This window comes from Onychomys torridus, chromosome X (genome assembly GCF_903995425.1).
Source record: "Onychomys torridus chromosome X, mOncTor1.1, whole genome shotgun sequence".
NCBI lineage: Eukaryota > Metazoa > Chordata > Mammalia > Rodentia > Cricetidae > Onychomys > Onychomys torridus.
In genome coordinates, this window is record NC_050466.1 from 116,344,820 (window position 1) to 116,488,998 (window position 144,179).

At 42.6% G+C, this 144,179-nt stretch overlaps 2 protein-coding genes and 1 pseudogene across 5 annotated transcripts; 1 reads left to right on the top strand and 2 right to left on the bottom strand.

Annotated features, from left to right (window-relative positions):
- The first annotated feature begins 36,572 nt into the window (after window positions 1–36,572).
- Drp2 (dystrophin related protein 2) lies at window positions 36,573–87,618 on the top strand. 4 transcript variants are annotated; one of them, XM_036174354.1, is made up of 24 exons: window positions 36,573–36,888; window positions 37,040–37,108; window positions 56,266–56,443; window positions 61,173–61,336; window positions 63,214–63,370; window positions 64,392–64,512; window positions 66,985–67,253; window positions 67,594–67,740; window positions 68,174–68,252; window positions 70,140–70,200; window positions 70,510–70,571; window positions 72,049–72,123; window positions 73,143–73,344; window positions 73,556–73,641; window positions 74,475–74,632; window positions 74,954–75,120; window positions 77,359–77,470; window positions 79,709–79,845; window positions 80,125–80,190; window positions 80,433–80,498; window positions 81,291–81,434; window positions 82,906–83,143; window positions 85,650–85,770; window positions 86,068–87,618. In XM_036174354.1, the coding sequence occupies exons 3-24, from the start codon at window positions 56,327–56,329 to the stop codon at window positions 86,190–86,192; spliced, it is 2,874 nt and encodes a 957-aa protein (XP_036030247.1). In that variant the 5' UTR covers window positions 36,573–36,888; window positions 37,040–37,108; window positions 56,266–56,326; the 3' UTR covers window positions 86,193–87,618. The 4 variants fall into 4 exon arrangements, with proteins under 4 accessions (XP_036030247.1, XP_036030248.1, XP_036030249.1 ...); XM_036174355.1 differs by having other exon boundaries at window positions 36,573–36,765; XM_036174356.1 differs by lacking the exon at window positions 36,573–36,888 and having other exon boundaries at window positions 37,099–37,157.
- Window positions 87,619–97,449: 9,831 nt separating this feature from the next.
- Window positions 97,450–113,526, bottom strand: Taf7l (TATA-box binding protein associated factor 7 like). Its single transcript, XM_036175388.1, has 13 exons — window positions 113,464–113,526; window positions 112,615–112,693; window positions 111,994–112,127; window positions 110,904–111,033; window positions 110,635–110,690; window positions 107,385–107,426; window positions 106,495–106,567; window positions 105,978–106,079; window positions 105,484–105,557; window positions 105,297–105,450; window positions 104,422–104,534; window positions 102,723–102,782; window positions 97,450–97,494 (listed from the first exon to the last, which is right to left on the bottom strand). Exons 1-13 carry the CDS (start codon window positions 113,524–113,526, stop codon window positions 97,450–97,452), a joined length of 1,125 nt encoding a protein of 374 aa, XP_036031281.1.
- Window positions 113,527–131,466: 17,940 nt separating this feature from the next.
- LOC118574778 lies at window positions 131,467–137,449 on the bottom strand (annotated as a pseudogene).
- Window positions 137,450–144,179: the final 6,730 nt, after the last annotated feature.

A 144,179-nucleotide genomic window follows, 5' to 3' on the forward strand; every position in this document is an offset into this window, starting at 1 on the left:
TCACTGTATTGTACTTAGATACCACATTCAAAGCAGAAACTTTTTATAATAAGCTAAAGAAAAATAGAATGATCTGTTTAGAAAAAATAATAGATATTTTCTCTTTTTGCAACTGTCAATTAGATGGAGAAACAATAATTTACTTATTAAATCCTGGTATGATAATATATCCGTTTAAAATTGGTAACAACTTTTCTCTTTCTAAAATATTTTTCTTTTACACATTAAAGTTCACAGATTGTAAGTATAGGACACAATTTACATGTGCACAGGCAAAGACATACAAGTGCACAATCATTTACCACACAGATCAAGATGCAGGGCATTCCTAGAACATCAGAAGAGTGAGTTACCCTTCCCAATCAGTAATCTAAAGGGGGCACCATTTTAAGCTCTATCAACACCAATGTTTTACTTTATTAATATTTTTAATTTTATGTCACGTGTGCATGCCTGGTGTATGTAAGTGCACCACATATATGCGGCACCTCCAGTCCCAGGGTTCGATCTGATCTCCTGGAGCCGGATTTACCCACAGTCGTGACGTGCTGTGGCGGTTCTAGGAAGAGCAGCCAGTGCTCTCACATAATGAGTCATCTCCAGCCCCCAACGTGGATATTTTAATGTGCCTGTCTTTAGTGAAATCAAACTGTAAGCTTGTATATGTAAGATTTGCTCAACATTATGCTTATGTGATCTAACTATGTCCTGTACATGTTTCTAGTTAGTTCTGGTTTTTGTTTTGTTTTGTTTTTGAAGCTATGTACTGATCTGGTTATGTGAATTTACCACAATTGGTTTATCCATTCTAGAGGAGAACATTTGGCTTTTTGTTTTCTGAGCCATGAACTGCCCCCCCCCCAAAAAAAAATGCTATGATCAACCTTGTATCTTTCAGGGGACATTTAAGTCAACACAAAGGGTAGAGTTTCCTGTTGTAGAATAGATGTATGTTTAGCATTAGTAAAAGCTCCTGAACTATAGAAATTTATATGCCTAAAAGTATACCACCTTAGTACCTGTGTTCTTCAGCAAAGTTCCTGAAAGAGCCAAACAGATCTTAAAGTGATTCCAAACAGAGGCTTTTTTCTTTTTCTTTCTTTCTTTCTTTTTTTTTTTTTTTTTTTTTTTTTTTGGTTTTTCGAAACAGGGTTTCTCTGTACCTTTGGCAGCTATCCTGGAACTCGCTTTGTAGGCCAGGCTGGCCTCAAAATCACAGAGATCCACCTGCCTCTGCCTCCCGAGTGCTGGGATTAAGGTTAGCATGCACCACCACCGCCCAGCTAAGAAATTCTTAATTTTAATGATGTCTAATTCATCCGTTTTATGAGGTTAATGCTCTTGGTTTCCTACATAAAGAAATATTTGCCTATTCTTATGAACAAGAAGGTGTTCTCCTATGTGGGTCTATAGAACAACTATAGTAGAGTCATATATTACAATCCAAAAGACACATCTGGCCCATATGATGTTTTGTTGGAATGCAGCTATGACTCTTCATTTCCATATTATCTAGGGCTGCTTTCACATATAGCACTATAGTATCACAGAGACAGTATTGTCCACAAAGCCCAAAATATTTATTATCTGGCCCTTGGCACAAAATGCTTGCAGACAGCTGTACTACATTATATAAGGATCTGCGATCTATTTCAAATTAATTTTGTGTGTGTTGAGATAATTCGTTTTTTTCTATATAACTGTCCAGTGGACACTCTATTATTTATTGCAAGGCTGACCTTTCACAATGAGTTTTATGGCACCTTCATTGCCACCTGATGAGAAGATAGAGGTCATTCTGTTTCTGTGCTCTCTATCCTGCTTCACTGGTCCTTTGGATGATGCTGGCACAAACATTATACTACTTCAATTGCTGTAGCGTTAGGAAAAGTCTCTGATACTGCAAACCCTCCAGCTCTGTGTCATTTTAAAATTGCATTTCTGTGTGTAATTAAAATTAATGTTTTTCATCAGAAAAATCATGATTTTGTGTTTATAGGATATATATATGTGACATTTGATAATGTGTATGAAATGTAGAATGATTAAAGTAAACAAATCATCTTGTTGATCTCCACGACAAACCTGCCATTTTTCTATTGAGATTGTGGTGAATCTATAGATCAGTTTGGATAAAATTAACATATTACATGGATTTTCTAGCCAATGAACATATTCGTGCATTGTTTAGATTTTTAAAAGCTGCATCAATATTTTTCTTCTACAGCTTTAAAAGAACATTACAAAATTCTATACAATCTTCATTCCCTCTAGTCTCAAAAAATCCAACTGCAGCTATTTTTTGTTAAACGAGATTTTTTTTCTTAAATATTGTGTTATTTCTGTCTCTAGCTCCCACAGAAGTACTGTGTCATTGTACTATGTCAAATAGTAGATTGAGGAAGCTAGAATTGAAATCCTTACACATTACAAACTCATCACCAAAATGTTAAGATGGAATTTGGCAGCTCCAGTAGACCTCTCAATCCCACCATTTACTGTTAATATGAGATTTCATACCTCTCTCCTGGCTATGCTTAGAAATTTTAGTAAAGCCAAATTTGATTATCAATCATCTCTGCAATTACCATTCATGCAAGCCTCTGGTAACACACTTGAAGAGGTTTAAAACTAGAAAAGGCATTTTCATAGCAAAAATTTGACCTGAGGATCTAAAATCTACCAGTATGCTTTTTCTTAGGTTTGTTCATTCTTAAAATTAACTTCATATTCAAGGGGTGGTGGTGGTGAGGTGGGTGGTGCACGTGCCTTTAATCCCAGCACTTGGGAGGCAGAGCCAGGCAGATCTCTGTGAGTTTGAGGCCAGCCTGCGCTACAGAGCAAGATCCCAGACAGGCACCAAAACCTATACAGAGAAACCCTGTCTCAAAAAACCAAAACTCCAGACTCATCAGATGTAAATTCTTCTTTTTGTCTTTAATTCTGCTCAAGAATTTCATCAGTAAATTTTTCAGAACTTTGTTTCTTAAAAATTGTTCTGCCTGGTGGCAAGGGAGATTGACTCAGCAGTTAAGAGCACTTGTTGCTTTTGCAGAGGACCCAGGCTTGATTCCCAGCATGGAGGCTCACAACTGTCTGTAACTCCAGTTTCAGAGGACTGGATTCCCTCTTCTGGCCTCTGCAGGCACTGCATGCATGTGGTGCACGGGCATATGCACCTATACACATAAAATAAAATTAAAAAAAAAAATCATGTCACCTAAGTAAGCACTGATTTGAAATTTGAGGTAAGTCTTCGCAGGATTCTTTGAAACCCATTCACCTTCTAGTGTAATGTACCTTAGGGTTTACAAAGTGTCCAAATTTTCCTTACCTTGTTTGAACTTTATACTTGACCAGAAAACAGCATGTATGCACAAAGTCCTTGCACCTACTCACCCACAGGCTCTCAGAAACTGTGGCTGTCTTATCTGTTAATTTCATATACTCAGGGTCACATTTGTCTTAGAAAGATTCACAGCATGATCTTGCACAAGAACTTATTTTTCAAATTAGTATAAAACTTAAATGACATCCTATTTTTCTAATTCAGAGGCCCCAATCTTACACAGTCCTTGTTATTCATGTATTCATACACAATGGCCAGTATCTGCTAGGTACCTAGCCTATCCTGTTGATCTACCTATGTCGCCCCAACACACTCTCCCTCCTTCTCTTCCTCCTCTTCCCATCCCCTGCCCTGTGTACATATGTATGGAAGCTTTCAGAGAGTCCTAAGAATTATTTCTAGAATTATGTATTGAATTTGGAAACTGGGTTCAGGCAAATAGCCATGAAGATGATTTTGGTTTATATGTATGTAGTGCTATTGTCCCTGGCTACCAGTTCAGGTTATCTCAAAGAAATTTATGGAATGATGCAGACAATAGTATAGTAACAAGACTTGTACCACGGATCTTAAAAGTCTTATTAATAAAAACAAACTGGGAGCCAGGTATTGGGGTGAATGCTGAAAGATCAGAGAAACAGAACAAGCCACATCCAACCTCACCTTGCCAATTCCTCAATTGATCTTGTTTCCTCAGACTGAAAGCGTCTGAATCCTCTTCAAAATGGATCTCAGCTGAACTCCTGATAAAAGCTAAAAGTTTTTTTTTAAATCCTCTAGTTCCTCGTCCTCATGCCTTATATACTTTTCTGCTTCCTGCCATCACTTCCTGGGATTAGAGGTGTGTGTCACCATGCCTGGCTGTTTCCAGTGTGGCTTTGAACTCACAGAGATCCAGATGGATCTCTGCCTCCTGAGTGATAGGATTAAAGGTGTGTGCTACCACTGCCTAAACCTATGTTTAATATAGTGGCTCTTCTGTTTCCTGACCCCCAGTTAAGTTTATTGGGGTGCACAATATATCAACCACAAAGAGTTGTCATTTATGCCATCTACCCATAGGCCCGATTTTTTGCTTTTGGAAGGTCAGAGAATAAGTTTAATTAATTTATTTTTATTTTATGTGTGTTTTTTGCTTGCATGTATGTCTGTGTACCATGTGTGTTTCCAGTGCCCACAGAGGCTGGTAGAGTGCTTTGGATCTTCTGGGACTAGAGTTAACACCAGTCATGAACTGCTATGAGGGTGCTGGCAATTGAACCTGGGTCTTCTAGAAGAGCAGCAAGTGCTCTTAACCAGTTTTGTTTTTAATTAAAGCAGCTATGACTGTTTTTCTTTGCCTCAAGCTTTTATATTTGCAGTGTGTGCAACTACACTTTTACTGTCCTGGTCATTTTGAACATGCCATATAGTTCACCAGTATTTTTATCTAATCTTACCTACTTTATTAATACAGCCCTGACTGACCAACCATGTTTGTCTATATGACTGAATATTGATTACACAGCAATAAAATTGTGAATTACAGTTCCAGGGATCATACTGAATCAATTTTAGAACTAGAATTTTAATAAAAGAAGCCACATACAAAAGAATGGACCTTGTTTGCTTACATGTGTATGAAAAGTTCAAAGCCCCTCAGAACCAAGCCAGTACCATTTAGGAATATATACTTAGGTGTGTGCTATCGTGCTCAGTTTATTGGGTGCTGCGCAAGTACTCTGCTGAGGTACAGCCCCAGCCTCAAGGGTTTGTGTTTATTTGTTGGTGTTTTGAGACTGGGTCTCACTATGTATCCTTGAGTGGCTGGAAACTTTCAGACACTCAGATTCTCCTGCCTCTGCCTCTGGAGTGCTGGGATTAAAAGTATGCACCACCACCCTGGCTCTAGGTTTTTTGTTTAAGTGCAATGTTTTCATATCTCTGATGCTATCCCTTCATCATTTCTTCTGAAAGATCATTCATGGGAATTGAGTAATCTCATCCTAAATTCTTTGGAATTAGTGAGGGTCTAGCCAAGTGTCTTAATTAGGGTTACTGTTGCTGTGATGAAACATCATGATTAAAAGCAAACTTGGGGAGAAAACGGTTTATTTGGCTTACATATCCTGAATCACAGTCCTCTGAAGTAAGCCAAGGCAGGAACTTATCCTAGATGGGAACCTGAAGGTAGTAGTTGATGCAGAGGCCACAGAGGGTTGCTGTTTACTGGCTTGCTCCTCATGGCTTGCTCAGCCTGCTTTCTCATAGAACCCAGGACCACCAGCCCATGGGTGACCCCACCAACCATGGACGGGCACACCCATGTCAATCACTTAAGAAAATGCCCTACAGGCTTGCCTACAGCCTGATCATATGGAGGCATTTTCTTACTTGATGTTCTCTCCCCTCAAATGACTGTAGCTTGTATTAAGTTGACAGAGAAACTACCCAGGACACCAAGAGAAATTACTCTTTGTGTTTCAAATAGGGAATTGAGTAGAAATAGTTACAAAGGATTTGGAAGGAGCAGTAGAGCAGAAGGGAGAGGGAAGGAGGCAGAAGGAAGAAGAGATGATACAGACTGGGAATTAATATTCCTGGGGTAGAGCGGACAAGCTTGTGCCTGCTGCTGCTCAGTTAGAGACATCACTATAGTCACATATAGACTTGCAAAGTATTAAGCACTCCACTGACAATGGCAGCAAGCTACTCTTGCTGCCACTACAGCTCTTTTTGGGACCCAACATGCTGTTAGCCAAACACAGCCCATCTTTTGCCTGCCTTCTCATCTCCTGCCATTGCTTCTTATTGGCAGACCGGAAGTGCAGTTGGCAAGGTAGCCTAGGACATGTACACATCAAAGGACAGAATGTGGGAGGCAGAGCTGAGGGGTGATGGGTAAATTACCAGCTTGCTCTCTTAGAATATAATGATCATGTTTGGTGTGGTGGTGTACAACTGTAATCCTAGCACTTGAGAGACTGAGACAGGAGAATGGCAAGTTCAAGGCCTGCATGGGGTACATAGCAAATTCAAGTTTAAAAGCCAAAAGAGATAGTGAAAATATAGTACATTTCTACAGTGGATTCTATTTAGCACTGAAGAAAAATGAAATTATGGAATTTGGAAGGAAATAAAAGGAACTGGAAAAAGTTATACTGAATGAGGTAACAGCCACAAAAAGAAAAATGACTCGTTATTTCTTACATGTGGACCATAGCTTCAAAATTATTTTTGTATTTAACTTAAAAAGTCTGTAGAGACCAGGAAGCTAGAAAGAAGCCAGGGTGAAAAGGGGGTGTCTGAAGGGGAAGTAGATAATAGAACTCATGTAGAATGTGAGTAGATGGGAAAAATACTGAGTGATAAAGTTTAAACAAGGAGGTGGGTGGGGATAGGAGAGAAGAGTGGAGGCTAACCAAAACTAAATATGTAAGAAGACGGATGGAACTGGGTGGTGGTGGTGGTGCACACCTTTGATCCCAGCATTCAGGAGTCAGGTGGATCTTGGAGTTCGAGGCCAGCCTGGTCTACAGAGTTCCAGGACTACCAGGGCTACACAGTGAAACCCTATCTCAAAAAAACAAACAAACAAAAAAACAAAAAAAAAACCCCCAAAAAACATGGAAACCTATTCTAAAAGTTACTTAAAAATGTTTTAAAGAAGAGTTTGAGGACTGGAGAGATGGCTCAGCAGTAAAGAGCTGTTGGCACTCTCCCAAGAGGGCCCTTATTTGGTTCCCTGCCTCCATGTTAGGTTGCTCACAACCACCTGTAACTTCAGCTCTAGGAAACTGAACCCTTCTTCTGGCTTCTGCAGTCACCCACCCCCACCCTTACCCACACCCACCCCACCCATCTCTACACAAATGAAAATAAAATATTTTTTAAGAAAAATATTTTGAACTGTGCATGGTGGCATGCCTTTAATCCCAGCCCTTTGGAGGCAGAGTCAAGCAGATCTCTGAGTTCGAGGCTGGCTTGGTCTACAAAGCGAGTTCCTGGACAGCAGAGCTGTTAAATTGAGAAACACTGTCTCAAAAAAACAAGAAGAAAAATATTTTGAATGGAAGTGCTTTACATTTGCTGGATAATGGCAATCCTAAAAGCCATGGATGATAAAAAGAAAATCCCAGAGCAAGGTGTGATAGTCCTTCTTCTGAGTGGTGGGTCATGAAGGCCCCCAAAGGTCCCCAAACAACACAAACTCCTGCGGTTGCCCTTGGTTGCCCACCAGAATTGGATAGTAACACATTTAGAATGGATAGCTTTACAGGCATGGGCCTTTATACTGGGATTTTATTTTGCATTTATGTCAAAGAATGGCAGATGGATATTTCATTATAAATTTCCTTTTGTGCTAGATTGAAGGATTCCATCTCATCTTAATTGGTAGCTGGAGCCGCTGAAGGGTATTACATAGTGGAATCACATAGTCAGATTTGGTTTTCAGGAAGGATGGAATGTAGATAGATTCAGCAGGGTGTATGTTGGAAGGGATTACACTAGAGATAATAAGATTGATTAGGGGGTTGCTATAATTAAGGTGAGATGAGGACCTGAGTCAAGACAGCAACAGAAAGAATAGGGAGACAGTGTAGAAAGATTGAGAAAGCTGAACCCATGTTGAACTTTCTGACTGAATACATAGAAGCATATAGGGTTCGGTGTTTATCCTAAGCTACTGATAAAGAAAATGGTAGCATCACTGAGTTTGATTTAATTAGTTAGACTCCATTGGCTGCAAGCAGTTAAAAGACTCTAAATGAGTCTGACCTAAATGAAATTCATTGAAAGGACATGAAATATGTCATACCTGAAATGAGAGTGAGTCCCCAGAATTTAGAAAGAGTAGGAATAGAGTAGTGGGTTTTTCTGCAGCAGGAAAAATGGAGATGTCTCTGTAGGATGGTGTAATTAGATAATCACATCCTAATCAAACTTTATCTTTATATGCCCTAGAGATTCAGATTCCTTTGGAAAGAGAATCCTACTTGCTTGGAGCACATCCCCTCTATTGTGGCAGAGAGCTAGAAATAATAATAATAATAATAAGTCATCTCCATCAGCCTTATATTTAGTTGTGTTTTCTTGAGCATCACTCAGGCGATTATCCCCTTAAGATCTTTCACCTGATTTCATTGAGCTGTTCCTTTGTATCTTCTTTTAACTTCTTGATTTTTTAAATGAGTTTATGATTGTTCTTTTTAAATTCTGTGTTCTGGGATTGATCTAAGTAATTCTCATTGGCAAACCCTTCTACAGGATTGGTGGGATCTGGAGAGAAGACACTGCCTTGATCTTTCATATTGTTTATATTTTTTTTGCAATGAGATATCTGAGAAGGTCATAAAAGGTTGGGGATTTAGCTGAGTGGTAGAACGCTTGCCTACCTAGCAAGCACAAGGCCCTGGGTTCGGTCCTCAGCTCAAAAAAAAAGTCATAAAGAATCATTAACTACCTAAGATATCTGTAATACACATAAGTCTGTATATATAAATGTAAATATGCAGTTTAAATGGAAACGTTCCATCTGGGCTTACAATGCTCTCCCAAGAGCCATAGGTCATGTAACCAAACCAACACCAAGCAATGAGATCTGGGCATATGGACTTCTTTTGTCAACTATATGGCTAATATGAACAGAGCAGGTTGGGTCAGAAGAGACAGTATGTGGGTCAAGTTGGATCTAGAGGTTGGATATGGCTTAGGTGGAATGAAATCAGGTGAACATGGGACTGGACTAGTATGCAGGATGTGTGCCCTGGTCCAGGCCTAGAGTTTGGGGGTAGATATGTGGAGGAGAAGATAAGACAGGCTCACCTTACTGGGCTCTGGAGAAGGATGTGCAGACTAGGTGAAGAGGTTGAATGTGGTTTGGGGGGACCTGTGGCTCAGGGGCAGGTAGCACAGGTCTTGATGGAAGCCTAGAGGTTTATTGTATTGCAGGCAAGATGGCCAGACTAGGTTGGGGCACTGGATGTGGGACCCATGCTAGATCTGGGGTGTTGAGAAGGGGGTGTGGAGTGGAGGATCAGAAGGGTTCACCTGACTAGATCCTGGAGAAGGATGTTCAGGATTTCAGGAACCTGACTTAAGCACGTTCAGTTGAGATGCCTGTGAAACACTCCCAGATTTAACCTTAGGAAGAATCTTTTCCTGCATAATACCTACACAAGATCAAGCCAGTCAAAATCCCAGCATAGATGGGATAGATGATTTCCAGGCCCCACCTCATACTGAGGACCTCTTGACAATGGATAGTTGCTAGAATGGGGGGAATCATTCTTTATTGAGGGTCTGGCCATTGGTAGGTTTCCCACAATCCAGTGGATGACCCTATATCCATGCACATACAGATATAAGAGCAGCACTGAGTGGACTTAGTGAGTTATAAAAAGAGATATGGAGTAAGAGTGGGTGTCCTAGAAGGCTTATGTGGAGAATTGGAGTGGGAAATGAGGAATAGATATGATCATATGTTATTGTATTTATACGTATATGAAATTTTACAAATTCAAATATATTTCAAAGATAAAGGTATGATAAAATATATTTCAAGAGTCACTATCTCATTGCACTGTACAAATTAAACAAGTTAATGAGTTTAGAATGGGTGTTGACCCATTGACTACTAAATGATAGTTACTAAATGATAGTCATTTTTCAAACATGGTTAGTGAATACTATGTGCTAGACAATACATTAGATTCCTAGGGCTGTAATGAGAATAAAAAAAGAAAATCTGTATAAACTATTCAGCCTGATACTCTCATATGGAAATAAGCCAATGCCAGACAGAAATGATCTGCTGAGCCAAGGGTGCACCCTGCTGGTTGGTGGGCGTGAAAGGGGGATGTTTATTTGATTTTATTTTTACATGGATTATTTAAAAGACAGACATCCAATTTGTAATATCACCTACAGGATAAATAGCCTCTTGGAGCTAGGGATGTAGCTCAGTTGGTAGACTGCTTGCCTAGTAAGCACAAAGCCCTGAATACAGTCCTCAGCACCACGTACCATGGGCTTGTTGGCACACACCTATAATTCCAGCTCTCAGGAGGTACAGGCAGTAGGATAAAGACTTCAAAGTTATCCTTGTTTACCTAGTGAGTCTGAGGCCAGCCTGGGATATAGGAAACCTTACCTCACACAAATTAAAAGAGGAATATGCTCAGCTTCATGTGAAAAATGGAAATAACATAAATGACAACACTGGGATTGTGGTAAAATTTTAAAAGTTGGGGTTGGGGAGATGCCTTTTCCGGAGAAGTACTTGCTCTGCAAACATGTGGACCTGAGTTCACATCATCAAGATGGGGACACAAGAATCCCTGCGAATTTCTGGCTGGTCAGTCTAGCAGAATGGTAAGCACCAGGTTCACTGAGTGATCCCTCAGAAAATAAGGTGGAGAGCATTAGAGAAAGAGGCCTCTGGCCTACTACACACATTCATGTACACACACATTTGTACATACAAGCATGCACACATGGATACACTACTTGCACAATAAGTTAATGGCTATGTAGCAGATCAGCTAGTACATATTTATTGCATTAATAAATGTAGTGGGTAGCCATCCCAGCATTGGCCTGGAAGTTCCAACCCCCACTGAGGCTTCGGTAATGGTCACGCCCACAAGGCGGGGCAGAGGAGGAAGTGGAAGACTCTGGATGCTGGAGGTAGACCGAGCAGAGTTCTCCAGAGAACACCGCCGGACTGCGTTATACCCTTGCCAGACCCTGTAACCTACCCCTTCATTTGTAAGTTACCCCACAAAATAAACCTCCCTTTTAACTACGTGGAGTGGCCTTAATAATCTAACCAATAAATAAATAGTTTTCTAACTCCCTTATTACACTCCTAATTTTATAGATAAATCAATAACGGGAGAAGCAGAATGTTAGCCACAAGAAAAATATTTAGGAAGGTTGCCTAGTGATATTACTAAAACCCCTAGCTGGAAATAGCCTCACAGAGAAAAAACTGCACCAAAGAAAAGTCTTCTAACAGAGGTCTCCCTTTTATTCCTGTTTATCCTTTATGTCTTACTAGGTCTTACCCCTGAAAGATAGTAATTCCAGTATAAACATTAGGACTTATCCTCATTCATCCAACAAATGTTTTATGATACTATACTACATATATTAATGTGTTTGGGGTGCTATAAAAAATACCATAGACTAAGTGGTTTAAGGAACAAATAAAATTTACCTCAGAGTTCTGGAGGCTGAGAAGGCCCTCCAAGATCAAAATGCCTGCCCTGGTTCCTGGTGAGGTCTCTTTTCCTGTCTTACTCACAGCAGCTTTGCTGACTTTGTGGGCACTTTCTTTTCTTTCTAAGTGCAGATAGAGTACTCTGATTGCTTCTTCTCACAAAGATGTTAATCCCAATAGACTAGGGTACTTCCCCTTATGACCTCATCTAGCTCTAATCACTTCATAAAGGCCCTCTCTTAAAATACAGTCACATTGGATGTTAGGTCTTCAGCACAGCACTGTATGTAAGTATTCTGATCCAGCAGGGTTAGGCTGGCAGAGATAGAACAATCCCCTGCCATGTTTTGTCTACACAGCACACATTTATATTACAGTGTGGTGGCTTTGGAATCACACGGGCTTCAGTTAGAACCACTATCCTGTGACTTTGTCCAGTTTTTGCCCCTTTTCCCTTATTTATAAAACAAAGAAAACAATAGTGTTGCTGTTTATATTATGTCTGTTAAACTCATCCATTAATTTAATAGATACTTGTTGAACACCCTATTTATGCATTTATTTGCTCAACTCACGGGATTGAAAAGCTGCAAGATCTAAATATATAAAATGGACTCAGCCCAACATAAGCATTCCAATAATGTTACTAGTTTTCACAAGGCCCAGCTTCACTGAAAGTGCAATTCTATGGCTAGCGCTACTGACTTGGCATGTCTAAAATCAAAGTCATGTGCTAGGCTTCTTACTTCTTACCTCTTACTCCTCTCTCACCCCATCTGTTCTTCCACCTGAGTTCCCTCTTACTACTGACTTAAAATCTAAGCAGTCTTCCAAATTAGATGTATCTCTCCATGTCTAATTGGTCATTTTATGGTGCTGTGCTGCAGCTTGCTCAGACTGACTTGAAAAAGTGGAGCATGTCTTCCCAACTCTACCTCAAGCAATATCCAATTGATAGCTTGAAATCACCCATGAGTATAAGTATTGATACCACTGAAATTAGTCTTCTTTTTTTCTCTCTGGAGAGCCAACATCCCATTGTTTCTTCTTGTTCAGATCTGCTGTAATTTTTAGGTCTTGCTACTATGGCCATAAGTGTGTTCCCCCCACACCCTCCCTCCCTCCCTCCCTTCCTTCCTTCCAACAATGTTTCCTATATCCGGGGCTGGTCTCTAACTCACTATGTGGCCAAGGTTGGCCTTGAAATCCTGATCCTCCTGCCTCAACTTTCCAAGATTAGAGGCGTGTGCCACCATGGCTGGTTATGCAGTGCTGGGGATCAACTCCAGGGCTGCATGTGTGCTATACAAACAGTTCCATACTGTGCTACAGCCCAACCCTTCAGGCTGTGTGTGTGTGTGTGTGTGTGTGTGTGTGTGTGTGTGTGTGTGTGTGTGTGTGTGTAGGTCAGAGATCAACTTTCTGGAGTCAGTTCTCTCATTCCACCATGAAGGTCTTGGGGATCCAACTCGGGTCACCAGCTGGTACTAAGTACATTTACCTGCTAAGCCGTCTTACTAACCAGCTCTTCATTTTGTTGTTGCTTCTTATCTAAGCATTTGCTAGAACCTCCTAAATGGTTTCCTTACTTCTGCAAATCGAGCATTCATACTCCTGCTACATTTCCCTTTGTAAATGTCCATTGGATTGGGTTTCATCTGCTTAGAAAGCCCTGAGCCTTAGAGAAGCACCTTTACCACCTCAACATGGCATTCAAGGCCCTTCAGAATCTGCCACACCTTATTTTATTCCTTGCTCTGGCAGCCTCAACTATACTCCCTGAGCTTGTCACACCTCGGAATATGTGAACAATACCTCTAAATACCTATGTATCTTTGCTACTTGCTCTTCAGAAATGCCCTTCTCTATCAGGTGCCCAATTTAAATATCAGCCCCTCTTAGAAGCCTCACAGATGCTGTCTCTTTGAGGTAACAATAAATGTCTCTGTCCATGTGCCATCAAACAGAACTGACCCAAAGCAAGGAATGGTGTTAAAATGTAGTAGTTATAGTGGTAGCTCCAAGCTCTCTACAATCAGAGATCTTCTATCAAGATTGGGCACTAGTAGGTTGAAACAGACTAAAGCCTAGACAGCATAGGTGTAAACCTGGCTCATCTCTGAGAAAACCAGGGTGTACATGTAACTAGAGATGCACATGGCTGGAAGATGCTGGTTCTTTGCTTTCAGGCAGAACTGCACCTAACCCACTCCAGACGAGCAATGGAGACCTTTGGGAGCATGGGTTGCGAAGGGGGGAAATAATCATAACACATTGTTTACCTCTGCCTACCTCCCCCTCACCATGACCCTCCTTACCTTACATAGGAAATACAAGGGCTTCTGGCCAAGGCATCTGGAAGAATGTAGCAAGATTGTAGTGATGAGGGGTTGGTAGCTCCCTGGTGCTTACAGTTCATTCTGCTAAGTCTGTCATTGCCCTGGCTCCTGCACAGATTGCTCACACAGGGTTGCTCCTCAGCCTGCTGTTTCTGGAGTAACCTGTGGGGAGTGGAAAACCAAAACAGAGTCTCCGGATGACAACAAAGTGACCTGAAAGGAAGAACAGAGCTGTCCCGGCAGTGCTCTGTGATGCTAACCCACATCGGTTACTGTCTAAAGACCGGAATGCCAGCTCAGTGAAGGCCTGGTGCAATAGAGATCAGAACCAGAGACTTTCGTGCAGTTCTGGCTGCAGTCCTATAACAAACAGAAGTACCCATGCACATGCTTCTATGGCGGCCTGGGAACCGAGTTCAAGAGGCCCCGACTCTATGCACTGTATGGAAAATAAAAGCAGTTAGTGCAGCTGTTGCCATTGTAAGCTCCAATCTGGAGTTAAGGCCCAGGCGCAGAACAGACTATTTTTCCCACTTCAATTTAATCGCAGTTGAGGGGCAGGAAGCTCATTTGCGGCTTCGTTTGTGTCCCTTGCAGTACTTGCCAGTTCTGTGACCAGAGGAGACACTCACACACAGGAAAGCCAGAAATGGGGTTAAAGATTCCTGTGTGCCTGCCAGCAGTGTATCAAACAGACTTTGGTTCTTTTGAACTTCATATCCCAGTAAAAGGGATGTATAACCTTGAGGTGGTCCTAAGTCACTCTTCCCAAGTAAGCCTGGTCACTTGGGCTTTCTTCTCGCACTCATTTCACTTTTCTTGCTGTCAGTGTAATTGCACATAAAATGTTGCTCAGGAAAATTGACCCCATGTGTTAAGTTATGGACTTCGCATTTATGAACCATTGCCTGTAAAATGCACTGTGTAGTAGATGCATCCATTGGGGCTGGTTACCCCATCGTCAGTTGCTCTCTGTGTTTTGAACAGTTACAGTTTTCTGTAATGGTCTTTGTCTACTGCAAAGAGAAGTTTCTTTGATGAAGGGTGAGAGCTATACTTACCTGTGGGTATAAGGAGAAGCACTTAGAATGCAGCTAGCAATTAGATTTGTTTGGTAGAAGGCTTTCTAAGACCCATGACTTCACTAGCCTCAGGATGTTGGGTAGGTTTCCAGTACCAGGCATGTTTTCTTTCCAGTTGAGTGAGTCTTAAGTCCAATCAGGGAACTTCTCAGAAGAGAAGGTGAAGGATTATAAAAGCCAGAGGACCAGGAAATCTGCTGTGAGACCATGTCTCCTAGAAATGACAAGTGTGCTTTACCCATGAAGTCTCAACAACATGGTTGCCTAAATAAACCTGAACAATAACACCACCAACAGACATGCTAACACGGAAGGGGCAATCTCATGGGCCATGTCCCTAAACAAAGGCAACTAGGAAGTACTGGGAGCAGGAAAAAATAGTCTCCCCCAAAGATAATCCCCCTAATTGGTTATCCAGTATCAAGTGGTCTGCCCTGAAACCAGATACATGTAATTAACACTAAATGGACTGAGCAGATTGTATCTGTGTATTTCTGTGTTTGAGTGCCTGTCTACCTGTTCGCCCCCTGCCCCCACTGTGTGTAAAAGAATAACAGTTAAAAGAAAAAAGAGACCATGACTTGGAGAAAGAGCAAGGAGGGGCATGAGAGTGGTTATAGGGAGGAAAGGGAAGAGGGAAAATGACATGGTTATATTTTAATTTCAAAAACTAAAAGAAGGAAAAAAGAAAAAAACGCATTGTACTCTTTGTCCTGAGATAGCAGGAATGCTAAGACCTAGGCTGTGTTGACAGGATCATTTAGCCTAGAGAAGGATTTATGGGTGTTCAATAATGTTCTCTGGGGTGCTGATGTTCTTCTGAAACATAAGCAGCTAAACAAGTCATTCTCTGATATTTACGTGGTATTTCTACCTAATTGTCACCAGTCATGACACCTTTGCCACTCCTTTCCTCTGCACATGCTTCTTCCCCAAAGTACTTTGCATAGTCAATGGGTCCGTGTAGCTCCATAAAGAACTGCTAAATTTTATTCCACCAACTGCTGTCCATTGCCCAGTGATCCACACAGACTTGCTCCAATTCAGTCTGAATTACATTAGTAGATAACATTTATTGAATGTTTATCATGTGCTCGTCAGTGTGCTAGATATATCACACGTGGATGTCATTTTATCCTCACATCTATACTCTTCTGTGAATAACTTTAGTCTTCTCATTTAGTTCCAAGAAGGAACTAAAATCAATAAGTAGGCAGTAGCCTTCAGATCTTATGCTGATACCATAAAGCTAGTACCACTCTGCAATATTAAAGTTAGGAAGAGCTCAACAAATATTTGAGCAAGATGTCTCTAATTTCCAAAGGCTTCCTCAAGGCTCTCTCTAGGAGAGCCACACATTTGGGGCCCATTGCTTTGAGGAGATGTTGGACAGATGGTTGAGGGCCATTAGGTTGTACTTAACATTTTTCAAGAAAAATTGAGCCTCACTTCAGGGAAGTAGAGAGATCAAAAATGAAGTTACCTACTCTGGCCCATTGAATACAAGTTAGCTATACTCTGGTAGGCAGTTCACTCTTAGAAGAATGGCTTCGGCCTGAGGAATAAGTACCCTGAACCTGTAGTTTTCTAGTTATTCATAGTTGCTTTCCTTTTTCTTTTTGCAGTGCTGAAGATCAAACCTAGGCAGGGCCTTCCACATTGTAGGCAAGCACCCCACCAATCAACTACACCCCTAGCTCTTTTGGTTGTGGTTTTGTTGAGATAGAATCTCACTATACAGCTTAGGCTGGCCTCAAATTTGTAATTCTTCTTCCTCAGTCTCTTGAGTGCTAGGATTGTGGGTGTGTGCCACCATACCAACTTAAGAACATAACTTTAATAACTTCAGTTTTCTCCTGCGAGGAGTAAGAGTAAGATAGGAAGGGCACATAGAAATTTAATCCGGCAGTGCTGTTTCCTTTAAATTATTGAATCATTAATCTGCATGTTTCCCAGTGTCTGTTTATAGATCTGTTATACTTTGGGTCTTGACTATCCCTTAAAGGTTCACATGTTAAAAGTATCTAGAGGCCAGGCAGTGGTGGCACACGCCTGTAATCCCAGCACTCAGGAGGCAGAGGCAGGTGGATCTCTGTGAATTCGAGGCCAGCCTGGTCTACAGAGCTAGTCCAAGACAGGTCCAAAGCTACACAGAGAAACCCTGTCTCAAAAAAAAAAGTATCTAGAGTAGTGTACTGGGAGGTGGCGGAACTCTTGAGAGGGAGGTCCTAGTGGGGGGCCTTATTCATTGGAGGTGTGCCCTTGAAAGTGATTATGAGACCCTAGTTTCTTTCTCCTATCTTTTGCTTCCTGTCTGTACAGTAGGTGGTTAATTCCACCATATGCTTCCACCAGGATATCCTACCTCACTACAATCCCAAAGAAATGGGGTCAATTCATAATGGCCCGAAGCCTCCAAAACCACAAGTCCAATGTTGTGCCCATCAAGTTGCCTTCTAAATAACTATATTTATGCCCATAGAATGGTGTTGCTCTCAGTTTGGGATAGAGGAGATTCTTTTTGAATAGGTAATTAATAACTATAGAGACTTATAACTGGTCCAAGTGCTGAACATAACTGACTGTTGAACACCCAGGCACAACTGCGACATCTATTATCAACTTCCCTTCCCTTGCCAAGGCTCAGGGAGCATGATGGAAGAAAGAGCAGAAAGAGCCTGAGGAAGCAGGTGTGGAGCAGTGCAGATGACTGATTTTTGCTCATGGCGTGACTGTTGTATTTTTGAACTCACAGCAGCTGTAATTGCTTGCACAAGAGTAGACTGGTCATCATGGTCTAATCATGGAGTGTAGGACTCATGGGGCCCCACATCTCTAAGGATCTGTATGCAGCCAATAGCTAATGGGGAGGAGAGAATATTTCTTCCGTGTTGTAGCCACTGGTAAGGATCCATTGCTTCTGTAAACATTTCCTCCTCCATGCTACTGCAAGCAACCCTAATGAAACTCATTGGGTCTCATGGACACACAAGACAGATGTGAAAGTCGAAGGGGGCTAGTTGGAAGAGGAAAGGGAATGGCAAAGGAGGAAAGGGACCAAGGGTAACAGAGGTGTGTGACTGTGACTGAAATGTATCCTATCCACAATGAAGACGGCATGGTGAAACGGGTTATTATGTATAATTAATGTATTCTAATCGAAACATTAAAATACTATGAGTCCAAATAACATTTTTTCTCTTTATAAGTTAACTATCTCAAGCAATTTGTTACAGTAATGTGAAGCTGACTAACACAGAAGCAACCTCCCTGATCTGCTTTTTATTTTCAAAGCAAAATACCGAAGCCAAGAGGTTATAAGATTGTAAAGGTTCTCTGGAGGCATACCCAATTGTCAGCATTATCCCCATTTGTTAGGGTACATTGATGCAAAGAGGTGTAATGGGACTGATTCAGGTAAAATAGGTTAGAAAGGGGCCATTGAGGATCTGCTAAAGTAAGGTTTGCTTGTTTTTGGTAAGAAGGTTGCATTGCAGGTTTACTAGTTATAATGTACTTTAAAATTACAAGGCACTTTGTAGCCAATTTTCAGTGTGGCTGTACAAATTGACATGGACTTAAAAGTAATGAGACCAGGCTGGAAAGAGCCAGCCAGTGAGTAGCAAGTCACTGAAAAGAGAAAATGACAAATAAACCTTGTAGCCCAGTACAGTATTTTTCTAAGTGCCTCATTTCCTGCTCTTCTAGCTATTTTCCTGAAGACCTTGGTTTCATGAAAGCCTGTTTTCCGACATGTGGGGCTGCTTGGCTGTGCACTCCTGAGCTGTGGAAGCTTTACCCCATACTCCTCGGTTCTGCCGGGCCTCACTGTAGCACTGTTTGCATTCCCCTTTGTGCTGCAGCTGTCTGAACTACTATAGACTTCGTCTTTCCCTGTTAGACAGGGGCTCTATTAGCCATCTTTGAATTTTGGTGTGGTGGGGCTGTACAGATGGCTTATCAGTGACGCTTATAGAGGACCCAGGTTTGATTCCCAGCAACCACAACTGTCTGTGGCTCCAGTTCTAAAGGATCAGATGTTCTCTTCTGGTCTCCTCCAGCATGTCCAGGAATCCATCTATGTACTGTCATTAAAGATTACCCCCTCAAAAAAAAAAAAAAAAAAGAATTGCTATTTGATATCTCAAAAAGGGAAGCATTAGCTGTACTATAAAAGATAGACACTGTATATTGATTATAGAAAAACTAGAATCCTTGTACTTGCTGGTAAGAATATAAAATGGTACACTTTGCTGAATAGCCTAATAGTTCTCAACATGTTGAACATAGAATTACGATATAACTCAGAAATTCTTTTCTTTCTTTTTTTCTTCTTTTCCTTTTTAAGGGCTAGTGATGGGACCCAGGGCTTCACACATGATAGACAATTGCTCTACCACTGAGCTCTAGCTCTTGTCTGATCTTTTTGTTTTTTTAAGGCAGGGCCTTACTGTGTAGCTCTGGCTGGTTTGGAACTGGCTGTGTAAACCAGACTGGCCTCTAACTCACAGAGATTCATCTGCCTGCTCTGCTGGGCTTAAGAGTATACACCACCATGCTCAGCTAACTGATCATTCTGAAATTCTTTTCTTATGTATATACTTGAAAAAAGTGAAAACAATATTCTCAGCACTTAGGAGGTTGAAGCAGGAAGATGGTGAGTTCAAGGCCAACCTAATTTACATAGAAAAGCCCTGTTAACAAAAAAGTGAAAGTGTCCACACAAAAACTTGTACATGGATTTTTGTCATATTCATAGTAATGAAAAAATGGAAGTAACCCAAATGTCTATAACTGATGAACAGATGAATAAAATGTGGCCTACTCAGGCTATTGCTATTGGTGTTGGTTGCCCACCAGAAATTAATAGTAAGACCCTGTTGCTGAAAACAGTGCTCAGTTTAGTTACAGGACATGGAGAGATTGAGCTGTACTGACCTGGAGGTTTCCTCCCTGCTGGCTAATTTTCAGAGTACTGTAGGATGCAGGAGGAGAAAAGTAACCAAAAGACTTATCCCCTGTGAACTACAATAACAAGCAGCCTAGCGAGATCTACTCATGGATGTAATTGTGACACAAATGTTGGGACAACCAACAGCTTTCTGAGTATTTAAGGCTTGATTCACAGTAGGGGACTTATGATTAATACTATAAATCTGGCCAAGAACTCATGGCGGAAAAGGTCATAGGCCCTAGGTGAGAACTTACACTATTGTTCTGATAATTAGACATGGTATCAAACTGCCTTCTAATTATTTATAGTTTTAAACTTTTACTTTTATTACTTGGTCAGGGGGCGGCAGGGAACATGCCATGGCATGTGTGTAGAGATCATAGGACAATTTGAGGCAGGCAGTTCTCTTCTTCAACCATGTGGATTCTGGGGCTCAAATTCAGGTCTTCAGGCTTGGCAGCAGCTACCTTTACCTGATGAGTCATCTTGCCAATCCCCCCACCCCTGCCCCATACCAGTTTTTATATTTAAATCTTTCTATCAAAACCCAAGGTTTGGAGAGCATCAAGAAAGAGGGGGCAGAAAGAATGTAAGAACCAGAGGATGGGGAGGGGTACTACAAAACAGTGTCTGCTGGTCATGACCCGGCCAATGAACTCAAGAAAGTACTACAGCTGTTGGTGAATGAACAAGATCGGGCTAGTCAACATTCATCAAGGAAGGAGGAAGAGCTCATTTAGATTCCTGACAGTTAATGGGTTGCAAGGGTAATGGGTGTCACTTTCTTCAGTGATGTAGCCACTAGTAAGCTGCCTAAGCTCCTGTCAATAATCTCCCATGCATGCTCATTCAGGCAACCCTTTTTAAACACAGTGGGTCACACAGATGAACAAAATATGTTGGAAAGAAGGAAGGTTTCAGTGGGATAAGGAGGGAAATAAGACAACGTAATAGAGAGTGAAAAGAATTAAAGTTTGTTTCATGTGTATATGAGACTGTCAAAGAATAAAAAGAAAGAAAAATGTGGTATGCCCATACAATGGAATATTATTCAGCCATAAAAGGAATGAAATGCTAATACCCTGGTACTGTGGATATCGCTCTGTGTAAATAAAGTTCTGATTGGCCAGTGGCCAGGCAGGAAGTATAGGTGGGACAAGAGAGAAGAGAATTCTGGGAAGTAGAAGGCTGGGGAGAGACACCGCCAGCCGCCGCCATGAAAAGCAACATGTAAAGACACTGGTAAGCCACAAGCCATGTGGCAAAGTATAGACTAACAGAAATGAGTTAATTTAAGATAGAAGAAGCAGATAACAAGAAGCCTGCCACGGCCATACAGTTTATAAACAATGTAAGTTTCTGTGTGCTTTCTTGGTTGGGTCTGAGCGACTGTGGGACTGGCGGGTAAGAGAGATTTATCCTGACTGGGCCAGGCAGGAAAACTCTAACTACAAATGGCGCCCAACGTGGGGCAAGAATTTCCACCTAAAACCTGAGAAAAAAGATTCTAAAACAGAGCTAAAAACAGCTTCCTAGTTGTCTCTCTCAAGTTAGCAGCAGCCTGCCAATTTGAGCTACTATGGCGGGTTCCTGGCATGTGCGTCTGACCTGCAGTGTGGCGGGAATGACGAATCTACAAGCAGCATTTTACTCTGCTGCGTGGTAGATTTAGCCTTTGCCAGTTTAAAAAAAAAAGTTTCTGGGCTATGCGCTGCTTTGATAGAACTGCTTCTGATTGTTGATGGTACACATGGCTCCTGACCAAAAGCTGGCGGTAAACTGTACCGCCGCCATGTTGGGAAGCTGAGGTGGGTGGAGCCAGCAGCCACAGCAGCGTTTCAGTCTTACAAAGATGGATATTACACAGAGAATCTGGTTTATGTTGTCTTTGGGATTTTTAACTACAGAAAGATTTGATCATAAAAGCTGTTGAGTTAAACAAAAATGTAAATTTTAAAGGTACCTTGACTTCAAAATTTGGATATAAGGATATGTTGCTTTGGAAAGGAGTCTCTGCTTTTGTTTCCACAGAAAGCCAGAGGCTGTGGATTTGTTCCAGATTAAGATACATCAGGTTTAATCAGCCAAGACCACCTGAAAGGTCTCCGACGACACCATGGCCCAGATGATCTGACATCCAGAATGGTTTCAAGGCAACTGGCTCAGAGGTTCACCCTAATGGACTACTCCATAATCCTAAAATTTTCTTTGTGTCCCCATAAGATACAGCGCCCCCCTCCAGCAGGAAGTAGTAAGAAAAACTATGCCCACATTCCCAAAATTATCAAGCTGGCTTTGGAGATGGAATTGGCTCACTCCTTCTCTAAACCCAGACATATTGCTAAAAGAAAAGGTTAAGAGATTCTTGTGTCCCAAATCAGAAGAGCTCTCTGGTGTGGGGCAGAGAAAAACCAATATTTTTATTTAATTTGGGTTGATTATAAATGAGATCTCTTTCTAAAGAAGAAAAGGGGATATGATATAGATATAATAGGAAGAAAGGGTAGATTAAGGAACTTACTTCTAAAGAGCAACAACTCATTTAAAATGTTTTACATTGGTATAGACTTTAGTCTATTGATACAAACTTAAAGTAAATTTTGTTATACTATGTATATATTTCTACTCGTGTTTAAGGTATTGTGTTTGTATAGCTCATTTTAAATTAAAATGGATAATTAAAAATAGATTAATAATTAGTCATCTATGATAATCATACTCATAGGCATGTTAATTAAGTCTTCTAGGTATATATAGAGATATTTCAGATCGATAGGTAATCTTCAAATACTTCAAAGACCTACAGAATATGGCATTTAAAATACTTTTAAAATTTAGACTTTCTGGACAGTGAGACATGTCTGCTCCTGGCAGCACCGTTTTACTTCAGAGAGGAGGATGGGCATTGAAGACACTTCATATCTTATCTTCACCTTGGCAAAAATAGCCATTTGGGCAAGAAACTGTTCTTGCCTGGACTGCTTGATCGACTGGACATGCAGGACCCATAGAAAGGTGACCACTGAACTTTGCTTGACAAAATGGTCCTTCAGGTTCCTGCTTCGCAGAGGAAACTGCCAGACATTCTACAGGACACTGAGAGAAGTGACTAAGAGACTCTAGCCCTGTGGGCTAAAGAAAAATGCCCCAACTTTACAAAGAAACATTAGGTGACTGTCCAGGCTGCCAGCTGTCTCTGTCTACTCTTGCAAGACTCCTGAAAAATGTTTACATCCTTCTCCCGGTTCTCAGGTAATATGATCCTTCTGAGGTCTTTGATGTGGTTAAAGACTAGATAATTATAATTTCCTCAGTTATGATACAAGATAAGTTAGATATAAAACCTTAGACTCACAAATATAAGATAGATAGGATATCTTCTTTAATATTGTAACTGTAATTCTTGCTAGATAATTGTTTTGTTATATGTAATTGTACTATGTAAAAGTTAAAACCTTCCTTTAAAAAAAAAGAAAAGGGGAAGTGCTGTGGATATCGCTCTGTGTAAATAAAGTTCTGATTGGCCAGTGGCCAGGCAGGAAGTATAGGTGGGACAAGAGAGAAGAGAATTCTGGGAAGTAGAAGGCTGGGGAGAGACACCGCCAGCCGCCGCCATGAAAAGCAACATGTAAAGACACTGGTAAGCCACAAGCCATGTGGCAAAGTATAGACTAACAGAAATGAGTTAATTTAAGATAGAAGAAGCAGATAACAAGAAGCCTGCCACGGCCATACAGTTTATAAACAATATAAGTTTCTGTATGTTTACTTGGTTGGTTCTGAGCGTCTATGGGCCTGGCGGGTAAGAGAGATTTATCCTGACTGGGCCAGGCAGGAAAACTCTAACTACACCCTGGTACAACATGGAAGGATGTTAGCAACATTATGCTAAATGAAAGAATCCAGACAGAAATGATCACAATATATATATGATTCCATGTATGTAAAGTGTCTGGAATGGGATACTCTACTGAGACATGATTTGAAATAGTGGTTGCCCAGAGCTCCAAGGGTTGTGGAGGAAATGAGAAAGTGACTGATACTGGGTTTGGAGATTTTTGGAGAGGGTAATGGATGAATATTCAAAAATTGTGCAAACTAGAGCAAAAGAAGTGTTTCTCAGTGGGATATGCAAAATTTAGTATAATATATAAAAACACAGTACTGACTTAAAATAAAATTTTCCTGACACATGTTTTTTTTTTAAACAGTACCAAATGTATTTTTAAAGAAAATCTTATTTTATACTCAGACTTAGTACCATTACTCATTTGTATGAAGTATACCTCATTATAATTTTGATCCTGGTTTCTGCTGTGTTAAGTGGCACATGAGCCCTTATGGAAAGACTGCCCAGCCATCTGGATGCACTCTGGAGGGTCATCCAGGGGACTGCTGCGAGTTTATGGTCAGCTTGATCTACATTCCAGGCTGCTGTGGACTACAGAGTGAGACCCTGTCTCAAAAGATAGGCAAGAGGGAGGGATGGAGAGAGACAGAGAGAGAGAGAGAGAGAGAGAGAGAGAGAAAGGAAAGACTGATGAAGGTGAATCTCCTTTTCTGTGACCTGGAGCTCTTTCCCACTTACTAATAATTATCAATTTATAAAGTTTTTTTTGTTTTTATCAACAGTTTGGTTTGTGTGTCCATTGTATTGAAAGTTTCATTTAAAAATTCCAAACAAAAAGCTTGATTGTAGTGATGATTACACAACCCTAAACACACTGAAAACCATTGAACTATATGACGACAAGAAAGGATTGCAGTGTTAATTATGGAAATAATCAGATTTTGTTGAACTCTCTTAGGCTTTTTTTACAGGTTAGTATTATTTTCATCTGAACACTACATGGGTATGTAGGCTTTGCACCGTTATCTCATTGATGCTTGGAATTTCTAAATATTTCGACCTGAAGCTGCTGTCTATCTGTCAGTGTATATCACATTGGCTCTTCCCTGTTGAAATCATTTGCTCTGGGTCTCAAGTCTGGTGATTACAAGGAAAGTGAGAAACTAATGTGTGTAGTGTGTATCAACGGAAGGTAGCACTTACATTTTGACAGATGCCTTAACTGGAGAGCAGTGATTAATAGGGAGCTGCAGGCACTGTGGCAGGGCCAGTGATGGAAGTAATTTTGATGAGTCAGCCTTCCTCAAATTATACTAAGGAGGTAAGGTACTGACAGCCCACTCCTGTAACACAAATCTAAGGTCGAACTTAAGAAGGGGTCAATGTGGTAGCTCTGAGTTTGGTTGGTTACTGGCAAGAATGAGTGGAACATCCTTTTATTACCGACAGTTTTTCAGGTTGAAACTGTCACTGCCTCTACATCTAGAGTTCACTACTACATGTAAAAGACAACTCTTGTCGTCTAGGCCCAGGCTTGCTTTATATTTCAAGGCAATGTCAGTTTTTTTTTTCTTTTTCAGAGCTGAGGACCAAAACCAGAGTCTTGCTCTTGCTAGGCAAGTGCTCTACCACTGAGCTAAAACCCCAACCTCCAATGTCAGGTTTTAAAGGCATCCTGGAAAGGGTCCTTTACCAGTTAGTAACCAAGCTATTTGCCAGATGTCATGGCAATGCATGCAATCAAGTGTGCCAAAAATGATGAAGTGGTAAGTCTTAGGACCCCCCCCCCCCCGTTTAACATTATGAGCTTGCCTGGAAATGGGGGAGAAGTGAGAAAGAACATCCTCTTTGAAGTTAGGTGGATTTGGGATGGAATCCAAGCTTGCATTTCATATAACCTCTTAGATTGCAGTTGCCTTCTGTGTAAAATTGGTGATAATAATCCTAACCTCACTGGAGTGCTGTAAGCATTATGAAAGGCAACAGATATCAAGTGTTGTATGCTGTGTTTGGCACAAGATGTAATCCTCTAAAATGTTAATCCCCTTCCCCTCTCATTGCAGGTGCCTGCCTTGCCTCCTCAACCTGAGCACTATGAAAGTGCAAATCAATAGCAGTTCTGTAGAACCCAGAAAGCCTGTAGCTCTTATTGAATTGTACACCTTATCCTAGAAGCTCACATGGGAAAGGTTGATGGAGGATGCACATAGGTCTAACAGTCTGGGCTAGAGGTGGACACTGTGAAGGATGGTCTGAAACGGAATGCTTAGCGCTGTAGTAGAAGAACTATAGTATCTGATCCATGATAGAAACAGGGAGCTAAATACATTCCTGACATGCTTTCTCGGCTGCTATAATCTACTGTGGGTCTTGGTGTCCTCTTTAGAGAGGGAAAACACCAGGACCTTGAAACAATGGGAATAATAACCTCTTACATTTGAAGAGCACTTTATGATTTCAATATATGCACGATACATTCACACCTACTCTTCTATTGGATTGTCTACCTAATGAAGCGAAATAAGCAGGGCAGCTATTACCTACTTTTTGGTGAAGGATCAAAAGATCCCACGGCTCAAAAAGATTAATGGTAATTTTGTAATAAAATTGGGGTTAGAACCTTTGTCCTTTGACTCCTAATTCAATGTTCTTTCTATCACTTTAACTGCACATTGAGTGGTTTGGGTCTAAACAGAATATATTTGAGAACATAAATAGAACATACTATTTGGTTATGTAACACCCCAGCTGCTGGGTCTGGTTTAGCAGAAGCTTGAAGAACAGGAGAAGCGGGTGGGAGGTAGCCAAGTGTGTAAAATGAGTTCAGCATCTTGAGATGTTCAGCAAACCCCAACAGAGTGCTCAGGGGACTGGCTGGAACATTAGTTCTCCATCCTTTAGTGTATTTTGGCTTTGCATTATTCCTTATCGACTGCAGTGACAGAAGTGAGCCCTCTCAGCCTTGTGACACTGTCTTCCTAAAACCATGGCCTACCTCCCGACTTGTTGCTCTCTTCATCTGTGCCATACACACTTGATGACAGTCCCTCCCTCCTGTGGGTCTCACACCTTGTCCCAATACAATTCCTATTCATCTAGACTGGCCCAAGTTATTTTCCATGTGTCTGTTTCTCTGTTAGACAATTTGATTTTTACTGCATGGACTTCCATACCTTGGAAAGAATTTCTTCTGTATGAATAAAATATGTTAGGAGACATTTTGCAGATAATAAATGATGATTTACAATTGTTTCTGTCCACTACAGTTTTATTCTACCTTTCACTCTTCTGGCTTATCCGAAACCTGGGAGTTCTCTTCTCTGATGACGTTTCTTCCCTCTAAACATTTTCGAGCTTGTCAGTGACACAGTCTTAACCTGGCTGTGTGTGTGAAGTGTGTGGGATGTGCCAGGGGACTTTCTCCAGTGGGCAGTTGTGCTTTCCACTTCCCAGATCACAGCAGTCAGCAGACTTCTCCCCTCTCATCTTTTCAGGCAACAAGGAAAGAGTTAGAGGCCATGAATGTATTGAGGCTAATAAAAAGAGAAGGAGACAGAACGGAGCAGGAGAGCAGTATTCAGAGGTGATGCAGAGAGAGTGCATGATGTCATAGGCATTGAGAATAAAATGCTGGGAAGTCATGGGCATTGATCTCAAGGAAAAAATGAAGTTTGGTTTACTTGGAGATGATGGAAAAGACTAAGAAATATTGAGGAAGAGAAGTTTGCCGAGGTGCCGTAGACCTATTCAGTAAAGAAAAGCAGTTACTTGCTGATACAAGTGCCTGGTATTGGCTATGTAGGAAGAATAGAAGTGATTGGAAGTAGTACTTTCGGTAAAGTTGGTCATGGAGCCAATGAACAAGGCCATAGGACGGCTGAAGGGAATGAAAATTAACCACAACAACTCTCCCATGCCCAAAGGACAAAAAAAAAAATGCTAAAAGTTTGTTTCTCCTTCAGACACTTAGCAAATCACCAGGCTAGGAAGAAATGGTGAGAGAAAAAAGTAATATGAAGGCGATCCATTGGGGAAATAAGACACATTTTCCATGAAGGTGTGAAGTGCCCATTTTCCCACCCTCAGCCCCACTGCCTTGCTTCCTGCCCTCAACAGATGGGTACTACAACCACACCCCAAGCTTTTGCCCTTCCTCTCTTTTGGTCCAGCCTTCAGTATTCTCACCACTCCGTTGTGTGTATGTCTTACTAGCTAGCTCAGTTATTTGCCTGTGAACAACCCAAAAGTCGGTTCAGAATACATTTTTTGTATGGCCCTGTGGTGCAGCACAGAAAGCGGTGTATGGGAGATCCTCAGTCATGGTTCTGTGAACAAAAGCCATTGGAAGCGATATTGCTAAAGACACACTCTGATCATATTACCTTCCTGCTTAAAATGCATAATTCCTTTTTAGCAGAAGCTTCCGTTCCTTCTATAGCCTGATTGGTGTGCCTCCATAGCTTCAGCTCCTGCTGGGACCTTCTCCCCTCCCACATCTGCAGATCTAGCTGAAACTTACACACTTAGCAAACACCTACGGTCCCTTAGCAAATCATGCTCTCTGCCATTTGTGTTCACATACCGACTTTCTCTCTACCTGAAATGCCCTACCTGTCCTAATCCACCCTGTAAAGTGTGCCCCGGTGATACTAGAGTGGGCGTCACAAGTCTCTTGTAGTTACTGATGTTGGGTAAAGTCAAAGCTTATGGCCGGACATGTCCTCCGTTGTCTGTTTGCCTTAGAGATATAGTTGACTAGCCTGTATGCTTGTTCTACTCGCTCCAAACTTTTATTGAGTAAAGTAAGTTTTCTCGGCATTCAAATGGCAAAGTAAATTTGCTGTCCAGTTGTGATGTGATGGTAAGCAAACAAGCTGTCTCTCCTGAAACATAACTAGAAGCTCTATTCATCCCAACTCCCCTGGAAAAAACCAAAACCAAATAACCCTCCTTCAAACATCCCAAAAGAACAACAGCAGCAAAAAAAAAAAAAAAAAAAAAAAAAAGAGCCTTCACTGTGCCAAGAGACAACATATTCTGCACAGCCCAGGATCAAAGCATGTAGTAGAGGGAGAAGGTGAGAGCAGTGGGTCAGGTGGGGACCATGTCAACCTGGTAGAGGAAGCTCTACCTCATATAAAAGTCACTTATAACATTTCCCCTTTCGTACTCCAATCACAGTATAAACCAAGTGTTTGTAGGGTAGTCTCAACTTGGTACTCCTCAACTCCTAAGAATGATTCCTAAGGTCCCTTTTACAAAAGAAAGACATTTTGAGAAGGTAAAATAGCTTGAGGGAAAGCATGAAAGATGAAGAAGCTATCCTGGGAATTTATCTGCTCTTGCCACATTTGTCTCAATGACTTACTAGGCCTGACACTGGATTAGGCCTTGGCTAGGGAAATAAAAGAACATAAGCATCATGGTTAATCATGTAGGTGTAGTTGCAGTTTTCCTGCCTGGCCCAGTCAGGACAAATCTCTCTCACCCGCCAGGCCCACAGTCGCTCAGACCCAACCAAGAAAGCACACAGAAACTTACATTGTTTAGAAACTGTATGGCTGTGGCAGGCTTCTTGTTATCTGCTTCTTCTATCTTAAATTAAACCATCTCTGTTAGTCTATACTTTGCCACATGGCTTGTGGCTTACCAGTGTCTTTACATGTTGCTTCTCCTGGTGGCGGCTGGCGGTGTCTCTCTCCAACCTTCTACTTCCCAGAATTCTCTTCTCTCTTGTCCCGCCTATACTTCCTGCCTGGCCACTGGCCAATCAGAACTTTATTTACACAGAGCGATATCCACAGCACTTCCCCTTTTCTTTTTTTTTAAGGAAGGTTTTAACTTTTACATAGTACAATTACATATAACAAAACAATTATCAAGCAAGAATTATAGTTACAATATTAAAGAAGATATCCTATCTATCTTATATTTGTCAGTCTAAAGTTTTATATCTAACATATCTTTTATCATAACTGAGGAAATTATAACTATCTAGTCTTCAACCACATCAAAGACCTCAGAAGGATATAATATTACCTGAGAACTGGGAAAAGGATGCAAGCAACTTTCAGGAATCTTGCAGGGTAGACAGAGACAGCTGGCAGCCTGAACAGTCACCTAATGTTCCTTTGTAATGTTGGGGCATTTGTCTTCAGCCCACAGGGCTAGAGTCTCTTGGTCACTTCTCTCAGTGTCCTGTAGAATGTCTGGCAGTTTCCTCTGTGAAGCAGGAGGCTGAAGGACCATTTTGTCAAGGAAAGTTCAGTGGTCACCTTTCTATGGGTCCTGTATGTCCAGTTGATCGAGCAGTCCAGGCAAGAACAGTTTCTTGCCCAAATGGCTATTTTTGCCAAGGTAAAGATAAACTCCATATGAAGTGTCTTCAATGCCCATCCTCCTCTCTGAAGTAAATCAGTGCTGCCAGGAGCAGACATGTCTCACTGTCCAGAAAGTCTAAATTTTAAAAGTATTTTAAATGCCATATTCTGTAGGTCTTTGAAGTAATTGAAGATTACCTATCTATCTGAAATATGTCTATGTATATCTAGAAGACTTAACTAACATGGCTACGAGTATGATTATCATAGATGACTAATTATTCATCTATTTTTAATTATCCATTTCAATTTAAAATGAGCTATACAAACATAATATCTTAAACACGATTAGAAATATACACACAGTATAACAAAATTAACTTTAAGTTTGTATCAATAGACTAAAATCTATACCAATGTAAAACATTTTAAACAAGTTGTTGCTCTTTAGAAGTAATTTCCTTCCTTAACCTACCCTTTCATCCTATTATATCTATATCATATCCCCTTTTCTTCTTTAGAAAGAGATCGCATTTATAATCAACCTGCTTTAAAGAAAAATATTGGTTTTTCTCTGTCCCACACCAGAGGGCTCTTCTGATTTGGGACACAAGAATCTCTTAACCTTTTCTTTTAGTAATATGTCTGGGTTTAGAGAAGGAGTGAGCCAATTCCATCTCCAAAGCCAGCTTGATAATTTTGGGAATGTGGGCGTAGTTTCTCTTACTACTTCCTGCTGGAGGGGGGCGCTGTATCTTATGGGGACACAAAGAAAATTTTATGATTATGGAGTAGTCCATTAGGGTGAATCTCTGAGCCAGTTGCCTTGAAACCATTCATTCTGGATGTCGGATCATCTGGGCCACTGTGTCATTGGAGACCTTTTAGGTGGTCTTGGCTGATCAAACCTGATGTATCTTAATCTGGAACAAATCCATAGCCTCTGGCTTTCTGTGGAAACAAAAGCAGAGACTCCTTTCCAAAGCAACATATCCTTATATCCAAATTTTGAAGTCAAGGTACCTTTAAAATTTACGTATTTATTTAACTCAACAGCTTTTACAATCAAATCTTTTTCTGTAGTTAAAAGTCCCAAAGACAAGACAAACCAGATTCTCTGTGTAATATCCATCTTTGTAAGACTGAAATGCTGCTGTGGCTGCTGGCTCCGCCCACCTCTGCTTCCCAACATGGCGGCGGTACAGTTTACCGCCAGCTCTGGGTCTGGAGCCATGTTTACCATCAACTATCAGAAGCAGTTCTATCAAAGCAGCTCATAGCCCAGAAACTCTTTTTTTTAACTAGCAAAGGCTAAATCCACCATGCAGCAGAGTAAAGTGTCACTTGTAGATTCCTCATTCCTGCCACACTGCAGGTCAGAAGCACATGCCAGGAACCCGCCACAGTAGCTCAAACCGGCAGGCTGCCGCTAACTTGAGAGAGACAACAAGGAAGCTGTTTTTAGCTCTGTTTTAGAATCTTTTTTCTCAGGTTTTAGGTGGAAATTCTTGGCAACACGTTGGGCGCCATTTGTAGTTGCAGTTTTCCTGCCTGGCCCAGTCAGGACAAATCTCTCTCACCCGCCAGGCCCACAGTCGCTCAGACCCAACCAAGAAAGCACACAGAAACTTACATTGTTTAGAAACTGTATGGCTGTGGCAGGCTTCTTGTTATCTGCTTCTTCTATCTTAAATTAAACCATCTCTGTTAGTCTATACTTTGCCACATGGCTTGTGGCTTACCAGTGTCTTTACATGTTGCTTCTCCTGGTGGCGGCTGGTGGTGTCTCTCTCCAACCTTCTACTTCCCAGAATTCTCTTCTCTCTTGTCCCGCCTATACTTCCTGCCTGGCCACTGGCCAATCAGAACTTTATTTACACAGAGCGATATCCACAGCATGTAGGCATTGGCCAGTGGGGTCTAAGTTAAGCCTTAGATTCATAAGTTATTAGTTATGTTACCTTGGGCTTGCTTGGGTTATTGCTTAATGTTACTGTGTCATAATACTTGTACTGTAAAATGGAAGTATTAATAAAAGCTATTTGCTGTGAAGATTAACTGAACAAAATAATACTATGAGCTGTACCTAGCTCATAGTAAATGTGTAATAATACAGGTAATAATAATGCTTATTATAATAATAATTACTATTGTATAATTACATCTTAGGTGTTACCAGCTGTGATGGTAGTATTGCCAACAGAATCGAGAATCACCTAGGGGACAAAACATGGGATGTGTCTGTGAAGGAGTTTCTAAATGGAGTTAACTGAGTGGGAAGATCAATCTTACATGTAAGTGGTGCCATTTCATGGACTGTGCATACAATAGGATCAACTGCTTCACATTCCCTGTCATGATAGACTACATTCTTAAACTGCGAGCCACAACAAACTCTTCCTTCCTTTATTATATTTATTTGTTTATTTATTTTGTGTAAGGGGGTTCACACAAGCTACAGCACATGTGTGGAGGTCAGAGGACAATTTGAGGGAGTCAGTTCTCCCTTTCTACCATGTGGATCTGTTGTGTGACAAAACTTTTCCTGTGGAGATGCAACATGCACATCTACTCACCCCAGATAGGAAGTACAGGACAGACCAAAGTACAGATAACACCAAAGTCCAACTTGAACTGATTCATTTTACTGGGGTTACTTACGGGGGTATGGGTGAAGGGTCACTTTCGGGAGCAGAAAAGATTCAAAGACAGCTGCATCACCAAAGCCCACACCAGAATGAGTGAGAGTTCACAAAGCTGGGAACCTGGAGGCATTCCACACAGCCTGCAGGCAGCTCAGCAGGTTGAAGAGTCTCGCCTCAGTTGGTCTAAACCTCTTCCAGACAGCTCAGCTGGTTTCTGCTTCTTCCAAGCATCTGGTCTACTCTCAGTCTCCTTTGCAGTTCAGCTTGTCTTCTTGACAGCTCAGCTGATCTGTGATTCTTCTTTGCAGCTTGGCTCTGCTTACTCTGGCAGGAAAGGGTCTAGTCAGTCTGTTCAGTTTCAGGGACTTCCTGAAGCTATTTTTAGTTGTTTACCTTTAAAGAGGTTCCCTGAAGGCTGGAAAGTTTCAGTCTTAGAGGAAACTGTTATACACCAGGGTCCCCAGACTGAACTGAATTTGTTAAGCTTGGCTGCAAGCACCTTTACCTGCTGAGCCATCTCTCCAGCCCCCTTCTCTTCTTGAATTGCTTCTGTCAAGTATTCTGTTACAGTAGTGAGAAAAACAAGACAGTAGCTGATGTCTTAATGTTTTCTGTCTCATAGGGACCCTCAAAAGCCTTAATCTAAAGAGCAGGGAAGACAGATCCTTTTTGCTATCCTAGTCTGTGAGAAAGAAATTTTGAGAGGCACTTTGTTGCACCCCTCTATGATAAACTCTATGGGTTTATTTTCACTGAGACTAGCACTGTAGTTTTGTAGCTGCAGTCTGAATGCCTGCTCTAGAAACAGGAAAGAGAAATGGAAAGGATTATTACAAATGCTTCTTGTGACCTGAGCAAGCCCAAGTGCCATCAAAGTGAAGAGCATGTACTCCCATCAGGATCCCTCATCTTCCTCCTTCTAGACCTTCACTGTGGTTTGTGGGGTGTGCTAGTGAGGTGGTGCCAAGCGTCAGGAGTGAGTCAGGCTTCCTGTGTTTACTGGGTACCTGCACTTTTATTCTATGCCCAAACATATTCTCAGAACGTTCCCTCTGGTCTTCTTTCTTATTATCACCTCTTCAGAGTCATCCCCAGTCAGTTGTAAAGGACTACTGAGGCTCCAGGTTAGAATGTAGTGGTAAATCTAGGACAAATCGCACAATCAGGCATGGGTGGTACTGGCTGCTTAGTCAAAGTTCTGTTGAAGACATACACATTGAGAAAATGGACATGTTCTCAAAACCTCCTCCAGGGACCAGCCACTCATTTCTTTTGTTGGTGGTAGTTTTTGTCTTAGTTTGCTCTCTATTGCTGTGGTAAAAGATCATGACCCAAAGCAGCTTGGGAAGGGGAGGGATTATTTGACCTGCAGATTCTAGTCCATCAGAGAAGCCAAGGCTGGATCCTGAGGCAGGAACTAAAGCAGAGACTGGAGACAAACGCTTATTGGCTTGCTCTCCATAGCTCACTCAGCTTGCTTTTTTATATATAATCCAGGTTCTCCTTCCCAGAGATGGCATTGCCCACAGTGGGCTGTGCCCTCCCACATCAACCGTTCATTGAGAAAATGTCCCACAGACTCACCAAGAGGCCAGTCTGATGGAAGCAGTTCCTTAACTGACTGATGTTCTCCCTTCTCAGATCTCTCTAACTTGTGCCAGGTTGATAAAAACCAAACCAACCAACCAACCAACAACCAAAACTAACCAGCACAGTGTTGGTGTGGGTGTTCCCATGCATGTTTGTGTGGGGGGCAGGAGGTAGGGATGGGTCTTGGTGTGGAAGTTAAAGGACAACCTTAAGGGTCATTCTTCTTTTCAATTCAGACAGGGTCTCTCATTGTCTTGGAACTTTACCAAGTGGGCAGGTTAGCTGGTCAGCAAGTTCTAGGATTCCGACCGTCTCTGCTGCCCATCTTACCTGCACTGCATTTACCTCCTGTGCCTTTTTTTCACGGTGTTTGGGACTCCAACTCTGGTCCTCACGCTTGTGAGCGTTCTACCAATCAAGCATCTCCCTACCCCAGAAACCAGTGACCTTTCTTGCACCTGGCTGGGGCCTGATGTTTCTGTGGTTAAGAGCACTTCCTGCTCTTGCAGAAGACCCAGATTCAGTTTCCCAGTGCCCACATGGTAGCTTATAAGGGTCCCTAACAACTCCAGTTCCAGGGAGTCTGACACCCTCCTCGATCTCCACAGACATCAAACATACAAATGGTGCACATTACTATATATAAGCCAACTACTCACACACATAAAATATAAATAAATAAATAATTTTAAAAAGCTTCTGGGAAGGGCAGTTAATTCCCATTTTGTTTGCTTCAAGGAGATCAGGCCTTCCTTATTTCTAGCCATTTGCTGAAGCTAGCGACTTCAGCTTTTTAAATCTCATCCTGAAATACACACACACACACACACACACACACACACACACACACACACAGAGAGAGAGAGAGAGAGAGAGAGAGAGAGAGAGAGAGAGAGATTTTCCTAACAGAGGCTCTTGAATAATGATTATATTGAGAACGTTCATAATGATAATATTGCACCATGTGACCACAGATAATAATGAGCTTCTTCCCAAATTGCTAAGAGGCTATAGCATTTTCACCAATAAAAGATGCTAAGTTGGTGAGATGGTGCTATATTAATTAGCTAGAGTGGCTCTACAACGTAAATATAGATTAAAACATCAAATTACACCCCACTGAACATGCGCAATTACTATTTTTCAATTTAAATTATTTTAAAGTATTTTCCTCAGGGCTTGGGATAGATTTCAGTTGGTGATGTGGTTGACTGGCATACATGGGGGCCCTGGATTTGTCCCCTACTGCAACATAAACCAACCTGGTGCTGCATGCCTATAATGGCAGCACCAGGAGGGAAAGGCAGAAGGATCCGAAATTCAAGGTCATCCTTAACTGCATAGCAAATTTGAGGTCAGCCTGGGATACATAATATCCTGTCTCAAACAAACAAATCAAAAACTTTTGTCATTTAACAAAATCACAAAATAAAGGAAGTGCAACTCAATAATAATAATAATAATAACAATAATAATAAAATGAAATAATGATAATAGTCAGTCATTGTAATAATTCTCAGCCCTTTAGACGTAAGAACACCAGTCCCAGATCCCACAAATCCAGAGGCATTTTCTGTTTTGAGTTTCAGTGCCATCAGAGCATATGGCGTTTTCATCCTCAGTGGAGTTCAGTAACACCCCAAGCAGTCCCCTTCTCCCATACAGTTCTCAGAAGCAGAGGGAGGGAAGAATAAGACTCTTTGCCAAGGCCTGGAGCAGCGAGGGCTTCGAGCCTTAGTCTCTTCCGGGTAGGAGAATGGCGGGGAGGGTTTTCTGACTGTCTTTACCAGCCAGCCATTCATTGTTCATTCTCTCAACAAATATGCGTTACGTGAACTGCTGTGCTGAGCCCTCAGTAAAGGAAAATGATATCTTGCATCCTGATCTGTGCGGGTGTTTGGAACTTAAACCTTTAACAGTGAGAGCTGGTGTGGACGAAATCAGTGACAGTGAGTGGGTCAGTGAGGTGAGCCAGGAAGGAACTGTATTTTCCCCAATCATTCAAAGTCCCTATTCTTCCCTGTACTTGTTGAGTTCCACACACTGAAGATCCAAGAGGGAGCGACTCCAAGAGCTCAGAGGTCACTGGCAGCCTGCGCTGTGCCCCAGACTGGACCTTGAGTATCAATGACAATTGTTAGAGCGGAGGGTTTCAGCTCCCGGAACAGAAATTGAATCCTGGACTGGCTAGAGAGGGGCCCCTGCCAGCTGCTGGCTCCGAAGTTGGTTTTGGCTCAGGGCTGGATATGTGGAAGTTGGGGGCCAGACACTTTGCTCAGCTCAGCAGCTCGTATTGATCTCCGGGGCTCTTTTGTCTCCTCCTCCCAGTGGAAGCCTCTCCTCCTTCTCCCCTCTCCCTCTGCTTTTCAGGCTCTTCCGCTTTGCTCTTCTGCTTCCACTGAATTGAAATCTCCGAGAGCTGTCACGGCTCTGGTACTTTCATAAAACTGTCCTTGCTCTCTCTGCATATGTCCAGTCAAGGGTATCTTTGCCGGAGGTCGGAACGGTGCTGTCAGTCCTGGTGATGATGGCATAGCAACACAGAGCAGCACCGAGGTGGGGGGAGGAGGAGGAGGAGGAGGAGGAGGAGGAGGAGGAGGAGGAGGAGGAGGAGGAGGAGGTCGGGGAGGTGGGAGAGACAGAGGGAGAGTGTGCACACAGCAGCTGTCGGCATCCCTGTCTCAGAGACTTCTTTGCTGATTCACAGAGGCAGCTTAGCCCGGGCCTCCCAGCCTCCAGCTACCCGCCTGCTTCGCAGACCTGACGGAATCAGAAGGTAGGCCACAGAGAAATTCTTTCCAAGCCTCGCCCTCGTTCAGCTGGCGGTAAGAAGGCAAGCTTCAGGGGTAGCACTGTCTAAGTGGGTGTCTGTGTGCCTGTTCTTGTCTGCCTGCATGTGCCATTGGGGGAAAACTTGCGTTAAAAGGGCTTCTAATGAAGTAGTCACTGATTGAATTCATAAAGAGAAAGAAGATACTGAAGACCAGTAACTCAAGCAAATTGGAGCAGTTGTGATCTAAAGGATGAATAAGAGGAAGGTCCATGGTTTGTTTCTTTGATAGGAATGTGGTGTTTATTTATTTATCTTAGATTTTTCAGTGACCTGCTTTCTTGTCTAAGGGTAGATTTACTGGTGAGAGGGAAGGAGTATGTGTGGAAAAGCATTTGCTGGAAAGAGAAGAGATACCAGACCTCCAATTTTCCGAGCAAATGAGTATTCTGGCCAGCAGAGAGGACTCGGGAGTTCTTCCCTGAAGTAAACCTGGCTCAGGCCTCAGAGCCCTGGGGTGAAGAGATCATGGCATCTCTGCACTGACTTCCTGACCCCCTTCATTTTCCCTGATGCAGTTTTCCCCATTGTCTGTTCTGTTTTCTGATTCCCTCTCTGCCTCCTGTAACGGGGGGGGGGGGGGGGGGCAGCCTTTACCTCTGCAGAGCATAGTTTGGAGTGATTTGGAAGAAGAGCTTACTTCTCCAGAGTCCAGCACCCCATTTTCTTCTACACTCCCTGCCTCCCCTAGCCTCAAGCTAAGTGCCTGGGACTGGATGGGTAAATGCAGTTTATCCTTCTTTTGATAGGTGGACGGATCTTGTGGGTTCCAAGCAGATGAGGTGGCTAGGGGTGGGGAGTAGAGATCTGAGGAGCATCTCCTGTTAGCTGATATTGAGAGCATGGCGCTTGCCTTCAGGAAGAGAATGCACTTTTTCAATTGTTCGTAAGAACAAAGGCATTAAAAATCTCTACATATACTTTTACAAAGGAATCTTCATTTCTAAATAAAAGGCTCCCAAGTAAGTCACCTCCAAGAAAGTCTAGTGGAAGCCAAAACCTCAGCAGGTTCTTCTTCTGAGGTTTAGGTGGGGAGATGGATCCAAGGAATCTATGTGCTGGAAGTTGAAGTAACTGTCCTGTCCCTGAAGGGAGATGGAGCCGCTCCTTCCCTGGGTGAGCAGGTCTCTCTGCCTTGAAGTGCTGATCCCTGCCAACTCTTGATGTGGGATAAAGGCTCATAGGAAGAGACTTGTACCTTCTGGATTAGGCCCTAGCTGAGTGGCTTTGAGCTCCCACCAGCTCAAAAGCTCTGCTGTCACCTAAAGTCGGGGAGCTTGGCTTGAAGCAGCAAACTTCGGATAGGCCCAAAATGCAGATGAGAAGAGCATATCTAGGACACAGCCCTTCCCACCGCAGATGCTCACAAGTTTCTGGTGTGCCGTCTGCTATAATACCTGAGAGGCTAGATCTCCAGACTGATCAAGGACACTCACTGAGAGAAACCCACTCAGTGGATGTTTCAGTACGCAACCACAGTGTTCTCTCCAGCGTGTGAAAGACAGGGCATGTGCCACGACTCTCCTGTGGAGGTCAGAGGACAACCTGCAAAAGTCAGTTCTACTTCTTCCATCACGCGGGGCTCAGGGATCAAACTTGGGTCCTAAGGCTTGGCTGCAGGTGTCTTTCCCCACTGAGCCATCTTACCAGTCCTTCCAAAGGATTCCAAACACTGACCGCCAAAGTAGTAGTAAGGAAATCCTTCTAGGGCAACAGTTGGAAGAGAATGTCAGTAGATGCTGTTTTAAAGTGTGTGTGTGTGTGTGTGTGTGTGTGTGTGTGTGTGTGTAGGGCGGGGGATACAGCAATGTTTTTGAAATGCTTTTTAACTGACTTTTCCTCTTGGAGAGTGACAGTGTACATAGACCATGTTAGAGGCTCTGGGGAGTCCTGCTATGAATAAATCTGGATTCTTTTTGACATAGGAAACACTGGAGCATTTTATAGGGATGGGTTTAGCAGTTGCTGCTAACTAACCAGTTAACCAACTAGACAAACAAGAAAAACTTGAAGGAGGCAGCCATCCGAAAAGAAAAATCTGTAAAATAGTCTGCTCCGGCATTGTATTTTTAAACATGCAAACCCAAGAGTTTAACAAAATTGCTCTCCTTCCTACAGCTACTGAGTGGCTGGCTGAGAGATTATCTCCTGATTTCCAGCTGACTACACCCAACTGCTAGGTCTCTAGTGGGTTCCCCCCTGTCCCAGGAAAATGAAGAAGCTTTAAGGAATAATCTTCTAATTTTGAATGTGATATCTATATTTATTACATTGTGTTTAGTGTCTTGTTATATCTGAAAATGATCAACATTCCATTTAGCATGGCATTTGTGGCATTTTAAAAAGCACTGTGTTTTGAAATGTTTTGTACATTCAAAACAGCATAAAAAATAATATGATGTCCAGGTTAAGGAAGACATTACCAATAAAGTCTATTTTTTCATAATTAAAGCTCCCACCCTCTACAGTGGACACTATTCTGGATGTAGTGTTTGTTATTCTCTTTCATTTATTCATACTTTAATCCTCTCTCTCTCTCTTCTCTCTCTCTCTCTCTCTCTCTCTATATATATATATATATATATATATATATATATATATATATATATATATATACATACATATATAGACATATACATATATATGTGTGTGTGTGTTTGTGTGTGTGGTGTGTATACATATGTGTGTTTAAAGAATATGCTGCTGTTTCTATTTTAAAAGTTTATATCAATGGTATTCAATGTATATATTATTCTACAACTTGTTTTTATAGTCACTATTATACTTGTGAAATCCATCCATGTAATATGTGGCTCTAATTCACTCATTTTTCAATAATGTATATTTGTGAACATAAGCAGAATTTATTTATCCCATTCTGCTACTGGTGGATGTTTAGACAACCTCCAGTGTGGAGCTATGACAACCAGGGCTTCTCTGTATTCACCCTTAGGTAGTTAAGTTTAGGTGAATGCTTCTGTCAGGAAGATTATCTGGAGTAGAATTGTCCACTCACAAAAAATGAGCAGCAGCATCTTTAAGAGACATTGTCAAATTCCCTCTCCAAAACCGCTTCTAACCTACATTCTCACTAGTAGTGTAGGAAATGTATTGAGTTAATTGGCTCTTAGAATAAAATTCTCACCCATGAGGATGTGTCTCTAGGCTTTTGAATGGGAAATAAATTTTGTTTCTCAGAAGTGCTTGATAGGTCTTATCTCAGGAACACCTTTGCTTGGTTCCAGCTGTCAGTTAAGGGGTCGCTTAGATGATCTCACAGGTCTCTTGCTGTTTTGACGGTTGGCGTTTCTCTGCTTTATTCATTGACTCAGGTACATCTGAAGTAAGAACTCGGCTTCGGCTATGCTTCTGGAAATGACTTTAGGCACATACCTAATGTGTGCCTCCTTCCTTACTGACATGTTGTCTAGTAGAAAAGCCACACTGTGGGAGGGAACCATGCAGTGTTACCTTGGACCGAGACCAGAAGTCCGTAGCCGCAGGAAGACTTCTCATTCTGTTTTTCCCTACACTTGTCCACCTTAAAACTTGAAGTGTTCTTTTCCTTCTGACAATAATAAATGGATTGTCAAAATATGGGGTGGGGGTAAAGAAAAAAATAGAATTCCATTTATGCAGCTCCCCAGAAGTGTCAATAAACAGTTTGGGTGTATATTTGTCTAGGCTTTCTTTCTGCACATATTCACACATAGATTTATAAATGCATTTAAAAAATGGATTTTTACCAAGCATAGCACTGTAACAGTTGTTTTTCTTTGACCTAAAATATATGTTTGGCATCTGTGGTGGTTAGTGTTGTGAGCTTGACACACGCTAGAGTTACCTTGAAGAAGGAGCCTCCCCTGAGGAAGTGCCTCTGTAAGACTGGTCTGTGAGCAAGTCTGTGGTGTATTTTCTTGATTAATAATTGATGTGGGATGGCCCAACCCACTGTGGGCAGTGCACCCTTGGACAGAGAGTCCTGTACAAGAAAGCAGGATGAGCAAGCCATGAGGAGCAAGCCAGAAAGCGGTATTTCTCCACGGCTTCTGTATCAGTTCCTGCCTCCAGGTTCCTTCCTTGAGTTCTTGCCCTGATACCTTTATGAGAAGCTGTGAGGTGAAAGAAACCCTCTCCTCCCCAAGTTGCTTTTGGTTATGGTGTTTATCACAGCAATGGAAAGCACATTAAGATAGCATCTGATAAGTCAGTGCATTTAGAGCTATGTCTTTGTAGCAGCCATGTAACATTCCAGTATTAATGGCTGCACTAGAAAACATTTGAGTACTTGCTAAACACCGGAATGTATGAATTAACTGCTTGCAACAAGGCAATGAATGAGACATAGATATCTTTCCCATGGCTACAGACTTCTCTCCCTCAGTACATTGCATGACCACCTTACCTCTCACAATGGGGCTTTTCTACTAGATGGTGTGGCAGAAAAAGAGGAGGCACACATCTTTGGTCTTTTTGTTACCCTGTTTTATAGATAGAGCAGCTGAAGTACAATAAGGTTAGAGAGCTTGTGCAGATTTTCGCTAGTAAGTGGCAAAGCCAGATGCGGAGGCGAACATTTTCGCTCTGGGCCTATGCCCTTAACCATCATGCTGTGTTTCCTCTCAGGCATAGTCCACTGACCAGTCCCCTGTTGGTGGACATTTGAGTCAATTGCACATTTTTGCTCTCTCACATTACATGACAGTAGACATCCTCATCTACTTCTATAACTGTCTCGGCAGTGTAAGTTTCTAACCATCAGCTTTTAGGTGGAAGGAGTTTATTTGTTCATTTTAAAGTATTGATTGAGCTCTAGATATTGAGAAAGCTCTGAGCTCAAACTGAGAAGCTTGTCAGTTCAGAAATTTATTTCTAAGATGTCCTGCAAAGGGCAGTTAAGTGCTTTGCAGGATTTGTCTGCCTGATACTACCCCAGACAGACTGACTACATTTTGCCTTTGTTTGCTTGTTTGCTTGCTTGCTTGCATGCCTGCGTGCGTGCGTGCGTGCGTGCATGTGTGTGTGTGTGTGTGTGTATGTGTGTGTGTGTGTGTGAAGTTTATTTGTCTGTATTGTGTCCAGGTTCTGTTTTTCTGTGATGGTTTCCAACAGGCTTCTTTGATGAGGCCCACTCAACAGGAGGGAAATCATGCCCAGTACTGAAAACTTAGCCAGCTTTTGGGGGTTAGTGAGGTCATGGACCTTGGAAAAGAATCTGCCACTGCCACGTTGCTAGACCAGCGTAATTCCTTACTACAGTCTTAAACTATCCTTACACCCATAAATAAGGGTAGCTACCACCCCTAGTCAAAGTACTGCAATCAACTAATAGCTACTAGGAGAAGGAAAATTGGCCTCTCCCAGGGATGTGAACCTGTAGTGGATGTCCAGCACAGAGTGGCCAGCCCTGAAACCATATACACACTAAAAACAGAAACAGACTCAGCAGGTTACATTTATGTATCTGTGCACACACATACATACATTATGCAAAATAAATATATGCTAATAAAACATTAAAAACAATACTACCACTTTGGAAAGTGATTAGTTTAGAACATTAGGGTGGAGCCATAGTGCCTGGATCCTACTGGCCTTATTAGGGAGGAAAGACTGGGGAGGGAGACGAGGGTATACACACAGAGAGATGCAAAGGCCCCTGAACCAGTGTCACGCTGTTTGTTTGATTTCAGAGCTTCTAACACTGGGAACTAAATGCAATTTAAAATTGTTTAAAATAATGGTTTTGTTTTAGGTTTTTAGTTTTTAAGACAGGGTTTCTCTACATCATAGTAGCTGTTCTGGAATTCACTATATAGATCAGGTTGGCCCCAAACTCACAGAGATCCATCTGCCTCTGCCTCTTAAGTGCTAGGATTGAAGGTTTGCGCCACACCCAGCCTAAAAGAATGTTCTAAATTGAGATAGAATTACATCACTTTCTTTCCTCCCTTTGCCTCCTTCCAGCTCCTTATAACTTCTCTCCCTAGAACCCATCCTCTGTGATAGCCTCATTTTTAAAATTATTGTTATGTGTACCTATGTGTGCTTAATTTATGATGTTCTCATACCTGTGCGTAATGTATCTAGATCTCAACCTCTCTCTCCTCTCTTCTCTCTTCTCTCTCTCTCTCTCTCTCTCTCTCTCTCTCTCTCTCTCTCTCCCCTCCCTCTTTCCTCTAATCCCTTCATCTTTCCAACCAATTCTCCTTCTTTGCTTGCTAGGACACCAGTGACAACAGTTCCCCATAGTGTGGGTTCTGGAGTTTACAAAGACAACACCATATAATGGTGAAGAAACAGAACTGCCCAAGCACAGATTTCGGCTCTTTGCCACATGGCTTCAGTATGACTGACTCAGTTACTTTCTGTCTGTGTGCCTGTTTTCTCATTGCATGTTGAAGACATTAATGACTGTTTCATGGGGTTGTTGTGAGGATTATATATGTTAACATTTAATTAATGTATATGTGTGTGTATATATATATATATATATATATATATATATATAATTTGATTATAGATAATGTGGAATTTGGTAGGTTATTTTCTCTTGAGACAAGGTCTCTCTGTGTAGTCCAGGCTGTCGTTAGACCTATATCCTCCTGTTGCAGACTCTTCAGGGTTTTTTCTTCTTCTTCTTTTTTTCAAGACAGGGTTTCTCTGTTGAACTGCTCTGGCTGTTCTGGAAGTACTTTGTAGACCAGGCTGGCCTTGAACTCACAGAGATCTGCCTGCCTCCCAAGTGCTGGGATTAAAGGCATGGGCCACCATCATCCAGCCAGACTCCTGATTTAAAGGTATGTACCACCATGCCTGATCAGAAGATTTTAACTACTGTTGTTCATTTAGATATGGAAAAACTACCACATCATTTTTTCCACAAAACAACTGAAGACCTTGTTTTAGTTCTTTTCCTATTGCTGTGATAAAATACTCATACAGAGGCTAGAGAGATGGCTCAGTGGTTAAGAGCACTTGCTCCTCTTCCAAAAGATCCAAGTTCAATTCCCAGCACCCACATCAGGTGACTCACAACTACCTGTAACTCCAGTTCCAGGGCATTCAATACTTCTGGCCTACACATGCTTACATACAGACATGTAATGAAAAAAAAAATGAATCTTTCAACAAATACTTGATATTTGAAAGAGAAAGCCATAATGAGCAAGCCAGTAAGCAGCACTCCTCCGTGGTCTCTGCACCAGGTTCCTGCCTTGGCTTCTTCTGGTGGGCTGTGATTCAGGATATGTAACCTAAATTAACTGTTTCCTTCCCGTATTGCCTTTGGTCACAGTGCTTTATCAGAGCAATAGAGACCCTGATAAGACAGCAGGGAAGTCAAGCCAGCAGGGGCCTGAAGCAGCTTGTCATATCACCTCCATAATCGGACATTCTCAGCTCTCCTTTTCCATTTTATTTAGTCCAAGATTCTCCACACAGGCAATGGGCCCTCCCCCAGTTCAAATAGTTCTTTTTCACACTGACTAACACAATGAAGGGAACCCCTCACAGACAGTCCCAGAGCCTTGTCTTAAGCTAGATAATTCTTAACTGCCCGCCAGCTGATTCTAGATTCTGTCAAGGTGACAGTTAACACTATTGTCACAGACTTCCATGGCATCTTAAGAGTGGGAGAAAGGAGAAATAGCTGCTTTGAAATGCTTAGTATATTTACATGGTTAAAATTCAAAAAGTACAAGCCAATACTGAGTCTAAAATCCACATTTCTAAGCTGAACAAGTGGTTCAACAGTTAAGAGCACTTGTTTATCTTACAGAGGACCTGGGTTCAGTTCCCAGTACCCACATAGAGCCTTTTTTGTTTTTTGCTTGTTTATTTGTTTGTTTTGTTGTTGTTTTCAGGGTTTTTTTTGTTTTTTGTTTTTTGGTGTTTTTTTTGTTTTGTTTTGTTTTGTTTTGAGACAGGGTTTCTCTGTGTAACAGCCCTGGCTGTCCTGGAACTCACTCTAGACCAGGCTGGCCTCAAACTCACAGAAATCTGCCTCTGCCTCCCGAGTGCTGGGATTAAAGGTGTGCACTACCACTGCCCGGCCCATATGGAGCATACAACAGTTTGTAACTCCAGTTCCAGGGGACCTGACATCCTTTTCTGACCTCAGTGGTACTCACATGGTACACATACATATATGATGGCAGATCACATACAACTAAATAAATTCCATATTTCCTATTGATGAAGTGAGATTTACTTTTCAGCCTGGTCTGTAATTATATGGGAATGTATTTACAATAATTCAGTATATGGGGATATACTTACAATAGTTCAATACATTTTACGTACATGCTCAATGTACTTTTTAATAAGTATACTGATTTTTTTAAAGGGAGAAAGTCCCAAAGGAGTGGAAGAGAGTTTCTCTGTGATAGCCATTCATTTCCCTTCTCCAATGGTAACAATTATATACTTTCAAAAGATATTTTAATGCAAACATAAGGGCATATTTCTTGTGTGAGCAAATGAAGATGAACCATCTTCGCTTACTTCTTGTTTTTTTACTGTTTGAAAATACATTTTGGCTGTGTACAGTGGCACATGCTTATAATTTCAGCTACTTAGGATGCTGAGGCAGAAAGATCTCAGTTTCAAGGTCAGTCTGATAAACACTCTTTCTCAAAAATGGAAATGGCTAGGGATGTAGCTCAGTGGTAGAGCACTAGCCTACATGCATGAAACTGAATCCCCAGTTACACACACACACACACACACACACACACACACACACCATAGAGCAAAGCACTGGCCCAGAAATCAAGGGCCCTGGATAGGGTTCAGTTATGTTTCAACATGTTCACCTGAAAATGAAATTGTAATTCTGGCTCAGGACAATCTTGCCAAATTTTTCTAAAAAATACTTTTTTTGTTTGCTTGCTTGCTTTTGTTTATTTCTTTGTTTGAGGCAGCGTCTCACTCGTCCCAGGCTGGCATCAACAGCTATGTCCTGGAGAATGACTTTGAAATCACCATCCTCCTCTCTCTGCCTCCTAATTGCTGGGATTCTAGGCATGGACCACAGTGCCTGCCTTATATGTAGACGATCTTGAAAGACAGTTTAGCAGGCTTCAAGTTCATGCTGTACAGACTGGGAATAATAGTGTTTTGATGTCTGCCAATCTTAAACACTTACATTTGACAGATTAGCAAAATAGGTCCTAAACCATCATGCTCATGAACTCACAATAGCTGCAGTTACCTACACAAGGTCTGTAAAAGATGGAGCCCTTCAACTTTTAATCATAGGTGGAGGAGGGGCTCATGAGGCCCCGCCCATCCTTGAGTTATTATTGGCAGTTAATGGTTCCTTGGGATACAGGGAATCATTGTCTTCAGCGGTGTCCTCACTGGTTAGTTGTCCATGCCCCAGTAAATAGATCTGTTTATGCAGATACCCTAATTAAACTCAGTGAGGTCCTCCAAACAACACAACACAACAAAACAAAAGACAAAAAAGTAGGAGAATTTGTTGGGATGAAGAGGATGAGCTGGAGGGAGGAAAGGGAGGGTAATAGGGGAGTAAATATGATAAAAATGCATTATATAGATGTATGAAATTGACAACGAACAATAAATCTAAAAAATAAGGCTTAGAGAGGTGAAATAATGTAAGGTCATAGAACAAACATTGAAAACAGAGGGTCCTAATACTGGGACCAGAAGGGATTAATTGTTTTGTTTTGTTTATTGAGATGGGGTTTGTGTTGTCCTGGAACTCACTCTATAGACCAGGCTGGCCTTGGACTCACAGATAGCCTCTTGGGCGCTGGGATTAAAGGCGTGAGCCACCATGACCTGAAAGGGGTGAATTTTTTTATTCTTTGGTTTATCTTAATCTCGTCTGGTGACAGGCCAGCGGAAGAATAAGAAGGAAAGCATTAATCTGTAAAGAATTCTGTATTGGTGAAATTAAGGCCACTCCACGTAGTTAAAAGGGAGGTTTATTTTGTGGGGTAACTTACAAATGAAGGGGTAGGTTACAGGGTCTGGCAAGGGTATAGCGCAGTCCGGCGGTGTTCTCTGGAGAACTCTGCTCCGTCTACCTCCAGCGTCCAGAGTCAGGGAACCAAGAGAGAGACCTCTCTCCGATCCTTGGTCTTCCGCTTCCTCCTCCACCCTGCCTTGTGGGCGTGACCATTACCGAAGCCTCAATGGGGGTTGAAACTTCCAGGCCAATGCTGGGATGGCTACCCACTACAATTCTGTTTTGTTGTTCTGGCTTGGGGAGCCAGGATTTCACACCATAGCCTTGGTTGGCTGGGCACTTGCTATGTAGAAAAGGCTGGCCTTGAACTTGTGGTAGTCTTCCTGCCTCTGCCTCCCGAATGCTGGCATTAAAGACAAGTGTCACTGTGTTTGGTAAGAAGTTACTCTCAAAATAGTTCCCAAAAGAAGAAATGCAAATGACTGCTGGGATATGTGTGGAGGGTCCACATTTCTAGTAATTATGGACATGCAAAGTAATCAACAAGATACCATTTTTTTTGCTCACGAATTTGACCAAATTGACCCTCTCATACATTGCTGGTGGTAGTATAAACCAATGTAACTTTTTTTCTAGGATGCTTTAAATATACGTGTCAATAAGTCTGAAACTTTTAAAAAATCTTTATTCCAGGAATTCTCCCTTTCAGGATATCATTATACTGAGAATCACAATTATGCACAAGGTTGTCAATTGTGATTTGACTTCTAAAGCAAAAAAACTATAAATATATGTCCAACTGTTAAGATACATTTTGGTATATCAATTCAGTGAAATAGTGTGCGACAATGATTATAGCTAACTCAGCCATGTCCTGTTGCCAGGAAGTATGCTAAATTATGTACATCCATGATTAACTTTAATAATTAGAACAAGTCCACAAGGTCAGTATAATTCTTACCCCATTTTACAGACCAGAGCACTGATGCTCCAAGAGGTAAGGGTATTCCAGGCCACACTGTTGGTAGGTAAAAGAATGTTGACTTCTGGGTCTAGTCTAATGCCAGAGCCAAAGACCTCAACCATAGCACTCTTCAGTTATCAGAAATCATGTTTTGATTGGGACTACAGTTTAGAGGTGCAGTGCTTGTTTGTGTAGTATGTGTGAGGCCCTGGGTTCAATTCCAAGTGTTGGATCCAGGGGGAATGTGCAAAATAATGGGGTTCAGACCACTGAAGTCTAAAATCAGAAGCAAACTTTATTCCAAAAAATCACTGTGGAGCACAAAAAGCTTGTCACCTAGCTGAGACCACAGCCAGAGTTCGGGATTCTGAGATTGTGGTAATTGGAAGTGGGTTATGAGCCCCTCTTTTATAGTAAGGGGTGAGCATTAGGCCTGGACAAAAGAATATCTACAGTTTGGAAGTTAAACTTTTAGAGACAAATTGCATTTTAGGATTTACAATTTTCCATTAACCAGGTTTTAGAGGGTTCCAGCTAATGGATATTTGTATATCCCTGCAGTCTTACTGACACAGCTAATTGATTTTTGCCCCAAACCTGCAACTTTCCCTAACATAGCTGGGTTCCCATAGCAGGGGGAATACGAAACAATGCAATCAGGTTGTCACGTAGATCTCATTAAAAGTTAGCTTTGGTCCACGGCAGTTGTCAGTGGTAGGGAGAATAGCTGAGCCCAGGGCTGCAGAGAGCCATCGTAAAAAAAAACTAACATTTGCTGGGCGGCAGTGGTGCATGCCTTTAATCTCAGCACTCGGGAGGCAGAGCCAGGTGGATCTATAGATCTATAGATCGAGATCCAGGACAGGCACCAAAACTACACAGAGAAACCTTGTCTCAAAGAAAGAAAAAAAAAACCCTACACTATAAAACCTAACATTTGGGTTACTGGCAGAGCTGCCCACCTAAAGCAAAGAAAGGCCTAGTTAAAGGTTAATCCCTAATTGCTGGCAGAGCTGAGGGCTGTCAGCTTCCATCTCTTAAGCTTATAACTTTTTATTCCTACATTCCTATCTTATTCCCATATTCCTGGACCCTTCACAAGCATCAAGCATCACACACACACACACACATACACACACACACACACACACACACACACAGAGAGAGAGAGAGAGAGAGAGAGAGAGAGAGAGAGAGAGAGAGAGAGAGAGAGAATAATGACATTATAATTTGGCCATGATGTGGTAAGTAAAGGAAGCAGGATACAAATGACAGATAGCATATGGTGACTTCCCTTTAATTGAAAGCCAGGCATGATGGCACATACCAGCAATCCCAGAAAGCACACTGGAGATAGAGGCAGGAGAAATACAAGGTCTAAACTAGCTTGGGCTACATATGAAAGCCCTGTCTCAAACACAAGCAACAACAACATTTTAATTAAATTTTAAAATTAGCAGGCAAGGTAATGAGTTTCATTATGGCATTTTTCTATGCGTCACTATATTTTATTCTAATTTATATCCCTCCCTCATTGCCTCCACCCAATCTTTTTGCTGGTCCCTTTTCTGGTAGAGGTTGAGATGGAGTGGTGAAGTAGTTTTCTTTGGAATTTTCCTAAAGGCTAACTGTGTTCATTTAAAAAATATTTATTAGATTTTCTTTGTTTGTTTATAAGCCATATCTTGGGGAGAGTAGAGTACTGAAATCATCCACCATTATTATATCAAGACCCATGTGACCTATGCACATTAGTGTTTGTTTTTTGAAGTTGGAAGCCTCAATATTTATGCATGTGTATTTAGGATTGTTGGAGCCTCTTTAGTATTATGTATGGCTTTTCTCTCCTAACTTCATTTGAAGTCTGCATCGTCAGGCAACTATGCCAGTGTGTTTTCAGCCTCCATTCACTTTTGATGCTCAGTGTGTGTCTTTACCAGTTTGTTTCTTGATAACACAATTAGATACAGTATTTTTCAGCCAGCTATTCTGCATCTCTTTGTTGATGAGCTGAGGTCACTGACATTTCAGGTTATTATTGAGAGATTTTTAAAAATTAATTCCTGTCATTTTGTTTTTGCTTTTTGGGTTTTTTTTTTTTGGTTTTTTTTTGGGTTTTGGGGGGGGGTAAGTTTGTCATTTGCTCTTTTCTTTATCTTTTATTTGTGTTAGAGGTTTCCTGGTTTACTGTGTTGGTCACAGTTGATTCTTTTATTTTCCTTTGTTCATCTCTTCCTGTCATGAAATTTGTTTTCTTTCGTGCCCTCATGATTGAGACTTCCTATTTTTCTTTCTCCTTTGTGTGTAGTATTCCTTTAAATATCATCTGCTAGGCCCTCCACACAATAGAGCACACTAGTACAATAAAGCCCGAGAGAGCCAACCCCACTGGTGAAGGTGTGGGTGAACCAGCCCGGAAGTTGTGAGCATGGGAGAGCTGTCCTCATAACTCATCTGTTACTTGGTGGCATGGGCAGGGGAGAGATGTCCCCTCACCTACCAATGCCCAAGGCAGGTGAGAGAGCTGGCCCTGCCCCTCAGCTGCAGCACTCAGGAGAGTGGCCCCTATGCCACACCTGGGTAACACAGTAGAGCTGACCCTGAAGGTGTAGGTGTGTGGGGGGGGGGGGGGGGAATCTGACCCAGAGCACATGAAAGCAGAACTAGCCTGGCCCCTTGCTCATTGCTTCAGGGAGTGAACTCTTCAGGACAGTGCAGGAGAACTCCCCCTGGTGGTGAGGACAAGGGAGAATTGGCAGGCTGACCAACCCTGCAACCACACAGGTCCAGAACCAGGGTTATGAGTTGATCCACCCCAACATCTACCCCATCTATGATCTACTGGAGCACGTGAAAGTGCTGGTCTTGCAGATCCAAAGCTGCAAGATTTCCACAACACAGGGCAACAGCAGGATATCCAAGAGAAGCTCCAGTGAGGGCCCAGTATCACTAGTGTAGTAGTGTAGTAGAGGCCTCTAACCAGACCAATGACTCTCTGCAATGAGATATATGGATAGAAGGGTGTACTGTGTGACTCACTGTGTCACACCACAGCTTCCATGATGAGGTTGATTTTTTTTCCTTTTCTGTTTTTTTCTTCTTTTTTCTCTTAAATTTTATTTTATTGTGTGGGGGTGTTGCAAGGGCAGCGGGTGGATAAGAAGGAACAGGAAACAAATGGGGTGGACATGCATGATGTGAAAGACACAAAGAATAAAAAACTATCTTCTGCTCAGTGGTTAGTTTGTGACTGAGCTGGCTTAATTTGTAGTAGTCTTAAAATGTCCTTATTTCTCCATCAATTTTAAAATATAGCTTTGTGTTTGATAGAACAGTCTTGCTTGGTAGTTGCTTATATTCAGAGGTTGAAATATCGCCTTCTCCTCCTCCTTTGGTTAGTTTTAGGGTTGCTGATAAGAGACCTGATGTTTTTATGATGTGTTTGCTTTTGTAAGTTAGTGGTAGTTTTCCTTAAAGCTTTTAGAATCGTTTCTTTGTTTTGTATTTTGGACTTCCTGACTATAGAATGCCATGAAGAGGATCTTACTTTGTCTTACCTATTTTGGGTACCAAATGATTCTGACATTTGCATTTATCTCTCCAGATTTGGGGATTTTTATGCTGCAATTTTATCCACTAGATTCTCCTATCCTATGGATTCTTAGGTTTGATCCATAATTCCTGGAAGTTATGGTCAGGTTCATTTTTCTTTCTTTTTTAGTTTCTTGAAACACGGTTTCTCTGTGTTATAGATGTAGCCATCTTGTTAAATAAGAAACACAGAGCCAATTGCAGAGTTAAAAGCCAAGAGGTCATAGCAATAGCTGAGAGCTGAAAACCTTACCCTGCACTGCTGTCCTTTCCTCTCCGCAGGAGACCTACTTCCTGTGTCCTGTCTTTTTTATAGACTTTCTGTTCTGTTTTCTCATTGGTTGTAAACCCAGCCACATGACCTCCTCATCACTGCCTGTCTGTACAGACCTCCAGGTCTTCTATGGTTGGTATTGAGATTAAAGGCGTGTGTCTGCCCTGCTGGCTGTGTCCTTGAACACACAGAGATCTGACTAGCTCTGCCTCCCAAGTGCTGGGATTAAAGGTGTGCCCCACTACTGCTCGGCTTCTGCTCTGGCTTGCTCTGACCCCAAGGCAACTTTATTTATATACAAATAAAATCACATTTCAGTACAAATAAAATATCACTATATTTCCCCTTTTCTATTTTAATAAAAAGGGAAAAAAGTTATAACTAATATAAGAAAAACTATATACAAAAGTACAGTAACTATCTACCACATATACAAGCAATAAAAGCTAAACAATGTCTAGCCCATTTGCATTTGACAAATTCAGAGAAAATAATTCCATTATCTATCCTATTTTGGTAAGTCCAAAATGTACCTGATTCACTTTCTATCCTAACATATTACTAACGGAACTGTCTTATAACGTCTTTCAAATTTATAACACCTCTAGTGAGTTTCTTTTCTGAAATTCTTAACAAGGAAAACTATAACTAACTGATCTTCACTGGTAGGCCTGGCTCTCTTGGAAATTGCTATGTAGACCAAGCTGGCCTTGTTCACAGAGCTCTGCCTTCCTCTGCCTCCCAAGCACCGTGTACAGTGACACCTGGGGTTGTTTGTTTTTTCTTGTTTGTAAATGTAGTGTTCTGTTAACCATGTCCTCCACCTCTGACATTCTTTCCTCTGCTAGGCTGAGTCTACTGGTGGTGGTTTTGACAAATTTTAAAATTTTGATTTATTGACTTTTCATTTCTAACATATATATTATTAAACTTGTTTATTGAAGGGGAACAATTTTTGAGATGTATTTTTTTTTCTGTCTACCGAGTATTTCTCGTGGGTCAAACACGGGTCATCAGTGGTGGCAAGCACTTTGACTCACTAAACTGTCTCATCAGCCCTGTTTCTAATGTTTCTATTCTATGCTCTCCTGTTTTCAAAATCTCAACTTCCTTGCTGAATTTTTCCTCCATGTTACTGACTTTCTTGCCTAGGTCTTAGATGAGGGTCGTGTGCTTATTTGTAGCCTCTTTGGGATCATTGATCATCTTTAGTCTTAAACTTTTGAAATCTTTACCTAGCATTTACCCATGTCCTTTATCTTTTAATTCAGTAACTGAGGAGCTGTGCTCTTTTGGGTTTCTGTGATTAAATTTGCACATCTGTTGTCTGCATCTCTTCAATTTTACTTGACAATATTTTGATTGAACAGCCATCTTTGGACAATGTGGAGAGGAGAAAACAAAGTGCTTTTGGATGGGCTTCTGCTTCCCTTCCCCTCGTCAGAGAACCACATGGTCCAAGCTTGTTCAGTTTAGAGTACTCTACGCTTTTGATGCTTTGCTATTAGCACCTTTGTGAATTTCCAAAGCTCTTCCTCTTCTCTCTTTGAAATAGTCTATTTTTAGTTATTCTGACTCTGCTTCTCCTGGTCACGAGTAACCAGTTTCACATCTTTCAAATCACCTGGAACTTACCCGTATTTCCTTTTCAAAGACGAAGTACTACATCTTTACATCTGTTAATTATGGTTATCTCTGGGTTGTGATAACATGGCAGTTATTTTCAGTGCCATCTTACGACTTATTTCACATTTTCCAGTTGAAGAGACAGCTCAGTGGTAAAGCTCTTGCCTAGCATTCGAAAGTCCCTGGGCCCTGTCCCCACACTACAAGTAAGTAAGTAAATAAATAAATTTTAAATGAAAAAAGTTTTAAGGGTTAGAAATGTGCTTCAGCTATATAGAGTTTACATAGTGTGCACAAGTCCCCAGATTCAATTGCTACCACCATAGAAAAATCTTTTGTATTTTAAGAACTTGAATTACTTGTGAATTCAACAAAAACAGAATCATTTGAACTGGAACTCACTATGTAGATCAGACTGCCCTTCACTCTTTAGAGATCTGCCTGTCTCTGCCTTCTGAGTTATGGGATTAAAGGCTACACCACCACATCCAATTTAATACATTATATTTTATCTGAGTGACTGATCTTTTTCTGTTGGTATTTGATTAGAGGAATCATATTTCAGCTATTCTTCAGGAAATCTATTTGTGGGTAGAAAGCTGTGTAGCTGTGTAATTGCCAGGAATTTTTAGCTGTAACAAAGTGTCCTTCACACTACAAAACACCAAAATCTGTAATAGCCCTTGGGACCATGGACCCTTGAAGAAAAGGGTATTTGATGCATGAAGTCTACAGATGTCTAAATGTGTTACGTGTTTTTCTCAGTCTGTAAGTTCTAAAAGTACAGCTACTATTGTGGGTGTGAGTGGGTGAAGTGAGACTCTTTTTCATCTTAGGAAGGGACCCTTATATGTAAAATGTTGGGAACCGGTGGAATAGCATCTAAAAAATGGTCACTATTTCATTATCACCACCAGGAATCAAAGATGGTAGTTTCTTCTCCTTTGGAGGAAGGTTAGTTTTGGCCACACATTAAAAGAGATCACCTTTGTCATTTGCAAGCATCATCCTTCCTGCTTATCTTCTTTTATATACATTTACTAAGCCATCATTTGATTTGTACATCTAATTTTTGTTCATTTATCTCCTTTTCAAAGATCATCAATCCTGATGTGTAAAGCTAAATGTCTCCAGCCTTGCTCATTATATATATATATATATTACTCTCACCTCTTACCACACCAAATGTGTTCTTTTTCCTGTATTCCTGCTCTTGCTCTTGGCAAAGTTGCCCACCTAGCTCCCAAATTAGAAATGTTCACTCCTTTGGCTCCCTCACCTTTCACATCCAATTCGCCACAGAGCCCCAAACATTTTCCCTCTTCAATGTACCTCAAAGCTTGCTGTCTGCTCATGCATCCTGCCTGCCTATTTATTATATACTGGCTTCTCAGAGTGTTCTTCCCCTGGGAGAATCACCACACAAGGCAAGCAGAGAAAAACCTGGCCACGTCACTCTCCTGCTTAAACTCCCCAATGCCTCCTTCTTGTCTACAAGATAAAAGCTAGACTCTTTGGTTTGTCATTCAGGACATGACCCAATCAGGCACCTGTCTTGTTCTTTGCTCACACTACACTTTTTTTATGTGCAGTTTGGAAAATTCTTTTTGGTTTTATCTTTTCTATTTAATGCAATCCCACTTATCTTTCATGATTCATCTAAAATACATTTTCTCTAGGGAAATTTTCTTGACACAACCAGGAAGAATTCACCTTGTCCTCATCTATTTCTTTACTCCATCTCATCACTATTTCTAATATTAATGCATGTAATTTATGGTCTTTATTCTCCCTCTTTCTCTGTACGTGAACTCCTTGGAGCAGGCAATGTCTTTTCCTTCTGTGTCTTCTATACAGAACTCACTGTTACCTGAGTATGCTTAGCCTTTTTGTGACATCAGCCTTTAAACAGGTGGGTCAACCATTATTGCCTGTCTCCCTTTCTCCCTTTTTCTGCATAGGAAAACTGCGTCCAATGCCCATCTCAAATGCATTCTTTTTGTAGCGTGTGTGTGTGTGTGTGTGTGTGTGTGTGTGTGTGTGCAAGTGGGTGCATGTGTATATGCAGTAGCATATGCATTCATGTACACATTTGTATGGAAGCCAGAGGTCAACCTCAGGAGCTGCATTTTTTTTTTTTTTTGTGACAGTGTTTCATTGGCCCAGAGCTCAGTTAGTATGCTAGGCTGGCTAGCCAAGTGCCTGTTTCCCCTCCTCAGTGTTAGGATTATAAGCACACACTACCAGGCCCAACTTTTTTTTTAAGTGTGTGTTCTGGGGATCAAATTAAAGTCCTCATGCTTATGTAGCAAACACTTAACTCACTGAGCTATCTCCCTAGGCCCTCAAATGCAGTCTCTCCGAATCTGGGTGGTCTTGCATATGCTTTGTGCTCCCCTAACCTAGTCTAGCCTTAATTATAGTATTTGACACATAAGTATTTTATTGTAATTACTAGCTTACCTAGCTCTGTCTCCAACCTATCTCATAGTAATTTATCTTTGTGTCTTTAGCACAAAGCATAATAGGTAACAATAATACTTCCTTGGCTAGTAATTAATCTTTTACGGAACACAGTAGCCTGGGAAGAACTATTGTATAGGTCAGTTATTTGTGAATGCTTATCTGCATATTTAGCTGTTAGGATATGCTGACTTCATTGGCTTGGTCTAGTCTTGTCTCCAAATCTCTCCTTATTACTCTTCCAGGTGCTTGATGCTCAACAGCTGGTCAACGGCCAATCCTCACCCTCCATGAGCCTTGGTTCTGATGCAACCTTTGGTCATGCAGGGATGCCCTTACACCCTCCCACGATGTCATGAGTGGCATGCTGCTGACAGGTTTCATCACAGGAGCAGCCTCAGAAACAGCTGTCCCCAGCCTCAGGTAAGTGTCCGTTAGTAAAAGAAAGGCCTGTGTAAAAATACTGGATGCAGGATCTGTTTGAACATATATGATACCTATACTTCCTAAGGTGCAAGGAAACTCATGTAAACAAAAACCCTTAGATAGAAGAGCCTCCTGCAGCCCATCCCTTATCATCCGTGAGGTAGTTAATGGGGGGACATACTGCAGAGAAAGTTGTCAGGTTAGGTAATCTAAAGGCCTATTATGTCTAATGAGGACCAATCCATGTTATCCTTCTGGGGGTTATAGGTCTGGGGGAGGGGGTGTCCCAAAAGAGCATGTTTCTTCAGTGCATGTCTAAGAGCAAAGTAAGATCCTTCCATGGCCTTGGTTTCTGCCTAGTGTACTTTATATTCTTCTGGTTTCTCTCTCCATTGGCTCATCATCTCAAGTCCCCAGTCTTCCTTGCAGCTCCTGGCTCAACCCAGCTTAGAATTTTTTCTTCTCCCCTAGAAGTATGGTGATGATAGTGGTAGTGGTGGCAGCAGTGGTGGTGGTGGAGGTGGTGGCAGCAGTGGTGGTGGTGGAGGTGGTGGCAGCAGTGGTGGTGGTGGAGGTGGTGGAGGTGGTGGAGGTGGTGGTGATGGTGGTGGTGGTGGAGGTGGTGGTGGTGGTGGTGGTGGTGGAGGTGGTGGTGGAGGTGGTGGAGGTGGAGGTGGTGGTGGTGGTACAGGTGGTGGAGGTGGTGGTGATGGTGGTGGTGGTGGAGGTGGTGGTGGAGGTGGTGGAGGTGGTGGAGGTGGTGGTGGTGATGGTGGTGGTGGTGGTGGTGGAGGTGGTGGAGATGGTGGTGGTGATGGTGGTGGTGGTGGAGGTGGAGGTGGAGGAGGTGGTGGTGGTGGTGGAGGAGGTGGAGGTGGTGGTGGAGGTGGTGGAGGTGGTGGTGGTGGTGGTGGTAGTGGTAGTGTGGTATGTTGGTGGTGGAGGTGGTGGAGGTGGTGGTGAAGGTGGTGGTGTGGTGTGGTGGTGTGTCTGCCGTCTGTCTCTGATTCTGTATATTGGTGGGTGGGTGAGAAGTAGTAATCTAGAGGGAGAACCCTCCTTTCCTTACAATGAGGAAAAAGGTCCAGGGGAAGCTGTCTGGAAAAGAGGGAGACATGCGTGCACTTTGGATTTCCCTGCAATTCTTTGGGGTCTAGAGACTGTGGGGCATGAGGAAGTACAGTATATCCCATAGAGTCACAGACAAACTGCCGTGCTGAGTCATTTCTAGGGGCACAGACAGCAGGTCAGTCTGTAGGGAGATGGGAGAGAGGGCGCAAAGCAACAGAGAATAGAGGTGTTTGGGAAATCATTTAGGAAAAGCTAAAGAAGGAAAAGTCAAGTTCCAGACAAGAATGAGAATCAGACTTTTTTTTTTTTTCATTTAGCCAAAGAAACATTTCTGCCTCTAATATATTTTCAAAGCCAGGGTCAATTTAGAGTTGCCCGGTAATCTGTCTCTTGCCTGGAGTGTGGCTCTCACAGTGCTGAGGTATTGAGAAGCCTGAGTCTTTCCAAAAGGCTTCAGTTGCCCATTGCCTCGCCACACCCGACAAGCTTGCCTACACGGGCAGAGCTCATAGGGGCTGCAGTGTGTGATTGTGAATGGCATAGTGCAGTCTTTCTTTCCTGACTGCATGTGCTTTTTCTTCATTCCTGCACTATCATTGTCTCAAGGGTTCAAGGTATGGGTAGAGAATTCTGTGGATGGGGTGTGAGCAGCAAACATCTTATCCACAAAAAAAAAAAAAAAAAAAAAAAAAACCAGAACGGGAAAGCAACTGATAGGGAAAGGGAAAGAAAACAATTCCTCTTCATGATTTGCCTACGAAATGTCCTTGGCCCTCTTCAGAGGGGAAATGACAGGAGAACAGGGCTCTAGAGAACAACGTGGGAGGGGAGCCGGCTGGATGGTGATTAGGAAACTAAGAAGAGAGAGCCCTAAAGAGGATGAAAGGCTAACACCGATGGCGCCCAGCTCATTGTGTGTTCCTCCCCAGAGCACAGCCAGGACGCCTTGGTCACGGCTGGGTCACAAGGGGCGCTTTCCAACTCCGGGGCATTCCCAGTCCAAAGGACTTGGTGACACTGGCTTTAGCCCAATTATCCGAACACAAATAATGCCTGTAACTAGAGCCACTGCGCACTCTTGGCTCGCCATCCCCTGCCATCCTCCAGCCATCCCAGTTGGCTCCGCTCAGGCCTCTAGAAGGGGCCAGGCAGCTGTTGCAGCTGTTCCTGTAGGTGGACCTCAGCATGGCAACAATGTGGAACTGTGGAAAGCCTAGAAGACCGTGGGAGATAAATAAGGATGGGAACAGAACACTTTTCGGTATAAACATAGTGTTTTCCGAAAGTGCTCAGGGGTGGGGGCTGAGCTCGGGAATGTTAACCTTTTTCCAGGCAAGTCTACTAAAGAGGGAAACTAAAGATCATTTCCAGTAGAGGCTCGGCCCCTCAGTCAGTGGTTTAATGGCAAGGGCTTCCCCGAGTCCCACCCAGTATAGCCCAGGCTGGCACAGCGGTGTCTCCATCCCTGGTTATCTTTATCTACATTTCATTGTCCTCTCTTCCTCCATTATAGAGGCTTAAAGGGATGCCCAGAGCCCATCAGTTTGTCCTCAGGGTACAGAGGTCTGCCGGTCATGGCTCTCCCTCTCCCTCTCAAAGGCAGGGCAAAACACTCCCTTATTTTAATAGTGGCCTCCGGTGAATCTTCTGGTCTCTGCACTCATGGAAGATGACCAAATGCAGAGGGATTCTGCTACCCCAGCTTCCCAATGCAGACATTCCATGACCCTGTCCCCAGGTATGCCCAACACGCTCCTCACTGCTTCTGAGGACGCTCACTTAGTTGGGAGCGAGGTTTATTTCCCAAGCTCATCTTCCATCAGTCCTTGGAGAAACTGCCTTCCAAAAGTTTATTGCCCAAGGTTGTCTTATCTTTGTGTCCACTTCAGAGCAGGGCCATACTTTGTGTCTGGAGGCAGTAAGTGCTTTGTGTCTTCCTCAGAGAGGGGAAGTTAGTCAACAGGGCTGCCCTCTCCACACCACTCCTCAGCACCATGGAATGCCCAGTCCCACTCCTGCTACCCTTGCCAGCCTGGGAACGAGCCGGAATTCCCCAAAACAAAGCTCTGATTCACTGGGTAGACTCTGACATGGCCGCCCCCTCCAGATTCCTGGGGGGTCAGTAAACAAACAGGGTAGCAGCCCCCCCATCCCCCACCCCGCCTCCTGGCCTGGCTTAGCTCTGCCCAGTCTCCCTGAGTGGGGTTGCTCAGAGTTCCTCGGGATTCTGCCTGTCTGCACTCATCAGACACTGGGTCCAGATTCCTGCTGAGGGAAAATCATGGAACTCCCAGGTCCTGCCATGGACTCTTCGGGCAGCACAGGTAGAGTCAGCACACAGGCTGCAGCGGGGTTGAGTTCTCAGCTTGTACCCCAGAACTTGGCAGCTCCTCACTTTCCTTTCACGCTGTGGTCGTGAGCTGTAGTTTTACTGGGATGGTTGGTATCCTAAATTGCCTGGAGAGTCTTCCTCAACTGAATGGACCAGGCTCTACTGACTCCCCACGGGAGACCTTGCCTCGGAGGAGGGGGGAATGGGGGGTGGGTTGGGGGGAAAGGCTGGGGGCCGGAAGGAGGGAGGAGAGGGGAATCTGTGGTTGGTATGTAAAATGAATAGAAAAATCTCTTAATAATAATAATAATAATAATAATAAGAAGAAGAAGAAGAAGAAGAAGAAGAAATTACTTAATAATAAAAAAAAAGAAGTATGATTTTAAGACAGAGAGGAAAATCGAGGAGTCCCAGCCTCTAGGAAGGCCAGCTAGTTTTCAAGATGCAGGTAGACCTGCAGACAAACAGGAGAGTCTCCATGGGTAGGGTGGATCAGCTCAGACAGAGATTCCCTCCTCCAACTCCCCTCCCTTCACCCTGTACTGCCCCCTGGCTGGGTATTTCCAGCACTATGCTCATAATGGTTGATTTGGTCAACTATACCCAACAATATTCTAATAGGGTCTCACCAGTGCCCAGGACAGCAACAGTAGAGTATGAGACTGAGGACCCAAGCTACAGTTTGGCAAGTTTCAAGACTGGGCTTCTTGGCGGCCAACATAAGTCAGAATCCTTTTTAGTGCAAAATCCAGAATGTTCCTTCTTATCTTTCTCAGTCCACGTTCACCTTCATGACCTTTAGGAAGATTTCCAGGCTTCCTGACTGTGATTTGAAGTGTGGATTAAAACTGGGGGAAGGTGACCTGAACTGCCTAGATCCATTGGAAAGTAGGATATAGGGAATGGATCATTTCCTTTGCCTTAGCTGCCTTTTCTCTGAATTGGGCAGCCCCTCAGCTGTATTTTCTAGAAGGCTGGGTAAAGTGTGAGCCCCTGTGGATTGAGTCTATAGCTCAGTTTGAACGCTATGATTGTTCATGTTTGGACAAATCCCACCAGCTTCTTATTGGATGCAGGGTCCCCTTTGCACAGTCATCCTGGCAAAATTTCTAACAGAGGGTGGGGGTTACCACTAAGGAAACAGTACTCTGCGCTTCTATGTGCTGCAGCACCCCCTTGAATGCGCACCCACACAAAATAGGAGAGGATTTCTGGACCCTGGGACCAGCCTTTCTCTCATCTTGTTCACTCCTGTCCCACACTTAGCATAGAAGAGGGCATGGAAAAGTCCAGAGACCACAGACTTTTTGTGTTTCTGTCCAGGTTAGAGCTGCGGTCACCATCCCTACACCTCCTTGGGATGGTGCCGGGAATCCCTGCCTAAGTCCAAAGCTCTTGAACGGGTCTGTTGGAGTCATTGGCCCCCTGGAACCATCAGCCATGAATCTGTGTTGGAATGAAATAAAAAAGAAGTCTCATAACCTCCGGTAAGGACTAAAGCCTAGAAAAAGTTACTTGAGGGATTGCCTGGGACAGTATTGGGCCCCGCCTGTTGCTGTAGTTTGTCCCCCCCCCCCCCACACACACACTCAGCCTCACTATCTACTTCTCTCCATCTTTCTCTGGCACAGAGGAAGAATCCCGGCTTAGAAGTAAGTACATTTTAACCTTAACCAGTTGTAAGTAGTTGTGTCATCTGGGATAAGTTGCTCGAGTTCTCTGAATTTTAGCTTCCACTCAGTGTGATTCTGTCCTGAGATCGCAGCTCAGGCTGCCTCGGCATTCTCTGTAGAGTGCAGGCTGGCCTTGAACCTTGGAATCAACTCTCCTTTACCTGTCCAGTGCTAGGCTTATTGGCGAGCACTACTACACCTGGCTTCATTCTTTAGTTTTTTAAGAAGATGAAATAAGGAGAAATAAATAAGACCTATCCTTCCTACCTCACAGTGTCACCAGCATCCAGATAACAAGGAAAAATGCTTTCTAAACTTAAAAGTGCTGGTATGTAAATCAAAATGAAGCAAGTGTCCCCTCCTCCTCTTCCTCATGACTGTCCAGCCTTGGAGAGTTTCATCTGCATATGCCCATCCCTTTCTTGTATTTTGTTTCATTGATTTATTTAGATACAGGGTCTCACGTATACCAGAATGTCCTTAAAGTCAATATATAGCTGAGGACCCAGAACTTCTGACCCTCCTGTTCCCACCTCCTGAGTACTTGGATTGCAGGCATATGCCACCATGTCCGGTTTATGTGGTCATGGAACTCAAACTTCATGCATGCTAGGCAAGCACTCTACCAGCTGGGCTGCGTTCCCAGCCCAGTCATATCTTTCAATGTCCTCTAATCCCACCCATGGGTTATCACCTCAGTAAGAGCCCAAAGGCAGCTTCTCTATGTTGTTTTCTTCCTCCCCTGCTGTGTGTGTCTCCTTCTTAGTCCAAACTCATGGCTTCTGGGGGTCTGTGATGAGATGAGGCAGTGTAGAAAAGCTGAGGGAAAGCAGCCTGTCGCTCCCGAAAAGCCTGTTTCAAATCACGGATCTGTGTCAGTCACCTAAGTCTGTAGTCCTGAACAACTAATCTTTGGAAATGATAATGCCCACTCCATAAGACTGTTGTAAGAACTAGTTGACACCATAACTTAGAAAAAGCTTCTTTTTTTTTTCCAGGTATGGGGAAGCAGTGGGCAAAGATAGTTGTTAGTGCCAACTAAGAGGAATGGGATTAAGGTCTGCATCAGCCTCCAACTTGCTACTGTTAGACCTTAGCTCATACTTCATTTGGGAGTAGGGGGCAAACAGACATGTGATTATATAATGCGGTTTTTTTCTTCGTTATTTCCAACCTGTAGCCAATGTTTTTGTCATCTTTTGAGTCCCTTTGGGCTGAGATTTGTATAGAGCCTTGCTCAGGTTTGTGCTCATAGTCAACCATCCACCCTGCCCTTCCCACCAACTACATTCTCTCCTGTGCAGAGCATCCTACCTGGCTGAGCAGACTGATGTGATTTGTATTCCACCAGGGCAAGAGGGGAGCCAGACTGCTGTCACCCCTAATGCCCTTGCTCAGTTTTCTTACCCTTCCTGGCATAGTGCTGGGCATGCAGCCTAAGTGACCAAGATCCACAAAGTGATGTTTTCAACCATTTTAATATGGGATAGCTCCCAACCACTGTTTTAAATACTACACACCTGTGGTGGGAACATTCATCAGTAGACACAAGGAGGAGGGGCTCCTGGGGCTCCTTCCACTTCAGCTAAAGCAGTTCGTTTGAGTCCATTTTGTATATTAAAGTATATTTGCATATTAAAGGAAGAATAGATTTTGATATTTAAAAAGTGATTGAATCACTGGTCTTACAGCGCTCGCCTCGAGGCCTTCTCAGACCACAGTGGAAAACTTCAGCTCCCACTCCAAGAGATTATTGACTGGCTCAGCCAAAAGGATGAGGAATTGTCAGCTCAACTGCCCCTGCAAGGGGATGTGGCCCTGGTACAACAGGAGAAGGAGACACATGCGGTAGGTCAGACTCCTGGAGGTGTGGTGTGAAGCCTCTCAGCAGGAAATACTCTTTCAGAGTACCCTGGCAGACAGGCCCTCAGTTTTCCTCCAACACCTAAAGCAGTAGGTCAGGGTATGTATGCAGTCCTCTTCTGGGCCTTGCACTCCCCAGAGTGAGCCAAGGCTTGTCATCCAGTTAAAAACCCTGCCATGATTTATAAGGAGAATATGGACAAATGAACTTAATATGATGTTTAAAATGCAAAATATAAAACTATGGATCTCAGTTACATAAAGATGTATATAGATGTGTGTGTGTGTGTGTGTGTGTGTGTGTGTGTGTGTGTATGTGTATGTGTATACAGAAATGGCACAGAGAGAAATACACCAAAACATTAACAGTGTTTAACTCTAGGTGATAAAACTGTCATTCTCTTTAATTTTGTAATCCTCTATAATTTCTCATTTAGTTTTAATTTATATTTATAATTTATTTTTTGAGCTGAGGATCGAACCCAGAGCCTCGTGCTTGCTAGGCAAACACTCTACCACTGAGCTAAATCCCCAACCCTATATTTCTAATTTTTAATTTATAGTTTTCTGAACTTTTAAATATTTCTGTGACATCGCCTCTATAATCAGAAAATGACCAATATCTTTTTGTTTTGTTTTGTTTTTGAGACAAGTTTTTAACTACATGGCTGGCCTCAAACTTAGAATATAGCTCAGACTGAACTCAAGCTAATTGTAAAACCCAGGCTGGTGTCACACTGAGTCTTCCAGAAAGCTAAGATTGACTCCGTGATGTTTCTTCTACTTTATGACATAACCAGACTCATTGCACACTACATAGACTTCCTAGCATTAGAGTTATTTTCTGCCTATAGGGAGGGCTGATCTTTTTCCCTCCTTGGGTAACCCTAAAATCCCTAGTAATGCCACAGGACCAAGTTTCCTTAAGAAGAAAGGTTGTTGATCATGGTGTAAAATTGAAGTAATTGAAAGGCTTTCTTTTCCTGTTGACTGTATACCTTCACAGGCCTTTATGGAGGAAGTCAAGTCTAAAGGTCCCTATATCTACTCTGTGCTGGAATCCGCTCAGGCTTTCCTGACCCAGCACCCATTTGAGGAATTAGAGGAGCCTCATTCTGAGAGCAAAGGTAGGTGGCCTTTCTGCCTTCCCCCATTTCTTCTTGGGCTACATGTACTAGTAAACAAACACCTTTGTGCCTTTCACAGGTTCCTTTTCTTAGTTGTTACTTAGGAAGGTAGTTTTCTCCTGTGAGCCCAAAGTCAGAATGGGACAAGGGTCACAGTTGTAAGAAAGGAAAGAACCTGGAGTAGGTCTCACCAACATGTGGCCTAAAGCTGTATGTGGCTCTTCAGAGAATCATGTGTGGCCTTGTAATGAGATGTTAGGAAGGAAGGAGGGAAGGAAGGAAAAAAGGAAGGAAGGAAGGAAGGAAGGAAGGAAGGAAGGAAGGGAGGGAGGGAGGGAGGGAGGGAGGGAGGAAGGGAGGAAGGAAAGAAGGAAGGAGGGGAGGAAGGAAGGAAGGAAGGGAGACAGACCTCAAGTGAATTGAAGCAACTCAGGGAATGAGAGGAGTCTATCCTTTCGGAATATTGTTTGTCCACTGAGTGACAACCCAGGGCTGTACCTCCTACCCATGTGAATCTGTACCTTCCTTTTCACATTTGCATGTGTAGATACTAATGATTAAATGTAGCATAAATTGAAAACATTAGAAAAGAATCTGATTTATTCCAACATAGAGGGACATTGGCCATGCTGGTATCAGCCAGCAACTACAAAGCAATCTTAAAACTGAAGAATCAGGCTGGAGAGATGGCTCAGAGGTTAAGAGCACTGACTGCTGCTCTTCCAGAGGTCCGGAGTTCAATTCCCAGCACCCACATGGTGGCTCACAACCATCTGTAATGAGATATGCTGTCCTCTTCTGGTCTGCAGGCATACATGCAGACAGAACACTGTATACATAATAAATAAATCTTTAAAAAAAAAAAAGAAGAATCTTCAGATTTTCAGATAAAAATTGATTGTGGCTGGTCGATACTGACCCTGCTGACTTCCAGACCTGACTTCATAGCAAGAGCTGTTTTCTCTCTCAATTCCCATAAACTGCCAGTGTGCATCCATGGAAATCCAGTCCAAGTAGCAGTCTAGCAAACTCTCCGGAAAGGCTCCTCAGCCCCAACCCATGGAGTGAATAGACTGGAAAGCAGCCTTCATTAGCAGGGTCCTTTGTCAGTTCTGTTCACAGGCCCAGTTCATTTCTGGCATCTCAGTGGGCTAGTTAGCGCATAAGTCGCTGCTCAGTGGGCCCCAGATAGGGCAAGCTCCAGAAACAGTAAGGCAAGTCCACACGGCTTGAGACTATATACTCTGAATCCTCTTTCAGCAGGAAAATCAGCAGGAAGTCTGAGGGACAAGGAGGAAACCTAAAAATGAGAAATCCAAGGAGAAGAGCGTGGCACATTATACCAGAGTTCTGAGTTGGGGCTTCCTTTCTTTGGATTTTAGTGAACAGCAGACACTAATGCCCAAACCATTTCCTGGGGTTATATGAATAGGACTAGATGATTTACCTAACCATACCTCTTAAAATACTTTGTTCCTTATTCACATTACCATTTAAAAAGTGAGATAACCTTAATGTAAATGTGGGAGGAAACAAAACTGGCCTCATGTGGCTGTAGATTCATGAACCAACACAAGATAAAATTGCATAGAACTAAGTGTGTGTGTGTGTGTGTGTGTGTGTGTGTGTGTGTGTGCGCGCATGCGCGCGCGTGTGCGCGCGCACTTGCACAAAAGTGAATACAGGTAAAACCAGGGAACTTTGAACAAAATTGACAGATTATATCAATGCCAAAATCCTGGGTATTATATGATACTGTTAGTTTACAAGACATTACCATTTTGGTAAAGGATGCAGGAAATATTGACTTTTTTTGTTTGTTTGTTTGTTTTTTGGGTTTTTTGAGACAGGGTTTTCCTGTGTAGCTTTGCGCCTTTCCTGGAACTCACTTGGTAGCCCAGGCTGGCCTCGAACTCACAGAGATCCGCCTGCCTCTGCCTCCCGAGTGCTGGGAATAAAAGCATGTGCCACCACCACCCGGCTGACATTGTTTCTTATAACCAAAAGATAATCTATAATAATCTCAAGATAAATGGTTTAATTAAAAAAAATCTCTTAATATGGGCCAGTGAGATGGCTCAGTTGGTAAAGGTGTTTGCCCCAGAGCCTGACAACCTGGGACCCACAGCACAGTCTTCTAACCTCCACACAGGCACTATGGAAAACACACACACACACACACACACACACACACACACACACACAAACACAAACACACAAAATAAATATGTATATGCATAAATACATAAATATAAATAATAATTTAAATCCCTGAACGTGCAGAAGGAGCTCAGTCATGGAAATATATATGTAAATAGGAATATTTGTATACAAACAGGCACACACTGGTGTCCCAAACCCCTCATTTGTAGGCAAGCATATACATTTTATAAAAGGATGACTTTGTCTTAGTCTTTCTCTGGGTTGCCTCTCCCGAGTTAGCTTGACTTGGCTTCATGACTGTACTCACAGATACCTCCCCCAGACAACGAATTCAGAATCTTAGCCGCTTTGTGTGGAAGCAGGCAACAGTGGCCAGTGAGCTGTGGGAGAAGCTGACAGCCCGCTGTGTGGATCAGCATCGCCACATTGAGCATACTCTGGAACATCTCTTGGAGATCCAAGGGACAATGGAGGAACTGAGCAGTACTCTGACCCAAGCAGAGGGAGTCCGAGCCACTTGGGAGCCCATTGGGGATCTCTTCATTGATTCCCTCCCAGAGCATATCCAAGCCATCAAGGTATGTAGGTCTCCTTCCCTGACTACAGTCCCTACTGAGAGACCTGATGTCCTTTCACAGTGCCAATTGTCCTTCTGCTAAGACGTAATTGTCAGCCTCTTTAGGGGCTAAGTTGTCTATCGCCATCTCTGTTCAACTGTTTTCTTTCCCTGCTTTTCTGGAGTGAATAGAAGGAAGGGATAAGACCACTGCCCACTCATACTTTAGTCTACTGCACTAATAGCCAAGTAGCTAGGGGTTGTTGTTGAGACTAACCCTCCACATGGGAAGGGAAGGTAAATGAGTAATGTGTCCTCTTTCCTTCTCTCTGTCTGCTGGGCACTTGGTTCTGCTTTTCCAGCTATTCAAAGAAGAATTCTCTCCTGTGAAAGACGGAGTGAAGTTAGTGAATGATCTGGCCCACCAACTTGCCATTTCTGATGTACACTTGTCAATGGAGAATTCAAGGGCCCTGGAACAGATCAACATCCGGTGGAAACAGCTCCAGGTAGAGGAGCATGAAATGAGCTTTGGGGAGGCATCGTGGTATGGCCAGGCTTTGGGGGAAAATGTACACAGGCCCAGTGGATAACATGGGTTTGGAAATGACATCTACACAGGAAAAGAAAAATAGAGAATTAGAGGTCAGCAAATAAACTTCTCTACCTCTAAGCTGCAGGAAGCAACTGAACTAAAGGAGGGAGAGGGTCTTGTCTAGATTTAAACACACTGGTTAGACTAGGGAGAATTACCATGGCTCAAAACTAAAGAGGCTCTTCTCTGATCCTTGTCAGTGTGAGAGGAGGGTGGAAGTTGGATGACTATAGATGGGGTTGGACCAGGAGAAAGGCTAGCCTATGAGGGAGCTCATAAAGACCCTTAGAGGCCACTGCAGATTCCATACTAAATGGCTAGAAGTAAGCATATTGTTCTTTCCATAGGCATCAGTTGGTGAGAGGCTGAAACAGCTCCAGGATGCCCACCGGGACTTTGGGCCTGGGTCACAGCACTTCCTCTCCAGTACGTAAGCCAAGCTAGACTACTGCATGTAGAAGAACCTCAGCCATTTCCCAAGAGAATCTACTGTTGTCCACTTGGGGTCTGGTGGGAGCCCAGTAGATCTTGACATCCAAGAAGCAATAAGGAAAAAGCTGGGTGGTGTGGTGGTTAAAAGAGCACCCTCCCCAGTCAGAGGAGCTGTGCAAACTTGAAAAACGGGTGTAATCTTTCTGAAGCTCACTTTTCCATCTGAAAAGGGGAGATTTCCTAGCCCTTTAGGTTTCAAATATTAAATAAGTTTATTTAGGCAGCAGTTTCACTGTGAACCAGGTACTTTTCTGGGTACTGGCGCCATGCTGGTGGGAAAACCATCACACAGACAGAAACCCTTCAATTTGGACAGCTTGCATTCTGGTGGAGGAAACAGATCATAATCAAATAAGTAAACAGGTATGAGAGAAATTTGTGGCAAGCGCTATGGATAGGTGAGGAAGCACACGAGGCACAAATTCTAGGCCCTTAAAGCAGGAGGTCAGGGAGGTGTGCCGAGGAGCAGCCCGGAGACCTGTGGAGAAAAAGGCAAAGGGAAGAGCAGAGACGTTAGAGCATGGTCAGCCTTGTAGGTCAAAGAAACAACTTGAGATTTATTCCAAATGGAATAGAGGATTTTTGGTAGGGTTTGAGAAGTAGGGTGACATGATCTGATTTACATTTTGGCACGATGTTCATAATACACTGTTATGGGCCAGAGTGGGAACAGAGAGACCTCTCAACATTTACTGCACAATAGTCCATGTGAAGGGTGATACCGGCCTAGATCAAGGAGGTAGGAGGGGAGATGGCAAAAATATACAAAGATGAAAGTTAGATGTGCATATAAGGCATGGGCATAGTATCTGGCACATAGAAGGAACTCAATAGACATGGTCAGAATTATTGCCTTATAGCCAGTTCCACAGAGCTATATCTGCAGAGGATTCTTATATTCAGAAAAGTCGCAGTTGAGTGAGCAGATGAGCCAGGTAAGCTGAGCCTCCCCTGTTAAGATCTCAATCATATGGACAGAGGGTTCAAAGAGTTCCTTATAAAAGAGAAATGGGCAGTACCACTCCCCTTCCCCCACAGATCTGAGAAGGTTGGCCTTCTAGGGAAAAGGCTTTGAGCCTCACCAGACAATTATATTTCATAGCCACAGGAGCAGTCCAGTTACCTGCAGCTGAACAGGTAAAAAAGACAGCCTGCTTAAGGCAAATATTAAGGTTATGAAAGATTCCTGTTCATGTCCTAGCCCTGTTTCTGGTTCAATAGGGCGTCGGTGACAGCCTCTTCCCCTTCTCTTGTCCCACCATCAAGGAACAAAGCGTGTTTCTTGTAAGTGCCTCTCCCTAGGAGCTGTTAACAGTTGGAAGTGAATGCTGTTTCCGTTTGTGTTTAACTACCTTTGAGGAAGGACATAGCATAAGAATGGCCAAGATGGTGGCACACGCCTGTAATCCCAGCACTCGGGAGGCAGAAGCAGGCGGATCTCTGTGCTCTTGAGACCAGCCTGGTCGGTCTACGGAGTGAGTTCCAGGTCAGCCAGGGCAACACAGAGAAACCCTGTCTTGAAAAAAAAAGAGTCAAGCTGGACTGGAGAGGTGGCTGAGCGGTTAAGAGCAGTTGTTGCTCTCACAGAGGACAGAGGCTCAGGTAGCAGTCCCCACAGGGCAGCCTCCAGCCACCTCTCAGTCCAGTTCCAAGAGATCTAATGCCCTGTTCTGACCTCGCCAAGCACCAAGCACACATGTGGTACACATTCATTCATATGTGCAGGCAAAACACTCACATAAAAGAAAATGAATTCGTCTAATTAAGAAATTTATTGAGGGATACTAGTGGCCAGCTTTCTTTCTCTTCTCTTTTTACCAGCTTCTGTCCAGGTTCCCTGGGAACGAGCAATTTCTCCCAATAAAGTTCCCTACTACATCAAGTGAGTGATCATCAGGATCAGGAGCCGGTCAGTCACCTGCCTATCCCCTCCATCATCTGCTTTTCGGGTCCCTAACTCTGTCACCTCTGTGTCTCGAGATTCCCCTGTTTAGTCTAATGTTTCCCCCAACTTGTCAGATGTGCTTAAGGTTCTGCCTGGGTGATGGTGAACTCTGGCGTATTAGGATCTTCAGAGTTCGTCTTTGCATTATGCAGCTTCTTACAACCCACCTTTCACTGACTAATGGACATATGCCTGCAAAGGGTGTTGGGAATGGGATGTTGGTGCTATTGATACTTTTATTTGTAGCCACCAGGCTCAGACCACATGCTGGGACCATCCCAAGATGACTGAGTTATACCAAACCCTAGGTGAGAATGCGAGGGTCCTATATGGGGTGGGACCGTGTACAAGTATCTTTATCCTATACCCCATTAATGCATGAATGTATGAACATGTACCATATGCACAAAATGGACTAATACTCTTTAGTCTTAAAACTATGCCATTTGGATGATACAGATAAGCCCAAAGAATGTCATGCTAACTGAAATAAGGCTTGAAAAGAAGGTAAAACACTGCATGATCCCATGTATATAAGGAATTTAAGATAGTCAGACTCATGGAATCAGAGTAGAGCAGTGGCTGTCGGAGGCTAGGGGAGGAGGAAGCAAGAAGGTAATGGTCATAGGTCACAATTTCAATTATGCCACAAGAATAGGTCCTAGATAGAGATCTGCTACATGACGTAGTGAATATCGTCAATAGTACTATTTTCATGTTTCAAAGACTACTAAGAGAATAATCTTACATTAAGTGCCCTTACCAGCACCATACCACTACCAGGTAGTAATAATGAAAAATAAGATGGGAGGAAACGCTGGTAGCAATGGATAGGTTTATGACACAGGTGATGGCTTCATGGTGTATACTTATCACCAAACTTATCAAGCTATATGCATTAAATACATGCTGTTTCCTGTCACTTCACATATAGCTTCTTGCATGTCCATTATACTTCAATAAGGTAATTTTTAAAAGAAAAGCTCCTCTGCATCTTCCTCGACGGTCTGCATTTCACGGGGACCATTTTAGCATCATTAGGGAGTTAATCATGAAGATGTGAATTCTAATCTGATTTGTAAGGCAGTCTCTGATCTGCAGTGAGGGAGACTCTTTCATGCCTTATCTTTGCCTACTAGGAGAAATAGCATGTCACAAGTTTAGCCCTGTGGCTACGGTTAGAACACTTTCACTGCTGTAGGGGATACCATTGCGTATAGAGTTTCTTTATCCATTCTATTGCTGACGAGCACATGGGTCCCTAGTTTAGAGTGAATATGTGTAATGCTGCTGAAGAGTTCTTGTACATGGCTTCTGGTACCCATGTGCAGGGGTTTTTCCAGGGCATGCTTTTAGTATGTAGGTCATAACATTATTTTAGCATGTTACAACAATCTTTTTCAAAAGCTGAAATAGACCAGGAACCATCAGCAGGCAACAGATCCTTAACAAGGGTCAGATTTTATAGTAATTTTATATTTTTATTTGTACTAAATCTAGTAACGAATTGCTTTATGAAATGCATGTATACTGGCTTATGATATGCAATACATTTCTTCCTGTGAGTCTTAGTAAAAAAGTGTTTGCATGTCACTGCTGTGGATTATAGCTGCTTCGATGGCAGGATGAATGTGTTCCACTTTACTGGGTAATACCAAGTTGTTTTCCTGGTGGTCACATCAGCGCTCACTCCCACTAACAGCCCTCATTCATACATATCCTTGCCGACACTTGTTCTTCTTTACATTTCTCTGATCTAAGTGAGCCTCTTTCTGTTGTTTGCAGCTGATCTGAACAACATTAAATTCTCAGCTTATCGGACTGCCATGAAGCTCCGCAGAGTCCAGAAGGCCCTGCGCCGTATGTCCTCAGCTGTTCTTCCCCATGGCTTTTACTCCCGTCCTCCTCTCCCTCACCTGTCTGCTTCTCCACACTTGCATCTCACCCTGGCCAGAGTCGTTGACTGTTTTGATGGGAACTCTACAAATACTGGAGCATACTGGCTGTGAAAACTTGATCTTTCCGTTCACCCCACACCCCCAGTCCTGTTTTCAAAGTTACTCCACAGCAATCTGATTCCTAGTCCTTCTTCCCCAGCCAGCTTAGATAATCAAGAACCTGCTTTGCAACAGGCAGCATCTGCTTCCTGGTTTGCCTGCCATCCTGGGGTTATTAGAGACAGCAACAGAAGTGTTCAAACAAGTGTCTGTAGTTGGGCATCAGCGTGCTACAGCTGTGTTGTCTCTTCTGGCCTTGTTCAGGGGTACTTACTGTTCATTTAAACTTCCTGTCCCAGGTGTCTAGGTAGGCTGACTCCACATCCCAGGTAATTAAAATAGCTTCCTGCTGTATATCACATTCACTCAGCCATGCACGACCCTCTGGAAGCAGGACTACGCTTCCTAGAACAGGATTCATGGACAAATCTGTTTTCAGTTGAAACTGATGTTGGGCTGACAGTTGAGCTCAGTGACTGAGGGCTGAGCTCAGTGATAGAGGGCCTATTATGAACAAGGCCCAGGCAGCAGTCCTCTGTGCCTGTGAAATTAGTTTAAAAGACAAAAGAAGCCTTTGAAAGCAGAGGAACTTAAAATAGGATATGATCCCCTGGGAGTTAGCACAACGTAACACGTCTCACCATTTTCTCAAAATTGATGTAAAAGAACTTATGTATACAGAGACGTGCTACATTAAGTTGGGTGACCCCTTGCTACCTTGCTCTTCCATGGGATGGGGATCATGGTAAAGGATATGTTTATGGCATTTTCAAATGGTTGGTTTGGAGTTGGTACCAGATTTGATAATACCGTAGCCTTGCTTCACCACTTCCTTTGGCTTCTTCTTTGGGCTATATTTTCCCTTTCTTCTTTCCTTTCCAGTGGATCTGGTAACTTTGACTACAGCTCTGGAGATCTTCAATGAGCATGACCTGCAGGCCAGTGAACATGTGATGGATGTGGTGGAGGTCATTCACTGCCTCACTGCCTTGTATGAACGACTGGAAGAGGAAAGAGGCATCCTGGTCAATGTGCCCCTGTGTGTAGACATGAGCCTCAACTGGCTCCTCAATGTTTTTGATAGGTAAAAGCTTTCAGTCCTGAAAACCTCCCAAATCAATCCAATGGGGCATCTCCACTGGACACAGTGGGAAGAATTTGCTCCCATGCTGTACTTGGATCAGTCCAGCTTAGGGCACGGTTGGCTGTTGGGTCAAATCAGTGAGGAAAAAAGACTGCCAAGATAGTAGCCCTTCACATACGTTCATGTTGTCTGTCTCCCCCTTTAAACATAGTGGTCGCAGTGGAAAGATGCGAGCATTGTCCTTTAAGACTGGCATCGCATGCCTGTGCGGCACCGAAGTGAAGGAAAAACTTCAATGTGAGTATAACTCCAGCATCTGCAGGGGTGGGGGAGGAGGGTTGTAGAGGGAGAAAGGGGGGAGGCCACAAAATAAGCAGAATTTAGGTCTTTTGACTCTACAGAGGAGTGCTCGCGCCACCGGGTGATGTTTTTCAGTCCCCCGTGCAGCTTCCAGGTCTTAGGTGAGGTTTGAAGCAATGGACGATATGTCCAGAGGGGGTTGCCAAAGGTTGTTGGCCTGGGCTTGAGGAGGTCCTAGAAGAGCTGCCCTCTCTTGAGGGAGGGAAAAACTGCCTAGTGCACATTCCCACACCCGGGAGGCATCCGCTTTCCCAGTACTGCAACGTCTGTGTCTGGTATTGTGCTACTTGGCTGGCTCTCTCTCTCTCTCTCTCTCTCTCTCTCTCTCTCTCTCTCTCTCTCTCTCTCTCTTTCACACAAACACACACACACACCTCCTGTCCTCTCTCTCTCTTCTCTGTCTTCCTCTTCCCTCCCCCTACTTCCCCATCAATATCTATTTGTTAATTTCTTCCTCCTCTCTGTTCTCCTGCATTCTACCTCGTCGTCCCTATTCTCTCCCCTACTGTCCATTCCCCCGCCCTTCCTCTCCCACTGATGACGCCCTATTTGTGTCTGTCTGATTCCCCCTACCCCAAAACTCAGGAATGCTCTCTTTACAACACTTGGGAGTTGAGATTGGGGATGATTTTCTGGATTTTCCGGTTTCAAAAGTCATTAGTTCAGCGAGGTGCCCTTTCTCTGTCATCCTTTTCTGCTTCTTCCACCTCACACCATCCTCTGGCCATTCCTAAATTGGGGCTGGCTATTGTTGATGATGGACCCTGCAGACCTCTTCAGCCAAGTGGCCAATTCAGGCAGCCAGTGTGACCAACGCCATCTCGGTGCCCTGCTTCATGAGGCCATTCAAGTGCCGCGTCAGCTGGGTGAAGTGGCAGCATTTGGGGGCAGCAATGTGGAGCCCAGTGTCCGTAGTTGTTTTCGTTTTGTAAGTATGGAGCTGTAGACTCACAGAAGGAGGGAAGTGAGATGGGAGGGGTGGCCAGTGGAAGGGAGGGAACCCAGCCTCTCAGGTTTCGGTGCAAAGTACTCCGAGGTAAAGGGGCTTTTTTGAGATGGGACAACAGAACTAATGGTCCTCTGGAGTCTGGAGCTGGAGTCCTGCAGGGAAGGGTGTCCATTAAGATAAGGCAGAAGGTGAACACCTCTGGAGGGGGGCTGGTTTCCCGGCTTCACTAAGAGATGGCTGACACTCAAGCAGCAAGCTACTTGGGCCGGGCCATGTCCATTGCATTTCTTATTTCTCTAGAGCACTGGCAAGCCAGTCATTGAAGCTTCCCAGTTCCTAGAGTGGGTCAACTTGGAGCCCCAGTCTATGGTGTGGCTGGCCGTTCTGCATCGGGTCACCATTGCTGAGCAAGTAAAGCATCAGACCAAGTGCTCTATCTGTAGGCAGTGCCCTATCAAGGGGTTCAGGTACGGGACCGAATGTCTGCTGGGATGAGAAAAATGTCATGGGATGCAAAAATGGGTACAAAATGGCACTGTTTAATAATTAGGTTTGTAATTTATCTATGGTGTATTATTATTGGTGTATTGTTGTAACCTTTTATTGGAAAATATTTATCTTCTGAAAAATTAGAAAGGCAATATTTTTCCAGTTGTAATACAAATTACTACAGATTTCTAGAAAGATACAGTAAACATTAAAAAAACAATTATGTACCAAATGTTGAGTCAGCAAATATTTCACCATCAACTGCCCAGAAAGAAAGGAAAAAGAGGAAGCCTGATTTATACCATTTGTGATATAAATACTCCCTTCATAAATGAACAGTTGGTTGCACATAAAAGATCCTAGTGCAGAATTGAAAAGATACATATACTCACATGTTTATAGCATTTCCACCATGCAGATGGAGCTTACATGTCTCCAATCTAAAAATCTGAGGGGCTGGAGAGATGGCTCAAATGTTAAGAGCACTGACTGCTCTTCCAGAGGTCCCGAGTTCAATTCCCAGCAGCCACATAGTGGCTCACAACCATCTGTAATGGGATCCAATGTCCTCTTCTGGTGTGCAGACATACATGCAGACAAAGCATCCAGACACACAAAATACATAATAAATAAATCTTTTAAAATCTGAGATATTTTGTCAATACCCCATAAGGGGTTTCTGCACTAGCAGACTCTGCCAGCAAAGCCTGAGAAAACATGGCAAGCATATCTCACAAAAGAGACCCAATCAGTACCATAGAAATAAATGGCCTAGTAGTGATGAACAACCTTCAGCTCTGCAGCTGAGGATGGCTACAAGTGCAGCCCAACACAAAATCAAAAATTTGCAAACTTCATGAGATTTTCTGTCAGTTAATTGCACATTCCTCTCAGCTATGAACTTCATAGATGGCCATATGTTACAATGTCAACTGACTACAGCACACTGTAGTGCATACCAGAGCCGAGCTTACAGGATAAAACAGTTTTGAAATTCATTCGAAGCCTTCCTAATAGTATCCACTCCTTCCTCCATAAAGCTAACTGATCTCAGAAAATGCCTAAAGTTTATCAGTATGCTGCTGAAGACAGAACCAAGGGTCTTGGACATTCTAGGCAAGCACTGAATGCCAGCCTCAATCCATTCAACCTTTTAGCTTTTTAGAGTGATAACATACAACTGTCCTTTTCAATACTCTGCTTTTTATAACTTGAGCAAACTAGACACTGAAGTAAATGATGACCGCCCAAGAAACCTGGCTATTTAGCTGTAAACCCAGGGATAGATATTGGCTTATTGAAGACAAGGCATTTCACTCTTTGATGCTACTAGGGCTAGGGAAGCTTAGCCTGCCTTCAGAAGGAGGTGGGAAGGACTGTACTATATCCTGTCATAATATAAATAGAATTATTATGAAAAACCTTTTTAAACGAACTTCAGCCAACTTAACCACAGCTAGTGAATTAACTGTCTTCCTATTGGAGGTCTAACTTCTCCAGAGTAGGGAAGGGACCTTTGGGGCTATCCTTGTTTAGAAAGCTACCTCAGAGAGATGTTTACTCCAACTGGCCCCCTTTAAACTCTGGCTGAAGTAATGCCCTTTCCTACACTTACTGGAATCTGGGACTTGTGGTTACATGGGGATTTGTGGTCTGTAGAATAAAGCTATTCACATGTTGAGGACTTCACATTGCTAGGTATAGTAGGATAAGCCCCATTCCCTTCGGTTTGGGTATTTGGACTGGAGAAATGGTAAAGTCAGTGTGTAGCCAAAAGTTTCCCTGATCCCACCTGGCCCCGAGGTCCCGCAACCACTCATAAAATAATCCCTCAAAGGCTTAATATTAATTACAAACTGTATGGCCTAATGGCACAGGCCTCTTGCTAGCTAGCTCTTTCATGTAAGTTAATCCATTCTTATTAATCTATATGCTGTCACATGGCCATGGCGTTACTGGTTGCTGGCATCTTGTTGCTCCTTCAGCAGCAGCCTGCATCTCTCCTGACTCCACCCTTCTTCCTCTCACCTTCAGTTTGAATGTGTCACCTGACCTCATCCTGCCCTGCCATAGGCCGATGCAGCTTTATTTATTATCCAATGGGAGCCACACACATTCACAGCATACAGAAGACATCCCACAGCAACTGTGATACACTGGGTTGTCTTTGTGAGCCCAAGTGTCTTGTGACACTGGATTTGTCCTCTCTCCCCAAGGTACCGGAGTCTGAAACAGTTTAACGTGGATATCTGCCAGACCTGCTTCTTGACAGGCAGGGCCAGCAAAGGCAACAAGCTCCACTATCCCATCATGGAATATTACACACCGGTATGGAGCCTCTGCACCAGGTGGGAGGGTTGGGCTTCTCTCTCTCAGACACTAGGCTTTGACCCTCTGCATTGACACGTGTCAGCAATCCTGGTGGAACATCCCCTGAGTAGTAGGGATTCCCTGGTTTGGAGGATTCTTCCATCACAGCGTCTCTGTCACTAGGACTACAGTTGACTGAGGGCACTCTTAATCTTTCAATCTGCATTAGCTGTTTTGCTGCAGAAAGATGTCCCAATGGGGAAAAAGAGCAAGGTGGGTCCAGGTACCTCCCTTCTCTTCTCATGTGAGTTTTCCTGGCTAGCTTCTTGTATGGCTCCTATACTGAGTCACTGGGTCTTTTCTTGCTACTTTGTTGTTTGTTTTCTACCCCTTCTTGACAATAGCAAAGTCTGTGCTCAAATTACTCAGTCCATTAAAAGGAAAGAGATTTTTCAGTCTCTACTCACAAATTGTACTTGGTTTCCATAGGCAGCCTTCCCTTCACAGCTGCCTGAGCCCATCTTGGTCAGCTTTGGTGAACTCAGTCATAGGGTTGCTACATGTGTAGCCTCCTGAGCTCGTTCCCTCGATGTCTTTTAAGATTTCTTCATTTTTAATTGTATGCATCTGGATGCTTTGCCTGCATGTACGTCTGTGGGCCACTTGTGTGCCTGGTGCCCGAAGAAGCCAGAAGAGGGCTTCAGGTCCCTTGGAACTGGAGTGACAAACAGTGTGGGTTGCCATGTGGGTGCTGGGAATTGAACCCCAGTCCTTTGGAATAAGAGTGCTCTTAGATTCTTTCAGAACCTCAAGTACACTCGAACTGACTTTCTCTCCCACCCTGCCTCTCCATTTCAACCTGTTTCTCTATAATCCACTTTTCTAAGGTGTTATCTTCAAATTGTTTTAGCACAGGAATATGTGAGCCCATGGGAGTAGGGGCCATGCCCTTCAATTCCCCTTTCTTATCATTTACATAAAACATTATAAAGGGCAAGCAGAACAAACTAGCTAGAAGAGGTAAGCTGATAATCCTCGGCCTCCTGTTCATCTTCTCAATTCCTAGAATTTATAGAAAAGGGGCAGCAAGATGGCGTAGCAGGTAAAGGCACTTTCTGCTGAGCCTGATGACTAGAATTTCATTCCTTGAACATACATGGTAGAAGAAGAGAACCAATTCCTGCAAGTTGTCCTCTGAGTGCTTGTGTATCGTAGTGTGTGCATGCAAACACACATGCACAGTAAATAAACACAATTTCAAATTGTATTCATTAAAAAGATTTTAATATAATAATTTCATTTTTGAGAACTTCATGAATGAGCACTGCATCTACATACTTTTCCCCCCTCCGCCTTTTCCTTTGTTCCCTCCCAAATGCACGATCTCCTCTTTAATTACAGTTGCATATATGTATTGCATATATATGCATACACACGTGTATTATATACATACACACATATATATACATATATATGCACACATGTATATACAACCTACAGAGTCCATTTAGCTTTGCTAGTGTGTCCATGTGTCCAGGGCTGACCATGTGGGATTGGATAACCTCTTTGGGGGCTTGTCCCTGGAGAAGAATGGTTCTTTCTTTCTCAGCAGGCATTGACCCCCTGTAGCTCTTCATCTAGGGTGGGACCATGTGGAGTTTCTGTCTGTGCTGGCATGTCAGCTGGTGTTGTCACTATTGATACTATTTTAGAGATCCACAACTAATCAAAATGTAGATAATAAGTGACTGTGGGCATCCCGACTCCAACTGACTGATCTTCAACACGAACCCTGCACGTAAGATTAGGGACAATCACAGAAAGATCGTGAGAACTTGGAAGCCCAGGATACCTGCTGTGAGACAGTGTCTTCTATGTTTGGCAGCAAAGAACCCATGAACTTTCAACAGTATGGTTACCTGAACAAGACCAGCATAATGGCAAAAAAACCGTTATCATAAAATGTAGCAATTGCATGCTTACTGCAAAAGATTCAAACTGTGCAGCTAGAGGTATTTGAAGTCTCACTAGAAAACCTTCCTTTCTCCTCACTCTGGCCCTCACCCCTCCAGCCTCCCTCCCCAGAGTTGAGTTAAGGGTATATTCTTTGAGACATTTGGACGGGGGTGAGGGGGTATGGTAGGCACAAACAACATTGGGATGCCAGTCACTTTCTGTGCTCTAGTGGAAGACTCACAGTATCTCACAGTGTCTGGAAGCTGCTAGGGTGGGTCCCTCTGTCCTGTCTTCCTGCAGACCACATCCAGTGAAAACATGAGGGACTTTGCCACAACCTTAAAGAATAAATTCCGCTCAAAGCAGTATTTCAGCAAACACCCTCAGCGAGGTTACCTGCCTGTGCAGTCGGTGCTGGAGACTGACTGCAGTGAGACGTGAGTACTGGCAGCTGAGCAGAGCCTGTGCATGACCTGGTCCAGCTCACTTCCTGCTGGGAAGGGGCTGAGTCCCAGATGAGCTGGGGAATGTTCCCGAGTGAAAACCCCTAGCAACGAGGCACTTGAGCTTGAGTCTGACTTAGACTCTGGCCTGAGAAACAGAGTAGGAGCCACTCTTTGTATCTTATTACCATCTTGGCAGTGTAGGGGTGGGAGTGGTGAGGAGACAGGATTTCAGTGCCTTTGGTCCTCTGAATCTTTGCTGCTTTTTTCCAGACCGGCTTCTTCCCCGATGTTGCCACATGCTGACACACACTCTCGAATTGAGCATTTTGCCAGCAGGTACCACTGCATTTCAGTGGAGGATGGGGTGGGGCCTATAGGAAGTTCAAGGACAAGGAGAATTAGAATGAACTGGGGGAGAGACAGAGTGGAATGTGCCAGGGCCATCAAGGCCCAACCTTTAGTGGTGGTAGGTGGGGGCAGCTCCGTAAGCCAGTTATCCTATTGTGCCGTTAGAGTGCAGGAGGTGGAAGCAGGCCCCGCATCCTGCTTTTGCTCCTACTGTGCCTCTTTCTTTCTAGGCTTGCTGAGATGGAAAGTCAAAATTGTTCCTTTTTTAATGACAGCTTGTCCCCGGATGACAGCATGTGAGTTTCCACAGCTGCTAATTTTCCAGAAATAGCTGTCCTTGGGATCCTTCTGCCACTGTTTGGGAATGGGAGGCTGGTGGCTAGGGTCCTTGATTCTCCGAGGAAGGAAGGCTGCTTCCTGACTACACTGTTTCGTAAGAGAAGCAATTCTCCATCTGTCAACTGAGCCATCTACTCAGGCCCCTTCTATCACAAGATCCCATCCTTCCATGCTCAAATTTGAGGGTGGGGGGGAAGGCCCTGTCTAAAGTTACAGAAAAGAGCTATTGTATGTGCTCAAGATACAAAACCCCATGTAATGCCACGGCCACCCTAGGAGAAAGCAAAGACTCGACTGAAGTGTGACCTAAGGGGGCCCTGTGCTATAGGCTGAGAGGGGGCCTTGCATTTCTAAGGGAGGTCCCTTGCCTGTGAAGAAGGCCCAGGGAAGCTGACTACGTGAAACAGTCTGGTCTTGACTAGGACTCCAATCCTTTTGGGAGATGAGAAGGAAGGAAAAGGGAAAGGTAAAGGGAAACGGCCCAGAAAGAAAAGTGATTTTCTCATTATACTCAAGAAGACCTCAGAAACCTCAGCACCCTGGAAATATCTCCAGTCCTCTCTCAGATACTGCCTCTTTCAACTTCCCAAAGCCTGAACTCGAGGCCTGGCTTTCTTTATGTGACTTCAAAGTGGATCTGCCAGCATACATTTCCTGGGGTCTGAGCTGGGATCTGAGACCTAGAACCCTGACCTGTGTCTGTGTTCAACTTCTGACCAACCACCTTTCCTTTCCCTACACCCATGCAGAGATGAGGACCAGTACCTGTTGCGGCACTCCAGCCCCATCACAGACAGGGAGCCAGCCTTTGGACAGCAGGCTCCAGGTAGCATGGGGACAGAAAGCAAGGGGGAGCTAGAGAAGATCTTGGCCCATCTAGAAGACGAGAACCGGTAGGTGTGGCCATAGCATACATTTGTGTGGTGCCAGAGGCTGGTGGCTTGGGTTTCAATACTGATACTTCATGTGTTATACATCCAATGACATTCCATGTTCTCAGCTGTATAATAGGGATAATAATGATACCAATTTCCCAGGGTTACTTTGAAAACCAGATGTAATATAATCCTGACTTTTCCAAGTACCCACTAGATACCGGTAGAGAGAACCCTGGAAGAATGCAGTAGAGAATATAACCCGTGCTTGCTCTCAAAGAACTTTCTGTACTAAAACTAGAAAGAACTAGTTGATACTGAGTGAAAGTATCCCAGAGGGTTTTGACATTACATATAGCATTTCCAAACCAGGACAAAGTACCAGGGTTGGCATTATCGCCACAAAAGAAGAGGTGGCTTCACGGGCCTGAGGAAAGTTGAAGGCTCTTAAGAGGGAGGGAAGAAACATCTGCAGAGCTTCTTGGAGCAGTACTTCATGAGCCATAGTGTGCACAGGAGTCAATTGCAAAGCTTGGGGAGATGCAAGTCCTAACTCCTCGGTGTGTTGGGGGGGGGCTGGGTTTCTGTTTCTAACTAGCTGTCAGGGATGTTAGTGTCACTGGTCCACATGCCTCCCTTGGAATGGCAAGCCTTAGAACAGTGTGCCTTGAGTGGTGGAGTGCAGGTGAGGACTAGTTTGCAAAGTGTGTGTCACCAGCCCAGGAAAGATAAACACACAAACATACAGCAAGAGTTTAGAGACTTTTCTAGCAAAGTTGACATTGTCAGCATCAAGCACATAATCAGTGGTCCATCACATTGAATAGGCTAGAGATCAATTTGAGTGTTTTTGAACTTGTGGGGCAAGGGGTGGCAGCGATGTGAACTATGGGCTAGTTGTGAACATTAGGACAAACCCATTGTTACACAATGGAGTGAACTAAGGTCAAAACCCTTGTTTCTCACTAGGGATGGTTCGAGAACAGTTACATTAAAGCAATAGGGAGCAGGCACTGGGAAAAGCTATGAAGAGTTATTCTGTTTGCCCAAACAACAGAAAGCATTGTGCCTAAAAGTAGGCTGTAGCGAGAAGCAGGCTAGGTGATCTCTTTATTTATGCTACGTCTTCCCTTAGAATCTAAAAATCTATTAAGTAGGCTAGGTAAGCCATTGGCACTAATGCCTCTTTTATTTGTAGAACATGTTCTTAACTGCTTTTGAAGGTCAAAATTAATCCCCAAAGCATCAAAGCCCTAAGACATTTCTTATGTGAAATGTCAGCTCACTGCTCTGAGGCCTCCGGATGGCAGAGTAAATGTCAAATAGGCTGGAGAGGAAGTGGCTGTGGCCATTTCAAGCAGAGTACTGCCAGGGGTTGGGTTAGGAGAGCACAGTGATCCCTCACACTTGGGAAAGAGGGGACCCAGAGACTCTGGATAGCGAGTTGACCCTGTTACAGCCTAGGTTTTGGCTTCCATGTCCATGGCAGGATTCTCCAGGGAGAGCTGAGGCGTCTGAAATGGCAGCACGAGGAAGCGGCAGAGGCCCCCACCCTGACTGAGGGCTTCACTGCAGTGACCCCAGACCACCGCCATGAAGAGCTTCTGGCGGAAGCCAGGATCCTGCGGCAGCATAAGGGCCGCCTGGAGACGCGCATGCAGATCCTTGAAGACCACAACAAGCAGTTAGAGTCTCAGCTGCAGCGCCTGAGGGAGCTGCTCCTGCAGGTGAGGCTGAAGATGGAGGAGGAGGGCAGCCCCTGACTCAGGAAGAGGGCATAGAGAGCTTGCGGGTGGTGCAGCAGAGGAAAGAGAAAGCAACCTTTGGCTGGGGCAGTCAGGTGACTTCTTGAGAAGAGCTGACTGGCAATTGGGATGAAGGAGTGAAGAAGGAAATGGGCAGTATGGCTACATCCTTAACCAGTCCTCTTCCCATTCACTTCCATACCACCTCTGTGTGTCACTCTCAAGCTACCTCCAGCCTGGAGGCAGAGGAAGGACTTATAAGGACTTTCTAGGTCATAGCTCATTGGAATCTGGTATTAAAAGAACACACTTCAAAAACCACCTGCGACAAAGGGGCTCAGATAGTAAAGCACTAAGCACAAGGTTGGATCTGCAGAGACCATTAAAAAAAAAAGCCAGGTGTACTGACACACACTTGGAACCCCTTACTAGGGACGTAGATTACTGGTGCTTGCTGGCCAGACTAGCCTACTCGGTGAGCTCCAGGCCTGAGAATGACTCTGTCTCTTTAAACGAAGGAAAGAAAACAGAAAAGAAAGGTGGACAACACCTGAGGACTCACACCCAAAGTTGTTTTCTGACCTCCACATACATGTACACTCAAATATGTGCTCATGCACGCACACATACACACCAACACACAATCCAAAATGTGGCATTTTCAGGTTTGGACATGTTTGGCAAGAGAAATATTTTACAATATTGCTCTTTTTTTTTTTTTTTTTTTTTTGCATTTTGCCCTTCCTGTCTCTGGGAGGTTAGGCAGCTCTGGGGTCAGACAGCCTGGGTTTGAATCTATGCTGTCAGTTAGTGACTGGGAGGTGCTGGGAAAGTTCTTTAACCTTATTCGGCCCCAGTTCTCTTTAAATAGAGGTAATGATAATGCAAGCTACATTTTTTTAAGTGAAACAAAATAATGGAGCTGAAGAGATGGATCAGCAGTTAAGAATTCTTTCCGCTCTTCCAGAGGAGCAGAGTTCAGTTGCCCAGCACCTATGTAGTGCAGCTCACAAATGAGTAACTCCAGGTCCAGGGACTGGACACCTTCTTCTGGCCTCTGGAAGTACCCACATGTGGCATACACTCACAGATGCATACACAAAAATAAAAATGAAAATAAATCTTTTTTAAAGGACCAGCAAGACAGCTCAGCCAGTAAAGTCCTTGCCACACAGGCCTGACAACTTGGGTTCAATCCCTAGAACCCACATAAAGGTGGAAAGAGAGAACTAACTCCACAAAGTTGTCCTATGACCTACACATATGCTCTGTAGCATATATGAGTTTACACACACCACACACATATACACAGCAATAATGTAAAAATTTTAAATAAAAATGTAAAAAGTAATACCACCAACATCATAAGATTGTCATCATCCTAAAAATCAAATAATGTGCTAGCGGTGATGGCACACATCTTTAATCCCAGCACTTGGGAGGCAGAGGCAGGTGGATCTCTGAGTTCAAGACCAGCCTGGTATACATAGCAAGTCCAGGACAGTCAGGGCTACACGGAGAAACCCTGTCTTGAAAAACAAACAAACAAATAATTAAATAATACATAGCACAGGATTCAGCAAGATAACAAGAATATAGTCCACTAATCAAATATGTTAACTGCCATTGTCATCATATGCAGCAAACAGTGGCACCCTGCCTCTGGATTAGCCAAAGAACAGCCTTTATTTTCTTGACCAATTTTTAAGTTAACGTTCAAAGTAGTATTTTCATCATGGCCTTTTTGTACATATTTGTGTGATCATACTTTGTTCTCATCTACTCTCCTTCCCATTGCCCTCCTCTGTGCTCCCCTCAAGTTCATTCCCTTCCTTCCCCCCACCAGCCCCACATTCTCCTTTTTTATGACATGTATTTCATTGCCCTCTCTAGTTCAAGAGATCATATTTAATGAATTCCTTGAGTTGTCTGACATATGCTGTTATGTCATGAACTGAGAATTAGGTGTGCAGCGATGAAACTCCAGAGAAAACTGGGCTCGAAATAACTTAATTATAGTTGAAATGACAGCCAGAGACCTTTAGGTGTGATGCCATTCCTATAAGAACCAGGGGCCAGGCTGGGCGGTAGTAGCGCATGCCTTTAATCCCAGCACTCAGGGGGCAAAGCCAGGTGGGTCTCTGTGAGTTCCAGGCCAGCCTGGTCTACAGATCGAGATCCAGGACAGAGCCCAAAGCTACACAGAGAAACCCTGTCTCAAAAAACAAAACAAAAAAACAAAACAAACAAACAAACAAACAAAAAGGAACCAGGATCTCTTGTTAAAGGAAGAATTTAATTGATAATTGAACAGTCTAAGAGGTTTCTTAAAGGGGAAAGTCATGGTTTATGGTACTATGAGAAACTTCCTAAAGACCCAGGGCATAAAGATAGGCATGAGGTCTCTAAGGTCTCCTGTGAAGCTCAGGAGTCTAAGAATGAGGTTAGGAAGGCAAAGCCACTTAAATCATGCCTTACCTCATGCTAGCCACCTACTGAGTCAGACGGCAATGGTTCTGCAAGCTCATCCCTAGCTTCCTCTCCACACCAGTCAGAAGGTAGTCATCCCCGGGAGAAGGGCCAGACTACTCCAGACACTGAGGCAGCAGGTAAGTCCCCCCATCCAGCCCCTTCCTCTGGAGATTGGTCCTATCTTCAATTGCCTGCCCAAAGTTTTACTAGCGCTTGGGACTAGGGATGTGTATAATTGATTTCTTAACTGTTTCTCACATGTGTCTTCTAAAAAGTGTCTAGTGAGTACCTCCTACATACTAGTCTTTCGAATGGGAGGGTGAGAATACTCTTGACCCACTGTCCAGCTAACAGCAGCTTGCTTCAGCCTCTTGGCTTCCTTCTTATAAAGACAATCTCAAGTAGTCTTCCCTGATCTCTCTCTTCCAATGTAGATGATGTGGGGTCAAAGAGTCAGGATGTCAGCCTATGCTTAGAAGACATCATGGAGAAGCTCCGTCATGCCTTCCCCAGTGTTCGAAGCTCTGATGTGACTGCGAACACCCTGCTGGCCTCTTGATGGACTCAGATCCTCATCCTGTAGTCCATTTCCTTTCCTGATTCTTGTCAAATCCTTCCCTCAACCTTTGCCCAACCTTTCCACTACCCACTGGCCCCACATTCCTCAACCAGAGATATTTGGACCTGGGGCAGCAGCAGGGGATCTGATGGTATGTGAGATGTGATGGGGGATGGGAGAGGACAGGTGGGCTTCCTCTAGAAAGGTTCCCGTTAATCCTTAAGATTGAGCCTGGCCCTATGTTATCCTGCTGTTGCAGCCCAGGCAAAGGCAAATTACACTTGTCATCCAGATGAGGAGCAGAGAATTACCTTGCAGAGCTAAGCAGTGTCCACTGGCCCCTTTCTGTCCTCCATGGAATCACAGAGAGGAAAGCATAATGACCCCAGGGTGTCTGCATTATGGACCCCTGGAGGGGTTAGGTCTACTCTCTGGCCCACTTGAAAGAGGTAAAGGGTATCCCTGAGACACCCATCCAAAGTGCCCCTTAGGGAAGTCTGGGCAGTGTGTGTCCTGTTACTTCAGCTATAGATAGTTTTCACTTTCAGAATTCTACCTACATGGTTCTTACTCAAACATGTAACTTCCTCCTGCCACAGTACCTATCAGATCTTCTCTGATGGGGGAACACTTCACTGTGGCTGTGCTTCCACCCTGTATTTGGGACCATTAAAGACATACTTGTGGGTTTATATTCCTTACTCCCCATCCTCCTGTTTCCTGAAGACCTTGGCATCCCAAGAGACTCCTTGAGATAGATGCTCTCATACCCATATGAAGCCACTCTTTGGTCTTCTGAGTCTGTCCTCACAGATCTGGGGCAGGAGTGGCAGCCTCTTCAACAAGGATGCCTTGCTCGCTTGCTCTCCTTGGGTCAGAAAGGAAAAGAAACTCTCTATCCTAGGGCAACACGAACCTGCCACTCTCCAAGCTATAATAACCATTTGAGAGCATAGGCTGGATCAGGTGAGGTGGTTGATTGCCCCCAGCTGTTCACTGCAAAGTTACAACTGACCAGCCTGAATAGTGGTCCCTGCATAAAAGCCACTAGACTTGAATCAGAAAACTGGCCACATTCCACCCAGATAGCAGCAAGGTCTTCCTGTGCATAAAACTGTTGCTAACTCTGAAATGTGAACCCAGTCCTCAAAATGAACTAACTTTTCCTAGACTGTATATACCGTGATTCCTTTGTCCAGCATCTGTTCCAAATAGAGTGTGGATGTGGGAAGAGTTGGCTGGGGAACTTGGAATGGAGACAGAGCCCACTGGGGTACTTTCTCCAGAGGAGAGCTTTCTCCCCGGAGCTGTGCAATTGACTAAATTTGGAGTTTACCCAATCATACATATCTGTTCTACATACCTACTGGACATCAGTGCTCTCCAAACCTCACTCACACATTAAATTCTAATACTTCTTGAAGAATTAGTGCCCTGCCTTGCTCTTTGTTAGTCTCAGTCTCTGGTTGGGAAGCTAGATCCACCCTGGCTGTGCCCCTGGGATGTTTCTACCCATTGATATTTGAGGTGATCTGACCTTAATACCAAAGCAATGGAAGTCTGTGGCCACAGAATAATCAAACAGGAAGAGACATTCTGTTCTCTTCACTAATTCCAAACTTTGTTCCACTGAGACTTGGTCCTTAGGGATTTTTTTCTGGCCACCCCTAAACAATGATTTAGGAGCCAAAAGAGAAGACATCCAACCTCTACCCATTCCACACAGAAAAGAAGGAACAAAAGGTGTATGATAGCCTTTGCCAGGCTAAGACATAGAGTAGACACAATGGTCCCCTAAGTTCTTAAATCTAGCTCATGGCCTTACATAATACAGTGGTTGTCACTAAAGACAGTAGGAGTGAGATGGTTTATAAACCTAGCTATGGCCAACATGTAGAACTGCTAGGAACCTAGACTGATTTATTCTGGGTACATAGAGCAGTAGCTTGACTCAGGAAGCCAACATTGCATTCTGTCCAACTAAACTACAGGTTCAGGGGTCAAATTTCCATGTCTGGAGGTCTCTGGGCTCAATAATTGGGTATCTGATTATGTGGTGAGCATTTGGTAAGCAAGCATCAAACACAGAGCTAGGTAATCATCAGAATGAGGCATCTTTGTAGGGGCCTAGATTGTGGGCAGTATTCAGATAGATTTGTTGTAGAACAGAGGACTCAGAAACTATCAAATATGTGCCTCCCTATGCCTGTGGAGGACAGATACTATGGAACAATCTTTTATGAAAGTCTTTTTCTTAGCCTCCACTAAAGAGCTCTGAGGCTGCTGAGGGTCTGTGACAACTGCATTGGACTGGAAGTGGTAGAAAAGATGTTGATCTTGTTATGTAGGATTTGTGCTGGAGGTAGACCGAAGCAGCAGGTCAGGGTTGAAGCCTCGGTAAGGGAGTCACTGGCACTTTGCCATCTTGTGTTTAGCTGCAATGCCAGAGGTGAGTACATTGCTCAAGGGTCCACTAGCAGTCATGGCTGCACACATAGGCAGTCTGCATGCAGTGATGAACAAGGCTCCTTGGACAGTGTGAATCACACTGGAGTTGAAGTTAGCAAAGATGCGTTCTATGTTTGGGGGTAGGTTGTGTGTTGTAACTCCTAAAGGAGTCTTGTGTAAGGTATGACTGGGAAGTAGTGAATGAGTTGCTGGGTTAGTAGCCTAAGGAAAACCTTCTGACTTAGGAGATTAGTATCAGTGATGAGGAACGTGTTTACTGGACTTGTTATCAAATAGTGGAGGCAATTTATTCTGGACAGAATTCGATAGAGAACAATAAGCCATTGGGAGGGTAGCTGTGCTTTCAGCTTGAGCATTGATTGGCCATTGTTAGGGAAGGCTGACTGGCTGGAAAATATAAGACTGTGGTACACAGTTGTTTCCTAGAGAGTGTTCCACCCAGGAGGAAATGTGCCCTTCTCTTCAGAATGCAAAGGTTGGAATAAAGGGTCTCAATGTATCTCTCAAGTCCCAGAGTGAAGCAGTCTTTCCCTCTGGAGAAAACTGCTTGAGATTGCAGGTGTTTTGTGAACTGGTCTGGCAGACCACAATAGTTAAAAAACAAACTGAGGGGAAAGGCAGAGGCCAAGCCTGGGAGATCTTTATCGCCAGATTAGTTCTAAGGAGTATCCTTGCTTCCTGGGGCATGTGGGGTGCATGTTTTAAAAGGGATTGGGGGCTTCATGTCCAGCTTCAGACTAGAGCATGTTTTGAACTCACATTTTCAGTGGCAGAGCTGTGGCCTTTGGGACCACTTTCTGTCAGTAATTCCATCCAATTTCCCTTGACACTCTTGCCCGATAGCCAGCCAAGGTGTTGCCTTATTATGACCAGTCCTGGGAGAGAACCTGGAGGCATGGCCCTAAGTCTGTGGGCATTTAGCTCCTCAGCTGGGTAGCCCAATCTGTAGGCCTCCTGGCAGAAAGCTGGTACGTGGAACAAAGAAGTACTTCTTACTGTTTTGACACTTGTGACTCAAGGCCAGGGCTCCTGTCCTTCTCCTCCTCACTTGTCATGTTTGGGAGGAGACCTGATGAATGTCTTTGCTGTTCCCAAGCCAGTATTAAGGGCAGACTGAAAGAGGCCGTGCTGTTAGTTGGCTACAGGAATGAATCAAAAGGATGAAAATTAGGGATGGGATTGGGGAGGAGGTGTCAAGAATGGCATGCAATTGTCTAAAAGTTTGGGATTAATGGTCGGGGGCTAGGAGCAAATGGGTTAACATCAATTGCCACTCACTGTGGTGCTTTTCCCATTTTATCCTTGAATTCTGCTTTAAAAAGAATAAATTTGTATTTGTTTACTTTGGTCCCTCTGGTTATTCTCTCCAATTACGACATTCTACCCTCCTCCAATATTTCAGCATGGAAAGAGAAGAGCTAGGTCAAGAAGGCACAGAGACACTGTCACACTGGCCTGATTACCTCTCTTCATGGCCCCTTCAAGTGTCCTTTTCCAAAAGGAAGAGCTCACTGCACAGGATAAGTAATGGTTCCGGAATTTTCTCATTGATCTGAGTTTTTTCTAGCAGGTGAAACAATATAAGAAAAATCAGAGCCACTGCCGTGAGTGTCCTTGAAAACATATCTATTCAGTTACCAGGGCCACTGCCGTGAGTGTCCATGAAAACATATCTATTCAGTTATGCTCTATCTTTTATTCTGAGATTGTGGCTATATATTTTTTGTGTTAAAATGTCCCCATGTACTTATGATAATCATTTTATTTAATGCCATTTCATGGCAAAATAAAGCTCTATTAGTCCTTCATCTGCACCAATTTTTCTTTCCTTGCCAGTCCATAGCAATACTATCCAATACAAATGCAAGTCACATCCATAATTTCAAAATTTAAAGCACATCTAAAACATAAAGCTAAATATGGGGAATTCATTTTAGCTCACTCAACAAATACTATCCTTTCAACTATAGATTTATAATTAATATTATTATTAATTTAAACAATTCTTTTAATATTTTGCCTGTTTTTCCTAAGTCTTCAGAACTGTCAAGATGTCAGCTTATGATAAGACAAGAATCCAGATAAATACAGTTTATTACTTATAGAGATAACAAAAACAGAATAGTGCTATAAGCTGCCAGGGCCTTTTGTCTCAAAGGATGATGCTGAAATTAAAGGGTTCAGATGACATGTAAAATGGTGGATCCCTGTTGTTGAGTTGTCAGTGTTACATTGTTGTAGCTGAGCAGGGCTGTGGCCTATAGCTGGACCCCAGAAGCAGAAAGCCCTTCACCCTACAATGAGGAAGGCCAATGAGACACTGCATTATGGTAGCCTCCATCAAGGTAGGGAGGTGAGTAAACAGTTCTGTAGTCACTTTTATAAGTCACTTCCTGTGTTCTGGGAAAGTCACAGGGTCTTCCACCAAGACCCTAGTCAACCTGATGCTGAGCTTTATCTGCATGGCCCATGTGGATGGTGCAAGATTTCAGGGTACCTGCACCAAAGCATTTCTCCTATAGAAATCCAGTATACAATGCTTATTTACACACATCTCAGTTATGGATAGCTGTATGTTAGGCATGGCTTGCAGATACCCTATTAAAGGTCACAGGACTATAACATGCCAAGCAATCAGCGAGCTGTGACAAAGGAAAACCATTTAAGGTGTCAGTGTGTATACACATCTTAAAGTGTGTGTATGCCCATGTGAAGTTTGGCGAATCATGGCAACAAACACATGTGATGGGGGCAATGGTAAAGCAGTTCCCGTGGATGACACCGAGGAGTGGCACCTGTGGGGACAGAGAGGCACTCAAGTTGTGCAAGCGTGTCTTTATCTGTTCATCCCGTCTGACCTCCTTCCCTGCCTCTCAGCAGAACTCTTGGCTCCTCTCCAGCCACAGTGTCGGACAGAGTCTTCGTGAAAGGTCTCCTCCACCTCTCACTCCTGAATGGCACCCGCGGCACACATGCCATCCTTCCTGCTTCAGCCTGTCTAGTGTGCGGTTCAGATCTTTCTGCTGCCCCAGTCCTCCACCTTGGCTGCTCTGGAAGTTTTTATCTCCATTTCAAACTCAACCTCTTGGCCTAGCCTGACATAGAATTTCGTTTCCCCATTATCCTTCTCTTTCTTCACATCTTTTCAGTTCTATATGTTTCTAGAAAACAATTTTTATATCATCTTTGCTTTTAAGATTTTCGCATACTTCTCTTCAATTGTTAGCTTAACTTTGTTAGGACATGCTTATGTCCTTTGGTCCTACTTCTTTGCATGTGTTTCCCTTAGCATCCCTGCTGTCTTTGACCCGCTTGCCCAAGCCCCACCCATATCTCCTGATTTACTCTTCTCTTCTCAGTGCTTATCTTCATTTGGGATAGAGCACTAAAGGTGCTACAGAGAATCTAAATGTTAGGAGCCAGACCTGGGTCTAGCTGGGCAGTAGAAACCTACAAGGCCTCTTGGTGATAAACTTGCCACCTCTGATAACTAGATGAAGGCTTGAAGAGGTGACCTACCTACAAATGGTTGAGCTGCAACTGCAACCATGTATTTATTCATTCTACTACATGAATATTTGATTCACACATTGGAGCTGCTAATTTGTATTCCTTCTCTGTATCTTTTTTTCCAAATCCCAGTGTTATATGGTTATGACGTGATGGCTTGCTTGCCTCAAAGGGACTTGGGCTATTTTGTAACCCAAGAACTTTTTTGAAGGACTCTCTAGTATTGATGGCACCTTATGTCATTTCCTATCAGAAAATGCTACACTGTGAATGTGTTCACCTATGTTAAAACATCATTTACAATATAGTGTTTTTAACATATGGGACTTTTGAGTGCAATTAGGTCAAGAAGGCCTGAGTAATACCCTTATAAAAGAGGCCTGGAGAATTATTTTTGCTCCTTCTCCCATGTAAAGATGCTCAAGAGGTCATGATCTGTAAGTCAGGTTGTTTCCTATCAGGGTCAGATTACATCTGTGGATGCCTTGATATTACATTTCTCATCCTCTAGGGGTCTGAGAAATAAATTTATATTACTTATAAATTAAAGAAACTATGGTATTTTTGTTATGGTAGCCTAAATGGACCAAAGCAGAGTTTACTGTTGTGTTTTAATACGATCCTGATTCTTGTACAGCAATGAGGGTAGGAGGTTTAGCTTAGTGGAACAGTACTTGCCTAGCTTGTGCAGAGCCTTGAGCTTGATCACAAGCACCACAAAAAAAATCAACAGACATTTGTTTCAAATAAACATTTTTTTATTAAGCACACATATCAGAATATCATGACATAGTCCTTAAGAAATCCAGGGTTATAGTCGGGTATTGGTGGTGCACGCCTTTAATCCCAGCACTCGGGAGGCAGAGGCAGGTGGATCTCTGTGAGTTCGAGGCCAGCCTGGTCTCCAAAGCGAGTTCCAGGAAAGGCGCAAAGCTACACAGAGAAACCCTGTCTCAAACAACAACAACAACAACAAAAAGAAGGAGGAGGAGGAAGAGGAGGAGGAGAAGGAGGAGGAGAAGGAGAAGGAGAAGGAGAAGGAAGGAGAAGGAAGAAGAAGAAGAAGAAGGAGGAGAAGGAGGAGGAGGAGGAGGAGGAGGAGGAGGAGGAGGAGGAGGAGGAGGAGGAGGAGGAGGAGGAGGAGGAGGAGAAGAAGAAGAAGAAGAAGAAGAAGAAGAAGAAGAAGAAGAAGAAGAAGAAGAAGAAGAAGAAGAAGAAGAAGAAGAAGAAGAAGAAGAAGAAAGAAAGAAATCCAGGGTTTATGAACTGCTCAGTGTTTCTAGGCCTGGCAGGCTCTGGAGGACAAGCACAGAATTCACTCACAAGCCCATCTGGGTGAAGAGGCACCAGGCTATCTATCAGACATTATTATGGTGAGTGAGTACAGGGTGGCGAAGTGGAAGAGAGAGGCAGAACAATTCATGTGCTGAGGAGAAAGACAGATCTGAAGAAGCAAGGGTAGTAAAGAATGAGCTGAGGTACATGTCCTGCTTGCTACCCAGGGCTATGGTGATGTTTGGGCCTGGGCTGCAGCCAAGGGTCATGAATTCATGAATTGGTCCATGACCCTAATGCAGCTGTTGGGGTCTGTGTTGATATCTATGGCTCCTGCTACCACTGAGGGCCTTGTGGTTGCCTTTAGGCCACTATCTGTGACCATGTTGATATCCAAGGAATGTGACCCCCACAGGGGCTACGCCAATCCTGGATTCCTGTACTGCCACCCAGGACCATAGTGACATCCAGCCAGACTGCTGCCTGGGGTCATGTCTGGGTCCATGGTCCTGCTGTGGCCAGGCTCTGAGTTGACATCCATGACTCCTGTTACCACCAAGGGTTGTGCAGAGGCCCTCAGGCTGGGCTGACACCTGATACCATGTTGGTCTTAGAGGGTCAAGCTGTCACCACTGGAGCCATACAGACCTTGGTGGCCCATGCTGTCACCCCAGGTCATGGTGTCCTCTGGTCCTGAACTGTGGCTGTGGGCCATGTCTGGGTCTATGGTCCTACCTCAGCCAGGGTCTTTGTCAATGTCTATGACTCTTTTTACCACTGAAGGCTGAGCAGATGCCCAGGGTCTGGGCTGCCACCTGAGAACATGCTGGCATTTGGGTGCCAAGCCACCACTGGGGCCATTATGATTTGGGTGATCTGCAATGGCAACTAAGGCCACAATGACATCCAAGCCCAGGCTGTTGCCAAGGACCATGTCTAGGCCTGTGGTTCTACTGCAGCCTGAGTCTGTGCTGATGTTCATGGCTTGTGTTGCCACCAAAGGCCACACTGATGCCTGGCATCTGGGCCTCCCTCTGTGGCCTTCTTGGTGCCTGAGGGCTACACTGCTGCAGAGCCCATATAGACCTGAGTGACATGCACTGCCACCTAGGCCAAGGTATTATATAGGCCTGAACTACAGCCAGGGCCATGTCTGGGTCTGTGGCCCTGCCATAGCCAGGGTCTTTGATAATGTCTGAGGCTCCTGTTCCCATTGAAGGCAGTGCAGATGCCCAGGATCTGGGCCTACACCTGGGGCCATGTGGGGATTTGAGGACCACAGAGCTGTTGGGTCCATGGCAATATAAGTGACCTGCACTGCCAGCTGGGATATGGTGACATCTGGGCCCTGGCTGCTGCCAAGGACCATGTCTGGATCCATGGTCCACCCACAACTGGAGTTTGTATTGCTGTCCATGGCCTACAGTACCAATTAGGGCCACACAGATGTCAGGGCTCTGGGCCACCACCTAGGGCCATGTTAGTGTCTGAGGGTTAAACCTCTGCCAGGGCCATGCAGAGCTGAGTAGCCTGTGCTGCCACCCAGGGTCTTGGATCTGGGTGCATGGCCCTGCCACAGTCACAGTCTGTGTTGATGTCTGAGTGGCTCCTGTTACCACTGAAAGCAGTGAGGATAGGGCTGCACAGAGTTGGCCCCACCCGTCATTAGCTGCAGTACTAGGGAGAACTGGCCCTGCCCCTCACCAACTGTAGCACTTGGGAGATTGGGCCCTGCACCTCCCCAGGGCAGCACAGTAGGACTGTCCCTGCTGGCACGGGTGCAGGTGAGCTGGCTCTGAAGACATGGGAGTGGGCAAGCTGGTCCCATGGTCTGTCACATGGTGGCGTGGGTGAGGGAAAGCTAACCACCTTGCCTCTCACCCTTTGCCACCTGCTGCTGGTGGGAAAAGCTGGTCCCGGTGTCACGAGTGGGAAAGCTGATCCTGCCCTTTACCAGATGCAGCACCCCAAGAGAATGAGCCCTGCACCTAGCCCAGGCAGCACAATAGAGCTGACCCCATTGATGGGGGCAGAAGTTATCAGGTGCCTCAAACTTGCCTGGGAGATCTGGCCTCACCCTTCATCTGCCATATGGTAGTGGGATAGAGATGACCTCTCCCCTCCCCCACCACTTGCCACCTGTGGCAGGTAGAGCTGGCCCTGGAGCCATGAAAACGAAAGGCCTGGTCCTGCTCCGCACTAGCTGCAGCACACAGGAAAGTGGGCACAGCACCTTGCCTGGGCAGCACACTAGAGCTGACCCTGTTGGTGGAGACACAGATGAGCTAGGCCTGTGGGTGTGAGAGCAGGAAATCTGCCTCCACCCTCTCCCTCATATACCTTGGGGTGGCAAGGGTAAGGGAAATGTGATCCCCACTCCTCCCACACCAGTGACAGGCAGGAGAGTTGGTCTCAGGGGCATGAGAATGAGAACAGAAGAGCTGGCCCTGCCCCTCACTAAGTGCAGCAATACAGAGAGTGGGCCCTGCACCTTGCCTGGACAAATAGAGCTAGCCCTGGTGGTTGAGTATGGGTGAGCTAGACGCAATGGTGTGAGAGCAGAACTGGCCTCACTCCTTTCTGTCTGCTACATTGGGTGAACTAGCCAGGGGCCCGTGTTAGAGAGATCACCTGGGTGGTGATGATGAGGGAAAGCTGGCAGGCTGACCAACCCAGCTACCACCTTGCCCAGAAGCAGTACTACAAAGTAACCTACAAGGTAGCCCACCTCAACATCCATCTCATCTATGGTCTGCAGGAGCATGTGAAGGGTCTGGACCTGCAGATCCAAAGCTACAGGATTTCCACAACACAGGACAACAGTAAGATATCCAAGAGAAGTCCCAGTGAGGGCCCAGCATCAATAGTGTAACAGAAGCCAGATTCCTCAGACCAGACAAATGACTCATAGCAATGAACACTTAAAAGTAAAGATATATATGGACTAAAGGGCTTACTGTGTGACTTACTGGGCCACTCTACAGCTTCCATGAGATTTTTTAAATTTGATTTTTGTTTTGCTTTGTTTTGTTTTTACTTTTAAATTTTGTTTTGGGAGTGGGGTGGAAGTGAGGGGACAGGGAGATGAGTGGAATCGGGATGCATGATGGGAAATCCACAAATAATCAATAAAAAGTAAAAAAAAAAAAAAGAAATCCAGGGTTACTAAGGAAGTCTTCATAGGCAATACAGGAATCTAGCTTTTACTAATCTTTTCTTATGGGAGTTACAGTGGGAAGACACAGAAGAGGAGCAACATCTTTGCTCTAATTCTTCTCTTAGCTAAAGAATAACAACCAGCTACAGCCCTCAATACCTAATCACAAAGCAAAGTAGCGAGAAATCATTGGTGAGCAGGAAAGCAGCCTTGAACCTGAGAAGGAAGAGCACAACCTAGTACTTATTGCCGAGAGGTAGGCATTTAAATAAGTGTGACAGGATCTAGCCCATGATAGAAATTAGGGGTGTTTTCATTTTTTATTTTTATTTATTTATTTTTTTGCTTTTTGAGACAGGGTTTCGTATATATCCCAGGCTGGCATTCAACTGTGAGTGTTCTGCTTCTGCCTTTTGAATGCTGGGATTACAACCTGACAAGTTGATTATTTTCTATATTGTAGAAAATACTTAAAACAGAGTTTCAAAAGCTAACATCTGTAAAACAGTCGAACATCCTTCTAGGCTACACCATCTGCCTTTGACAAGCATGGCTGAATGATCTCATGTTACCATAGAACAAGATACACACACACACACACACACACATATAAAAAACCTCAAATTGACAAAGTAAAACAAAACCTCAGGTTGAGTGGGATCTCTAAACCTACTGGGCATTTTATACTATCCTCTTCTACATGACTCTATGCTCTTTAAATTTACTGTAACTATTGAAAAATATTCAATTAAGCAAACAGAGTTGGTCAAGATAAAGTAACTAGTGGTTCCACTCGGTCTTCATCTGGAAGGTGAATCCACTTTATATGCTAGACTGAGGGTTTTCTTACTCCTTCAGAAAACATTTCAGTTGTTCTTGTAGGTGATAAATCTGTAAGAAGAGAGGTAGAGAAACATTACAAAAGCTATATGAACTTTTTCTGGTATTCCAAACTTTGTTTTTAAAAACAACCTTCATTACAATTTCAAAACTATGATAAAGATCCTTTTTACCATATGAAAAAAATGATAAACATGTACAACAGGACAAACCCATTTTAAGAATATTCAAAAGGTAATATCCATAGGCATTTGTCCAACTTTTAAGATATAACATAATATTCAGGTAATTTATTTCAAGGACATTAAGGCTGCATAAATCACCCACATTTTTACCTTAATTCCTCTACTTCGGGTCAACAAAGATTTAAAGAAACACAAAGTTTTCTTTAAATAGTTTAACAAAGGAAAAACTTACTGACTAACTAGTCCTGGACTCCCAATTATTTAACTTGAGATGGTACTGAGTCCCAGAGCTCCTTGGATTGTTTCCCCACATGTACTACTATTATTTTCTACCTCTTGTTCATAAACATCAATCTAAATGTTCTTTGAACAGAGCATATTATTGAGATATGGCCTCTGATATTTAAAATCCCTGGTTCATATGCAGTTGAACTTTCAATGAGAATGACCCAAATCTTAAAAAAAGGTTAAGAAGGTAAAGGATTCTGCTTAGAGAGTGGTCAGTCCATAGATACAACTCATAAGCACAGAATTGCAGCTCATCCACAAAGGTTTTCTAATTTTGACCTGTATTCAGTATTCAAAACAATCTCCAAATAAATCAAGACCCTAAACTGACAAAGAAAAATAAAACAAACAAAAACCTCTCAACATGATAGAATTCCTCACTGCTTCAGATCACAAACTAGAGGAAAACAGGAAACAGGTTATCTGCAATATTAAAATGTATTACTTCATCTAGTATTTACTTACATAGACCAAAGTAACTGTTTACTTGGCATTTTTTGAGATCATCTTAGTTTTCACAACATTTGAAAGAGCAGTCACACTATCAAGAACTCAAGCACAATGCTGTGATCATATGTATCTTTTATTATACCAGACTTATAAAGGGAAGCTTAAAATTGAATATGCTCCAAAACTCAATAGGTTTACTGTTAAGAATCTAGACTTCTATGAAAAAATATACAGAGGTCACAGCTCACAGTAAAAGATAAGAAAAAGCCGGGCAGTGGTGGTGCATGCCTTTAATCCCAGCACTTGGGAGGCAGAGCCAGGCGGATCTCTGTGAGTTTGAGGCCAGCCTGGGCTACCAAGTGAGTTCCAGGAAAAGGCGCAAAGCTACACAGAGAAACCCTGTCTCGAAAAACCAAAAAAAAAAAAAAAAAAAAAAAAAAAAAGAAAAGAAAAGAAAAGGGAATATCACTGTAGTCATTTTGTAAGAGTCAGATGATAAAGCAATTGGGATGATCATTTCCTCCAAATGAACTTAAGTTTTTTAATAAACTTTTTATGATTACAATTACACCATTTATCCCTCTCTCTTTTCTCCTTCCAGTCCCCTCCCATGTATATCTTGTAACACACACACACTCCTAAATATATCAATGCAGCCTGCTCAGCTTATATGTTACCTGTGTGTATGTGCTTTCAGGACTGACCATTTCATACTATGACACTAAGATAACTGGTGTGCTCTTCCCTGGGGAAGACAATTTCTCCTGTGCTCAGCATTCCTTAGCTACCTGGAGTTCTTTTTCTAGGGTTGAGGCCTGTGAGCCTTTGCCAAGTTTTTTTTTTTTTTTAAAGATTGATTGATTGATTGATTGATTAATTATGTATACAGTGTTCAGTTTGCATGTATCCCTGCAGGCCAGAAGAGGGAGCCAGATCTCATTACAGATGGTTGTGAGCCACCATATGGTTGCTGGGAATTGAACTCAGGACCTCTGGAAGAACAGCCAGTGTTCTTAACCTCTGAGCCATCTCTCCAGCCCAAGTTTTTTTTTTGTTTGTTTGTTTTTTTTTTTTTTACAACTTTAAAACTGTATGTATGAGTGGGGTATGCATACAATCCACAGTAAACATGCTGGAGAGAAGGGACAACATGCTGGAGTCCGTTCTCTCCTTCCACTAGGAGTCAAGTTTAGGTTGTAAGGCTCAGTAGGAAGTGCCTTTACAAGTTGAGCCATCTTGATTCAAAAGTTTTTGTTAGAATGTACTAAATTTACATCCTAAGGGTTTCATGTCAGTATTTTCATACATGTACATAACGTATGTGTACCGCCCCTCCTCCGCGTCCGGCTCCCACTCTAGTTAATCTCCTCCCTATTCCCGACTAGCACCACTTCTTTGTTCACGTCTGTTTGACCCAATGGTTTCATTAGGGTTCTTTATAGTAGCATGTGTACATTACGAGAAAAAAGTGTCTCTACTTCCCCCATCCAATGTTCTCTCTATGGAAATTCTCAGGGATAGGTGAGACCCTTCGAAGACAAGCTATTGAGAGGCCCAACTGCAACAACTGTGTCATGCCCAAAAGTCAGTATCCTATACCAAACACCCCCGCCCCAGCTCTCTGACTATTACATTCTTTCTGTCCCTTCTTCCATGATGTTCCCAGTCTTGGAGAGGGTGTTATGGATGTCCACATTATGGTTGGGCATTCAATAGTAATTTATTCTCTGGACTTTGCCCAGTTAATTAGACTCTGCTGTCACCACTGATGACTAATGCTGAATCACCACTAACTGACTACTAGTGCCAAGTTTCATTTGCTATTCCTTGCTAGGTTACAGGACAATTTAGCAATTCAGAGTCCTGACCAATCAGCATCTTACATTCTACTCATGCTTTCTAAGTCAGATGTACAGGAACTAATATTTTAAAAACTTGAAATGGTAAAACACGCACACACGCACCCATGCACACACATACCCTCTTCCTCCTCTTCAGTGAGAAGTTGAGGGAAGGAGATATGAAGGACAATTGTGGAGGCACAAGGTATTGTAATAATTTGTTTATGTGTATGGTAAATGCCATATGAAACCCATTATTTTGTATACTAAAACAATTTTTAAAGTTTTTTTAAAGATTGAAAGGAAGAAAAATCCCTAACCTCTCATGAGTTTCCCCAACTGAAGTCAGAGACAAACTCCCTTCAGAACTTAGCTTAAATTAGGCACCAAATAAATCTTTAGTGAGTAAAGTTTACAACTACATTTCTGTGTTGGAAATGGCAGTTCTCAATACCAACTACTGAACATGGATGAAAACAATATGATCTTCAAACAACAAACTTGTCTGGTTTGCTGAGAAGTAAAAATGCCTCTGGCCAGGTGGTGGTGGCACATACCTGTAATCCCAGCACTTGGGAGGCAGAGAGAGGCAGGTGGATCTCTGTGAGTTCGAGGCCAGCCTGGTCTATAGAGCTAGTCCAGGACAGGCTCCAAAGCTACAGAGAAACCTTGTCTTGGAAAAAAATAACAAAATAAACCCCCCCCCAAAAAAAAACCAGAACAACGAAAAAAAAGAATGCCTCTGGCCTTGTAGAAATAGAGGCAATGAGCATTACCTTTACCATAAGAGCCTCATAATATAAACTCCAGACTCTTTAAAATTGTTACCTGTAGTACTGTATAGCGAGAACTGTGCATAGTATCTATATAGCTTCATAAGCTTAACTTATTTCACATTTTTCTTCCTTCACTTCCCATTGTAAACTCTTCTGTGGCTTTGAATAACAGTCACTCAAGTTAGAAATCTGACATATCTCTTTTTATACTTTCTTTTCCTGCATCACCCTTTAACTGACCTAAGTCCTATCAATCCTTTAAAAATACATCCTCTCGCCGGGCGGTGGTGGCGCACGCCTTTAATCCCAGCACTTGGGAGGCAGAGCCAGGCAGATCTCTGTGAGTTCGAGGCCAGCCTGGTCTACAGAGTGAGTTCCAGGAAAGGCGCAAAGCTACACAGAGAAACCCTGTCTCGAAAAAACCAAAATAAATAAATAAATTAATTAATTAATTAATTGCTGGGCAGTGGTGGTACACACCTTTAATCCCAGCACTTGGGAGGCAGAGCCAGGTGGATCTCTGTGAGTTCGAGGCCAACCTGGGCTACCAAGTGAGTTCCAGGAAAGGCGCAAAGCTACACAGAGAAACCCTGTCTTGGAAAAAACAAAACAAAACAAAACAAAAAACATCCTCTCATATGTAAATGGTCACAGCAATATTATTTGTAATACTCAAAGAGCAGAAACAAATAAAATGTCTATCAGCAGAAGAATAGTTAGGTAAAATGGGGTTCATAAGTTCTTCAGAGTCAACTTTTAGGTCTGGTGTAACCTGAGACCGTGGTTGTTAATGGATTGTTCAAAGATTCATTAAAAATGTCTGGGTCTTAGGCTATCTAGATGACTCAGAATTTAAAAATGCTTGCTAAACAAGCCTGAAAACTTGAGTTTGATCCTAGGACCTACTTGAAAAATGAGTTTGGTCCTATGACCCATATGATGCAGATAGCCCATTCCCACCAGCTCTCCTATGATCTCCAAACACATGCCCCTGTGTGCGCGCACACACATACAAACATGTGCACACATACACACAAACGTGCACACATACATTTATAAAATAAAATTTTAAGTAAAAGTTTAGGCTAGGTCTGATTTTCCTGCTTCATACTCAGCAAGGAATTTCTTAAACCCACTTAAAACTAAAACCCAGCTTTCCTACCCTAGCTTACTGTCAAGTGATACAACTTCTGCTTTATTTTCTGATCTTATGGTAAACAACTCTGTTCACAGCTTTAAATGACTCACAGATCATCAAGTAGTCAAGTTCTCTTCCTGTGTGAGACCTTGAATATTCTCCACCCAAAGGGGCTCATCCTAGGCTTTGTTAGACTACTCTTCTAATGTAGGCATAAATATAAATTCCTCAGGGAGGTTTGCCATGTTCTTGTAATTTAATCCAGGACTCTCCTCATTATTCTCCTTATTTTTTTCCTCTCATAGAGCTTCTTTGGGATTTGTACTTCAATATTTATATAATAATTTGTTTACCATCAATCTCCCCTGGCAGACCATTAGCTCTACGAGGACAAACATTTTACCTATCTTACTTGTTTATCCAGTGCTTTTCACTCCAGAGGTATAACTGTTAAATGAACAGATTTGCAAAAAGACCTTGATCCACCCTGCTATTATCACTCAGAATAGTGTTTACCACCATTCTTATAAGATACAGCCCGAAATTAGGTTAGAGGTGGGGGAGTTCTTCATAGCAAAGTATTTAAAAACATACTTCTTACCTCCTCACACTTTTGTTTTTCCACTATGTTAAGCTGCTCCAAAACATACTGGAAATGCCTCTGGAAAAAATAAATTGTATCAGTGATGAAAGTTGTATCTTAAAGGAAGAGAAAGCCACAGAACACAGTTTGTCACATATTTGATAAGAAAGCTGTCAATTATAGGAAGAACACACTTTTTAGAAAAACTGGAGCACAAAACTTCTGCCTAACAATCCAATCTTATTTTATGTACTTTCTACAGCATTTTTTTTGCCCTAAAATAAATGGGTGAGATGTCTACATGCTACATTTCCTTGGTGTTGTACAAATCCTCCATTCCCTCTCACTAGAACAGAACACTACTACTCCTAACACTACATACAATACCACATATATGGAAATCACACATATATCACAATAGTACCAGACATCTGAATCTTTCAAGATGTATCTATACCTATTATCTTTATCTATTCTAAAGGACTACAGCCAAAGTGGATATAGCTCTATACCAAGCTGCTTGCCTTTGACAACTATTGCTCTATAAAAAAATGAAATCTAGCAAAGGGTTCTCCTTAGTGCTTTACAATCACCTTACTACCAAGGTGGGAGCAAATGTGGCATAACAATATCTTTTCCTTTCACTGAAACTCTGAAAAAAATGTATCCATAAAAATAAAATAATTCCAAGCCAGGCGGTGGTGGTGCATGCCTTTAATCCCAGCACCAGGGAGGCAGAGTCAGGCAGATCTCTGTGAGTTCGAGGCCAGCCTGGTCTACAGAGTGAGTTCCAGGAAAGGCGCAAAGCTACACGGAGAAACCCTGTCTCGAAAAACCTAAATAAATAAATAAATAAATAAATAAATAAATAAATAAAATAATTTGCTGGGCAGTGGTGGTGCACATCTTTAATCCCAGCACTCGGGAGGCAGAGCCAGGTGGATCTCTGTGAGTTCGAGGCCAGCCTGGTCTCCAAAACAAGTTCCAGGAAAGGCGCAAAGCTACACAGAGAAACCCTGTCTTGAAAAACCAAAAAATAAAAAATAAAAATAAGTAAATAAATAAATAAATAATTCCTTCACATTTCATCATATATGATAAGAATTTTAAATCAATTTTTCTACTGAAACAAATGTATTTTGGTATAAACAACAGGTTTATTCTATGTATTGCAAATTACTATGGTTCCTCTTGGAGTTTTAATTCTATTTTTCTTTTTTTTCCTTCTCCTTTTCCTTTTTTTTTTGATACAAGATCTTGTTGTGTAGCCCTGGCTAATCTGGAACCTGTTATATAGACCAGGTTGTTCTCAAATTCATAGAGATCCACCTCTGCCTTCCCAGTACTGGGGATAAAAGGCATGTGCCACACGCCCAGCTAGTTTTAATTCGTTATAGATTGGGAATGGTGACAGTATCTACGTTTTAGGGACCTGAGGATTAAATGAAACAATAATACATAACTCTTCTAGGCACTGTTTGTATAGTAAATGCTCAATATTTGTCATTATCTCAGGTCACCTGATCCCACTCCCCATAAAAATGCTTAGATTATAAAAATTACTCAGATACAATAAAACAATGATGTTCTTAGTGGATGTTTCTAAGAAGTTACTTAGGTTTATGAATGAACTACACAGTGATAGCATGAGTGGAAACAGAGAGATGGAATTTTGAAAGTAGTACATCAGGACGTCTAACAGCCAAAAAGAACTTACCTTAAGGGTCAAGTTTTCCACATTCCTAAGGAGGTCTTTCTGTCGTTGTGCTTTCTTATAAACCTGTTGAAGCTTTTTTTCTTTGTAATAAATCAGTTTCTGAATTCCTGTGACTGAAAGAGGTAGAGAAAGGATTTGTGTATATAAATAGAGCTTTAAATAATGGACCAAGGATTCGAGGCTAGCCTGCTCTACAGAGCAAGATCCAGGACAGGCACTAAAACTACACAGAGAAAAAAAGCCTGTCTTGAAAAAACTAACTAAATAAATAAATAATACATAAATACATACATACACAAATAAATACATACATAAATAATAAATGAAGAAGTAAAAATAAATATAAATAAATAAATAATAAAACCAAAAAAAATAAATAAATATAAATAAATGAATAAAAACTAAATAATGAATGAACGAATAAATAAATAAAATAAAGGACCAAGTCACAAATCAAGCAAAACTCTTAAGGACAAAAGCCTTCTGAAAACCGCTGGGTGGTGGTGGCGCATGCCTGTAATCCCAGCACTCAGGAGTCAGAGGCAGGTGGATCTCTGTGAGTTCCGGGCCAGCCTGGTTTACAGAGCTGGTCCAGGACAGGCTCCAAAGCTACAGAGAAACCCTGTCTCAAAAAACCAAAAAAAAAAAAACCAAAAAAAAAAAAACCAAGACTTCTGAAAACTAAGCATTGCACATAGTGCATGTTCAAAGTTAGCCTTTTATTAATTAATTTATTTATTGAGCTGAGGATCGAACCCAGGGCCTTGAGCTTGCTAGGCAAGTGCTCTAACACTGAGCTAAATCCCCAACCCCAAAGTTAGCCTTTTATACCGCCACCCAGACTACCCGATTCCTTTGTCTTTCCTCTGGCTTACTTATTGAACTGTAGTCATAGTCTTTGTTTGCTTCTTCGGAGCTAGACTGAATAAATTTCGCTTGCAGCTCCCTTTCTAAATCCGATTCCCAACTGTCTATCTTCTTTTCTTCTTCCTCTTCATCCTCTTCATCGTCATCATCATCATCATCACTCTCCTCTCCTTCTTCATCCTCCTCAGCTTCAACTTTATCAGCCTTATCTTCTACATCATTACTGTTACTTCGAGAATCACCAAACATCTCTAGAAACATATCATAGTCTATTGATTTTAAGCAAGGAAAAAAATGAAGCAATCTGAAGCTTTGGAAATAACCATAGCCCCAAATAGAAGTATATGCCTTACTATGTAATTCACTGGGCAACCAGTGAATTTTATAAATTATTTTCCTATGGGAAGATTATTCCCTTTGTAAAATAAGAACAAGGAATATGAATCACTAACATTCATCTGTATTCAATTATCAAGATATCTAGAGAATCTAAGGGCCCATAGGAAGTTGAATACCAGGGTATATAGGACATTAGAATTCCAATCTAAAACCCTAAAAGCACAGAAGGACCAATGAGAAAGAAGGACAAAGGTATCCTTTTTCTGTGGTTGGTCTGTGAGTCTGTGGCCCTGTCACACAGTTAACACTTGCCCTTTTCCGAAGCTCTTTCTCTGTTTTCGATAAAGTACCTGATGAGGGAGGACCACTCATTTGTGGGGTTCCTGAAATGCCTGAGATGCATCCTTGACTTTCTATTTCCTTGGTTTCATCATCAGCAATGACTTCCCAGCCTGAAAGCACAGCAGTCAAGGAAAAAGCAGAAGAGAGAACACACCGTTGAAAGGGAAGTAGCTCTTTAACTAAGAGTACTTAATTTAGGTCATTGTATCTGCATTCCTAATGTGCAAAACTGCCTTATATTAAATTACACACATAAATACACTTCGATTGTCTGTATTTACAATTTCTAGCTAGAAAATAACATTTCAAAAATCTTGAGTTATACACATTAACCAGGCACTCAAACATTAGAAGTGAGGCCTAAGCATGCTGCTTAGTGTTGCAGGGCTTACCTAGTGTAGCAAGGCTCTGAATTTCATCCCCAACATCTCAAACAAAAGCATAACCACCAACCAGAGGTGCAATTTGTCAGAACATGCACATGAGATGAAACAGACTATAGGAACTATTTGATATAAAGGATACGGACACTGATGGCTTCAGCATCTGAGCACAGCAGTCTCTTCATTTCTTTTTCCACATTTGGAGATTCAGTGTACTGAAGCAAAGTATGGAAGGAAACACCAATAATGTCATTTAGCATTCAGTTTTATTAAATACCTTTTTCCTATATATTAATGAACTGAAATGACTGAGCCTTGTTAGATGCTCATCCAACGAAAGTTCTACTGAAATAGTGCTATTTAGGAAGAAATCTATCCAGAATCTGTTTTTTTCATGTAGCAAGCTCATTTTTCAAATTAAATCACTGAAAATATTTAATCTTATCTGTCTATAACTCTATGGAAAAGATTTTCAACATTCATGTTTTATTATTTGCCTTAACTCATTGGCAAAGAACAATAATTGCATGTTAGTTACTTGTGAATAATTTGGTTTAAAATCCAAATTCCCAGACTTCATTTTTCCATCTTTATTATAAAAATGTTCCTACAAAATTAGATCCTATCTCCACATTTTCATTGAATACAGTTTTAAACAATTACTGCACAGCAATTAACTCCTCATGACACAAATATAAATCAAGGCTTTTGATGAGAAGTCTCATTAGTTCAAGCCATTGTTAGTAAATTGATCCCTGGACTCCAAGGAATGGCTTTTGAAATGAAAATAAAGGGGTAAAAGGAGTTTGCAATGCATGGCAACACTAGCAAAACTGTTAATCTTTTACCCTAGAAGTTGTTATTGGACATTAAATAATTATTTCCCAGTGAATAAAACCCAGTGTATGTATGTATGTGTGTGTGTATACATACATACATACATACATATATATATATATATATATATATATATATATATGTTGATCTAATGCACAGTAAAGTAAACAATGAAGATTATGACCACTGCTGTACCTCACTGAAGCTGATTTCATCCATTTGTTTGACACTGGGGAGCTATGAAGTAAAGCACAACAAAGAACAATGTTATATTTTGATTTTTCTACTTACGTCCAGCTTAAAGAGCTCTACAACTATGCTTAACTGCTTTTACATTTAGTAGACAGTAAATTTCATTGACTAGCAGGTTAGTAAGCCAAAGTTAACACATACATTAGGAAAGTTGATCTACAACTTTAACACAGTTTCTTTCAAAATTCTGACAATGTTTTCTGTATACATATACAAGTTTATTCTAAAATTCATATGGAAGGATACTGATTCTAAAATTTTTAAAATAATATTGAAGCAAAATGAAGTGGTAGCAATCAATCTTCTGATTTCAAGACTTACCACATTATAGTATCTGAGGAAGGATTGACACATGGATCAGTGGAGCAGAATAAAAAACCCATAAACAGTACCATAGAAAGGTTCCCAAGGAAGAGGTGGAGGAGGAGAAGGAGAGAGTAGAGGAAGAAGAAAGGGAGAAGGGGAATCTTGAATTAAAACTCACATTTTATAAAACTGAAATATGGATTTCAGGCATAAGTATAAAATATTCAGTATCTAGGCTAAGTAAAAACTCCTTAGATTTAACAACAAAAAAGTAAAATCCTTAGGACAAAAACATCAATAAAATCAGCTTCATCAAAACAAAAAATCTTGCTGTCTACAAATGCTTGTGAAGAGAACTAAAAACTCAAGCTACCAGCTATGAGAAGGTATTAATAAACTGCATATATGATGAAAGACTAATATACAGAATAGAAAAGGAACTCTTGGAATTGAACAACAAAAAGTCACTTTAGAAAGTGGGTAAAAGAAGTTCGGTGTCATGGTGCATGTTTGCAGTCCCAGCATTCAGACATTGAGGCAGAAGCGTTGCTGTGAATTCAAGGCCATAATCTATCCAAAAGACACAAATCAAATTAATTCCACCTGAAAATCACTACACACTTATAAGAATGGCTAAAATAAAATAATGACAAGACCTAATGCAGGTGAGGAGGTGGTTAATTTATATCATCCATATACTATCAAGTGTTAATATAAAATGATAGTTCCTCTGACAACAGTATGGCAGTATCTTATAGAACTAAAAATACTTGTGGCTAGTGAAGTGGCTCAGCATTAATATGCTTGCTATCAATCTTGATGACCTGGATTTGACACTTAGAATTGATTCTCAAGTTTTCCTGTGAGCTCCATTTGTTGCACACATGCATGCGCACACACACTAAATGAATGTAAATAAATTTTTTTTGAGAAAGGGTTTCTCTGTTTAACAGCCCTGGCTGTCCTGGAACATGCTTTGTAGACCAGGCTAGCCTCGAACTCACAGAGATTCACCTGGCTCTGCCTCTTGAAAGTGCTGGGATTAAAGGTATGCACCACCACCTCCTGGCTGAATGTAAATAAATTTTAGAAGCTAATGTTTGGCAAGTGACATGCCTCAAGTGGTAAAGGGTTTGTTTAACGTGAACTAAGCTCTGGGGTTAATCCTTAGCAACATGTAAAATAAGGTGTGGTGATAAATTCCTGTAATGCTGGCACTTGAGAGGTGATGGCACAAAAAAGTTCATCTGTGACCACACAGCAAGTTCAACGCTAGCCTGGACTACATAAGACCCTCTCTCAAAAATATTTTTATAAACCTGCCACTTGCGGGGGGCTATAGAGATTGATCAGTGGTTAAGAGGATTTATTGCTCTTACAAAGGACCACTTTATGGTGGCTCATAACCATCCTTACTTAACTCAAGTTCCAGGCAATCCAACAGGCACATGCGGTACACATATGTGCATGCAGGCAAAGCATTCATAGACATTATGTAAATGATGTAAATTTTATTCATTATGTAAATAAATAAAAATCCAAAAACTATTTTAAAATATGCCACTATCATATGATTCAGCATTATTCCTGAGGAATTAGGATTTAAGTTCACACAAAAACCTACTCACAGCCTTATTTATAATTATCAAAAACTGGAAACAATACAGTTACGTTTTAACTGTAAACAGTTAAAACACATTGGTTATATTCATACCATGAAATGCAATTCAGCAATAAAAAAAAACTATTGATACATATTATTCTTAAATGCTATACTGTTTGTTCAACTTATTGAATGTCATAAAAATAACAAAACTACAGAGATAAAGAAAAGATTTTGAATTGTTAGGCACTAAAGATCAAGAGTGTAAAGCAGAAAGAAAGTATAAGTAGTTACAAAAGGACAATTATGAGAGATTTTGTGGTGATGGAACTGTTTAACAACTTGACAATGTAGGTGGGTCATGAATCTAGCCATGTAGCAAAACTGCATAGAACTAAATATATGTGTGTGTGTGTGTGTGTGTATAAATACATAAGTATAGGTAGATGAGAAATTTCATTAAGATTGGTGAATTGCAGTAATAATTTCATTTGTGCTATCATTCCATAGTTTTGTAAAATGCTACAAAGGGGTAAAGTGGGTAAGGAGTACACAGTAAACTTCGATTTCTTCCAATTGCATATGATTATCTGATTATTTCAATGTTTTTCATTGAATTCTTTAAATGAGTCCAAGGTACAGTACTCTTCCTATAGCTCACCTAAAGTAAGATTACGGTTTTAAGCAGAAGTCCTATTTTATCTGGCCCTGGATGAGTTCAATTTGAAATCTGATCTTAAAAAAGAAAAATATCTTACTGTGTATCCCTAGCAAGCCTGATATTGATAATGTAGCCCAAGGTGTCTCCCAACTGAAGGCAATCCTCTTGTTTCAGCTTCTCAAATGCTGAGATCACAGGTGTTAATCAACATGACTGGCTTTAAATCTATAGCAGTTGAAAGCTAAAAGCATAAGCTGAAATGTCCAATTCATGATTCTTCTAAAGCCCTAACAATGAGCCTATGACCTAAAGAACTGGGTCTATTTTCATTCACTGCTGTAGTCACAACTGCTAGCCCATAATTCCGTGGATTGTGTACATTCATTTTTTTTTCATTTTTGAAACAAGGTCTCATTCTTTAGCCAGGGTTTGTCTTGAACTCATGATCCTTCTACTTTAGGATCCAGGTGCTGAGATTACAGGTAGGTACCACCATATCTGGTAGGCATTCTTTATTGGATTCAAGCGAATCAATGAATTCCCAACTGACTTCCTACCTTTCTTTCTCTCTCATAGTCCTCTCCTAATTCACCCTGCAGAAACACAAGTAGCATGAGACTAACCTTTTTTGCTGTTTTCCGGAACTTTTTCTTTCTGACATTCTTAAGTGGTGGAGTAACTAAAATAAAAACATGATGAAATATACCATATGACTGATGACTGTCCTATATCTACATGAATTTGATAAAGCAATGTGTCATTCTTATGTTATGACTTCTTTCTTAAAACATAAGAGGTTAATGAACCAGGTAAGAGGTCCCTGATTCACAGGGATCTGCAATTCAAGAGATAAATGTAGTCAGGCAGAAGGAGCAAGGAACTGGTGACTTACTGCCATGCTTCCAGTTATATTTTTTTTTCTGTGTCTTCCCTTCACATTTTCCAGTTACAGGAGGATCAGTAGAGGCAACTGGTTCTTCCGGGAAAGGACGAGGCTCACTATCAGAACTGCATACAAGCATCTATATTTAGCAAAGACAAGAGAAGTTTACTATTGCCTCAAATATTGGTTAGTAATAAATCATGGGCATACCACCAGACATGTGGAGCACAGATGATTCTTGGCATTTCCCAAAACCAAGTACATGTAGTATACCTTCAGGTTCTTTCATATATCCCTTTCCCATCTTCTCTTCCTCCCCTCTCTCCCTCTTCTCTCTCCCTGAAGCATGATATGTAGATTTGACTTTTACCTAGTGTTTACACCTGCAGAAGCAATATCATAAAATGCATACATTTTAGCATTTTGATTTAGAGGAAATCAGAAAGCGCCAGTAAAGATGACAAGTAAATAACGTTCTTTAACGTTAACACACTGCTATAGTACAAAGTGCAGAAAAAGACCTTAGCCATTCATATTTTTAATTAATGAAAGTCACTATAAATGGCAAACAGAGAGGAGTCTGTAAAAGTAAAGAAATAAAAAAATTAAGTATCAGATATCAAACCAGAGCATGACATTATGCTCCCCTGCAATTGATCTGGTGATTATAAATGGTAAACAGCCATTTAAAATTGGAACAGAATACTGGCAGAAAGACTGAAGATTCCACAAAGGGTATGACAACTAGAAGATTAAGAAAAATAAACCCAGTGGTGGTGATATAGCTCAATGGTATGTAGAGCACTTGCCTAGCATGCATGAGGCCCTGGACTTGGTCCTCATCACTAAAAAAAAAAAAAAGAAAAATATTTTGTGGATCTGGAGATATCACTCAGTTGGTAGAATGTCTGTCTAACATGCACAAAGCCCTAGGTTTGGTCCTCAGCACAACTAAACAGTCAAGAAAGGCATGTCCGTACGCCCAGCAGCACCTAGTAGTTGAAGAAAGAAGGATTAGAAGTTTAAAGTCATTCTCAGTACCATACTGAGTTTGAGGCTATCCTGGGATATATGAAACTATGTCTCAAAAAATTCATACCTGAGAAATATCTGCTGTTTTATAAAATGTTTTTCTATCAACAGTTTTCAGGCTTTCGATAACACAAGGCAAATTAACCAGCTTAGCAGACAGTGAGACATCTTCTACCTGAACAACCGCATTACGTCCATCAGCTAAAGGAAAGTAGAGAAAATTAATATTGACATTCCAATGGTCTGTTCAGTCTCCAAGAATTTGAATAATGAAGACTTGTGTAAGACAGACAAGTTCTTCGATAAAACTTACTGTATTTGAAAGGCTAGAAATCAATATTCAATTAGTAACTTCCAGAAAAAGAAGAGAGTATCTATGGCTTGTTTTTACAAATTGTATGTTACTAGTTCAAAAATATCTAAGATTCTTTCCAATGGTAGCAAAGGTGAGAAAGACAGCAACTGTTTTCTTATCACCAAAAGCAAATTTCATTCATTTAAACACATTCCTTAAAAAAGAAAAGTATTCGATTGTAACATTGTGTTTTCTAAAGGTTGGAATGATAACATACTTTATTTTTTTTCACACCTTTAATGTCTAGTATAGTGCCTGGCACATACCAATATATAGCAAATTATTGTTTAATATATTAATTTAATATTTAATATATTGATATTAACTACTTACAAGAAAAGTCAATTTTTAGTTTATCCTTCATGGCAGCACCTCTAGAATGTATCATCTTCCTGACAGTATAAGCATGTTCCTAAAAAGGAGGAAAATTAAAGATTGTCTAAGAGTTTCCTTAAATAAAACCTTACATTTCCCAAATGTTACCTATGCTATGTACCGTGAGAGCCCATGCATTGTATAAGTCAAGTCAAATGAACTCAACTCAAATTTCATCTTTATCTTTTAGGAACTACACTTGGTGCCTTCTCCCAGCTTTTCAGTTCTACTTCGTACTGCTTGTTCTTCCACTGTAGATGCTAAGGAAAGGCTTTAGCTACAGTTCACTAGATGTATTAATGAACTATAGTGGATAATAGCTTTCTGACCATCTCTATCATAACCTCCTAAATGAAATAATACTTGAACATTGTTATCAATGGGGAATGAGAGTCAAGCCTAATGTTAAAATGAGTTTGACACCCTTGCTTGGTGATGAATTTGCAGGTGACAGTGGTAGTTCCTCCAACTACCTCTTCTGAGATGACAAAGAATTTTAGCACAGTCTTACCTTGGCTGTCCAGAAAAACTGGCTGTTAATGTTTGTGATAAATGACTGGATGATCCATAATTGTCACTGTCGTAGTTGTTTTGACAGGGAATTAACCCACATGATTGTGGATATATACAGGAAGAAAGAAATATTGTGAGAAGGATACACACTACAATAGGACTGCTTAATAGAACATGAGTTCTGGGAAGCAAATGTTCTGAGTTTGTATAGCCTAAACTGTATGTAAATTTTACCTAAGCAGAACTACACTCTTGCGCTGAAGACATTTATTCTGAGATATAAAAGTTACTTACAGGAGGCAGACGCAATATAAACTGTTCCTCAGTATCTTGGGATTCATCACGCATTAAACTCATGGCTTGTTTTTGAGTTCATGAAAACAAAGAAAACAAACAAAGTCACTACAAACTCTTGCTCACTCTGCTGACCATCTCTGGTTATAATATATTATACTGGTTATATTTTATTATATTGGTTATAATATATAAGACCTTACCATAATTCTCATTGAAAAGAAGTGCGTACAGTTTAGAAATATTTTCACATCTTGATTTCTAAAAGTCATCATTTCCAAAGTGAATACAAATTACATGATGTAACTTGATGAACAAATTAATTAAGCTGTTGTGAAACATGATTTAATATTTTTTGTAATATTCTTGTACTGTCAAACAAAAGAGCAAACTTCAACTAAGTGGCCTCTGTGGGGTTGAATGCAAACCAAAGAATGAAATAAACCCAGAACCCATATGCAGACATGCTAATTTGACGTGAACAAATACTTTTCAATATTTCATTTACCCAAATAGACCAATAGTAGTAATTAGGCAGTCCATGGGATACCAAGAAGCTTTTTATGGCTCAACTGCAATGGTTCAGCACTTCCTTGGGAGAAAGGAGTCCTGTGTTTATATATCTTCTATGTGATATTGAAAATAATCTTAAGATAGATTTGTCTGAGTATCTCATGCATGTTTAGTATGTACCCAGCACAAGCAGAATCTTTTTATTTTAAAAATGTATCTTATGTAAAATGAATAGTCTAATTCAAATTAGAGGGGTTTCAGACCAATTATATATACCTTATACAGCAAGACAGGATAAAAGCTCTAATTAATGCACAGCCCTCAATACTTTGTAAATCATTAACTGGGATCTGAGTTATAAATCCAAATCTTTCTTTAAAAGCACTGTAACAGCCAGGCAGTGGTGGTGTATACCTTTAATTCCAGCACTCAAGAGGCAGAGGGAGGTGGATCTCTGTGAGTTCAAAGCCAGCCTGGGCTACAGAGTGAGTTCCAGAACAGGCTCTAAAGCAACACAGAGAAACCCTGTCTCTCAAAACCAAAAACAAACAAAAAACCCACTATTAACATTCTTTGAACACATAGGACTGGGGGACTGTCTTGGGGTGGAAAGGCACTAGTTAAGATTCAAATCACTTAGTATAAAACTGGGAAAGGGAGGGTTAAATGGGGTGAAAAGAAAGGAGGGCAAGGTAGAAGCAAGAATGGAGAGGGATAACTAACACTAAAGCTATTTTGGAAAAGACATCTGGAAACCTACTACTGCAGAAGCTTCCTAACTTATATAAACAGACATTTAAATAAAAGGAGTTTAAATGAAGCTACCCTTGGTAGGGGACAATACCACAATTTGACACAACATGCTTTCAAATAAAAACCTCTGTACCAGAAATGGGTTATCTCTTTGGTTTGTTGACAAATGTGGTCCCATAGTCCCTCCCCCCAAATATCGAAGGATATTGCAAAATGCTCTTGGTTGGCCCCTAAGAAATTGATGGCAAGATTCTATTGCTGACGACATCACATACTTGATCATAGAAAACAGAAGAGTCGAATTATCTAGAACCTTCATCCCTAGTAGCTAGTTTTCACAGTGCTGGAAGGCACAATGCACACTACCAGAAGGGAAAAGTAATCTCACCCAGGTATGAACCCTGAGAGCTACAGTAATAATTGGTCTGGCATGATAAACCCACTGGTGCAATAGAGGCATGAATGGCATGGGCACAGCTCACCATTCTCTGAATGTAAGGCCTAATCCATGAAATGGAACCCACAATTGGCACTGGTAATGAGGTAAAAGAACCTTTGGGTAGATAGATCACAGGCACTATGAGAGAACCTACCCCTATTGTTCTGCTAGATGGACTCCTAATAACTTATTGCTATCCCCATACATCAGTGCATTTCCCAGCTCTCGTCAGAGAAGCCTCTTGTTGTAGATGACAACACTGAGATTCCCCACAGGTCAACATTCAGAGAATAAGAGATTGTGAAGTGGACAGCCCTAAATGGGACAGCTATATCAAATCGCTCACACCAAGGCTTAGGGGTCTTCAAGGCAAAAGGGAATGGAAAGACAGGAGCCTGAGGTGCGGGGTGACTACCAGGAAACAGTGTTTTGGACACAACAGGGCAGCTGAACATATGAAATCACAGTGATTAGGACAGCATGCTCAAGGCCTGTGCAAGCCCGAGCCAGCCAAAGTCCCAGCATGGAGTTTGGGGAGGTGGGCACAATGTCCCACCCCGAGCTGAGAAGCTTTGTCATTCTGTAGTTGTTGGGAGAAAGAGAGTCAGTTTTCTTTAATGGTGTGAGCATTGGTGGGCTGAACATACCCCAGGGCAGACCCCATACCCAAGAGTAGTTAGGCAATACAAATTGTACTCCAGTGTTTCTTAAAAAAAAAAAAAAAAAAAAAAGGATATTACAAGATTAGGTCTGTTAGGGAGGCAAGAGAGGGTCTATATATGATCAAAATACATTGTGTGGAATTATCAATAGTCAGTAAAATTTTAAAAATTAATTCCTAAGTATAATTTTTGAAATTATTAGAAAAGTATGGAAAGCTCAAAAAAGGCAGGAATAAAAAAGTAAGACATCCAGGAAGGGGCTAGAAAATGCATTATTTTTTATAGTTATTTCTATTTTTATTGTTTATAAATATGTACGCACATGTATATAATGTAAAACAGTGTATATGATCAAAATAATCACACACATATGCAAAATGTCAATGAAACCCCTTTGCACAATTAATATACACACTTGTGCAAAATTTTAAAGTAAAAAGGAAATGAGGCCAGGCATCGGTGGCGCATGCCTTTGATCCCAACACTTGGCAGGCAGAGCCTGGTGGATCTCTGTGAGTTCGAGGCCAGCCTGGTCTACAGATTGAGCTCCAGGACAGGCACCAAAACTTCATGGAGAATCCCTGTCTCAAACAAAAAACAAAAAACAAAAAACAAAAGTAAATGAAATAATCTTGGGGCTGGGCCTATCACAAGAGAAAACAGAAAATACTCCGCACTAGCAATACAAACGCAGAAGTTAAGGAAAAAATTGCTAAGCAAGATGTTATCAGGTCAGTAGTATCTTTAAAACGTCTCAGAACTAAGATTAGGTCATTTTGTTTATTTTAATGCCTTTTGGTAACGCCTCTTTTATAAAATAAAAACTTTAGGAACTTAAATTATTTCAAATTATTTTGTTGTTGATAACCCCAGTAAAAAGGTCTGAAGGGCGAGAAGGTGGAAAACCTAGTTGAAAAGAGCTTTAATAGTTAAAAAAAAAAAAAAAAACTGAAACTTTACATTAAAGAAAATGAATCCGCTTTTCCCCCAGAAATATCCATTTTTCTTAATTTTTTTTTTTTTAATTCCACAAGGCACTCTTGGATGCCTAATTAAATGAACAAGATCACTGTCCACCCATTCACATCTAGCTAACGTCTCTCTTCAGCAGAACAATTGGGATGATGCAGCCAGGGAGCGCAAAAGCCCTTGCTCCAGGCTGCACACAGCCAATGCAAACTCGGTCCGAAAATTTTTTTTTTTTCTCAAAGATTACAACCACCACGAGCTGCCTTTTGGAGACAGTAACTGTCTGGGTTCCATCTTTTTCCCGGGGAAACCGAACAGTAAAGTTCCGTTCCTGCCGCTTCTGTTCATTTGTGCTGAAAACTACCCCCACAAAGCCACAGAAGCCTTCGCACCTCGCTGTCGCCAGGGCCTTGGAGGCGCCATGCTGCGGAGACACCTTCCCACCTTTCCGGAGTCCTCCGACTCACCTGCTGGCCAGCACACTCGCAAAGAGAGCTGGAGACCACACGTAGCCACGCCCAGGCCCGTGCCCCGCCCCGCCCGCAGGGCCCCCCCAGGCTCCGTGCTCCGCCCGCAGGGCCCCCCCAGGCTCCGTGCTCCGCCCGCAGGGCCCCCCCAGGCCCGTGCCTCGCTCAGCCTGCAGGGCCGCCCCCAGGCCCCGTGCCTTGCCCCGCCTGCAGCCCACCTCCCCAAGAGGGCTGCAGGCCTCGAAGCCGCTCAGGCCTCGAAGCCGCTCAGGCCTCGAAGCCGCTCAGGCCTCGAAGCCGCTCAGGCCTCGAAGCCGCTCAGGCCTCGAAGCCGCTCAGGCCTCGAAGCCGCTCAGGCCTCGAAGCCGCTAGGCCATGTGTGTGCTTGCCGGCCAGCCCTAGCGCTCCTGGGCTGAACCCGCCAGGGGCCTCCTCAATGCCCAACTGCTGACTCGCACACCCGCAGGGGGCACAAACTGAGGCCACCTGAGGGATCGGGAGGAGGGGGGGGGGTGCCAGCACACACATGCACGCGCATCACGCACACACAGACACGCGCGCGCGCGCAAAGAAAAAGTGGCGCAAGGGCTTGCTTCTCCAATCTGAGACCCTGTCCCTTGGCTAGGCTACCTCTATCAAATACATCACCCCGTGCGGCCCAAACTGGCCAGGTCTGGGCCCTCCTCAGCGCGCCCGGCTATTATTTAGGGTCAGACAGACAAGGCCGCGGCCGGCCTGTACCTTCTCCCGACAGGTGTCTCACGTTAGAGAACCTTGGAGGCTCCCAAGTCCCCTGGTTTGTCTTGAAAAACCAAGTTCGAAAGCCACTCACCTTGCATGGACATTTCAACAGACCTAACACCAGACGGTCTGCGGCGGTTTCCCCGGGCCCTGGCCCGAAAGACACCGGTTATCACTGGACCTTGAAGCCCTCCAGGAACCACTAGGCCTCGAGCGCGTCCAGAGGCCGCTGGGCCTCTAGCCCGTCCGGGACCTTCTGGACCTTGAAGACCTCCCGGCACCGCCAGGCCTCGAGCGCAGCCAGGAACTTCTGGGACTTGAACGCCGCTGCTGCCGCCGCTGCCCGGAACCACTGGGCCTCGAGCTCGCCCACGCCCACGCCCCGATGGGCCTCGCCCACGCCCACGACTCGCTGAGCCTCGCCCACGCCCACGCCCGGATGAGCCTCGCCCACGGCCACGAACCGCTGGCTCTCCAGCACCTCCACTGTCAGATGTGGCCAGAGCGCTTTCAGCACCAAGGCTTACAGCAACTTGGGGCTCTTGGGAGCCCATTTCTTCTGATGTTGAAATGGTTGTTGGAGGAGATTCGGGAATATCGGGGGGCCCCGCCTCAGCGAGAGCCCCATCAGCGTCTCCTCCCTCAGCGCGCTCCATGACCCACACTACCTGGGAGGAGGAGTCTTGGGGGCATCAGGGGTGGGGCTAAAATGGCGTCGAGTTTTGTCACGTGGTGTAGCGGGTTCTAGAATGTTCACGAGTTTATGCAAAACAGTATACCCCTTAAAGAGACAGCGACACTAATAAGACATTACATTGCCTATCGAAGATTTTTCTGAACTCTTTACTGCTAAACATTAAACAAAACTTTAATTCTAAGGGGTGCTTTTTTGACAGATTTGCACAATAATTTCTTCTAGATACATATTTGGGGTTTTTTTTTTTGTTGTTGTTTTTATTTGAGCTGACACCCGAACCCAGGGCCTTGCGCTTGCTAGGCAAGCGCTCTACCACTGAGCTAAATCCCCAAGCCATATTTTATTTTTATGTTCAATAAAGTTACGTTATCGGGGCTTTAAACCTTCAAAAAAAAAGAAAGTTTTGGTGAATTTTGGTATCCACCAGTATACTTTATGATGGCTGCTAGAACGCTCAAAACAAAATTTGCAACCTACCTCTAAAATACTGAACCTGGGGCAGGAGAGATGGTTCACCAATTAAGAGCAAAGATTGCTCTTGCGAAGGACCACACTTTAGCACACATATCACATTGTAAGAATTTGTCTGCAACTCCATCTCCATGGGGAGATCTGATCCTCTAGCCTCCAAGATATCTACATTCATGTACACACAGACACTCACTAAGAAATATAAAATTAGGGGCTGGAGAGATGGATCAGTGATTAAGAGTACTAACTAACTGCTCTTCCGGAGGCCCCGGGTTCAATTCCTAGCACCCACATGGCAGCTCACAACAGTCTGTAGCTCCACTTCTAGGCAACCTGACACCCTCACACAGACATACATGTAGACAAAACACCAATGCACATAAAATAAAAATAAATAAATTATTTTTAAAAACACACAGGGGCCTAGAGAGATGGCTCAGCAGTTAAGAGCATTGGATGCTACTCTAGAGGTCCTGAATTCAATTCCCAGAAACCACATGGTGGCTCACTACCATCTAGAGTGGGATCTGATGCCCTCTTCTGGCATAAAGTCGTATTGCAGATGAAACACTCATATACATTAAATAAATAAAAATTAAAAAATAAATAAAAATACACAATTAGAAAATAAAATCTTAAAAATAAACTACTGAACCTTACTGGAAGGTGTCAAGCATTCTCTTTACTTTCCTTTTTGACTATTTTCAGCTTCAGCACATAACAATGAAAACTGCTCAAAACTTAAAATAAAAGAATCTGCTATAAATGTTGGATAAATAGTGCTTTAGCAAACATGTCTAATGAAGTATTCTTTGGATAGAAAAGGGGCCTGTAATAACAGTTTCCTTATAAACATAATACTCCTAAAAGCATTAAGTGAGAATTTATTTTAGTAGCATAGTAATTGTATATATTGTAATGGTTGCATTATAACATTTTGAACATGCATTTACATACATTGAAAATATTTACCCCCTCTAGTATCCTTTCTCATTCATCTCACCCTTCCTTCTTTGCCCCTTTTACAGCAGAACATAATTTTCATTAACTTTTCCTTTAAATAAATTTTGGGCTTGCATAATGACATTTAATATATGCATGTTATTACACATTGACTCATTTGTTCACTGCCCCCTCTGACTTCCCCCATGCCCTCTATACACTCCTCATTGGTTCCCTTCTTTTCCCCATAGTCCTTCCTTTTTTAAGCTCATTACTTTGTTCTCTCTCTTTCTTATTTTATTTATTTTTATTTTATGTGCATTGGTGTTTTGGAGTTACAGACACTTGTGAGCTGCCATGTGGGTACTGGGAATTGAACCCAGGTCCCCTGGGAGAACAGCCAGTTTTCTTAACCACTGAGCCATCTCTCCAGCCCCCTTGTTCCCCTCTCTTAAGACCTCTTCTTCCCCTCTTATGATCCCCTTTCCACTTTAATGACTCCCAACACATATGTAAACACACAATACATGTACACAATTTTAATTTTTTGGATTTGTTTATTTTATGTGCATGAGTGTTTTGCTTGCATGTATGTACACCACATGCATGCCTGGTCCCCACCAGATTCCCTGGAACTGAAGTTACAGACAGTTGTGAGTCACCATATGAGTTTTGGAAACTGAGTCCAGGTCTGCTACAAGTGCTCTTAAATGCCGAGTCATCTTTCCAGCTCTATATACACAGATATCAAAGAGACCTCCTCCTCCTCTCTCCTCCTCTCTCCTCCCCTCTGCTCCCCTCTGCTCCCCTCTGCTCCCCTCTCTTCCCATCTCCTCCCCTCCCCTCCCCTCCCCTCTCCTCCCCTTGCCTCCCCTACTCTACCCTACCCTACCCTTCCCATCTCCAACCTACGGTCTTATGCTTGCTAGGTAAGCGCTCTACTACTGAGCTAAATCCCCAACCCGGTTCTAGAGCTCCTATTTCTGGGACATCACCTTGGGTTGAAAAAATTCTGTGCACCCCTCTAGACACAATTGAGTCTACACAATAGATTTAAGAGAATTAAAAACAAATGTGTCTCATACTGATTTATATGCTGGCTGTATGAATTAATACTAATTTAAGGGTTTGGGTTCATTTTCCTCTACATCCTTTCCATTTGTTCTTTTTTTGTCCCCTTTAACTTTGGAGAAGTGATCCCACTAAATACACACACACACACACACACACACACACACACACACATATATGTATATATCTCAGATGTTCTTCAGACTTGCTATGAAGCCCAGGCTGGCTTTGAATTTAGTCCTACCTCTGCTCAGCATAGCTGAGCCCCAGCCCCCCCCCCCCGCCCTTTTTTTTTCAAGACAGGGTTCCTCTGTCTAGCCTTGGCTGTCCTGGAACTCACTCCACTCTGTAGACCAGCCTGGCCTCACACTCACAGAGATCTGCCTGCCTCTGCCTCCCGAGTGCTGGGATAAAGGCATGCGCCACCACTGCCCACCTTGGAGCTGAGCCTCTGTGTTGCACTTTCTTGTTATTGCACTGCAGGGGAATTGAACCTAGGTCATCATACATGCAAGTCCTTGTCCAGTCCTCTTTTCACTTTAAACTTTGAGACATGGTCTTACTAAGTTACTAAGGTAGCATTGAACTCACTCTGTAGTTCAGGCAAGCTTTGAACTTACAATTTTACTGGCTCAGCTTCCTGAATAGGCCACTTTGTATTTTCTTTTGTTGACATGCATTCTCATTGGGATGAAATGGAATCTCAATGTAGTTTTGATTTGCATTTCCCTAGCAACTAAAGAGGATGCATTCTTTTCCTGTATTTGTTGGCCATTTCTGTCTTGATTTGAAAAGCGTCTGTTTAGTTCATTTGCCATTTATTGACTTGGGTTTTTGTTGTTGCTGCTGTTATTTTGGTGTTTAATTTCTTGAGCTTCTTATATATTCTGGATAATAGCTGGCAAAATTTTCTCCCATTTTAAGGCTATCACTTCGCTCTACTAACTGTTTTGAGAAGGTTTAAATTTTTATGTTTGTCATTTGTCAACTCTTGACATTATTTCCTGAGCTATTAAAATCCTCTTCAGAAAGCCCTTGCCTGGGTCGGGGGACAGAAAGCTTAGGGGAGCGGGAGGTCCCAGCTGGATCAGGAATAGAGAGGGAGAACAAGGAATAACAGACCATGATAAATGAAGACCCCATGGGAATAGGAAGAAGCAAAGTGCTAGAGAGGTCCACAGAAATCCACAAAGATACCTCCACAATAGACTACAGGCAATGGTCGAGAGTAAGCCAGAACTGACCTAGTCTGGTGATCAGATGGCCAAACACCCTAACTGTCATGATAGAACTCTCATCCAATGACTGAAGGAAGCAGATGCAGAGAGGATGGATGAGAGAGGAGGGATTATATGAGCAAGGGATATAGAGACCATGATTGGAAAAAGTTCAGGGAGAAATAGCCAAACTAGCAGAAACACATGAACTGGATAAGTGAGACAATTGATTAGCTTGAACTGTTTGGGAGGCACCCAGGCAGTGGGATTGGGACCTGTCCTTAGTGCATGAGCTGGCTGTTTGGAGCCTGGGGCCTATGTTCAGACACTTTGCTCAGCCTGGGTACAGGGAGGAGGGGACTGGACCTTCCTCAACTGAATGTACTAGGCTGAGCTGAATCCCCAGGGGAGACCTTGCCTTGGAGGAGGTGGGAATGGGGGGGGGGGGATTGGGGGGAGAGCTGGGAGGTAGGAGGAGGGAGGACAGGGGAATCCATGGCTGATATGTGAAACAGCTAGAAAATCTCTTATATAAAAAAGATAACTTTTAAAAGTTAAAAAACTAATAAATCTTTTTTTTTTTTTTAAAAGAAAGCCCTTGCCTGTGCCTATATTACAATGTTCCCCTGTGTTTCTTCAGTAGTTTCAAACTTTCAGGATTTATTTTAATATATTTGATCAGGGGTATTATGTTTGTTTTTGTTATTATTTTTATTTTTTAATATCTATTTTTACCACTTTTTACCTATTTTATCAATGTGATTATTTTTCAAAACATATCTTAAAGGTTCATTTATTTTGTATTATTTTATGCTTAAGTGGTTTTCCTCAATGTGTTTTTATGTGCATGCATATCTGGTGTCAGTGGAAGTCAGAAGAGGGTGTAGGATCCCCTCAAACTAGAGTTACAAATGATTGTGAGCCTCCATGTGGGTGCTGGGATTTGAACTTGAGTCCTCTAGAAGAGCAGTAAGTGCTCTTAACCACTAAGCCATCTCTGCAGCCCCAAGTCTGCATCTTTTCATCTTAATTCGAGAGTTCAGACTACTTACATTGATTTAATTAAACATTATGAACTAATCTCCCTTCATCTTAGTGATTGGTTGGTTTGCTATGTTAATAAAGCTCAATTCTTTCTACTTCTCATCTGTTTGCTCTTCTAGTAAGATGTATTCATTCTCAGGCGCTTGTGCATCTGTGTGCATTTCCCCCTATTCTCTGTGTAGTGTTTCTTCAAGTTAATCCTGTAGTCATGAGCTGCATTAATTTGTGTTTATCATGGTAAATCCTTATTTCTCTGTCCATTTTAAAGGATCACTTTCATGGTTATAGGGATATTGATTGACATTTATTTTCTGTCAGAGATTGAGATAAATCATTCGATGATTTCCTGGCTTTAAAACGTCTGGCCGTGAAGTCTGTTGTAGGTGCCTTGTAAGGAACTTGCTACTTTTCTCTTGAGTATTTGGCATTTTTGTAGGATATTCTTCAGATTTTCCACTATCATATTATGCAGAGAGGTTCTTTTCTGGCCATGCCATTTGGGGTTCTAAATACCTGCTCTACTTTCTTGTCCTAGACCTGGGAAATTTTCTTCTATAATCTTACTGAATCAATGTTCTATGCCTTCAGTCTGTACCTTCGCACACTTCTACACCAAAGATTCATATGCCCTGATCCCTTGTATCTGAAAGGCATTAAATGTTGAGATAGTGAATTGCCTCTTCTTTAGTTTATTTTTTTTTATGGAAAGTTGTTAGGGATTGCAACATTTCCTACAAATTGCAACATTTGCTCTGAAAGATAAGGAGGCTCACGTATCTCCATAGGAAAACAGGAAGTAAACCAAAGGTCACAAGTCTAGATGAACAAAAACTTAAAAGATTCTTGAGGGCCCCTACCAACAAGAGAAAAAATATAGGCATTTACTAGGGATGGAGACTGAACAGCCAAACTGTAGAAAGAAAAATAAGACATTTGGACTGTGGAGCTGCCTGTACGCTGTGGAGAGAGCTGGAGTTTTGCAGCTCCCCAAGAGGTCACCCATGTCTGGGTAGGCTTTTCAGTGATGCAACAGCTTTTGAGTTATCCCTGCTCCTTGTAAGTGAGCTCTTACCCATACTTCTGTTAGTAACTCCACTTTAAACAACCTCATTGGCTCATCAAACTGGACATTGATACAATCATTACTTTTGTCTATAGTGGGGCTCCCTTTCTGGGCTGACAGACTCTGTGTGTGTGTGTGTGTGTGTGTGTGTGTGTGTGTGTGTGTGTGTGTGTGTGTGTGTGTGTGTGTGTATTGTGTGTGTGTGTGTTTTCCTGGACAGCAGGACTGTTACACAGAGAAACCTTGTCTTGGAAAACAGAAAGAAAGAAATAACAATTGTAATGTGTCCCGTAGTTCATCATTATTACATATAATTAACATATGCTAATAAAAAATCTTAAGAAAAAAGAATTTAAGGCATCACTGAGCAAAACAAACAAGCAAACAGAAAAACTTGTGTCATTTCTCTCTGCTTCATATTGATATCTGCTCTGGAGCTGGGGCTGAGTTCCTCATAGTTGACCCTCCCTGTGGAAGGATCCATGACTTTGGGGTTTTGTCTTCCTATTCTTTAAGTGTTTGAACCAGAATGGGTTGGGGCTGGAGTTTGCTATAATTACTCTCAACTGAACTGGTAGTATCCAGAGAGCCTATCCAATGCACAGAAGGCCCTAGGCTTGATCTGTAGCACCACAGACAATATTTAAATACAAAGACATTTTCAACAAGGGGCCTAGAGAGATGGCTCAGCAGTTAAGAGCCCTTGGTTATTCTTCCAGAGGTCCTGAGTTCAATTACCAGTAACCACATGGTGGCTCACAACCATCTGTAATGGGATCGGATCCTTCTCCTGGTATGCATGAAGACATAGCACTCATACATAAGACAGAGCACTCATTCATAAAATACATGAATAAATAAATCTTTAAAAAACATCTTCGCTAGGCAGTGGTGGCACACACCTTTAATCCCAGCACTTGGGAGGCAGAGGCAGGTGGATCTCTGTGAATTCGAGGCCAGCCTGAGCTACAGAGTGAGTTCCAGGAAAAAAAAAACTTTAACAAGGAGAATGACAGAAAAGGATAAAAAAATGAATGAAAAAACAACAGAGAAATGATATTTTTAAAAAGAAAAAACTATTCTTCCCAGTCACGGTGACTAGATAATCAAAGGAAGGCAGGTGTTCATGGCAAATGCTGAGCGCTGCTCCAATGTGGGTCTTTTTAGGGTTTGCCATAGAGATTTATATTCTGTTTCAGAACCTGCCAAGTATCCAGTGGAAAGGAGGGTGGCAAAAGCTAGCTAAAATTCTTTCCAGCTGGGTTGCACCAGACAAAGATTCTCTCCGGAGATTGTTGGGCTGTGCAAACCAAGGACAAAGCACAACAGAGAGTTGCAGAGTGCCCCTGGATACTTCTGAGGCTTCATGGTGCATGGGACTGTGGCATTCTGTGTCGGGAGTGGGGCCATTTGTATCTTAGGATCTGCCACTGGGGATTCTGGTTTCCTGCACGCAGGATCACACTGGAAACCATTAGTTATGTTCCTAGACTCAGAAGGCTGGTTCCCTTGTTGAATGACTCTACTACCCTCTACATGACAGCTCACATTCCCTACAGCACAGAATTCTCAGCCAGTTTGTACTAGTGTCATTTCCCAGAGTCAAGACTGTCTCAAGAGGCAGTCAACCAACCACTGATGCCATACTCTGGAGATGGGAATATGCAGAGGTTTTGACCCTTGGAGCAGTACAGATAATAGTGTCCTTCTCAAGATGGTTCCTAGCATCAATTCGCCTAAATTTCTCTGGGAAATGTACCACATTCCTTTTTTAAAGGTCACCAGCTGCATGACCCAAAGTCTCTTATCTATTTAAGTTGTGTGACTATGTAATGCCAGCTACTGCACTAAAAGAGCTGGCTGAGACCCTGCTCTCTTAGACTTTTACTTCTGCCAATTGGGAGAGATTTCTCCTTCCTAACCAGGGTACCAGATGACAAGTCCTGGGGCACTCTCTTTCTCTTGCTGTGCTGTGTCCCAGAACTAGATCTCCATGTCTCTGTTGCTGAATTCAACTGTCGCCAACCTCTGCATGCAGCGGTTCCACTAGTTCAATTTTGTGGAAGAGGTGAGTCCCGGTACCCATATTCTACCATTGCGCTGGCTAGTTTTATGTCAACTTGACACAAGCTAGAGTCACTGGGGAAGAGGAACTCTCAATTGAGAAATGTCTCCATAAAACCTGCCTGCAGGCTACTCTGTAGTTCATTTTCTTTTTTTTCTTTTTGTCTGTCTTTCTTTTTTGCTTGCTTGCTTGCTTGCTTTTTTTTTCCTTTCTTCCTTTCAAGCATTCAAATACCCCCAGGTGCTCTTTATTTCACAAAATTGTTCTCACTAAAATTATTTTACATGCTACTTTCACTGTGATACTAATTCTATTAAAAAAGAAGAACTGGCAAATTCACAAATGGTGCTTTGTAAGTCATTCTTCTGCCTTGAGATTGCCCATGTCGCTATCAGCTTCCAACCTAGGCCCAGAAAATTCCCAGTGTTCCTATGTTAACCTCAGCTTAGCCTCACATTAGGTACACACACCAGAGGACATCTTAATCATCTTGCCAACCTGGGCAGAAGCGTGGAGTGGAGCTCTTTCCCTTGCTTAGTACTGGCAGGCTGGTCTTTGAAACCCAGTCTTCATGAAATGGCATCTACTTCCACGAATGACATATGATGAAGACAAGCTGTCTTAGGAAATCAAAAATGAGGGAAGCTTCCATGTCCCCACTTCCTGATTCTTCTTGCTACTGTAACAAACTACAAGCATAGTGGCTTCATGTGGTTTTACTACGTGACAGTCGTTGGCCCTGACTTGTGCTAGTCCCTGTGGGCTAGGACAAGATGTCACCAAAACTAAGCTCCTCTGGGGGTGCTCTGGTGGAAGTGTTACACAGCTTCTGAAGGCTGCTCTGTTCCTTAGCTTGTGACCTTTTCCTTCCCACGTGGCTATTGGTTGTTTTTTAAGGGTCTTCCATACCAACTTCTCTGCTGCCTTTTTCCAGTTAAGAACATTTTTGAAGATAGAACCTACTGAGATAACCCAGGATCTGGTTTCAAATTCATCTGGTTAATAACCTTAATTCCTTTCTACAAAGGGTATCCTCGGGGGCAGGATGGTCTGCTTGCGAATGCATACTCTCTTTTAGCAGACAACTGTGTCTTAGACAGGTTATTCGAGTTGTGGAAATCTGGCCTCGGGGCAGGGCCTCATCAGCTCAAGGGGAGACGGTGCAGAAATCAGTTCAAGAACAGAGTGGTAGGAACCAGGAGGCTTGGGTGACTGCTGGAGGGAGATTATAGATAAGGATCACCAAGTGGTGAAAAATGCCAACCAGGCTTGCCTGGAACTCACAGAGATCTACCTTGCCTCTCGAGTACTGAGATTAAAGTTGTGCACCACCACCGCCTGGGTGGCAGACTCTGCTTAACATGGGGACATTATGTTGAAGATTGCAGAGTTCTGGGTCAGGTACAAGTCACGTTAAAAAAAAAAAAAAAAAAAAAGGAAGAGTGGGTTGAGCCTCTAATGGTAGGACAGGAGCCTAGTTAACAGAAGTGTAGCATTTTCTTGATTAATGATTGATGTGAGTGGCCCCAGATTACTGGAGGCCATACCACCCCTTGGGTGGGGGCCCTGGATAGTATATGAAAGCAGGCTGAGAAAACCATGAGGAATCAGCCAGTAAACAGCATTCCTCCATGGCCTCTAGGTTCCTACCTTAAGTTCCTGCCCTGACTTCTCTGGATGATGGGCTACAAGCTACAAAATGAAATAAACCCTTTCCTCCCCAAACTGATTTTGGTCATGGTGTTTATCACATGAGAAAAGGTTATTAGAAACATGCAGGTGTCCAATAGCCATATGTGTCTAGTGACCACTTTCTGAGATAGCAGAGTGATAGAGCATTCCATTACAACAGAACATTTTGTTGGGCATTGCCGTACTTGAAAAGCAGATAATAAAATCTGCATAAAGAATGGAAAATGAGATTTAACGGTTTATTTTTTTCCCTTCAGATCCACTCTTATTTTCTTTTTCCTCCTCACATACAGAATTTTTCCACACACATATCTTGAAGCGATAAAGTCACTTGGTGTTGGCAAGGAACTATTTTATCTCTAAAACTTTGTTGATATCAAAATATGAGAGTTACCAGTGTTAAATGCATAAAATGTTTACACAGCACATTAAGCTTTAGATGTTTGGCAATTATGCAACATAAGAAGACAATACCCATGGACTGCGTGCGCGCGCGCGCGTGCGCGCGCACACACACACACACACACACACACACACACACACACACACATATGCGTGCGCTTGTTTGGAATTGGGAGCTCACTAGTCCCTATCTGGTGACTGTACACTGTTTCAAAGGGCAGCAGAGGCAGCAGAGAATTACTTCAGAGGACACTGAAAGTGATGTTCTAGAAGCACATTTTGTGTCCACACCATCTCTCCCAGGGTGGCCTCCAAGTCCTAGAATGGCAGGTCCAGCTGGCACAGAGCCCGGCGGCGTTTACTGTGTTGCCCTTCTCCTAAGCATGGACTGTGACTTTGAACACAACTCATCCTCAAAATTTGTCACATTCACCCTTGTTTTTCAGGTAGTGAGATCCATCAATTTTGCATGCAGTTATTACTTCTTTCTTGGTAACTAGGTCCAAAGATGACCTGGAAGATAACTAAGGGCTGTTATTACTTCACTTCTACTGTACATACTATGTGTGGATCTCATCCTGGTTTTAATCCTATTATCCTGTTCATCTTCACAAGATTGTTCTTTGGAGAAGCCCCAAACAGTAACGTGCACATCACTATATTCTTAGATAAAAACAGGAAGTTCGGGCTGGAGAGATGGCTCAGAGGTTAAGAGCACCGACTGCTCTTCCAGAGGTCCTGAGTTCAATTCCCAGCAACCACATGGTGGCTCACAACCATCTGTAATGAGATTTGCTGCCCTCCTCTGTATACATAATAAATACATCTTTAAAATGAATGAATAAATAAATAAATGAAATGTTAAAAAAAAAAACAGGAAGTTGGCACACAACATAAACTGGACCCTTTTTACAAAAAGTGCTTCTTCAGGGCGGACTTGTGAGATGCTTCTGTTCTTCTAAAGGATGTGGCTTTAGGAATTCCTGAATGTTTGCAAAGAACCTGCAGATGTAAGTGCTTCAGAAATGCTATATGTATATTACAAGGTGGTCAGTGATTTTAGAAAAATCCTAAGTTTTGGACTAGGAAGCTGTTCTCAATATTCTGGAATTTCATCATTCAGAGTTTGTAGCATGGGCCCACATTGACAATGAGAAGAGTGCAGCCAAGAACCTATTTTTAAAAACCCTTTATATAAGAGCAAGATCAGACCCTCCTCTTGGCTGTGCATCCCCAGAACTCTCTGCTGTTCCACTCTACCAGGTTCTGCCGCAGAACTTCTCAATCTACATCGAGTGTGTGTGTGTGTGTGTGTGTGTGTGTGTGTGTGTGTGTGTGTGTAAGGTAAGAGAAGGCCATGGGTCTGGGGGTATCTAGGAGCTCAGCTGTGCCACCCAGCCGAGGACCACAAGGACAGGGACACCACCTCATCATTACAAGACAGCTTCAGGTGACTCCACTCTGCTGAACTGGGCAATCTCCAGGGCACCGTGGAACCTGCCATCTCCACCAGCTGTGGCCAATCCCCACAGCAAAAATGCCACTGCCTCTGTCCAAGCTGGAGAAGCATATTCTTTCTTTCTTTCTTTCTTTCTTTCTTTCTTTCTTTCTTTCTTTCTTTCTCTCTCTCTCTCTCTCTCTCTCTCTCTCTCTCTCTCTCTCTCTCTCTTGGTTTTTCGAGACAGGGTTTCTCTGTGTAGCTTTGCGTCTTTCCTGGAACTCACTCTGTAGCCCAAGCTGGCCTCAAACTCATAGAGATCCGCCTGCCTCTGCCTCCTGAGTGCTGGGATTAAAGGCATGCGCCACCACCACCCGGCTCTTTTCCTCTCTCTTTAAATGTTCATTTTCATTACTGATTTGTTTTCATTTTTGTCAGACTTGCTGCTGAATTTTTATCTGTTGTTATACTAAGTATTTCCCCCTTGAAAAACCCACTCAGAACATCACAATCCTTGAGTTAAAGAACTTTTTAAAAATTCTGTTTTTTTCATTTTTCTTTATTAAAAATTTTTCTACTCACTCCACATACTATCCACAGATTCCCCCCTCATCCCTCCTCCCATCCCCAGCCCTCTTTCCCAAGCCACCCTGCATCCCCATATCCCCAAATCGAGGTCTCCCATGGGGAGTCAGCAGAGCCCAGCACACTGAGCCTAGGCAGGTCCAAGGCCCTTCCCATTGCACCAAGGCTGTGCAAGGCATCACACCACAGGCACCGGATTCCAGAGGCCTGCCCAAAGACCAGGGACAGATCCCAATCCCCCTGCCTGGGTGCCCCCCAAATGGTTCTAGCCAAACAACCGTCTTCCGTATCCAGAGGGCCTAGTCCAGTCCTATGGGGCTCCACAGCCACCAGGCCACAGTTCTGATTTTTTTAAGAAAAAAATTCTTAAATTTCCTTTAGCTTGACAGACAGAAATAATCTGTTGTTGTTGTACTCTGGTGAACATGAAAATATCTGGTCACTTCTGGGCAAGCCACAGGTGAGAATAGCTCATATACATGCAGACTCATCACAGATCATGGTGCAATAGTGCCATGTTCATACAGACTTTAAAAAGAAGTTATCAAGAATCTTCTGGCCGCTCGCCTAGCAAGCGCAAGGCCCTGGGCTCGATCCTCAGCTTAAAAAAAAAAAAAAAAAGAATCTTCTGGCAACTCTGGAAGGAATCAGTCTGAGTCCTCGTCACAGCTCTTCACGATTAATGACTTCTGGATGGGGGTGGGGCACTCAGTTTTCTTTAAGGTGCTGACCACTGGGAGTTTGACCATGCTCCAATGAGTATATGGGCAATTCAAAGTGGACTTGATGGAACTGCTTTTTTGGTGTAGGGGTGAACCTGGGAGGAATGGGAAACAAGTGCATTGTGTGAAATGAACAAGCAATTAATAAAAATGTTATCTTGGTGGGCGAAGATAGCGCTCGGTGTTCGAACTCCATCTGCTCCCAGATTCTTTTTCATAAGTGATTCACAGGCAGCACTGGTGGCCAGGTTGGAGGCCAGCTTCTTATCAGTGTTTCTTAAGTCTGTCCTGGAACCTTTTGCCAACAGCAAGTGGACAATGTCTGCATAACCCTTCCAGGCAGCTGCGTGCAGAGCTGTGACTCCCACCCAGCTTGTTTGGCTGGTTCAGCCCAACATTTGGCTGAGTAAACAGCACCTCCACTATATCTCTGTGGCCCCCATGTCAGGCACAAAAAAGGATGGTGTTTCCAGTAGCTTGGACAAAGCCAAGCCGTCCACACCCACGTGATTGTCCAAGGCACTCTTAATCAGCTCAAGTTATCTCTTTTTGAAGTTTCATAAAATGTATTGTCAATGAATCCACCCTGCTGAGCCACATAGTTGCTCAGGATCAGTCCTGTCTTGCCTTTGCAGGTCCCTTTCCACCATCTGGTGTCATTCATGTCAGTGATTTAGATAATATCTCCTTCCCTAGATGGTAACTCCTTCCCCAAAGTACAATTCATCTGGAGTTCTAGGTTCAAAAGTACACAGAACTCTGAAGACTTTAACTTGCCCTGGTTTGACCAGTGTAGGAGGCAGCTTGGGTATAGCATTGTGCAGAGTGGCAAGCCTCAGCTACGGGACCCCACATGCTCTGGGAAACTGGGAGCCAAGCCTGCAACTGGCCACAGCTGCTTCGGATCTTTGCCCAGCCAGTGCAGGTCACCGGAACCATCATGCTCCAGCCTATTTCTTTTTAAACTATGAATTCTGTACCATTTGATTGCTTTCTGTGTTAAGATTTATTTATTTTGAGTTGGTGTGCATGAGTGTTTTTCTTGCACATCCCTAAGTGCACTGTATGCTTGGTGCCCATGGAGGCCAAACGAGGACACCAGATCCTCTGGAGTTGGAGGTTGTAAGCCACCTTGTGGGTACTGGACACCAAACTCAGGTCCTCCACAAAAACAAGTGTTCTTAACTACTAAGCCATCTCAATCCCCCTGTTTCATTTTGTTGTTGTTTGTTGTTTGTTTTTTTTTCTTTGAGACAGAGTTTCTCTGTTTTGCTTTGGAGCCTGTCCTGGACTAGCTCTGTAGACCAGGCTGGCCTCGAACTCACAGAGATCCACCTGCCTCTGCCTCCCAAGTGCTGGGATAACAGGCATGCGCCACCACTGCCCGGCGGCCCTGTTTCATTTTGATAGTGTATGTCTGTATATATAGAAAGCCCAAGATACTTTAATAACAAAAATATGTAGTTAATAAAAATAACTTGGATTCAACATAGACAACAACAATCTTCTGATAAGAGCTATTCACATTCGCAAACCCAAAAATACTACACTTACAGAAGTAGCAAAAAAAAAAAAATGCTTTGTAGGGCACTGAAGAAATAGATAAGAGATTAAAAACAAGTGTTATTCTTCTAGAGGACCCAAACTCAGTTCCTAAAACTCACCACTAGGTGGCTCACAACCACCTGTAACTCCAGCTCCAGGAGACCCAAAGCCTCTAGGCTCTGCAAGTGTGTACCTGCACTTGTATGCACATACGCCACACACAGGCCCCACCACACACACACACGCACACACACACACACACACACACATACATACACATGCGCGTGTGTGTATGCATACATATATATATATGTATGTATATATATATATATATATATATATATATATATATATGATTTAAAATATAAAATAATAAAATAAAATGCTTTGTAACCTGGTATTGTGACAATGCTTGTAATCCCAGCACTCCAGAAGTGGAGGCAGGAGATCAAAAATTCAAGGACAGACTCAAAAGGACAAACATAGTATGTACTCACTCATAAGTGGATACTAAATGGGAGGGAAGGGATGGCCAAACTGCAACCCACGACTCCAGAGAGGCTAGCTAACAGGGAAAGACCCTAGGAGGGTCACATGGATGATCCTGTGAAGGAGAAGAGGATGAGATCTACATGAGTGGACTGGGTGTGTGGGGTGGCAGAGGGCGAGGAGTGGGGGATGAGAACATAGGGAAGTGGGAGGGTCAAGCTGGAACAGGGACAGAGTGGGAGGGTAGGGAGGGAGATACCATGATAGATGAGGACATCATGGGAATAGAAAGAGGCAGGGTCCTGGGGAGCCTCTCAGGAATCCACAAGGTTGACCACACCTTGGTCTGCTGGCAGTGTTCCAGAGGGTTCCTGGACTGGTCTACTCTGGTGACCAGCCTAGCGAATAACCTAGCTGTCATCATAGAGCCTTTGTCCAGTGACAGATGGAGGCAGATACAGAGATCCATGGCCAGGCTCCAGGCTGAGCTCCAGGATTCCAATTGATGAGAGAGAGGAGAAATACTGCAGGCGAGGGACATCGAGATCATGATGGGAGGACGTGAAGAGATGACCGGCCACACTAGTGGAAGCCCATGAACTGTGGACTGGTGGTTGTGGAGCCCCATGGGACTGAAGTACACCAACAGCAGCAGCAGCAACAACAACAACAAAAGATTATTTCTGTTTGTCAAGCTAAAGGAAATTTAAGAATTTTTTTTTCTTAAAAAAAAATCAGAACTGTGGACTGGTGACTGAGGAGCCCCCATGGCTCTGAAGTAGGCCCTCTGGATACAGAAGATGGTTATTTGGCTCGAACCATTTGGGGGACACCCAGGCAGGGAGATTGGGACCTGTCATCTATGGGCAGGCTTCTGAACCCCAGTGCCTGTGGTGTGACACCTTGCACAGCCTTGGTGCAGAGGGAAGGGGCTTGGACCTGCCTAGGCTCAGTGTGCTGGGCTCTGCTGACTCCCCGTGGGAGACCTTGATTTGTGGGATGTGAGGATGCGGGGTGGCTTGGGAAAGAGGACTGGGGGTGGGAGGAAGGAGGAGGGGGAATCTGGGTAGTATGTGGAATAGAAAATTTCTTAATAAAGAAAAATGAAAAAAAATTCAAGGACAACCTTGCTTATACAGAGAATTCAAGACAATCCTGCTCTATATGAAAGCCTATCTCAAAAAGAGAAATAAAAACACTTTGTAATGAATGGAGTCAGAAATTTATGGTTTCCTATATAAAGGAAACCATAAAATTTCATTATAAATATTTTGTAAAAGTAAAACAATCTCTAACTTCATAAAAAGAAATGTGCATTATTACTTTGGGTTTTGGCTTTTTTTTTTGAAACATTTTACTGTGTAGTCAAGGTTTAGGGGTTGACTTGGAATTACCTATGTAGTCCAAGTTGGCCATTATCTTATTATCCTCTGCCTCAACTTCCTGAGTGCTGGAATTACAGGCATGAGCTACCACACACCACTACATGTATCCTTCTGAAATGAGAAGACATACCATGATGAAATTCTGATTCTCCCAAAATTAAGGCAAAATTGAATTTAGTTCCAGGTAATATCGCATCAGGTCTTTTCCTTCTTTCCTAATTGAGTGAACAAGAAAATTCTGAAAAATGAGAGTAGCAAAGGAAGATTTTCCTGGCTAAGTGTTGAGAATAGCAATTAAGCCATTGTGATCAAATTAATATTAATATCAGATTAGATAAACAGACCAATGGAGCAAAATAGTAAATCTAAGATGAGATTTCAGAATATTTGAAAAGTTGATTTTTACTAAAAGCATTAGCTAATTCAAAACCTATACTCACACCAATTGGAAGAAACAAGTGGTTTGGAAGAAACAAAATGCATTCCTTTCTTACATCTTGTAGAAAAACAAATTCCAGACATTTTAATACTTGATGTAAAAACAAAAATGGTAACAGTGGAAAGTTTGAAGACTTGTGGTTATAGTGCAGAGACAAGGAAATCCAGTTAAAGAAGAGATAAGTCTATTCAAGCATAAGTTTAGACAGAAAAAATAAAGGCTCCCCAAGGTCGCTCAGTAGGCACACCAGAGATGGCTCAGAGAGTAAAAGCACTGCTTGGCAAGCCTGGGGACCTGAGTTCAATTCCCAGATCCCATGAAAGGGGGAAAGAGAACCAATTTCACAAAGTTGTCCTTGATCTCTACACACACATATGCATGCATGCATACACACAAACACACACACAATCATAAATAAAAATTTAAAAGAAAGAGAAAATAAAGAGGCAGGGGTGGCAGTGCACATCTGTACTCCTAACATTCCCATTCCTGAGGCTGAAGCAGGAGGATCAAAGTGAGTTCAAGGCCAGACTGGTCTACATAATAAGACTGTCTCAAAAACCAAATAGATACAGGAAGAGAAGTGGGGTGGGGTGGTATGAGCCAGTTCATAATGATATTTCCAGTTCAAAGAAAACTTACAGGATTTAATTTTTACGGCAAGGTCTTACTATGTAGCACAGACTAGTCTCAAGAGCCTCCTGGTTTTATCCTGAAAGTGCTCAGATTATAAACTACAATCTGCCAGAAGTGGTGGCACACACATCTTTAAGCCCAGCACTTGGGAGGCAGAGGCAGGTAGATCTCTGAATTGGAGGCCAGCCTCGTCTACAGAGCTAGTTCCAGGACAGCCAGAGCTACACAGAGAAACCATGTCTGGAAAAACTAAAAAAAAAAATCTGAAATTCTTGGTTTTAAAATTAGACATTTTTGTCCAACTCTTTTTGTGTGCTGGGGTTAAACCTGTCCAAGTTATTTAATATCATATTTGTATCTCTTATTTTATGCAGAAATTTTTTATTTTAAGCATAATGTTTATTGATTCTTTGGGACTTTCCCATCATGCACCCCAATCCCACTTATTTCCCAGTCCCTGTGTATCTACCTTTCCCCTTGTAGCATCCCCCCAATGTAAAACTTAAAAGGAAATAAAAAAATAAAAAAATAAATAACACAAATAAGAATATTAATTAAAACATACAAAAAACAAAACAAACAAATACAAACAAATAAACAAAAAAGAAAGAAAGAAAACACTTTGCTTCTTGATCTTTCCCTCCTCTCCATCTCCTCTTTATTTGTCTTAGTGGCATTGGGAGCTGCAGTGTATTATGCAGTAGACCCTTTTGCCCAAAGACTTTTCCTTGCAAATGTTCATTGTTTAGTGTGCTGTTGGTCATGTTCAAGGCCTCTGGCTTCTTTTATACCATCATACTGGTCCCTCACCAAAACTCCTCCTAGATATCCTGCTGTTGCCCAGAGTCATGGAGATCCTGTAGCTATGGTTCCATAGGACCAGTCCCTTCCAGTGTTCTAGCAGATCATAGATGGGGTAGATGTTAGGATGGGCCAACCCAAGGCCCTGGAGGTGGGCCTGGGTGGTAGCTGATTTGGTCAGTCTGGGCTGCTGGGACCAACATCCCCAGCTCTCCCAAGCCTGTGGTGAGGGGTGAGGCCAGCTTTGCCAAGGCAGGGCAGCTCTCCTATGAGGGGCAAGGATGGGGGGGTCAGTTCTTTGGTGGGCGGAGGCAGCTCTCCCTGTGCCAGTGAGGTGCAGGATCAACTCATCACAGCCCTCGTACTTCCACACATGGTTCAACACATGGTTCACATGGGCCCCTGTATCAGAACTATGGACCCAGACATGACCAGCAGCAGCAGCTTGGGCCCAGTTGTCACCATGGCTCGCAGTGGCAGCACAGGCCTCTTAGATCAGAGTGGGCCCATCAGGAGTGTGGTCCCTGGACTCCAACATGGCCCCAGATGACCGCCCATACCCCAGGCAGTCCCATGGCCTTCAATGGTAACAAGAGCCACAGACACCAGCACAGACCCTGGCTGCAGTAGGGCCACAGACCCAGATATGCCCACCTTACCTACCTTGATCCTGATGTCACTATGGCCCTGCTTTGGCAGTGCAGGATACTCAGATTGGGTTGGCCCCTTCAGTAGCATGGCCCTTGGATACCAAAGTGGCACATGTGGTATCACAGACCCCAGGCATCCTCAAGATCTTCAGTGATAGCAGGAGACACAGACATCAACACAGACCTTGGCTGCAACAGAGCCATGGACCTAGACATGGCCCTGGGCAGCAGCCCAGGCCCAGAGGTCACCATGGTCCTGGATGGCAAGCAGGCCTCCCACATCAGCCCATTCCTCACCTCCTTCCTATCTTCAGATCTGCCTCTCTCCACAGGACATGAACCATTCTGCCTCTCTCTCTCTCTTCCATAACCCACCATATATTTGCTCAGCATAATGGTGCCTGACTGCCCTGTTCTGCAAGGTGCCCAGCTGGCCCATGGTTTCTCTTCCCCACCTAGGGCAAGCGGCCTCAGGCAGGCATGTGAGTGTCCTTTATTCTCCAGGTCCTAATGACTCTGGGCAGGACCATGGTATCTTTTCCTGTGCAGAAAATCTTAGTTGCCAATTATATTAACCTATTTATTTCATCTTAAGTACATATTTAGTAGTTTTCAAATGACAATTTTAGTATTATTACTAAAATTATTATTAAATGTAATTTGAGATGTATGATTTGCTTTGTCTTTGAAGATACATCTCATCAGTTTAGTCAAACTCCTGTGCTTTAAGATTACATGGAAAAATTGGTTGTGTTAGTCTCCCAACAACTGCTAGCACATTCATTTTGCTTTAAACAGTTATGGATAATTTTGGCTTGACTTTTGTTATAATTATGCAAAACATTTATATGGCTTCATCATCTGAACTATAGAAAGTACACTTAGATTAGTATGACTTACATTTCTGATCTCTAATAGCCTGTGTGGTGGTTTGAATTAGAATGGCTCCTACAGGCTCTTATATTTGAATACTTAGTCCCAGGTTGGTGGAACTGTTTGAGAAGGATTAGGAGGTGTAGCCTTGTTGGAGGATGTATGTCACTGGAGAGAAGTTTTGAGGTTTCAAACAGCCCATGACATTCCCAGCTAGCTCTCTCTCTCTCTGCCTAGTGACTGTAGATTATGATGTGAGCTCTCAGTTACTGCTCCAGTGCCATGCCTGCCTGCCTGCTGTCATGATCCCTGCCATTGTGGTCATGGACTCTAACCTCTGGAACTATGAACTCCAAGTAAACGTATTATTCTATAAATTACCATGATTTTGTCATCGTGTCTTATCACAGCAATGGAAAAGTAACTATGACAGTGTGTTACCTCCTTCCTCTCAGAGATACACATTTCTATTAGCCTTTAGAGTATATTATACTGTTTATTTCTGAAAACTTAAATATACGTTCTCATATTCCCCCTTCATTCAATAGAAGATAACATTCACAAAGAATTAAAAGCAACTGAGGAAAGCTGAAAGTGGGAGAAATGGCCTTCTCCAGGGATGAGCATTGCATTGGTTGTGTGCCAAATGGTCATCTCTGAAAACACACAGACAAATAACATTATGTGGACTGAACAGGTTATGTTTAGTAATAAATATTTATATATGTGCATACAAGAATAGTTGATGAAGAAAGTTGCCATGGTGTTGAAGGAGAGTGGGAAGAGGTCTATAGGAGAATTTGGAGGGAGGAAAGGGAATGGAGAAAGGTTGCCATAATCTGAAAACAATTGAAAAATAAATAAAAAAATAAATAAATATACTCTATGTCATGGTTTGCTGGTGGTTTCATCTCCTAAAGGTTTGTGTATAGGATGGTTGGTCACTAGTATAGTGATTTGAGAAGCAATGAGACTTTGAAGAGTCTAGTGGGAGGTCCTTAGGACTCTGGTGGGGCTTCCCTCAGGAAGTATTATACAGCTGTTATCCAACTGTGTCAGTTCTCATGAGAATGAATTGTTCTCACAGCCTGAGTCTAACTGCTGAATTCCTCCTTGGTTTCTTGTCTGGTGATGTCATCTTTCCATTCCTCGTGTACTCCTATTATCATGCCATCTGGCCCTTACCTGAGGCCAGTGGAACCACCCATTCTTGGATTCTCAGCTTTCCAAAACTGAAATAAATACAGCACGTTTTTGGTAAAAATACAGACTCTAGTAACTTAATATAGTAATAAAAGTAGACTAACTTATGTGATTATATAAAATCTAGAAGGCCAAACAATGTTTATCTGAATGTTGGAGAGAGCCACAGAACCCAGTGGGTGTTTAGGCTAAGAAGCTGGAACCCTCAGAACAAGGGAACCAATCACACAGTTGTGATCTGAGGTTGAAAGCCTGAAAACTCTCTAAAAATTCTAACAGATCCCCAGACCTTAGCACACCTGACTCCATAATGGAAATACCATCCAGGCCATAAAACTCAGTACAAAATTAAAACAAAGACCTAATCTATCAAAGTCCGTTGTTCTAGAGAAGTCTGTAAAGGTACTACTAACCCTGCCTTTTTGGCTTCTGTGATTCTGATTTTGGTTAACTGATCTTGTTAATTGAAGTATTCCAACTTAAAAAAAAAAAAAAAAGCTCACCCTGAGAAAGGGCTGGGATCCAGAACAATGGAAGCCTACCAGCCAATTAAAACTATCTTAAAACCATGTCCATGTAGTCTTCTCCTGTGAATACCCCATGACATTTTTGGAGCTTCCATTGATATCTCCAGAGACCAGACCTCAAGACACCAGGGTCTCTGGAGCCTCTTGGAGCTGGTAAGAATGCAGTGGTCAAGTGGTGGCGCATGCCTGTAATTCCAGCACTCTGGAGGCAGAGGCAGGTGGATCTCTGTGAGTTCGAGACCAGCCTGGTCTACAGAGCTAGTCCAGGACAGGCTCCAAAGCTACAGAGAAACCCTGTCTCGAAAAAACAACAACAACAAAAAGAACTGCCAGGAGGTGTGCCATCTGTGTTCTAGGTCTCCAAGACTGCCTTTGGTCAGCCGCTACCGACCTAATGGTTCTGAGTTATCTGACACCTCCATCCCAAAGGAAACAAATCAAAAAGTCAACTGGTCTGTCACCTCTGGAGGTAAGTCTGGCTAAGGTGCCTTCTGTTTAGACACATAAAAGAGGTCAACATGGCTGTTGATCCAGTGTCCAGAATCTGTGTGGGGAATCACTGGATTCCCTGTCTGTTCAGGTGTATGAATGTGTGCTTGTCTCCTGATTGTCTTCTCTATGTCTGTCTGTCTGTCTGTCTGTCTGTCTGTCTGTCTGTCTCTCTCTCTCTCTTTGTGTGTGTGTGTGTGTGTGTGTGTGTGTCTGTCTGTGTGTGTCTGTGTGTTTCTATGTTTTCCTGTCAGTTTTGTTTCCCTGTATTGACCAGTAGCTTTCTCTGGCATGGAACTCCCCACCCCCATTCCACAACAACAACAACAACAACAACAACAACAACAACAACAACAACACTCCACCTGTCCCAGTCCTGGAGTGATGTTTATTTCACTGCTTGACTCCAACTCATGGTGCTGGGTTGTCCTGTGTGGGGTTGGTCCCTGTGTGGAGTAGGGGATTGGCTGAGCCTCTTATTCAGAACCCCCTGCCATCTAAGCAGGCCAATAGTTCCCTGTGGTACACATTGCATCTGCTCCCCTGCCTGCTCTAAGCAGTCCCAAAGAAAGCAAAAGGAGAAAGTTCCATGCCTTCCTTTCATGAATTATGCCTACTTTTCAACTATCATCCATATAACTGACCAAATCAAAACCCACCGGTCTCTGAAAAGAAGTAGAAACCCTGCCGCTGGGCTGGGCAGGTGAATGGCTGACAGACACCGCAGCCTGGATAGAATGAATTTCCCTTCTGTCCAACACTGACCAAAAGGACTTTACACAGTCTTTACTAGGTCCTTCTTAGAAGGATTAAAGACAGCTGCTAGAAGGATTTCCTTTGTCACCCAGATGCCCCTAGATATTAGGCAGAAGTTATATAATAGAAGATTTTAAAGATACAAGTAGGTCCCAGCTGTTGGAGATGGGTCAAAAGGTGTTTAACAACAGAGAATTTATTGGGACAAGACCTTTTGCTTCATCTGAAAGCTGTCATCACGTTCTGATGATGAGATGCAGTTAGACTTACAGACATTCAACAAAATTTTGGTGTCTTGCCCCCAGTGAGAAGAATATCTCCTGTCCCTAATCAAAAGATACAGTTGGACTACTTCTCAGGCTGACAACAAAGATTTCTGGGAGTATGAGCAGAAACAAACCTCCCAAGACTGGCCAACACCAAGTTCCTATAATTGTTCAACTAACCAGTTCAGCTACTCCCATCCAGATTATGCAATGTCCAGTGATCCTGGAAACAAAAAGGGAACTTGCAATCCATACTGCCTGGCTTACGGGAGTCAGGCATCCTGGTGCCCTGCCAGTCACCCTGGAATACGCCTCTCCTGCTGGGACCTCTGATTCTCATGAGTCTGATTCCTCCAGAGACATGTGTACACTGTCTTAGACCAGAAAGATGCATTCTTCAGCCTCTCATGGTGGAGGTGAGTCAATCCATCTATGCAACAGGGGAAAACCTGTTGTTTCTGTGCTAATTGATCAAGAGTAACTTTTATAAAACTCTTGCCATGGTTAAATAAAAAAAATCAAAACAACAAAAAAAAGAAAGAAAGAAAAGAGACAAAGACATAAATCAGATAATTGATACCAGCCTCTGTCCTCTTATGCCCCCCCCCGCCCCCCGCCCCAACTACTCTGCTATCAGCAATGGATGGGCCTTTAATTATCATTCTGGTTGGATTAATGGCAGGCCCTGCATCTTAATCTAGATGGCCAGTTTTGTAGAGTTCAGTAAAATTAATGGTCCTTAAGACTAACTACCCTCTTTATAGCAGGATCAGTCCATGATTTGACTCATTCACTAAGACCTGTGGGGAATGTAACAGGGCCCCAGACCTTAGTAGGCCCACAGACCTTAGCACAACTGACTCCATAATGGAAGTACCATTCAGGCTGTGAAACTAGGCATGTAGACAGCAGCACACGACAAAACTTAAACAAAGACCTAATCTATCAAAGCCTGTAGTTCTAGGAATGTCTCTAAAGTCTCCAACGTACTAGCCTTGCATTTTGGCTTGTATAGTTCTGGTTTTGGCTAACTCTTCTTGTTAACTGAAGTATGTCAACCCAAGGCATGATGTTTTTTGCTTAAATGTTCACCCTGAGAAAGGCTCAGGGCTATACTGGGATCCAAAACACCCAGTGGAGTCACAGGTCAACTAATAAAGACTTTCTGTTGGCTTAAATCTGTGTCTGAGCATCCTTCTCTGGTAGATACTCCACAACAATTATAATTACAACATTCCCCACCCTTTCCTCCCTTCAAACCCTCCCAAATATCCCTTCTTACCCTTTCAAATTCATCAGTTATTTTTTTAATAATCAGCCCCACTTCCTAAGAGCATGCAGTTTTTATCAGGATTCTAATTTCTTACATCATCGACAATAATCAATTGATACAAGATGATCTGGTAGAAAAATTCCACTTTTAACGTCTACTTCCATTTAAGGAAATGGAAGAATGGCTCTGAAGACAGCCTTGAACCTAAAGAGTATCACCTTAAAAATGAAGAAAACCCTCAATATGAATGATCATCACAGACATTCAAATTTAAATGCATCTGTCTGGTTGGACTGAAGATTAGTAGAAGCTTGTAACGTTTGTCCCTTTCTATTCCTCACTTTTGGCTTGAGGATGTCTGTCACTAATACCCCATGCCTCTGCCACTACTTCAAACATGGGTGAATGCTGTGTGACAAAACTTTTCATATGCAGAGAATATACTAAATGCAACATTAGGATAAGGGAAGAAAATCAAAAGATAAAGTTAGAAGAAAGAAGTGAACTTAAGTTTCAATAACATTTTATTTAATATAAAATGCCAAAATAAAGTAATGCTAACAAGAAAGCAATACAAAGCATTTGCTTATTACACTAAGGTTTTGATAGGTTTTACAGTCTATGTAAGTAATATAAAAGATATAAATAAGTCACTAAATTTTCATTTTTCTTCAAAGTATGAAATATTATGTTCAAAGGGAAACTCTATACATGAATTATGTTTTTATAATTTTTTTCTTCCTGAGAAGCAAACATAACTTCTTATCACCAAAACCAGAATTAATACAAATGGTTTTAACTACTTTCTAAGTTAATTTTTTACTGGTGTCCTTGTTTGTTATTACAACAGGTATCATGAAACAAATTCAGTTTAATTTTAATTTATTACTATTACTTGTATTATCTGTGTGCATTGTGTATTTGTGTATGTGTGTGCTTGTGTGTGTGTGTGTGCTTGTGTGTGTGTGTGTGTGTGTGTGTGTGTGTGCGTGTGTGATGTGTGTGAGTACAGAGGCATAAATCCCATGGCATGCATGTGAAAGACAGATGACAATACTTGGAAATCCATTCTCTCTTTCCACCATAACATTCACGTGGTCAAACCCAATGATTGTACTTACTGTGCCATCCCAATGACCTGAAATCCAATTAATTTTAACAATTAATTACTGAGTAGCTCTGAAATCCAGCATGTTAACTTTTAAAAATAGAAACAGTATAAACTCATTATGTTCATGTTTTCTTTCTTACCTCTTTAAAATTTTGTTGTCCATTTTATTGCAGTAACACTAAAGACAAATAATTATTTTCAATTTGTTAGTTACTAAGTTATTGAATAACGGTAATGTTACCATTTCAACATATGATTGCAACTAAGTGCTAATTTCAAAGAAATTCAGTGTTAGTTATCATTTCAATATATCAACATTG

What these genes read in the sequence shown, in the direction of transcription:
- Taf7l (XM_036175388.1), bottom strand. Translation starts at nt 113,526, where the DNA reads ATGAGTTTAATGCGTGATGAATCCCAAGATACTGAGGAACAGTTTATA. An exon ending in TTATATTGCGTCTGCCTCCT is followed by an intron (nt 112,694 to 113,463) that starts GTAAGTAACTTT and finishes CCTCCTTTTTAG; the next exon opens with GAACATGCTTATACTGTCAG. An exon ending in TGCTGAAGCCATCAGTGTCC is followed by an intron (nt 106,080 to 106,494) that starts GTATCCTTTATA and finishes CTGTGCTTTCAG; the next exon opens with GCTGGGAAGTCATTGCTGAT.
- Drp2 (XM_036174354.1), top strand. Translation starts at nt 56,327, where the DNA reads ATGCAACCTTTGGTCATGCAGGGATGCCCTTACACCCTCCCACGATGT. An exon ending in CTCCTCAATGTTTTTGATAG is followed by an intron (nt 73,345 to 73,555) that starts GTAAAAGCTTTC and finishes CTTTAAACATAG; the next exon opens with TGGTCGCAGTGGAAAGATGC. An exon ending in ATTGAGCATTTTGCCAGCAG is followed by an intron (nt 80,191 to 80,432) that starts GTACCACTGCAT and finishes CTTTCTTTCTAG; the next exon opens with GCTTGCTGAGATGGAAAGTC.